Source organism: Dryobates pubescens, chromosome 7 (assembly GCF_014839835.1).
Source record: "Dryobates pubescens isolate bDryPub1 chromosome 7, bDryPub1.pri, whole genome shotgun sequence".
NCBI classification, from domain to species: domain Eukaryota; kingdom Metazoa; phylum Chordata; class Aves; order Piciformes; family Picidae; genus Dryobates; species Dryobates pubescens.
In genome coordinates, this window is record NC_071618.1 from 24,854,524 (window position 1) to 24,998,702 (window position 144,179).

General features: G+C 40.8%; 1 protein-coding gene across 3 annotated transcripts; it reads right to left on the minus strand.

The window, feature by feature from the left end:
* Nucleotides 1-52,674: 52,674 nt before the first annotated feature.
* On the minus strand, nucleotides 52,675-101,339 carry NDFIP2 (Nedd4 family interacting protein 2). 3 transcript variants are annotated; one of them, XM_054162989.1, is made up of 9 exons: nucleotides 101,192-101,339; nucleotides 80,243-80,399; nucleotides 78,642-78,769; nucleotides 74,735-74,794; nucleotides 71,415-71,502; nucleotides 63,211-63,335; nucleotides 60,128-60,194; nucleotides 56,378-56,483; nucleotides 52,675-54,548 (listed from the first exon to the last, which is right to left on the minus strand). In XM_054162989.1, the coding sequence occupies exons 1-8, from the start codon at nucleotides 101,225-101,227 to the stop codon at nucleotides 56,380-56,382; spliced, it is 765 nt and encodes a 254-aa protein (XP_054018964.1). In that variant the 5' UTR covers nucleotides 101,228-101,339; the 3' UTR covers nucleotides 52,675-54,548; nucleotides 56,378-56,379. The 3 variants fall into 3 exon arrangements, with proteins under 3 accessions (XP_054018964.1, XP_054018966.1, XP_054018965.1); XM_054162990.1 differs by lacking the exon at nucleotides 52,675-54,548 and adding an exon at nucleotides 55,489-56,149; XM_054162991.1 differs by lacking the exon at nucleotides 74,735-74,794 and having other exon boundaries at nucleotides 101,192-101,338.
* Between the last annotated feature and the right edge of the window lie 42,840 nt (nucleotides 101,340-144,179).

Here is a 144,179-nt window from a genome sequence, read left to right on the forward strand (position 1 = left end):
GCCCTGGAACAGCATGAAACCTTGTCCTGTTGCTTGCCACCAAGAAGAAGTGACTGTCTCCATCCTCACTCCAACCTCCCTTCAGGTAGTTGTAGAGAGTGATGAGGTGTCCTCTCATCCTCTTCTTCTCCAGACTGAAAAACCCCAGCTCCCACAGATACTCCTTGTAGGTCATGTGCTCCAGGCCCTTAACCAGCCTTGTTGCCCTTCTCTGGACATGTTCCAGTACCAAAATGTCCTTGTAATGAAGGGCCCAGAACTGAACATGGTATTCAAGATGTGGCCTCACCAGTGCTGAGCACAGGGGGATGATCACCTCCCTGTTCTTGCTGGCCACCATGTTTCTAATAGAATCCAGGATGCCCTTGGCTTTCTTGGCCACCTGACCATACTGCTGACTCATATTTAGTCAACTGTCAACCAATACCCCCACATCCCTCTATGAATCATGGCTTTCCAACCACACATCCCCAAGTCTGTAGCTTACCATGGGGCTATTGTGACCTGGGTGGAGAACCTGGCACTTGGCCTTGTTGAAATTCATAGTTAGCCTTGGCCAATTGGTCTAACTTGTCCAGATCCTGTTGTAAATCTTCCCTACCCTCAAGCAGATTGACACAGCCACCCAGCTTGGTGTCATCTGCAGACTTACTGAGGGTGCACTCAATCCCTTCATCCAGATCACTGATAAAGAGGACAGGCCCCACTACTGAATCCTGGGGGACACCACTAGTGACTGGGTGCCAGGCAGATTTAACTCCATTCACCACTACTCTTTGGGCCCAGGCAGATTTAACTCCATTCACCACTACTCTTTGGGCCCAGGCATCCAGCAATGCAATACAGAGTGCACTTTTCCAAGCCTAGTGCCATGAGTTTCTGAAGGAGAATGCTGTGGGAGGCAGCGTCAAAGGCTTTACTTAAGTCCAGGCAAAAAATGTCCATGGCACTTCCCTCATCCTCTAGGCAGGTCACCTTATTGTAGAAGGAGGTAAGATTAGTCAGGCAGGACCTGCCTTTCATAAACCCATGCTAACTGGCCCTGATCACCTGGTTGTCTTGTCAGATCTCTCTAAAGTATTATTTTGCTGTAATGCTAATAAAAAATAAAAGTAGGACAATATTTTCAGGCAAAAGCGATATCTGTTCTTTGATAACTGATGTTGGTGGAAGAATAGACAAGCATTTCAGTATAGAAATCTTTCTTCAGGCTGGAAAGAGAAGCAGCAAAAGCCTTGACACCTGGAATTGGAAATGTATAGTATATCCTTTGTTGACAATTTTGGTATTCAAAGGAGGGAGTTTTCCATACAAATAGCGCTGAAAACAAAGATATCCTTCAGAAAATCTAGTATCAAGTAAGAGAAGAAAGTGGTCACAATTGCTGGATTTTTTATTATTATTATTTTTGCCTCAATAGCTTTTGAATTTGCCTCAATGGTTTCATGTCATTACAAAACAACAGAGCTTCTTACTTTTTTTTTTCTGCTGTTTTAGTACTTTCCTGTATGGATATTCATATTTTTGTTCAGTAGGATAACAAAAAAGAACAAAGAATGGGAAAATGAGAACAATTCCAGTAGAACTATATAATGAAATTAAGGCACTTTTGAGAAATAACCAATTAAGCTTTTGAAAGAAGATTTTTGAATCAATATGCAATACACAAAGTTCATATGGTGCATGTTATTTAATTTGTATTTTAGATAACTTTCCATCCATTTTATATCTTTTTTTTAATCTTTTCCTTGGGTATATTTTTGGTTGGTTTGTTTGTTTTTAGTTTTGGTGACCTTTTGAAATGGAAATGTCACTTTAAAATAAAAAAAAATCAAAAGTTTAAATTCTGCATATGTCAAAATAGCCATAGGCAGCCCCTCCGTAAGCCAATAGGCTCATATTGTAGTTTAATGTGATCACAAATATTGTGTGGTTGTTTATCTTCGCTTCAGTGTGCAGACAGGAAGGGCCAGTTGGATGAGCCAGGGAATTGCAGACCTATCAGCCTCACCTCAGTGCCAGGCAAGATTATGGAACAGGTCATCTTGAGTGCAGTCACACAGCACTTAGAGGATGGCCAAGGGATCAGGCCCAGCCAGCATGGGTTTAGGAAGTGCAGGTCCTGCCTGACCAACCTGATCTCCTTCTATTATCAGGTGACCCACCTGGTGGATGTGGGGAAGACTATGGATGTAGTCTACCTGGACTTCAGCAAAGCCTTTGACACCGTCCCCCCACAGCAAACTCCTGGCCAAGCTGTCAGTTCATGGCTTGAACAGCAGCACTCTGCGCTGGGTCAGGAACTGGCTGGAGGGCTGAGCCCAGAGAGTGGTGGTGAGTGGTGCCACAGCCAGTTGGCAGCCAGTCACTAGTGGTGTCCCCCAGGGATCAGTGCTGGGCTACAACCTGTTTAATATCTTTATTGATGATCTGGATGAGGGGATTGAGTCCATTTGTAAATTTGAAGATGACACCAACTGGGGCCAGGTGTTGATCTGTTAGAGGGTAGGAGAGAGGCCAGGCAGAGAGGGACCTGGGGGTACTGGTTGATAGTAGGTTGAACATGAGCCTGCAGTGTGCCCAGGTGGCCAAGAAGGCCGTTGGCATCCTGGCCTGTATCAGGAACAGTGTGGCCAGCAGGAGCAGGGAGGTCATTCTGCCCCTGTACACAGCACTGGTTAGGCTATACCTTGAGTCCTGTGTCCAGTTCTGGGCCCCTCAGTTTAGGAAAGATTTTGACTTGCTGGAACATGTCCAGAGAAGGGCAACAAGGCAGGTGAGGGGTTTGGAGCACAAGCCCTATGAAGAGAGGCTGAGGGAGCTGGGGTTGCTTAGCCTGGAGAAGAGGAGGTTCATGGGAGACCTTATTGCCGTCTACAACTCCCTGAAGAGAGGTTGTAGCCAGGTGGGGGTTGGTCTCTTCTTCCAGGCAACCTGTGACAGGCGAGGTTTAGGCTGGATGTTAGGAAGAAATTCTTCACAGAAAGAGTGATTGCCCATTGGAATGGGCTGCCCAGGGACGTGGTGGAGTCACCATCACTGGAAGTGTTTAGGAGGAGACTGGAAGAGGCACTTGGTGCCATGGTTTAGTTGATAAGATGGTGTTGGATGATAGGGTGCACTCAACGATTTCAGAGGTCTTTTCCAACCTGGTTAATTCTAATAATTTCAGTTTGTCTGTTTTATTTTTTCATGTCCACAGTCTATGAGACAGAAATGAGTTTTCACATTATTTTTATAGAAATTCTTGACTTAAAAAATGTCTGTTGTATGTGTAGGCCTCTGTAATGTTACAGCCATGCATATGTCATGTTAGAAGTCTTTCAATGGAACTTTTTTGTACGGAGCCAGGTAATTAATCAATACTGAAATATTTCTCGGAAATCATCTGAGGCTGACAAAGTTGTGAAGAAGCACATGTGGGTTTCAGAATCTGCTAATTCTGAAAGTTTCCATCTAAAACCTCAGTGTTTCTTCCTGTTCTTTTGCTTGCCTTGATGATAGGCTACCAAGTGGATTGTTGAGGAGATGAACCTGAAGGCTGTCGGTCTTTCATCAGCTCATATTGCAGGCAGACAAACAAGGCTGTTAAATATATTATTCACAGAGAATGATGCCTCTGCTTAATGTTACGTGTTACAAATGCTGCAAGTAGTGTATATCCACACCATTATGCTTTAGCTTCTCTGGAGAAGGCCATGTCCTCTTGTCCTATACCAGTAAGTTACTTCAGAGCCCCATGAGTTTGGCTGTGTTCCCAAACCATAACATACTAAACACATGCTGACCAATCAGCACAGAAAAACCCTGTCCTTAAAACAAAAGCTAGGATTGGAATAGAGGGCATTATTTCATAAAACCATGTGTCCTGTCAGAGTGCAGCCACAGCTTTGATCTCTGCCCACACTGGTATTCTTCTAGCCTTAAGCCATGATGAGTATTTTGTGTAGGTTTTGCAGATTGAAAGTGTCTGAAGATAAGCACATTCTCACTATCATCAAAGTGACAGTAGAGAAGGCTCTGAGGAGACCTTATTGTGGCCTTCCAGTATCTTAAGGAGGGCCTACAAGAATGCTGGGGAGAGACTTTTTAGGGTGTCAGGCAATGATAGGACTAGGGGGAACGGAAAAAACTAGAAAAGGTTAGATTCAGATTGGATCTTAGGAAGAAGTTTTTCACCGTGAGTGTGGTGAGACACTGGAACAGGTTGCCCAGGGAGGTGGTAGAAGCCCCATCCCTAGAAGTTTTTAAGGCCAGGCTGGAGGTGGCTCTGAGTAATGTGATCTAGTGTGAGGTGTCCATGCCCATGGCAATGGGTTTGGAACTGGATGATCCTTGAGGCCTTTTCCAACCCTAATAATTCTATGATTCTATGTTTCTAAAGTGGGTTTTTTACTGGATTAATAAAAAAATTGTGTGGTGCAAGCCCTGGGATGTGGTAGGAGGACAAATGGCTGTTTCTTTGTGTACAAAACCAGATGGAATAATACAGAATGTCTGCAGAGAGCAGACATTGCACAATCTTCTCTGTAGCACCTCTCAGAAATAAACTCTGGATTGAACTCTTATGGATTGACTTTGATAGAGATAGCAGTGGAAGTTGTTTACTTGTCCACCTGTATCTCAGGAGGTTTAGCAGTGGAGCATATATTTACCTGCTGCTTGCTGGAGCAAGTTGATGCTTAAAAAGAAGGCTATGAGCCCATGGCAAATCCACACTGTGGCAGGATCCTTGCAGGACCTGTGGACTCACGGAGAGTGAACCCTATGCTGGAGCAGATTTGCTGGCAGGACTTGTCATCTCACAGGGGGCCCACACTGGAGTAATCTGTTCCTGAAGGACTGCACCCCATGGAAGGGACCCAGGCTGGAGCAGTTTGTGAAGAACTATAGCCCATGGAAAGGACTCATGTGGAAGAAGTTTGTGGAGAACTATCTTCCATGAAAAGGATCCCACATTGGAGTGGAGGAAGAATGTGAAGCGTCTTCCCCTCAAGTAAGAAGGAGCAGCAGAGACAAAGTGGGATGAACCAATTGCAACCACCATCCCCTATCCCCTGTGCCACTTTTCTTAGAAGAAACCCAGAAATATCTTCGTGAAAATACTAGATAATACCAGTTATTTTGCCAGCCAGGGACTCACACTGTGAGGCTATTACATTAAGCAAGCTGAAAACACTTTTAAGAGATGTGGGCTCTAACCGTATTTATCCATGCTGTTTGCAAGCAGAGAATGATTCTGATAGCTCAAAGAAGCTGGGGCAGGGGCAGGGAGTGGGAATCAAGAAAAGCTTTCACACCTATTTTTGTCTAAATTTTCTTTTCAAAATGGAATTACAGCAGTTACATCTCCTATAAATCTGAAGAAAGCTTTCTGGAAATAGTCATGCAATTACATTGGATGAAACAGACCATAGCAGCAAAGAAGAAAATGGATTTAAGCCTCCAAAATGTGGAGAATCATATTCACACAGAGTTCACTGAACTATGTGGCCAGCAGGAGCAGGGAGGTCATTCTGCCCCTGTACACTGCACTGGTTAGGCCACACCTCGAGTACTGTGTCCAGTTTTGGGGCCCTCAGTTTAGGAAGGAGGTTGACTTGCTGGAGTGTGTCCAGAGAAGGGCAACAAGGTTGGTGATGGGCTTGGAACACAAGCCCTATGAGGAGAGACTGAGGGAGCTGGGATTGCTTAGCCTGGAGAGAAGGAGACTCAGGGGTGACCTTATTGCTCTCTACAACTACCTGAAGGGGGGTTGTAGTGTGGGAGAGGTTGGTCTCTTCTCCTGGGTAACCAGTACCAGAACAAGAGGACACAGTCTCAGGCTGTGTCAGGGGAGGTTTAGGCTGGAGGTTAGGAGGAAGTTTTACACGGAGAGAGCGATTGCCCATTGGAATGGGCTGCCCGAGGAGGTGGTGGGGTTGCCGTCGTTGGGGGTGTTCAGGGCGAGGCTTGACAGGGTGCTTGGTTCCATGGTTTAGTTGATTAGGTGGTGGTGGATGATAGGTTGCACACGATGATCTTGAAGGTCTCTTCCAACCTGGTTTATTCTATTCTAGTCTATTCTAGTCTAGTCTAGTCTAGTCTATTCAGTCTAGCTCCATCACCATTACAACTAATAAGTGTTAGTCTTATTTATCTCTTTCAGTTATCACAGAACAGGACAGAAAATGCTCTATGTATTTTAGAGAGCAAGCACATCTAGGTGATTATTGACCAGTGTTATTTGGGCTAAATCTGAGACAAAGATAAATAAATGTTTTAGAAAATTCCATGATGGAGCTGCTGGTGTGCAGAGTTTATTATCAAGTACAATGACAAATCTGTAACAGGACAAACCATAAGTATGCATATTTTTTTTAAATCATAAGAATGTTTTGAATTAAACCTGACTGGACTATATATAAAAAAATACTCTCAGAAACCTATTCCACCTATTTATGAACTCATGGTGTATAGGATTTATTTTAGTCAAGCAGATGAGATGTTCTGTTTTGGGGTACAACAAATAAAATATTTATATATACAATGAAACATTTATGTATACAAGACAAATGATTCTTAGTTCAGGCAAATATCTCTGTTTCTTGTAGTGCACAGGGATGAGGGAAGCTGCCACTGTGTGCTTGGGGTGTAGCTGCAAAAGCACAGAATCATAGAATCAACAAGGTTGGAAAAGACTTCAAAGATCATCAAGTCCAACCTGTCACCCAGCACCTCATGACTACTAAACCATGTCAAGCGCCATGTCCAATCCCTTTTTGAACACCTCGAGGGATGGTGACTCCACCACCAAAGCACATTCCATTGGCTAACAACTCTCTCTGTGAAGAACTCTCTCCTCACCTCCACCCTAAACTTCCCCTGGTGCAGCTTGAGACTGTGTCCTCTTGTTCTGGTGCTGGTTGCCTGGGAGAAGAGACCAACCCCTTCCTGGCTACAACCACCCTTCAGGTAGTTGCAGACAGCAATATGGTCTCCCCTGAGCCCCCTCCTCTCCATGCTAAACAATCCCTGTTCCCTCAGCCTCTCCTCAGAGGGCTTGTGCTCAAGGCCTTTCACCATCCTCGTTGCCCTTCTCTGGACACATTCAAGAGTCTCAATGTCCTTCTTAAATTGCATGAACAGGTCAAACAAAATGTAAAACCTATTTGGAAAACCTTATGTAACTTGACCAAGAACCTTATAATTTCGTCCTGTAAGGTTTACAAGAGAAGGTGTATTTCCTGACTTGAGAGAGATGAAAGTTGTAGGGAACGTAACTTAATTTTTCTGCCAGCAAGCAGTCACTCAACTTTCTCTCAGAAGTCTCCATCAAGAAAATATTGATAACTCTCCAAGAAACATTTGCTGCACAGTTAATTTCTGAACAAAATGGTAGGGTAATGGGAAGCGGATGTACCATCATCTGTCAGATGACAAGGGCACAGCCACCCTCACTATAGCAGATAACAAGGTTTGACACAAACAGGGTTTGAGAAATAAATAGTGGGGAAATTAGTGGCAAGTAGCTGATTTATGCAACAACATTTCCTGGTAAGAGGGAAGCTGTAGCTTCACACAGCCTGCAAGGATGGGATGACATGTGCCAAGGAGGGGCAGAGGAGCAAATGGAGTCCTGAAGGACCTTAGCCTTCCTCCCTCTCACTTTTCTGGGGAGCCTCTCCTATTGCCTTACAACCTTACAACAGTGAAGAAATTTTTTCCTAATATCCCACCAAAACCTTTCCTGGAACAACTTAGGGCCATTTCCTCTTGTTCTATCACTTGTTACTTGTGAGAAGAGACCAACACCCACTTCACTACAACCTCCTTTTAGGTAGTTGTAGGGAGCAATATGGTCTCCCCTGTGCTTCCTTTCCTCCAGTTCCCTCAACCACTTTTCACATTATTTGTGTTCTAGACCTTTCACCAACTTTGCTGCTGTCCTTTCAACATGTTCCAGCACCTGAATGTCACTAAGTTGGTCACCTTTCATAGAAGATGCTATTTGTCTAGCAAGACCTGCTTTTCATGAAATCAGGCTGACCTGCCCCCACTCACCTGGTTGCCCTGTGTGGGCCACATGATGGCACTCAAGATGATCTGCTCCATGACCTTCCCTGGCACTCAGCTCAAACTGACAGGTCTATATTCTTCAGATCCTCCTTCAGTCCCTTCTTGTAGATGGACATGACATTTGTTAACTTTTCCTGGCACCTTCCTGGCTAGCCAGGACTGCTGATAAAGGTTTGAAGGTTGCTTGATGAGCACTTCTGCCACCTCCCTCATTATCCTTAAGTGGTTCCCACTGGCCCCATAGACTTGTGTGTGTGTGTGTAAACAGTGTAGGTGTAGGTTTGGTTTAGGATAAGAACAGATGCACAATGATTCTCTCAAGAACAGAATTGCCTACAGGAAATTCTGTGGAACCATGTTGTCCTTTATTAGTATTTAAAACTTGAATGGTATCTGCCTCTTTTTTTATTTTATTGTATTTATTCAGATTTCATGTGAATGAACCCTAGAATTTTTTTTTTCAAAATTTATATCCAGTTAATATTTTTCATACCTCCAAATAAAGCCAAACATTCTTATTCCATCAGGTAAGCTTTAGACAGTAGGAAATCATTGCAGTATTATCTCTGGCAAGTTTTCTCTACTCAAATACCTACTTCTGTAAAACTGCAGGAAAACAGAAATTTTCTATGAAAATGCAACAAAACTGTGAAATGGGGCTGTCTGTAATAAAATGTATATTTTAATACATTTTACTGTAGAATAGAATAGAATAGAATAGAATAGAATAGAATAGAATAGAATAGAATAGAATAGAATAGAATAGAATAGAATAGAATAGAATAGACCTGGTTGGAAGAGACCTTTGAGAGCATTGTGTCCAACCTATCATCCAACACCACCTAATCAACTAAACCATGCAACCAAGCACCCTATCAAGTCTCCTCCTGAACACCTCCAGTGATGATGACTCCACCACCTCCCCGGGCAGCCCATTCCCATGGGCAATCACTCTCTCTGTGTAGAGCTTCCTCCTAACCTCCAGCCTAAAGCTCCCCTGGTGCAGCTTGAGACTGGGTGTTGGTATCTTCAAACACCACTGTAACTTATTTACACAGTACATTTACAGATTCTGTAATTTGATTTTGAGTGATACACTTCACATATGAAGACAGTTAAATGATTTAAGCACAGATCTAAGGATTTCCAATTCAGCAATTCAATCTGGAAATGAAGGTGCTGTGATCTGCAGTTTCCAACAAGGGGGATTCTGTAACAGATTAGCCAGGGACTAACAGCTTGCTCCTCTGTCCGGTATCTTCCCAGATGCTGTGACTATAATTCAAGCAGCTCTTGGTTCAGAGAGGGCTAGGCATCTTTCTCTCCCTCTTGTGTGTTCCACCTTTCTGTGGCTCTTGTGAAATTCAGTTCTCTTGGAGCTTTTCCCCTCTCTGCCTTGATCCAGGTGCAAGGCCCAGGTGTAGTTGGTCTGCTAGGGCAAGCTCTTCGGCTGCTACTCTGGAAGCACTTGGCTCTTGTTGTTGTCTGGGTGAGAATAAGTTGCCTACTTTCTCAACTGGTTTAAATACTGGCCAAAGACAATTAATGCCCTTTGGTAACAGAGAAACCTGAAAACTGAGCCTGTGGGTTGAGGCTTATCCGAACATGGCCAGGAGCACACACAGATCACAGCTGTGTTACAAGATTAATTACATGTGCTATATATTTGCCTGGACCATCCGGACCCCAGGAAGCATCCAGGTTTGCACACTCACAGGTGCTTAACCCATTGTCTGGGCTAGGGCATGTTTTGAGGTTTGACCCTTCAGGACACTGTAGTAGATCATACCAAGGGTCTTTGAATTCCTGTTTTCTCTGCCACATTGAAATGGGAATAAAACACAATATTTCCATTAATACTTTAAAAGGCAAACATTTTTGTCAGTTACCTATGTGCCTCACTGCCTGCCAGTTTAGTACCTCTGATACTCTGCTGTGGCTTGATTTGTTCTGTCATGATCCATTCCATAAGAAGATGATGATGAACACTGATAACAAGTCAGCACGAAAGGTCTTTGCACTTATTTTGTCTAGGTATGTTGAAGAGCTTTACTTTTAAGAATATGCTTAAAGAGAGGTCTTTAATATGTATCATTGAATAATAACTGGAAAATAGTGTATTTAAAGATATATTTTTGTCAGTTGTCAAATTAATCACCAACAACCTTCCACAGTGTTTTTGCCACATTGCAGTAACTGAGTGGTTTTGAGCCAGAAAGTAATTCCAAAATCTTATTTTCTTTTTTATCTACATGCAGGGAACTGAATCAGGAATGGAGGAATGGATTTCCCCAGCCAGCCCAGACACAGCACTGAGCTGATCTCCTTCCTTCTGGGGCTCATTCTTGCAAAGCTGAGTTGGAGTGTAAGAGAGGCGAACAGATACAAATTGGGGTTTCTCCAGATCACATGCTATCACAGTACATTAGATGTTGGAAGAGACCTCAAAAGATCATCGAGTCCAACCTCCCTGCCAAAGCAGGATCACTTAGGGTAGTCCACACAGGAATGCATCCAGGTGGGTTTTGAAAGTCTCATCTCCAGAGAAGGAGACTCCACAACCTCTCTGGGCAGCCTGTTCCAGTGCTCTGTCATGCTCACTGTAAAGAAGTTTCTCCTCATGTTGAGCAGAAATCTATGTTCAAGCTTGAACTTGTTGTTTCTTGTCTTATTATTGCACAACACTGAAAAGAGCTTGGCCCCCTCCACTTGACACACACACCTCAGATACTTATATACATTGATGAGATCCTGTATCAGTCTTGTCTTCTGAAGACTAAACAGCCCAAAGGGATTTCAGTCTCTCTTCATAGGGGAGATGCTTGAGTACCTTAATCATCCTCATGGCTCTCCATTGGATTCTCTCCAGCAGGTCTCTGTCTCTCTTGAATTGGGGAGCCCAAAACTGGGTGAGTATTCCAGGTGTGGTCTCACCAGGGCAGAGTAGAGAGGTAGAAGAACCTCCCTAAACCTGCTGGATACACTTTTTCATTGGTTCTTTTTGCCACAAGGGCATGTTGCTGTATCATGGAGAACTTGCTGTCCACTAGGACTCCAAGGTCTTTCTCCATGGAGCTGCTTTCCAGCAAGGTAGCCCGTAACCTGTACTGGTTCCTGTCGTTATTCCTCCCCAGATCCACAGAGTCTTATTTAAATTCAGTGAAGTAAGGAGTAAGTCTCTCCATCCTACACCTAGTACAGATCTGCTGTGACAGATCAATGATGAAAATGGTGAGAAGGCAAATGGGTGTGGGAGTGTGTGTGTGGTTACTGCAGTACTTGCCATCTTGTGACAACTGACTGAAGGTGAGATAAGAAACAAGAGATATTATTGTGAACTTTCTTTATCCTGTAGAGTTGGGAGGCTGTTTACTTCCACTTACTTTGTGGCTATGTATCAGGTATTTCTCAATATCTGTATGGAAGCAAACACACCTTTTTATGTCATCTTTGTCACTTCACTTTGGATGCATATGCAGTATCCATGGAGCTTGAGAAGCAAACATATGTGAACAGTCTTGACCGACAGGTGAACTAAACAAAGATGCCAAAGCAGGAAGACAGCATTCCTCTCTGTAAAAATATACATGCACTGATCAGCATAGGAGACTGTAGGGCCATGAAATTTCTGATGGAGAGTAGCAACTAATAACAGATTAAACAAAGAGAACAAACAGGACTGAGAGGAGAGGGAAGGGAAGGGAAGGGAAGGGAAGGGAAGGGAAGGGAAGGGAAGGGAAGGGAAGGGAAGGGAAGGGAAGGGAAGGGAAGGGAAGGGAAGGGAAGGGAAGGGAAGGGAAGGGAAGGGAAGGGAAGGGAAGGGAAGGGAAGGGAAGGGAAGGGAAGGGAAGGGAAGGGAAGGGAAGGGAAGGGAAGGGAAGGGAAGGGAAGGGAAGGGAAGGGAAGGGAAGGGAAGGGAAGGGAAGGGAAGAGAAGGGAAGAGGGGAGAAGAGAAGAGGGGAGGGGAGGGGAGAGGAGAGGAGAGGAGAGGAGAGGAGAGGAGAGGAGAGGAGAGGAGAGGAGAGGAGAGGAGAGGAGAGGAGAGGAGAGGAGAGGAGAGGAGAGGAGAGGAGAGGAGAGGAGAGGAGAGGAGAGGAGAGGAGAGGAGAGGAGAGGAGAATGCAGAAGGGTATCAATTTTAATTTAGGAGCTTTCTTCAATATAATGTCTATGTAGCTTGATAAAAAATGGAAACAATTAAGGGAAAAGGATAGACACCTACTATTCTAATTGCTGCTCCCAATGTAGTTTTTCTTGTTTATCCACTGATAATCTAATATCAAGGAGGTGCAGTCTGCCATTATCTGGGTCCACCTAGGCCCCACTAAGAGCTTTAAGGGCTCCACATGCTCTTTGGATGAAAGAAACATGCTAAATAGAATTTCTGTTCTGTTGTCAGCTTTCTGTCAGTGTGCTAACCACCCAGCATCTCCCTTCTTCTGTCAACATCCTAGACACTCAGCTAATCAGCACACATGGGCAATGTCATTATGTCAAATGAAAGTAATCATTGGTTTGATGAAATCTCATTTTTCGTTTTCTTTTCCAAGGGGCTTGGGTAGCATTTGTGTGCCTGTCCTCCTCAGCTTGACTGCTTTAGATGACAGACAGACACCATTTCCTAGCAACAGCAATCTGAGCATTTGCAGGTGAATAAAACCAGGAACCAAAGCAGTTTTCAAGTTGGTAGTGAGGCTTAGCGACTTGCTGAATTTAGGTGCCTATAGGATTAAGAGAGACTGGGAATCGAGTGGCTTTTAGGATCCTAAATCCCAACATAAGCAGGATTTTTCAGACTGGATCCCATTCAGTATTTTTATCATCCAGTATCTTAAATGATACAATTCAAATACAGATTTAATTGTTCTTCCACTTTATGTATCTCCTTAACAGACAGTTTTCACTAGCTTCGAAGCTTAGAAATACCTGTGAAAATGCCTAAATAAATTTTCTGCTGCTGGGTTTAAAGATCAGATTTTGACAGTTAAGGCCCACAACGTTTGGTTAAAACGTTTCCAGCACAACTGTATTTCTTTTCAAACCAGTGATTATTTTGAAGTCACATTCTGAATAGAGTTGCTGTGACACATTAACTCAGAACTTTACAACAGTATTCACCTTATTTGACACATTCCAGTGCTGTTGCAACTGCCGATAACACACAAGAGAGGAAGGGAGGGGATGAGGGGGAGAAAGACATGCCAGGGAATGAGCAGCAAGTGCTTGCACAAACCTTTCTTTCAGTTCAAGTATGTAAAGTGAGATAAATGGTCAAACTGCAGACACACTGCATGCAGCAGGAGCCAAAGGCTGCTCCCCGGACTGGCAGCTCGAGAGGCCGTCACCACCAGATCGTCTCAGCAATTACCAGCTCGGAAATGTCCTTCCATTGATTGTGATGGACGTAAACCAGCTGCATCCCAATAGGAAGAGAAGAGAGGGAGGAAGAGCCAGACAGCAGGATGCAAACAGCACCAAACACTGGGACCAGCTGCAGTCTGCAGGTCACACTTCCATGTCAACAAAAAAAATGTTATTTAATATTTGCCAAACACTGAAGTAATTCATCACAAGGTATAAGTGGATCTATAACGTCTGAGATTGCCTGTTGAAGATTAGCTGGACATATCACATTTCCAGTGAAGCAACTTAAACGGGAAACAAAATAGCCTGAACCTCACAGGCAAGGCACTTATTCATTCTCTGCAGTAGGAAGGTTCCCATGCTGGTCAGCCTCAGCCATGTAGTTTAGGAAACCCTCATGCCAGAATATTTGTATGCATGGAGGATGGTGCTAAAACAAGACAGTGCCAGCCTGTCAGAATTCAGCTAATGTGAAGGTCTGATCAAATGTGCACAGCTGTCTTCATCTAATCTAGATCCTGTATAGAACAAAATTACAGTGAATCACCAACTGAGAGCGGAAGAACTTGATTATTGCTTAAACATGGAGATAAACTGGCAACAAACGGTTCGCTGCTGGAGAGCAACACTAAAAATATCTGCTTTCCCCTGCAGATGTTCTTCAAATGGACACCAGGCTTCTTGCCTGTCAGAAGGGCACTTCCAGAAAGGCAGAAATACAAGTTGTCTGCACAGACATTCTGTACTTGCTTTGCACCACTTCAAGATTTTACAAAAGAACAGAGAAAAGCCTTTAAAATACACACTACAGAGGGAGGTCCCACATGAATTTTGTGGAGAGAAGAAATTATGCCACATATTCCAAAGCAGAGATGAAAACAAGAGGCTGGAAATGGCTTGTAATTTTTGTTTTGCTACTTTTTAGCACATCTAACCCAATTTATAGCTGGTCCAATCGTATCTAAAAGGCCAATAAATATTAATTCAACCCAAAAGGTGACCCAGCAATGGTAACAACTGATATTTCTGTTCCATGACCTCTGACTGCCCACATCCCAGTTGGATTCCAGTACTGCTATACATTGACTCAGGGCAAGAGCGATGCTTAGGTAGTGACTGTGGAATAAAATAGTTCTAACAGGGGACTGCAATACTGTCCCTGGTATTGTCCCTTCAGAACTGCCATTTCCTGCTGCAAGTATGAAGAGGCAATAAGATAGCAAGTTAGGTACATTTCCATAGTTATTATGCTGTAACTAACCCATAGAGTGCTTCTACAACATACTATGTCACAGAATTTCCTCAGTAATTACCTCAGGATCTATCCATAACTATTATACAAAAGCCATAAATGTGCCTCTAGAGAACTGAGTAATTACAAGAGGTTTTAAATAACACAATTAAGTGTTTAAAATGATAAAATTCATCAAGGTCACAGAGTGATGAGAATGAACGTTATGCAGTGCTCTCCTTCTTGTCACAACACTCCTAGCACTGTGCAGGATTCATTACATGGCCTTTGCAGAAAAGCTTTCTGCATATCATAAAGGGCAGTATTCTATTTCCCAAAGGAAAACTTTTGCTTAGTGGGCACATTCCAGGCACAAGTTTGCTGCTGCAGCAAACACGAGACTCAGGTTTGTGTACAACTTCCTTTACCCATTGAGGGTGTAGGTGTTTTCTGCAAGCCCAATTCTTGTTCAAGGCTGGGTGCTATAGCGGTTTTGTACCCAGCAGCCTGTGCTCTAATTCCTCCCATTCCACTTTTCCATTCCTACTAGCCTTCTGCAAAATTTCCTCTCCACCTACTAATCCTTACCTCTTCTGCCCCAGCTCACTAGTTCCCCATTCTCTTTACCATTTCTGGAGCATATCATCTATTTTGGTTGTTGTTGTTTGGGGGTTTTGTCTTGTTGTTGGTTTTGTTGTTGTTTGGTTTTGGGCTTGGGATTTTTTTCTTTAAAGCTACAGTTTTGCTTGAACAGTTGTAATGAAAATGTAGCTTTAAAAGATTTTGAGGTTCTTCAAGACATTGAAACTTTGTGATTATAAGGCAAGTTTTTCATGGATTCATAAGTCACAAGGTAGCGAATTCCACAGGTCATCACTGGCAACTCTAATGCACAAAATTAAGGAATGGTGCTATTCAGTCTGTGTGGATTCCAAGACCTCAATTTATACATTCATAGAATCATAGAATCATAGAATCAGTCAGGGTTGGAAGGGACCAAAAGGATCATCTAGTTCCAACCCCCCTGCCATGGGCAGGGACACCCCACACTAGATCAGGCTGGCCAGAGCCTCATCCAGCCTGGCCTTAAACACCTCCAGGGATGGGGCCTCAACCACCTCCCTGGACAACCCATTCCAGGGCTTCACCACTCTCATGGTGAAGAACTTCTTCCTCATGTCCATTCCCCTCCTTTCATTCTGCTGGGACAGAATCCATAGTATTTTTTCTTGAAGTATTAAAGATGCATGACTCCATGATTCTTCATGGGAACAGTGGTAAAATGCAGCACTTTTATACTGCAGTCTCAGTTCTTCTGTCAGACTGCAAGGGTGGAGTTCATGCATCCTACTGCAGGCATCTAAACCTGCAGATGGACAAGTCTGAATACAGTAGACAGAAAGAAGCAACACAAAAGTCAGGAATTGAGCAAAACTTTTTTTAAACCTTTTTCTTTTCCCCACCACAACTGTCCTTCAATAAATTTGGAATGATCCATTTTTACTGAGAATAAAGATCAGTGCTGACAGTTCCAAAGTCTGGTACAGCTGTTTCCTCTGTACAGACCCAGTGACCGCTGCTGGGAAAACATAGCCAGAACCATTTGTTTGGCATGAAGAGGAAGAAGGACATGCCTGTTCTGTTAATTTTTATTTTATTCTTTTTTTTTTAGTTATTTTTATGAGCTCTCTCATTCTACCAAGAGCAGTAGCAAGGCTTGTCAATACACATCTATCTGAAACGGAAACTCTAACAAGCAACAACTGATGGATAGGCAGTCAGCAAAATTTCAAGTTCCCTTCTGATAAAATTCCATCTTTCAACATCTTTTTTGAGAGCTAGTTTTCCACTGGAGTAACAGAGAAGTGGTAAGGAACATGCCCTGTTCTACTGTCAAACATAAATGTTTAACTAACAGTGTGGCTAATTTTGGTTACATTTCATGTAAAACTAAACGAAGAATGAATTTTTACTTTTTACTTTTTTTTTTGGAAGCAGTATACTTATCAACAACCTCTTAAGGTAAATGTAGCTATCTAGTTATATTTAACAGAAGCCAGCTTAGACACAGCAGAGAAAAATCCTGCCTTAGAAGTCAGATATCTTACTTAATAAGCAAAGACATGAAGGAGCGAGCCTGACATGAAACTTCCAAGTGATATTGTCAGGACAAGGACTCATCTCAGCAGGATCCCAGCAAGAGAAACCACCAGTGAAAGTATAGCATGCAAGAGTTTGCCATCACCAAGCTCTCAGCATGACAGAAAGGAACAGAGCAGAGCAGGACTTTGCCCTGCCTGGAGGAGATGTGAACTTCTGATCATAAATAAAAGGAGGATGAGTGACAACTGTTTAAATCTATTTCCTTTATCACAGCTGGTGGTCTCACAATTAGCAAAGCTTAGGGCAATTACAGGACTTAAATCTCCTCCCTTCTACATTTTGTGGGTTATTTAGGTATTACTTTACATTAGTGCAATACTCCAGCACTTTTCAGGCTGAAATGACTTTTCAGGCTGTGTGCTGAAGTCTCTGTCCCGCAAGACTATCTGTGGAGTCAAACCAGAGAAGTTTGTGCACAGGTGAGGGGCTACACTGGGGATAGGGGTCCCCATGAGGAGGATGTTCAAAGACAGTAAAGAAAGCCAGCTGCTGCCCAGGAAAGTGAGTGTCAGCTGAAAGAAGGGATTAACCCCTAAATTCACAAAGGCAAGAGGAGCTTTTTTATTGACAAACAGAATGGAGAAGGGATTGATTTTAACACACCTGACATCTGTGAGTGCAGTGCAGCACCACAAAAACAATCAACATCAGCTCAGAAATAGGTAAACAAGTCTGCCCATGACAAGCCTGTTACAAAATTTGGGACCGCTATTTCTGCTGAAGGTTCCCCATGGGAAACAAAACCAACCAACCAACCAAAACAACAACCATCAAACTAAGAAACTGGTCTTGATTTTTGTTTTTTTAATTTATTTTTTTTTAAGAAGGACAGAAGGATAATCAGAAGATGTGTCATCCTGGGTTATTCACATCTTTCAACACTTTGAAAGAACATGTAACATTATTTGTACTGTTTGCATTGGTGGTATGTGCTTACAGCATCCAAATTCCCTCAGAGTCATGCTGTGTGATGCACATATGCCACAGAAGCCAGAGCCCCTCCCCACCATCCCATGAAGGAGTTTCTAGTCAAAATCAACAGGCAAAAGGTATGAAAAGAAGACATGAACACAGAGTTGAAATATCCTTGTTTGCAGCAAGGCAGCAGTTAGCAACATGGGACATGCTGAGATAAACTCCACCCAAACATATCCTTGCTCAGGTTTACCAGGATTTTTTTCCAGGTCTCAACCCACTGCTTTAGTTGGGAAGCCAGGTCTTCAAAACTGAACAGCCCCCTTTCCTTCCTTTCAACAGATGGACTGGAAGGACTGTCCATGTCTAACTAACAACACAATACTTAAGGTTCATCTATGGCTTGTGGTAAGTGGAAGAGAGCAAGAGGAATAGGAGAAAAAACTCTTGTCTTCCCTTCAACATATTCATTTCAAACCCTTGTCAAAAATCTGCTCAAATGGAGACGTGGGTGAGTTTAACTTACTAGGCAGGTAGCTTGGATGTGCCCACTTTAGGTGATGCAATCTTCAAATACCTGTGTTTTCTCATGAATTCATGTCATAGCCTCTCTGGTTTCTTGTCCTCACAAGCAAAAGCCAGGAATAAAAGATTTCCGTGTTCCACAGGGTGTTGTGAACACAGACATAAAAGGTACTTGAATTCCATATGAAGGGAATCATCCTTCTGTCCTGCAAGAAGTCTTTTTGCAAAAAGTGCCTGACTGCGACTAATTTTAAGCTGAGCTTTCTTTAAAGTGTCAAAATGAGTGTATAAATACATTTCAGCAGAACACTCAGCATACATTGTCCTTTATAAAGGACAGCTTCTTCCTGTGCTGGGTTTTTAAAACTTCCTCAAAAAACATAACCTGCCCTTCACCACCCCCACCCCCAGATTCTTACCCAGAGTCTCTGCCTCGTGCCTAACTAACCAGTGTTGTATTATGATTACCATAGCGACTGCAACCCAACAGCTGCCTTGACATTTTATCTTCTACCGCTTTTAGAATGCTTTCTTTTTGCCAAGGAAAACTTTTCTCAATTATTTAATTTTTTTTTTTAACTACACACTGTTCACGCCACTTGCAAAATAAACATTTAGAAAAGAATAAAATCATCAGAAGCTGCCTTAGTTTTTATTGCTTTTATTCCCCTTGCAAGTGATTTTAAAGGTTTCTGAGGCTGCACGCTTAAAAGCTTACACTTTGTTTCGCAGATAAACTGATGATTGTGCACTACTGTGTAGGGCCACTATGGTGAGCAGGAGCCATCTCCAGACCCCAGGAGCCTGGCCCCACCCAGCCTCCTTACAGGGAGAAATGAAGCCTGTCCTCATCCTCCTAGCTGCTCAAATCTAGCCATCCCACTTAGTCATCTCCCCATTTTGCTGTTCACTCTTCCACCAGTGCTTTCTTTCAGCTCTCAGCTTTATCAACCACATGCACTTCCCATGAAGCTTCAAGCCTATTGTCACTTCTTTCTTTTGAGGAGGTAAGAGCCTTTTAGCTCCTGCCCTAAAAGAGGGAAGCATGGTGAAGGACTTGGTTGATGAAGAAGCCACCATTAGGGTTTTGGGAATGCCAAAGCAGGTGCATCAGGGAAGGACCACAGTCCCCCACTGGTGACACAGCCACGAGTACTAGGACCTGAAGTTGTGACATTGCCCTGTATGACAGAGATAAGAAAATACCATACAGATTTTGAGTAGGTACAGATCTGCTCTGCTAACTGATAATTCATTTCAGTGCTACTCCAGCAGTTTTTAATTAGCTCACCCCCATTCTTTTCCAAAAGGAGAGGGGGGCATAGTTTTCCTTTGAGCAGCCTGGGAAGTGTGAGAAAGCACCTTCTCTTTCAAAGTGCTTGCCCCCGGGTTTGCATTTGAGCATGTATTAGGTGGTCTAGCGCCAGGAAAGTGTGGGCTGGAGACATACAGGGTCATGGAGGTGTGCACAGGACATATTGAAAAGAGATTGATTCAAAATCCTGCTAGGCTGGATTATCTGCAGCTTGGCCAAGGCAGGAGATGCAGGATGTTTGTGTGTGTGTGTGTGTGCCTGTGTTGAATGGATTTTAACAATGATAGGAATAAGGTTAACACTCACAGCTGTTTGGGCTGAGAAAGATTAGGATTTAAAATGAAAGCTTCAGATTATTTTTTAAACAATTTTTCTTTAATTATGAGATGTAATGACAAATTAGAATTAACAACCCTTATCTGAAAAGCATGTATGTTTAACATGAGGAAGAAGGAAAACACCCTCAGAAGCAGTCAGCTTCCCGTCTGAAATCTAGCTGACGGCTCACAGAACAGATCTCAAATATGTATATATATATAATCCCCACAGTTAAAAGTCATCTATTTTAAAAGACAAGTGTTTGTGCACATGAGGAACACGGTACTCAAGCATTCAGTCTTTGTGATCCATATGGATTTCATCAACTTGTTTGCCAGGAATTTAGGAAAAACAAACTTTATTCATGTTCCTTAGAGAAATGAATTCAGTTCGTGGTCTGTGCACAAAGAAATACAGCTTGGGAACAAAAAACCCCGGACATTCCTGGAACTGGAAGGTCAGCGAGCCAAAATAATTGATCCACTTAATATGTGAAACGAGTGAATTGCAACAGCATCTTCATCAGCATTAGAAGTACACAGTTTTCTGCTTAGAAAGTGGTTTCATGTCACATCCCATAAAGGGCCCCCAAACTTGAAATGCTTTCAGAAGCCCTACCAGGATCCAGGCACTCCCATTGCCCTGAGAATACCACTAACTTCAAATCCTGGGCTTACTTTTCTGTTCACAGGATCACAGGATGTCAGGGGTTGGAAGGGACCCAAAGAGATCATCGAGTTCAACCCCCCTGCCAGAGTAGGACCATACAATCTAGCTCAGGTCACGGAGGAACACATCCAGATGGGCCTTGAAAGTCTCCAGAGAAGCAGACTCCACAACCTCTCTAGGAAGCCTGCTCTGGTGGTCTGTGGAGTAAAGAAGTAGAGTAAAGAAGTTCCCCCCTTGTGTTGAGGTGGAGCCTCCTGTGCTGCAGCTTACATCCATTGTTCCTTGTTCTTCTTTTGGAACTTCCTGTTCTTCCTTTGGACTAAGAATCCCTGAAAACCCTCTTTTATGGATGGTCCCTCAGTTGTGACAGAGGTTGAGTTGGATATACTTTCTACATTAGGCAGGGGATGAAAAAGAGAAAGTCTCTGCAAACACAGACTCAAATCTTCATCTTCTCAACACCCTTCCCATTCTTCTGGTCACAGAATTACAGACTCATCAAGAATCCCAGAACCACAGAATGGTAGGGATTGGAAGGCACCTCTGAAGATGATCAAGTCCAAGCCCCCTGCCAGACTAGGCACCATGAGCCTTCATTTATGATCTCCCCTAGGTTTCAGAACTCCTGTCTTCATGTAGACAAGGACAAGCTTCAAGAGAAAACTGGAGGCTTTCCCACCTCCTCAGCTTTGTTCCAAAGCACTGCATGACAAAATTTTCTGAATACATGGTAGAAATAATTCAATTTTCCTGGTACCTGCATTCTCAAGGAAGGAAGGAAGGAATTCAGAAGGCATTCAGAAGGAAGGACTTAGGAAGGAAGGAAGGAAGGAAGGAAGGAAGGAAGGAAGGAAGGAAGGAAGGAAGGAAGGAAGGAAGGAAGGAAGGAAGGAAGGAAGGAAGGAAGGAAGGAAGGAAGGAAGGAAGGAAGGAAGGAAGGAAATGTCATTAGGTTCTTAAGCCTAAAGTCATCTCTTTTGGGAAATATTTCCATGAAACACTGCATCCTGACCAGAGCAGAGTAATTTAGCCTTTTCTTCACAAGATTTAACATTTTCTTCAGAAGCTGCTGTGAAAAATAATCCACGAAACCACAATTATTCTTCAGATGATGCTGATCTATTCTTAGAAAATGAACCTGATGTATTTAAGTGTGCACAGCCTGGTGCTGTCAGGGAGGTAGGGACTGTTCCCTTCTGTCTCTGCTGGAAAGGCCCCAGCAGTGTTTCCTCTGTCCCTTTCTCTGAGAAGTGCAAAGGGACCAAATCACATGAGCAAATCCATGGTTACCCCTGTTTAGCATTCAGATGATGACACTTGGCTTGCCTTTCTCATGGCAACAACCACCCTCAAATGCATTCAACTCCTTGGCTGCCCATCTCTCAACGAGTCTTCAGATGGCTCTTGGATACACACTCAGAAAATGAAAAATGCCATGCGTCATGGGTTAATTTTTATGTCAATGACAACTGTAGCTGTTTACTTTTTAAACAGATGCGTTATATACAGTGTAACTGGCTGAGTGCACAGCCAAAACCAGACCACAGGAAATCTCTTTGACAGTCAGGAAGGCAGAATTGTTACCATGGGTCTGCATTACAGTTTAAAAAAAAAAAAAAAAAAATTGTGAAATCTCAAGTAGAAAAGTTAATGCTACCAAAAAAACCCACAAAACCCCACAAATGGCTAGTTTCTAAGAAGAGACATCTATTAATAGCACAGGCACATAAATAACTCTTTCCATTTTATCTGAAGGACTGTTGTGGCTTTTCACCCCAGGTTTTTTTGTTGGCTTTTTCAAAGAAAGTAAAGAAGACTCTGTAATACCAAGTAAATAAACTAGCCTAATACAAAATTCTTGCTGGAGATAAGAAAGCACACTAGGCTATTTACTGCTCTATTTTTACGTTTTGCTTTGGTTCTCCTTTTGGTCTGTATTAACACTAGCATTAAGCGGACAGCTTGGGGTCAGACTACAATACTGAAAGCCAGTCACGTATAAGGGAGTATCAAACTGTTAATTAAGGATGAGCTATGAGTTTTGGTTAATGCAGTTGTGCAGAGAGTAGAGATCAATTCATAAACTTAATGTGTTTACTGACTCTTTAGAAACTGAATAGCTAGAGAAGCTGTTCGGACTCTTGTTTTTTAAGGTATAAGCATCTGCAGCAGACACCGGGGTTGATTCTCCTTCCAGTTATGGTGGTGTAACAAGAGTTGCTTCACAGACAGCAGTGGAATTTCAGCAGTAAATGAAAAAAGAATAAGGCTCATTGTGCTTTTAATTTTGTTTCATGTAGGCAAGAGGGGAGAAAATTGATTTTAGTCCCAGCCTTTTTTTTCTCATACATGTCACTGATGCATTTTCAACCCTTGGAGAATTGGTGAATGTGGGAATACAGGCTCTAATACAAAACACTTGGCCTGTTTTCAGATCCTAACACATACTCCAGAGTTCATGTTATGGTTATCAGAAAGAATCTATGAAAAATGAAGCTACACACAACTGCAGACCATCAGCGTGGCTTAACCCCATCAGGCAGGGATGAAGCAGGAAGTGCTTTGTGACACTGACTGGCAGAAATACAAACTGATGAAGAAAACACGCGGCAGGAAAGAGGGTCTTAGATGGTGAGTTAGAGCCGAGGACATTAACTACAACTATACTCTGCCAGGGCCAAGATCAGAGGAGCCTGACATACTTGTTAAAGGTTTCATCAAAAGGATTAGTTCCAGCAGCTTTTTTTAACTTTTCCTACAACACAATTTACCCAAAGGTGGCCAAGGGCAACAGGGGCTGCCCTGTGAGATAACATTTTTAATTGTACAAATGCCATTCTTGATGTCATAATCCTGAGGTTAATGCAGTTGTGGGTCCCAAACAGATGTGTAATAGGCTGCCTGTCGTATAGAGAAGTAGCCACACAGACAGTTAAAGTGGCCACAGTTCACTGATGAATTAAGCGACCACCCTCAGTGTTTTACTAAACTTCAACCACCTACTTTTGCACTCTATAAAATACTCTTAGGCCCTATGCAAAGCAAACACAACAAATAATTTGTACAATGCGTTACTAATGATCAACAGGCAAGTACAGACACTGCCTTCTGGGATAGCTCAGGTGGTCTGTGAATGAAAGAAAGAAAAAAAAGAGCCCAGAAAACATCTGGCTACCACCATGGTAAATCCTATCCTTGTCATACTTTGGAGTACTGATTAATATGTTTTTTAAAGAGAACCTTGACGTCTTTTGTTAAATTCAAATACACCTGCTGGAATTTAGCAGAGATCATATCTTCCACATGGGGAAAATCTGTCAGTAGGTTTGTATATGAAGCACTTTCTTCTTCTTCTTCAAGATAAAGCATTTCTTAGAAGAGTTATTCACAGCACACATTTCAAAGAGTAGAGTTTTCTTCACTTTTAAACAGAGCAAATGGTTTGCTCCATATGCTAAACTGTCACCTATGCCACCAGTTCCCAAGGAGGGAAGGATGGGTGCACAGATTGGTTGCAGTTCAGTTAAGCAAATTAACTGAATCTAAGCAGGTGTCATGTGAGGCCAGCTTGTATATTTCTACATCACACTTCCAAAACCCTCAGTATGGGACAGAGCAGTTTAGAGACATTCACACAGGGGTGGGCATGGGTAAAAAGCATCAGGCAGGGACACTGGGGAGGACAGTGATTCTACAAAAAGGTAATTCCATTTCTTAGGTCAGAATTTTGGTTGGGTGTCTCTTCTCTATGAGGGACATGAAGTTGAGTCACTCTCATACAGGCTTTAGAAAGGCTGGGGAAAATCAGCAGCTGGTTTTATTCCTGTTGTATATGTCATCTGCATTGCTTGCAAAATAGGAGTTGCTCCTCTCAGGTGCAGCATTTGTGATCCAACATCTTCTGTCTTCAGGCCTTGGTTATCAGAGGTAACTGCATGAATTATAAAACTGAAAGGTACCTCACCATGGATCCACATTTCTCTGCTAGTGGCCACAATCTTGTGTTGCACATCTTAGGAATGAGTTAAAATATCATGGAAGTGATGCTTTGATTATCAAGGACCTGGTTTAAATTTCATATTTCTAGGTTACTAAATCTTCTCCTGAGTCATTTCAGTTCTATACACCAGCTGAATCTTACAGTCTTAGGTTGTGCTCAACCATCAATAATACAGTACTAATGAAGCTTATCCCTGCAAGAAATGCACTGCATAGTACACATCTCCTTATAGAAGTATGACTAAACAATCATTAGGGTTGAAACTGCCACACAAATTCTATCCTGAACTGTTTATCATGTCTACACTTTGCAGCAGCTGGCAAGAAAAACTGTGTGTTTGCAGAAGATATGTAAAAGAAGGGTCCTAAATACTGAATAAGGAGGGAAAGGATCAAAAAAGGAAAAGAATATTTAGTGCAGTGGAGTAAAGTTACTCAACAAGAAAACTGATGGAATTGGGAGAGGAAGGGGTTATTTAAAATGGGAATTGGGGAAAACCAACAGGTGCTGGGTAGCACTCAGGTCACATAAAGACATCTGCTAGAGATGTCAAGAGCACAAAGGTAACTCTGTGTCTGGGAGTAGAGGGTAGGATAAAAATGACAACCGAACAGGAAATGTGAAAGGCTGGGGCTGTGGAGGTACATCCCAGCAAAGAAACTGGGTGTCAGATGGCAGAATAGAATACAAACAGAGGAACAAAAACTGTGAATACAGACACTTGTGAGTGGCCTGTAAAAGGATTAAAAAAAAAAAAAAAAAGTCAGTAAAACCAAAAAAATTAAACAGGTGCACTAGAATGGCTGGCACAGAACAACAATGATAACATAAAAGCATTTCTGAAAGGCAGCTGAGTTGTAAATGTTATGGCAGAAACACCCTACCATTAGGCTTTATAAGGGAGTGAGATGCCTTTTGAGAGACACCCTACCTCCTCTACACGCTGTAGACTTAACTCAAAACTGTTAGCTGACTTACAAAATGCATTATGTAGGAGAGCCGACAGGATGTTCATAATGATCCTCTGACTACAGCATAAAAATGAACCAGAATAAAATGTAAGAGATGGACAGATCAACTTGCACAGATGAAGCAATTTATAGCAGCAGTTCTGTGAGATTTTAAGTTATTGAAAGCTGATCTTTTTCCTTTAACAAATGCATGACTACATTCAGTCAGCTTACAGTAAAGCATATTGCAGTCATCTGTTTAAAGAAGTGAGTGAAAAAAGAGTTAAAAAAACCCAAAACCTGCCGGATCCTTTATGCAATATGCTTTTGTTTTATACAAAGAACACACAACCTCTTCAGTTAATTGCATGTTTGATCATCAGTACCTTGTCCTTTGCAAGTAAATACTCCCACACAAGAAATTCAAAAAAGGTACTGCAGTGTATAGAAGCCTTCAGCCACTTCCAGTTTATTTATCTAGGTTATTCCACATGTTAGTGTTCATCTTGCTCATAAAAGGACTTGAAAACAATATGCTTGATGAACTTCAGTAAGAGGCAAGAAACAGGGCTAACAATATGACTTGAAAGTAAACATACAGGACCAGTAGCACTGTATAACGTGACAGAATTTGTAAAACTCTCTCAGCAAACCCACTTGAATAGAGTTTTATTCCAACGACATCTATACCTAGGGCACGTGTGAATTCATGCTTCATCTCAAAATGAATTGCTTTTCCAAAAAGTGAGCACTGCCTTGCTCCTGGCTTCTCTACAAAGGAATGTTTGTAAGATAAAGATGATCCATCTCCACCAAATCCATGGCAAAAGTCCCATCTGTGGTAATGGTACCAGATAAGTTACCCACACAAATGCTACCTAGGTGTTCCAGACATGTCAGCCCAGAGGCAGGGCTACCTCCTTTCTGCAGGTGATTCTCTTTCTGTTACCCACACAGGCAAAGAAACTGCTCTCAAACTTAGATACTTCTTGTGATTTCAGGTGCACTTAGGGTTCAAGTTTTGAGGAATTCAGGTGTTGCATAGTGGAGGCTATATGCAAAGCCTATTTCCTGTAATGTTAGAACTGGCACTACAAGATATAACATAGAAATGTTCATAACTCATGTAGCAAAATACAATGAAGTGAGTCACTTCAAAACTGGCATAGTCTCACCTGGTGGGTCCTGTTATTTGGGAACTGTAAGTCTTCTAGCCCCTACAGCCTGGAACTCATGGCAGGTAGCGCAAGTGAACTCTGGAAAAGACCCAAAAGATGCCCCCAGGCTAAGGTCTGTATGGCCATACACAGCAGCTACCAGGACACAGTGCTTGCAGAAGTCTATCGGTGCTCTTCTATGTCTGTGCATTATCACAGTAAAAGTACCCAACTCATGATTTCCATAATAAACTTTCTTTGATACCTAAATATCTTTCTCCTCAGTATGCCCACAATCACCTAAGTTTTCTTGGTGTCCAGAAAGATGGCACCTAATTCACATATAAACACAAACAATTCACAGAGTACTTACTCTTCTGCTCGCAAAGACATCTAGGAGCTGCTTTTGTGTCAGATTTTTCTGCATCTGTATCAACAAAATAGGCAATGAAGTCTGCAAGGAACTGCAGCCTTCTGTGTGGAATTCATGGCCATGGACCCTGTCTTTTAAGTCAGGTATTAAACCAACCATTTCTCATGAATGGCAGCCAAAAGAGGAAAGAAGGGCTTTGTATTTCTGGCATTGCCAAAGAGTACTTTAACCCTGGGTCTCATATTGTGCTGGCCTTTTTGAGGACAGATGCACTAAAGTGACCAGCTTCAGGAGTTATTTCATAGCTGTGACCCCAGTTAGGAGAAGACATCTTTTGAAACCTCAAAGTAATTGTTTCACTTTCCGAAGCAGTGCCTAAACCACACTATCTCACAAGTATTTCCTAATACCCAACTAAGTTTTTCCACTCTGTACCAACTTCTGTGTGCTTTCTGGCAGTTTCCTTCTGGTTTGATTTCACTACTGGCAAAGACACAGATTCCTCTGTCAGCAGTTCTAATATCAGCAGTCTGAAAGATGAATGTGTAATCTAAGCTAGCCCTCTAGGCCCCCTCTATGGTAAGCAGAGAGGAATTGGTGTTTCCAGACAATGCTATGTCCCTTCTCTCAACATCCCCATCTAAAATGCTGGGTTGAATCCACTTTTAAAAGGAACTTCTAAGAGAAACAAGGTAAAATGAAATTGTGAAATGTGGTAGCAGTTAGAAAGATTTTCCCATTCTTCTCAACAACGCTCAGTGGTTTTAGAAGGCTTTACCTAAATCCTCAACACCAAGTGGTGTAAATCAGTCCATCAGTTCCTGTGACTGTAAAATTTGAATACATTATATTCCAACTCACAGCTATATAAGGGTTTTCATTCCCAAACAATGAATATAAGAAATGGCAAGTGCCTGTACGACTCAAAGCCAAGCACTGACAATGTTCGAAGTCAAACTAAAAATACAGATCCTGTCCAGATCCCAAAAAAGGCAGGCAACAACTTCAGATGGTTATAGGGGGTACAGTGGGAGGGATACACAAACACATGCACAGCAACACACATTATACCACTGCTGCATTCTCATGCTCCCTACTACATCCACTCAGTGCATTTCCTTGCATTTCTTACAAATATTTACTTATTTTGCATTCATTCTTAAAGGTGTTATACTAATTTGGTAAATTCACATCAGACTTAGCTGGTTGACTTCCATGTTTGTGTCAGGTAACTCATTAATGCAAATGGCTTTTCATCAGTTCTTGTTGAGTAATGCAGTGCCTGTCCAGACTTCTGTTATTGTCATGTACTCACACATTCTTAGCATGATGCAAAATCTTCCCCCAAATAAGTTCTGTCATTCACCAACATTGTGTAAGGCAGCCTCCTAGTTTGAATTCCTGACCACTGCAGGAGCAGTAGGAAGAAAACTTCAGTGCCTAGGGGTCAGTGTTGGGAAATTCCTTCTGTAGCTTTGGAGCACATCATCTTTCTTCAACTGATTCTCCCCATTCCCATTTCATCTTCTTATGTTATGTTTGGAATCAGCAAATATCTTAGGTAAGTACACTCATGCATTAAAGGCAGAGGCACTGTCCAGCTTTTAAAGAAATCCCATCTGTGGCTTTGTGCTGTGGGTTGTTCTAAGTTGTTGTTGCAAATGTCTCTGTATTAACCTGATCATTCTTTGAACACCTTGACTTTCAGATGGGAACTACCTTTGTTTGATTTTGGTAAGATTAAACTTGTCTAAATGTAGGTACTTAACACGCAGTTAGCTAGCCTAAGCATACTGCTTGTGTTACACATGAATGAAGGGAGAGAAGAATCCCTGTTTCAGACCATTCCTTTTGAGTGAGATGAATCCATGATCACAGGGGAACCTCAGAGGATTACTTTAACATGGAGCTAGAGAGACCCTAACCACAGCAACCAGTTCTGGGATCATAAACTGTATTTTTATGTATCTGCTTCACCAAAAAAATGAAAGTTGCAGTTTTCAAGTACAGGCTTCTCTGGAAACAGGATAGGAAGGGTTTTCTACTTTTCAATCAACATCCTGTGTGGTGCTGTAGAGCAGCATCAGTACAGCCTGATCCCCCCCAGTGCCCTTTGGGACCCTACACTGTTAAGGAAAGTTTTTTCCACAACTTTGCAAGCAGCACCTGGGTTCTGTAGCACTGGTGGGAATTTGCATGGCCTGCACAGAAAAAAGGGAATTTGCCACATGGAGTTACATGAAATGCTTAGACAAAAGCTCAGGCTTGAAAAGCCGGAAGACAAACCTGCTGACTGAGTGTGGTCTAGTGGAAGCTATCATGTTAGAAAATGTTTGCTTTTATATGTGTGTGTAGCTTGCTTTCATAATCTCAAAACCCCCAGAAGTAGCAAAGGTCCTTCAAAGCTCAGGAGGATGATGCTAAGTAGGATATTTTCCCCACTGATGTTTGGATCCACTTCCTGACACGGCACTCTGGAATTTAATTTACTGTGAACTATGCCTTAAAGCATCAGTCTATCCCTCAATAAAGATTAAGGAATAAGGTTCTGCAGAAGCACTAGGACTTTATTCCTCTTGTTTTGTGGGTGTTTTTTTTCCTTTCTCTTCTCTTTTTAGTAGAATGTAGAGAGGAAAAGGCAGGCAGATGCATGTCATAAATAAACTCAAAGTGAACAAAGAACAGATCTTGCAAGGAACTTGCTGTCTCAGTACTTGGAGCACAAAGAAATGAAGTAAGCAAGGCCCTTCATAGAGGAAGTCCTTCACTTCCTCAAGAAGTTCGAACATGCCGAGAAAGCAAAACAATTTCACAAGGCCAAAGTATATCAGCTTCTAATCCCATGAAAGTAGTACATGCTCTGCTGCAAATCCAGAGTCAACAGAGCTTTCCTTTAACACAGGCACAGCACAGTTAAACCATGGGGCTAATACTAATAGGGTTGCTATCACTTAGGAATTCTTTTAGAAAGTGTCAGGTTTTCCTTTGCAGGATTAAAGCAGAGATTAGAAAAAATTTATCTCGGTCTCTTCTTTTCCTTCCTTTAGCTAATTCAATGGATTATAACATAAATGGATCTTAACGTGCTTCAGACCTGGAGGGCAAAACAAGCATGAGAACAAGGAAAGCTGGTAAGCATTCTAAAGCACTATCTCCTTTAAAAACTCTTATCCATTCACATACTGGTGAGCAGACCCAACAACCTATAACAGCAGGAAAAAATTATGCCAAACTCACTACATGTTGCAAAGAAAGGTTGGTAGGATCTGTTCTAATTACTCTGCATTAAGCACAATTGTTTTATTTCCCTTTCAGCAAATCCCATACAAACAGAGCTGCAGGCGGGTGCAGCGTTAGGAACGTGGAGCAGAGCCAGACATCCCCCTGCTCTTTCGGCTGCTGCCATTCAGCACAGGGGCTGCAACAAGCAGCAGCAGTGTGGCAAGGAGATGACAGCTGGGGCAGGAAGGAGTTGGAGGAAGGAACCACTACACGCAGCACAGCTCTGGCCACAAATATTTACTGATAAGCATTGCTGGAGTGATGATGGCCTAGGGACAAAAGCAAGGAAGAATCTGGAAGGAAACATCATATCTTTTATTAGTCCCAACCAATATCACTGGGGAAGAAGAAAAAAATAAGATTTCATGACCTAAAGATGAGCCACTATATTTGGAAGTTTTCAATTTTTCAGCAGGATCATTATGCCTAATAAAAGATACTGCCTCTCCCAACAGCTCTTGGCTCATATAGGCTCCCAGATTAACTTCTTTTGCTATTACATTTCTAATCCTGTCCTTCAGAAAGCTGATAGGACAATAAAAATTAAGAAGCCACCAATCCCAAGCCACAGGGAGCTGTAAATAAATAAATAATACTCCTAAAAATCACATGGTCCTTGCCAGCTGCAAATTTTTGACTTGGACATATACCTATTTTGACAGCTCTCAGTACTGGCATGTGCTGAGGAAGAGGAAAGGGAAAGAGTAGCTGGCATTCCCAAGATTACCAGTGGCAGTCCCACAGCAATTGGAACTGTGGACAGAGAGCTGGGTCCCTCTTCCAATTAAGGTGGAAGATGGACAAGAAGGAAAGTAAGGATGTAGGATGCCTAGTCCACAACAGAGCCATGATTCCTTGAAATGTGAGGCTGACCCAAGGACTACAAGTAACATCTGTTCCTTGCACCACATATAGGTTCTCTTATTTTCACTAGAGCAATCACCACCTCTCACTTTTGGTCTTTTCATTCTCTCATCTTTCCTCTGCATCTGTTTCTCTTCTTCTTTGCACTTCCCTGCCCTGCTGTACTATCAATAGGCTCTGCCCAGCTCTGCTGTTATACCCCTGTCTCCTCCTGGGCTGGTCCTGCCTAGAACCTTTTTAGCTCCCCCTTCACATAGCTAAGACAAGAGCTTCTGGGCCCATCCAGAACTCCTTTCCTATCAGCATGTCAGCAAACTGTCTCTAAGGCACCACTGTTGTCATCAAGGGGCCAAGGAAGGATGGCTTCTCTTCTGCAGGGGGCAGCTCCTCTGAGCCCCAGACCCAGCTCCTGCTCACCCTAAGATCTCCTTGTGCCTAACCAGCAATGGTAGGCTGCAGCCAGCAAAGGCAGACTTGTTGGTTGAAAACATATAAAACCATAGACATCTACTTCCAATGGGATTTTTTTCCCCTACATAATCCAAATTTCCTCACAAACAAAGGATCTCTTGGATCACTCTGAGTGGGGAGGGGTGTGCTGCAGCAAGGAGTAAAAGTTTGGAGCCACAGAGAGCAATTAATCTTACCAATCACAGGAGCAACACGAGAGGCAGGAATATGCCATTTTGCAATGTGCCCAAGGAAAAGCTTTCTGAAAGAAAATCACATCTATAGCTATGTGACTCTTTTTCCCCCCTTATTCAAACTCCTTTATCTTCTTTTTCCCCATACACACATGTCTTCTTATATATCATCCCAGCTGAAATGACAGCATTTGCCCTACAAAAGCCACAAGGAAAAGCTGCAAATACTGTTTATTCTTAGAGCATTCTTTCATTTCTTCCAGCAGAATTTAAATATTTTTTCTGAAATTAGCATCCAAAGGGTTAATTTCAGATGACTTTTTAAAAAAATATAAAATAAAATAAATGCTCACAGCTCCTGAGATAGTATCAGCCCATTAAACATAGGTAAGAATATGAGAGGGAAAGAGAAGGGAACAGATATTATATATGTAAGGAAAATTAAAACTCAGGATGTTGGGCGTGGGGGGGAATGTGCTTTGAAGTACAAAAGATCCATTGTTAATGTGGGACAAAACCTCCCCAGTATGGGACAGAGATAAAAAGGAGGGAGTTTCTAACAGATCAAGGTCAACCAAGATATATGAATAACATAAATGCTATTAATCTCGTACAGCATGAATCAGAGAATTGCAGCAGGGTATAGCTGTGTGGCGGAGTTCATGGCATGAGTGTTTTATGCCACTTTGTATTAGATAATGAGCGTATTCATCACAGACTCCTACACATCATCCAAACTGGCAGAGAAGGAGCTTTAAGGAGCTTGAGAGAGCAAATCAAAGAGCTGGATCTAAAGCTTAGAAAGGTAATAGGGATGTTCAAATACTGCCCCAAGTTTAGATATTTGCAGGCACCCATACAATCTGACTCTGCAGGAAATAGCGTGAGAAAGAAGCTCTTAGTTGGACAGCTTGCTGCTTGTTATTTATGATGCTGCCTCTGTCATAACAGGCAATTTCACCAATTAGAAAAGGCATAGAGCAATGCAGGGAAAGACTACAGCAGAAAAAGTCTCTCTTGCCCTTTTTTTTTTTTTTAAATGTTTTTATTTAATTCTCATAACTGAAAACTCAAAGACACAAAGGGAGTCAATTTTCATCTTGAAGGTCTTAATCTAAACATTGTTGGGAAGGAAGAGACTGAGCCATAGTGGAGTCAAAAAAGTACATAACCAGATGTAATTCTGATTTCACATGTTGCATTTCCACACATTTTAGTCTCCTGAAATTCCAGAAACACGTGTTCCACAGGAGAAGCTTAAGGGATAATTTATCTTGAGGAGGAAGGAAATGAAAATGTATACATGTGTGTATATAATTTTGACAATAATCTGCAACCAGACTGTTTGCAGCGGTTTGCACTTCCATTTGTTTATTCCAAACAAACACTTTAACTCAATGACAGGGATCTGTGCAGCATGTTTTTCCTAATTGTTGTGCTTTTCAGATTTTTGAAAGAAAGCTGAAATACAGTTGGGACCAAATTAAAATTCCAAAACCAACTAATTCTTTCTCCCTGAGGTTAGCAGGGTTTTCTCAGCGTGAACCTAGACTTGCATTCAATTCCACATTTTGGTGCCGTGTAATCAACAGAAAAGGGCAAAGCCCATAATGGGGCCAGCTCTCCACAATGAGAATATCCAAACTTAAAAAAAAAAAAGAGAAAAAAAAAGAAAGAGGGATTTTGAAAGAGGGGCTGGCTGTTTGTAATGCAGGAGCATCTAGAGACTGTGCTGCATTTGCAGCTATTCCGCAGTACATAGTTGCTCGAACGTGTCCAGAGAAGGGCAACAAAGCTGGTGAGGGGTTTGGAGCACAAGCCCTATGAGGAGAGGCTGAGGGAGCTGGGGTTGCTTAGCCTGGAGAAGAGGAGGCTCAGGGCAGACCTTATTGCTGTCTACAACTACCTGAAGGGAGGTTGTAGCCAGGTGGGGTTGGTCTCTTCTCCCAGGCACCCAGCACCAGAACAAGAGGACACAGTCTCCAGCAGTACAGGGGGAAGATTAGGCTTGATCATAGAAAGAAATTCTTCACTGAGAAAGTGATTTGCCATTGGAATGGGCTGCCCAGGGAGGTGGTGGGGTCAACATCCCTGGAGGTGTTTATGAAGAGACTGGGTGAGACAGTGCCATGGTCTAGTTGATTAGACAGGGTTGGGTGATTGGTTGGACTTGATCTTGGAGGTCTCTTCCAACCTGGTTGATTCTGTGATCTTGTGTGTATATGGATACACTATGCATGCATGCATATGTACATTGTACATATACATACATGCATTACATAATTCTCTACCTGATCTTTAGGAGATATATTGTTTGAAGTTAGAATCATAGAATCAATAAGGTTGAAAAATACCTCAAAAATCATCAAGTCCAACCTGGAATGAAAAAAAAACAAACAACAACACAACAGAAGAGCTGGAATGTTTAAAGTTAAAGCATCCCTCAGCAAACATCTGAGGCAACAGCCATACTATGAGCATGACAAACACCACCACTCCTCCAGCTAACATACAGAATAGGCTTGAGTGGGACAGGAAAAGCAATAGGAGATCAAATGAAAAGCAGCAGGTTTGTTTGTTTGTTTAATTGTCAGCACACTTATCAAATTATGAGGGGGAAATCGTGCAGAAGAACAGAGCAAGATTCAGACCACCAAATTCTCATTGTGGTTACCTATATTCAAGTAGCCAACAGATACCAAAAGCCTATATTGGCCAGCAGCACCTAAGCCTGAGGATCCTACAGCCTCCCAGCACCAGTCCAGTGAGCCTGGGAATTTCCCTTGAGCACCTCTTCCCTGTTCCATGGGAAGAGGTGCCCATCTGCCACACAGGCTCTTCACGCTCCTGCTTCACATCCTGTGGACTTTATCTATGCTACCCAATAAGACAGGCTTCAGATGGTTAAACATTCTTCCTCTTAAAACAGAAACTTGCTGCATTCAAGATCACTTCTGGAAACTGCTCTGTTGCCTCACATGGACAATGCCTCTGGGTAAGGCATTTCAGCCTTCACCTACAAAGATCCCATGATGCAGAGAAGCACCTCACCACCCAACTGCCCTGCTCCCAGAGACTGCTAACTCACCTGATGGGGTCAAGTCATCAGTAGCGTGAGTCAGAGGAGAAGGAGGAGTTGGGGGCAGAGCAAGCCCAACCCTACAGGCATCATCCCATCAGGCCATAAGAAGGTATCTTCAAGCAGCTGTTCCTCATACAGAGGTGGACTGCCTCAGTGAGGGGAAACTGTGGCAGCCTCTATTTCTGTAGGAGGGGAGGAACCATTGTGAGAGGAGGCTCAAGAGTGGCCCTTCCCATGAAAAAATGAAGTACATCAGCACATTTTCTTTACATCTTCAGAGAATTCAAATATGAATGCTTCACTTGTAACAGCAGCCCCACAAAGCTGGGAAGGCAGTGGGAGCTGCTTCAACCTTCACTCCTGCCCTACCATACAGACAGAGCATACGAAGAAACAACCCCCCCCCCCGAAAAAGGTAATATTCATAGTGGCATAGCTGTAGAGTTGTGCATCTAGTGTTTGAGGGTTTTTTCAATGTAATTGCTATGTTCCATTTATTTGTATGTGTGAGACCAAACAGAAAACCCACCTCTCTCAGAGGCTTTCACTTCATAGTTAAATATAGTGGTGAAGCAGTTAACATAGTTATGTATCACCATGTTGGTATGGGGTTTTTATCTTTTATTGGCACTATTTTATCCCCGGAGACAATAGGAGATTGTTCTCACTGTGTGTAAGAAGATCTTGTTCTGGCAAGTAGGGTTTTCCCAGTCAACAATTTGAAAATCCTTGGTAAGGGAGATGTACACCGTGTTGGGACTGGCCTGCTGAGCATCTCCTTATGGCATCAATCACTTTGCCATTAAACTGCTCCCAGGGCTGCTGCAGCATGGAGCCCCTGCCTGCTGTCAAACCAAGCAGAGAAGAGAGCATCAAATCCACAGCTCTCTACTATACTGTTAGCACAAAGACAGCAGGGAGAAAAAGCTGATTGATCTTCTCTAGACATGACCTATATAGTAACTATCAGAAAGTGTGTGGTGGGAGGAAAATGCGTGTGCTTAGAAGCTATTTTGTTTGCTAAAACCCACAAAATCCATATGAAAACAATGTCTTTGATTCCCTGCATTGGGTGCTTTTGTTTGTTCCAATATAAAAGATGTACAGGATTTCCTTTTTAATTCATATCTTCCTGGTTGTATAAATAGGGTAATACATAGTTACAGCAGCCAGAGACATTAAGGATAAGAAGGTATTTACATCAGAGATGTACATACAAGATTACATGTGCATGGTAAATTTTTATCTCCATCTTTAAATAAATATTATGCTTCATCCACACCCAGAGTCTTGAAAGAAGGCTAGTTTAATGTAAACAGTTAACTTCCTGGCCAATTGTTGAATTATTTGATGACTTGTTTCGGAGATTTTCAGATTCTGTACTGTTAAATACACCTTACAAATCTTGATTAGAGAGATAATCCAGCCTATGTTCATCCAGACATTGTAGTTTATTTGCAGTCATACCATGATGTTTGGCTGGCCTAGTATCTCAATCGTTCTTATTTTCAGAGGCTACAAAGTGGTTGCTACCAGGTTTGTCAGCCATTAGAAATATAGCCATGAGCAATGGCAGCCTCTCCTGCAGATTTCGTGAGCAACAGTTCAACTTTTCTGCAAAACATGCTTTGAATCTCAGATTACACTGCAAAATAGTTTTTAGCAGTTGGAGCTGCAGTCAGCTTTCAAAATGTTTACTGAGTCTAAAGTAATGCAACAGTGATTACAAACCAAAGCAAAGCCCCAGCCTCCACACCAATATGAACCACATAGAAGTTCACAGCTGAACTGTGATCCCCTAGCCACGACTATTTTCCAGATGCAATGAAATTCATCATCTTGGAGCAGATGGAAAATGAAAAGCTATCTCCTTGCCCTGCAGGGATCAACCTGCAGCTGCATTTCCCTCTCTGTCTTTTCTCTGCAAGGCCCAGCTAACTACAGATGTGTCAATACATTCCTTGGTTGTTGCTTTTTTGTTTTATTTTACTTAAGCCTTGGGCGTAAACCAATGAAAAATTAAAAATGGGGCTTAAAGAAAGGTGTCTTCATTGACATTAAACCAAGTCAAATTAATCTATTTCAGGGTAAACAAAATGTTTCAACAACAGCCAGTGTGCAGGATTTGGGAGATACAGGTTCAGCCTCTCTCTTTCCCTATTGAGATGTGAAATCCTCTGCAGCCATCTCTCCAGAGTGGATTGTGCCTGCCCTGACAAAGCAGCCCTGCTCTGCCAAGCTCTCCTCCTGGAGCTGTTCCACTCCTTTGTATGAAGTAATTACTTAAATATACATTGAACAAAGAGAGAGGGAAATGACTTTAAGGCCTATCAGTTAGGACACTCTACTGGGAGGTAAAGCAAACCAGTGAATAATTCATCAATGATATTGCTATTTCAGTGATCCAGTAAGATTTTATTGGGGAAGAAAAAGTCATCATCAAGGATTGTGAGAATAGCCCCTCAACAACTTGTAACTTGGGGATGCTTTTTTTGCAGGCATAATTGTCATGGTTAAAATGAATGTGAATTAAAAAGGCCCCTGCCTTAAAACCAAAGCCTCCCCAGGCAGGTGCTCTACTTTCTGTGCAAAATGGCAAGTGGGGTTTGTTTCAAAGCCCTAAAAAGGCTCACATCTTAAAAGGCAGTAATTGCAAGTATGGCTTTTAAGGAACATAAGTTAATCCACATCTTTGATAAATTAAATAAACATAGTGCTGATCTGCAGAGTTCCTGAGCTAATTGTTTTAAAAGCATCCTCCCTGATTTATTTGGAGGCTCTAGATGCCAGGGACAGGGTGCATCCATGTCCTGCCGGCGTCTGGTACAGCTTCTTGGTTTGTTGGCACCACAGCACAGGAAGAGCTAGAGGTGCCGGCTGGGCAGAGACTGCCTGGGAACAACTTAGATACCACAAAAATCAATAATAGACTCCCACATTTCCTGATATATAAGGAAGGAAGAAGACTAAGATACTTGACAGTACGACATTATTGGCCCCAAGTCTTGCCAAAGAAGGAACTGAAAAATGAAGCTTAATGAACCAAGTGTCATCAGGAGTAATGGCTGTGTCTGTCAAGGACAGACATGCCTGTAGTATTTTCAGCTTCTAAACAATAAGGCAAAGGGAGGGTGGTTGGCTATGTAAGGTAAATTATTGCAACAAAAAAAACATGTTGTTGGAGGACTTAAACATTCCTGATGCAGAAAGAGGTGACATGGTGCCTTGAGGAGATCTCTCCATCCCACCTCCTCTTGGCCATGGAGAAGTCTGTCTTCCAGAGCTTGTAAACTTCACCATCTGTTCTCACTTGAGGAAAATGCTCATTTTATCTTTTCCATTTATTTTAAGTTGTTTTTAAACAAGAGAAGCTCAAAATACAGGCTGTGCAACAGCATATGACACAGTTAATTTCTCCCACCATCTAATGTTAACAACATATGGAGATTGGCCTGAGCTGCCAAGGACATAAATCTATCTTTGACTCCTGGTTTGTTCGCTGTATCTCCATTTTTTATTACTGCAAATTCCTCCACAGGACTTCACCAAAACACCTGGTGGGGACTTGCAGAGGAATGAATCTCACTCTGCAGAAGAGACTCCTCTGGCCCTCACCGCCCCAAAAAAACCAACACCTCATGTCCCATCAATCTTTTCCCCCCCAAATCTGGATTGCCATTTCCATTGAAAACACACATTCCTTTAATAAAACTGATTCATGTTTACAATGTCATACAATGTTTGCAGTGTCTACAATGCACCGGGTGTTTCTTTCACGTTGTTTGATTTGTGGGTTGCTTCAGAGCTCCTGGCGACAAGGGACATTAGCATCAGCTAGAGCCAAAGTGACGACAGGCAGGTATTGTGCAAGTTTCCTCACCATTTTGCCAGCTGACCTCGCTCCTGACCTGCCAGTTTGCTGCTATTCCCTTCCCATGCCAAACTATGCAGCGGTTTTGAGATGTACACAAAAACTGTGAGGCTCTTTCCAACACACAGAATTAACCAATGTTTGAATACAAGATTCAGGATGAAGGTATTTACTCAAACCTTGAACTTTGTTGTAACCAAAATTTGGCCGCCCGTTCAAATGGCTGTTACTCTTGCACCTTTTATTTGTTACTGTAGAGGAACAGCAGGTGTAATATGAGGAAGCAAATTGTAGTGACAGTGCTTTACAGGTTTGAAAATGGGCCTACAGGGCAGCTTCATAGAAAACAATTGGAACAGGGAGTAACTCTGCAGATTTCAAATGGGTATTTTTCTTTCACTTACAACTTCAAGACAAAAGTGAATGTTTTTGTCCTTCACCCTGCATATAGGGAAAAATTACACATTTTTAGGTACCAAAGCCATGAAAGGCGCTTTCAATCAGCACATGTAACTGGTCTCCAAGGTGCTTGTATGTGAATGTTTAAAGGGGATAAAGTCTGAGATGTGAAACCTACATCTGTCTTCAGTAAAACTGGGAGTTAATCGATGCTTGTTTATTCTCCTCTCTATGTATCCTGTCTTTTTACAACATAAGTAACATAGACATTTCATCTTTCAAGACTGTCAGGGATGGAGCATTAAGCTACCATCAGTACTGTTTTCTTTAAAAAGTAATCTGTCTGTGGGACATATTCTGACCAGAGTTGTCCATAGAAGATAACTCAACAATATTTTCATAAAAAACAACCTGACTGTGTAATCTTGAGTAATAATTCTGGGTTTTAGTATTTACTGGAATATTATATGCAGAACTGGATTATTAATTGCAAACCTCTTTTTCCCATAGAATCATGGAACTGTTAGGATCATCCAGTTCCAACCCCACTGCCATGGGCAGGGACACCTCACACTGGATGACATCCAGCCTGGCTTTAAAAACCTCCAGGGATGAGGCTTCCACCACCTCCCTGGGCAACCTATGCCAGTCTCTCACCACCATCATGGTGAAGAACTTCTTCCTAACATCCAATCTGAATCTAACCATTTCTAGTTTTTTTCCATTCCCCCTAGTCCTATCACTTCCTGACACCCTAAAAAGTCCCTCCCCAGCTTTCTTGGAGGCTCCCTTAAGATACTGGAAGGCCAGAATAAGGTCTCCTTAGAGCCTTCTCTTCTCCAAACTGAACAGCCCCAACTCTCTCAGTCTGTCCTTCTAGGATAGGTGCTCCAGCCCTCTGATCATCCTCGTGGCCCTTCTCTGGACATGTTGCAGCATGTCCAGATCCTTCCTGTAATAGGGACTCCAGAACTGGACACAGTACTCCAGGTGGGGTCTCACCAGAGTGGAGTAGAGGGGGAGAATCACCTCCCTTGACCTGCTGGCTATGGTTCTATTGATGCAGCCCAGGATGTGATTTGCTTTCTGGGCTGCAAGTGCACACTGCTGGCTCATGTTGGGCTATATTGTCCTGCATAGTAAAAAGGCATTTGGGTTTCAAATAATACTGTTAAATCTTTATCTTTTTCAATCACAGTTAATTTTTTTTTTTTAATCCAGGTTTGGGGCTTTCATCCCCAATTCTAGTTCTTATTGCCTTTTTTATGAATACATTACACCTAAAGAATATTAACATCCAATAAATATTATTTCAAGAAGGTGTCTTTTCCTTTTATAGTTTTTTATGTCTTTTTCTTCAATGATCTCGGAGGTCTTTTCCAACCTGGTTAATTCTATTCTTTGTATGGATAAATTAATTCAGAGATTCCTGTGTATTGAGAAAGGCCCCAAACCTCGGTGTGCCAGGTGGAGAAGGGAGAAAGCAGAAGTGAGTGCTGCTATGCACCATCCAGGCAGATACTGGCATCTCTTCTTTTACAGCACAGCATCCCAGATTTGAATCCATTGCTTTATGGGGCTCAGATACACTACACCTTTCAAAATCAGTGAAAGAATCACAGAATCACAGAATGTTAGAGGTTGAAAGGGACCTCAAGAGATCATTGGGTCTAACTCCCCTATTGAAGCAGGATCACTTAGGGTAGTCTGTGCAGGAGTGCATCCAGGTAGGTTTTGGAAGTCTCCAGAGAAGGAGACTCCACAACCTTCCTGGGCAACTTCTTCCAGTGCTCTATCACCCTCACTGTAAAGAAGTTTCTCTTCATGTTGAGATGAAATCTTCTATGGTCGTGTTTGCACCCATCGTTCCTTGTCTTATTACTGTGCACCACTGAAAAGAGTTTGGCCCCCTCCACTTGACACCCATGCCTCAGATATTTATACACATTGATGAGATCCATGCTCAGTCTTCTCAAGACTAAACAGCCCAAAGGGATCTCGGCCTTTCTTCACAGGGGGCACTCAAGTCCCTTAATCATCTTCATGGCTCTCCATTGAACTCTGGAGCAGATCCCTGTCTCTCTTGAATTGGGGAGCCTGGACATAATACTCCAAGTGTGGTCTCATCAGGGCAGAGTAGAGAGGGAGAAGAACTTCCCTAGACCTGCTGGACACACTTTGCTTGATGCACCCCAGGATACCATTGGTTCTCCTGGCCACAAGGGCACATTGCTGTCCCGTGGAGAACTTGCTGTCTACCAGCACTCCAAGGTCTTTCTTCGTGGAGCTGCTTTCCAGCAGGGCAGCCACTAACCCATATTGGTGCCTCTTGTTATTCCTCCCCAGATGCAGGACCCTGTACTTGTCCTTATTGAAATTCATTGGGTTTGCCTGCACTCAGCTCTCCAGCCTGTCCAGTTGGATGGCTGCACAGCCTGATGGGGTGGTCACACCTCTCCCTCCCCCCAGTTTTGTAACATCAGCGAACTTGCTGAGAGTACTCTCAATCCCCTCATCGAGGTTGCTAATATACTGAATAAAGCTGGACCAAATACTGATCCCTGGGGAACACCACTAGCCACAGGACTCCAAGTTGACTCTGTGCCACTGTTGACAACCCTCTGAACTCTGTTGTCAAAACAGTTTTCAATCCATCTCACTGATCAGCCACCTATGCCACATTTCCTGAGCTTTTCTACGAGGATATTATGGGAGACAGTATCAAAAGCCTTACTGAAGTCAAGATATATGACATCCACTGCTCTTCCCTCACCTACCCATTTGGTCCTAATTTCATAGAAGACTATCAAATTAGTCAGGTAGGATCTTCCCTTGGTAAATCCATGTTGGCTACTCTTGATGACCCTCTTTTCTTCCATGGGGTTAGAGATAACCTCAAGAATGATACAGAAAGGATGCTGTATACTGCAGACAGTATTTTATCACTGTGTAAACAATAGTGTGGGCCTCAGCATTTAGCAAGGGCTGTTTGCTTTAGGCTTGAGAAGTCTTTCACTGGTTTGGGTAGATGGTGCACACCACCAATTTCACCACAAAGTCCCTGTGTTTTTTGATGTTGACACAGCAAGGTGCAGAAAGGCTGTGTCCAGCCATGGTACTTCATGGGTGGTGAGTTCAGGTCAGGCTCTCTCTGCCTCATTTGGATTCCTTGAGAGGGAAAGGGGAGGAGAAGGTGGCCAGGGTGCAGAGAGCATGAGAAGATCTTTGTCACTTGTGCTATTTCACAATGCTGACAGGAGTCTTATAAGTAGGTTTATACAGCTGAATTCAGGAAGCCTCCTCTCAGAAGAACAATGGTAAAGGGGAAAAAATAATAATAAAGTTTTACTGAGACTTTTGGGTGGGCACAACACATAAGCCTGAAAGGGAATCCCAGGTGAAGCATTATCTTCCAGATACTCATCCAGCCCCTCACAAAGCAACCAGTTATCATTCATCCTTGCATCAACAGCTCTGTGACCCTTTCTGTACCTCTCCACAGAAATGCAAAGGAGGACATTTTGGCAACAATACTGTACAATTTACACATGCTGTCTTTTCTCTTTAAGCAAAATAATGAGGGTTTTTTTCAAAACCCAGACTATAAGCCAATCTTACAAAAAAAGAGGCCTCTCTTCTTAAGTCCCACTCTCTTTGAAAGCAAGAGGACCACTTAGAAATGCAAAGCGAAAATTATATTCTAGTTGGCAGGATTTAAGGCTCTAAGGCTTGTGAAACCATCCCAAAGATGGTCTCTCTGGCTGGGCAGGGTGAATGTATTCGGTAACACACCTTCCTTTCATAGTTGTTCTGACTTGGGGATATTTTCAGAGCTCGCTGCAACTCCCTTCCTTTGTACGGAAACCAGCCTGCCAGAAGATGGGATGTGGAGCAGAGTCAGGAGCAGAGAGCATTCCTACATCACGTGGGATGAAAATGAAATATTCATGTACACCTCCTACTACCTGCCTGGAAGTCACACAGACTTTTTAACTTTGCAGTGGTTTGAAGTTGCAAGTGGTGGTAGACCATCCAGCTCCCCAGAGGCCACAATTAAATGCTCCTTGAGCTCTTCATCTTATTGCACTATGTTTCGGATCACTTCACTTTTCATCTAACAGACTAAAATTTTCAGCCTTAATGTTTCAATTCACAGGAAAATCCTGATTAGTTTCAAGTAACTCAATCAGGTTCCTAAGAAACCTACAATTTCCTAGAGCTGAGAGGGCATTTTTACAGCTTCTTAACAGTATCACAGTACCACCAAGGTTGGAAGAGACCTCAAAGATCAAGTCCAACCCGTCACCACAGACCTCATGACTAGACCATGGCACCAAGTGCCACATCCAATCCCCTCTTGAACCCCTCCAGGGAGGGTGACTCCACCACCTCCCTGGGCAGCCCATTCCAATGGCAAACGACTCGCTCAGTGAAGAACTTTCTCCTCACCTCAAGCCTAAACTTCCCCTGGTGCAGCTTAAGGCTGTGTCCTCTTGTTCTGGTGCTGGTTGCTTGAGAGAAGAGACCAACTCCCTCCTGGCTACAACCTCCCTTCAGGTAGTTGTAGACAGCAATGAGGTCTCCTCTGAACCTCCTCTTCTCCAGGCTAAACAATCCCAGCTCCCTCAGCCTCTCCTCATAGGGCTTGTGCTCAAGGCCTCTCCCCAGCCTCCTTGCCCTTCTCTGGACACGTTCAAGTGTCTCAATGTCCTTCTTGAACTGAGGGGCCCAGAACTGGACACAGTACTCAAGGTGTGGCCTAACCAGTGCAGAGCACAGGGGTACAATGACTTCCCTTCTCCTGCTATAGAGGCTTCATCCAGGTTTTTATCTGATTGAGCTTGTATCTAAGCAAATTTGTGGCATCATGAAAAGAGGTTTTAAGGTTATGCCTCCATTGCTCAATGAAGGAGTCAGGGATTGAACACAATCACTGGAACCTTGATCTTCTGTACTGCTTAGCTGTTAGGACATCCTCTGTCAGTTTTGGACTGCTCTAGCTAAGCTCTCTCCACATGACTGAACTTGGATGTAGTTCTGGCAAATTATTTCAGAGGAGGCTCCCCAAAGGCATCATAACTAAAACTGCACCATGTCTGATTCTCTTTCTTCTGCTACTCAGTCTTCTAAATGCTGCCTCAGCAGCCCAGGAACCATTGAGCAGTCCAGAATACTGCAGACCATCTGCTTCATGAAGCCTGAAAAGCTGCAATGTAGGCTACATTTCAGGTACTTTGAACTAAACTGTAAAATAATACTCTATTTTAGGATTTAACAACAGCCAAGGCCACATATATGCATTGTGAATGCAGCCAGCCTGTTGCAGGTCTGCTGCATCAGAGTAGTAGAGGTGCAAGACACTCAGCATCACTGGCCAAGGATCCATTTCCGCTGCTATTTAGCAGTGTACTAGGAGTCCCAGGCTGTGTCTCAAAACTGGTTTAATTCACAACAGTGAGTCCTTAAGTGCTATCTAGAAAGCATTGTTCAGTTCCTGAGCAGCAGTCCTGCAGCAGGTTTGTTGTTCATCATACCAAGTTGCTAAGTAAGGCTCAGAATTAATAGAGTTCTTGCTTTTTGCAGGTGGGTGATTCAAGACTCAAATAGGGCTGTAGGTCTCAGAGCACATGGGTGACCTCTAGGAATCTCAAAATCTCAAAATCCTTGAAGCAGCAGTTGACCCCAAAATACACATACTACACATACTGCTCATAAACTAGGTAAACAAGCTGGGACTAGCAGGCCACTGCACAGCATTTTTAACACAGCTTACCAGCTTCATCATTAAAACATATGGCACATGCATGCCATATGAAAAAGGAGCCTGGCTGTGGAAGTTGCTTTCTGTGGTCTTCATGAAGAACTTAGCCACTTGATGACAAAAGATACAAAATACTTGAGAAAGGAGTCCCATAGCTCAAACAAACAGAAACCCACCCAAAAAAACCCAAACAAACCCCACAATAACCAAACCAAACCCCAACCACAAAACACACACACACCCCCCCAAAACAGACATATGCCACCTGCTTTAGCATGATGGTTGGACTAGATGATCTCCAAAGGTCACTTCCAGTCGCTTCCATTCTGTGATTCTTGCTCCAGATCTCAGATCAGAAGGGAGAGAACAGCTGATCCTTATTTGCTTGTGAAGCAAAGTCTGTAGGAAAATAGGATTTCACAAAGCCCAAACCATTCCATTTGAAACACCACAGACTGAAGTCTATTGCCAAATGTGAGGCAGGATCCTGAGGGAACCCAAGGCACTGGCAATTCTGGAAGTATTCTGGAAGTATGGTATCCTCAGTCACAGGACAGATGTCTCCGAAGGGCAGGCACACTGGAAGCTGAGGCAAATTGCTCAACTGAATTTCAAAGAAAGAAAAGCAATTTTCCTATAAACAAGGAACTCTTCAGCAAATTTCAATGTGACCAAAAGCTATTGTTTTCCTAAGAATCTGCAGGGCACATTCTAAAAGAGGTATTGAAAGGTACAGTTTGCAGTCCAGATACTTTTCAACGCTGATTCAGTTGATTCCATTTTGGACATACAGCTCTGGGTGGAAAAAGAAGCATCATTTGCATGTGCATTGCTTGACCTGACTACAGGGTAACCCTTGGTGAATAGCTTAGGCTAGATGACTAAACTTTCAGGCAAATGAAATTAGATGGCATGAGTCCTACTGCCATCGTGGATGCAGCCAGAATTCACAATTTAAGTATCTGGATCCAGATACTTACACCTACAATTAGCCCAAAATGGAAATCCCAGGAGAATACCCAGGTGCCACATACAGAGGAAAAGGCCTTGTGAAAGATACAATTTTAGGAAAGATTAAGAGACTTTACAGCATCCAATGCTCTAAGCATTGAGACAAATGCTTAAACAAGCTGGCAGGAGATAATGGAAGACCCATCATCACTTTTCAGTGTTGGAAATATAGAGAGTTCCTTGGAGATGGAACAGTCTTTCTCTCCAAATGCTTTCTTCCCCTTTGTCACATGACAGCTCAGCAATTTGTAGGGCTGCTCAGTAACCCAGAGCAGAGTTGCATCCTTCCTCATGCTGGAATTTGTCTGTCAAGACAGAGCCCAGAGCTCGAGGGGCCTGTGGAAGGAGCCATTGACCACATCCCGCATCAAAACTTGGTCAGTGAAATCAAACAAGGATAATGAAATACTGTGACAGGCAGCCCAGGAAGAGTGGGGAATAACTGTGCTCAGGTTTTCAAGACTCAGCTAACAAAGTCTGAAGCAATGTGGACCACATTCAGCACTGGCCCTGCTTTAAACAGGAATTTCAACTACATTACCTCCTGTGGTCCTCTCCAACCCAAATAACCCATTCTGCAGCGAGTGCAGAAACTATTGGTCCAAAGTAAAGCAGGCAAGAGGCTATTCAATTCTTTAACCTAGCTACAGCTTTGAGGTGGGGGATGGGACTCTCAGGGAGGGAATTTCATATTTATGGTAAACACAGACATAACACCAAGAGCAGGAACTCAGCTTCAAACTATTGTACATCCAAACAATACACCCAAAACTGGGTTTATAAAGGAACTTAAATGTTATGTACAAAAGCCTGATACTAATTTCTCACTGTCATGAAAAAAGATAGCTAAAATGGATGCACAAATTGTGCTGAAGAGAGTGATGGTGACAATCAGATTGGCCCAAAAGGCATATACTTCAATCTGACCAAATTTGCTTCCCCTGAGTTACAACCTGCCCTATCAAACCCAGGCTGTCTCCATATTAAAATTTCTGCATCCCAGTAGTCCAGATACTAGAGGCAGCCTCAGAAAGCAAAGACATGCAAGTATCTTGGTTGCAAAGGACTTACTAGCTCAGGATTTGGGATATCAGCTGGCTGTGCTAACTTTTCCAAACTCAAACCTAACTTGGGGCCCACAGCACTTACAGCTGCTATGACTAAACTGAAGAGTGAGAGCTGGAAGCCAAACAAGACCAGTGCAGGTGTCACCCCCTGGCATTCACTGATTCATCACACAGACAAGCTGTCTCTGGATAGTTGAGAGTTAACTGTATGGTATTTCTCATTTGAAAAGCAAAACAATTCTGTACTAATTAGGAGCACAAATACTACTGGATGGCATTTTTTTCACTTCACAAGCCCCAAATCTGGATTAAATCACATACACTAGCTGTTTAAACACTTTTGTAACACAGATGCTCTCTAATTAGAAGCTCTAAAGAGATGGGGAGAGGGACTGTGCTAAGCACTGCACAAGCATTAACACAGGCCTCCAAATCCAGAATCAAAAAATCCCAAGGAAATAAAGATGCAAAAATCACTTCAATTTACAGTTTAGGGTGGTGCAGAAGTAACAAATGGTCTGCTGAAGCTTTCAAAGCAAACTGAAAATAAACACCACTTGATTTATTTTTTCATTCTTTAAAACACATACCATCTCTTCTCTTGGCCTCATAAGAGAAATGTATACTTTATGCACATAAAATATAGCAGATCATTTTAAAGGCATGGACCACGGAGAGCACATTCTATGTGCAGTACTTATATAGCCCAAATATCATGAGAAAGGCTTTACAAAAGCCACAAGGAAATAAAAACAAAAAATGCTTTGTGATAACATATACTGGTAGCACACATAGGAATGACTAAATTCATAGACTCATAGAGTATCTTGGGTTGAAGGGACCTTTGCAGGTCATCAAGTCTGACCTCCCTGCAGTGAACTGAGCAGAGACACCTTCAACTACCTCAGGTTGCTCAGAGCCCTGCCCAACCTGACCTTGAATGTTTCTTCTACCACCTCTCCAGGCAACCTGTGCCAGTGTTTCATCACCTTAATCATAAAAAGTGTCTTTCCTACATCTAGTCTACACCTACACTTGTCCTGTATCAACAAGCCCTGCAAGAAATATTGTCGCAATCATTCCCATAGCCTCTCGTAAATATTAAAAGGCCACAGGAAGATCTTCCCAGAGTCTGCTCTTCTTCAGGCTGAACAAGCCCAAATCTTTCAGCCTTTCTGTATAGGAGAGGTGCTCCAGCCATCTGATCATTTAACACACACACACACACACACACACTTGCACACGCACAATCTTAAGAACTGCATTCTTGGTAACACTGATACTGGTGGATGAAAAGCTCAACATGAACCAGCAGTGTGCACTTGCAGCCCAGAAAGTCAATCACATCCTGGGCTGCATCAAGAGAAGCACAGCCAGCAGGTTAAGGGAGGTGATTCTCCCTCTCTACTCTGCTCTGGTGAGACCCCACCTGGAGTACTGTGTTCAGTTCTGGAGCCCGTATTACAGGAAAGATCTAGACATGCTGGAATGTGTCCAGAGAAGAACCACGAGGATGATCAGAGGGCTGGAGCACCTCTCCTATGAGGACAGACTGAGAGAGTTGGGGCTGTTCAGTCTGGAGAAGGCTCTAAGGAGACCTTATTGTGGCCTTCCAGTATCTTAAGGGAGCCTCCAAGAAAGCTGGGGAGGGACATTTTAGGGTGTCAGGTAATGATAAGACTAGGGGGAAGGGAGCAAAACTAGAAATGGGTAGATTCAGATTGGATGTTAGAAGTTCTTCACCATGAGGGTGGTGAGAGACTGGCATAGGTTGGCCAGGGAGGTGGTGGAAGCCTCATCCCTGGAGGTTTTTAAAGCCAGGCTGGATGTGGCTCTGAGCAATGTCATCCAGTGTGAGGTGTCCCTGCCCATGACAGGGGGGCTGGAACTGGATAATACTTGAGGTCCTTTCCAACCCTAACAATTCTATGATTCTATGATTCACTTCACAATGTTCCACTGAAAATTCTAACCACGGAGTTGAAAAGAAAACCCCAACACCTCACTGAGGACATTTCTCAGAAAACAGCAAGTGCACATTATAAGTGATTTAATATCAAGGGACATGTACCTTCCTTGATTTAACATCATGAATTTTCTTTGTAGTAAATTATTACATTAGGGATTCTATATATGCTAACTGTGGGATGGACTCTAAACACAAATCCCATTGTAAGGGCACAATTTGAGGGACGCTTTTGTCTGCTAAGATTTTATTAACACTGATTTGTTAATGCAAGGCTTAGAGAACTAAGTTTACTTTTGCACAATTCCTTTTTATCCTTTATATCTTGAGTATGCCTTCTTGGTCAGTTTGATTCTTAAATTCTTACTAAGTCATTGCTTTTGAAACATCCTGAAGCAATCTGCATGTTCACACAGTTCAATGAAGAACGACCCTCTAAGAGCAGCCAAATGAAATGATTCAGCCTAGGAGAACTGCAACATTCACCCTTCAGCAACCTGCATCCTCCAATGGAAGAAAACCACCATAGAAATGAAATTTTAAAATCAAAGTTAGCAGCAAACAAAAACCTCACTTCACTACAAAAAAAACTAACACAGCACTTCAAATATTTCCTTCATTTAAAGACATATTAGACACCAGTAGTAATGTCTGTGGCTATGCTTCTGCTACAGCTGTTGCTGTTACTGGAGAGAGAACATTTTAAGACACACTGCTGCTTACTAGAAAAGTGCAAATTTTATGGGTAAAATGCCAATAGCTAAATAATCAGTAACAAACCTTAGTGACCCCTTTCTACTAGATAGTCACAGACAGGTCCACACAAGACCAGGAACAACACTTCATGAATGCATCACATCCATCAAAAAGATTTAGAAAAGACATGCTGGGAAGGAACATACCTTGTTCTCCACCCTAGACTTAATCTTGTGTAGCTACCACATTAAGTGAAATGGTAAGATGTCCAGCAGTGTGAGATTTGTGACAAAATACAAAGCTGACAACACTGATTTCTTCATTAATGTAAACCTTGGTGTTGCAAGAGTTGAGGTGGTTGCATATGCCATGCAGATTGCATAATCGAAGACAGGGATGCAGATTGCATTCCTGCTGGCAAGGCAGGGAAACAGCCAGAGGCATTTCCCATGGGGCCAGCTAGGCTAACGACTGCTGGCCAAATGCCTCCAGCCAACTGGAACCTCCTTCTCCCTATCTGAATGGAGGAGAATTTACTGCTCCAGTTGTCTCCAGGAAGAAAAGAAAACATAAGGGCCCTTTCCAGAGATTGCATAGGTACACAAAGTGACTGGTCAGCTGGGAAGGACTGCAGTGAAGACTGCACTTAGATGTGCTCCCATCATCTTGACAAAAACACCTGCTACGTCGGCTGTTGTACACCCAGAGTCGAAGGTCCAAGCACCCTCCCTTCCCTTGTTTCTCTTTCTCCCTTCAGAGTGAATCTCTGCTTAATACTCAGCAATCTCAGCTTGAGCCTGTGCTGTATCAAGAGACTGTGCAGCAGCACTCATCATCCTTATGACGAGAAGGATCAGGAAGAGACCCAAGCCAAGCCATACGTAACCTGCCAAGTCCAACATATCGTATCAGCTTTCATAACTCAGGACACACGCAAGCAAAGTGTGCTTTATAGTTATTTTATTAACAATTTATAACAGCTGCAGTCTGTTTTGTCTGAAACTGGGTATTTGGAAGTCAGAGGAGCACACCAACTTGGAAAATGAAGAGGGGTGGGCACCTGTGCAGCCACATGTAATTAAGAAACAATGAACAACTACTTGTATTACACAGGGGATAAACCCAGAAACAAAGTGGAGACAACCTCTACTCTGTAAGAGGACTGGAAGCATGAGTGATGGATCATCTGGAGTGCCTGACACACCAGAGGGTTGTGCTGCCATTCAGTGGGACTTGGGAAGGCTGGAGACCTGGGCAGGGAGAAATTTAATGAAATTCAACAAGAGCAAGGGTAGAGTCTTGCACCTGGGAAAGAACAATCCCAGTTATCAGTACAGGTTGGGGACTGACCTGCTGGAGAGCAGTGAAAGGGAAAAGGACCTGGGGGTCCTAGTGGATGGAAGGTTGACCATGAGCCAGAAATGTGCTCTTGTGGCCAAGGCCACCAATGGTATGCTGGGTTGTATTAGAAGGGGTGTGGTCAGTAGGTGGAGGGAGGTTCTCCTCCCTCTCTACTCTGCCCTGGTGAGGCCACATTTGGAATATTGTGTCCAGTTCTGGGCCACTCACTTCAAGAAGGACAGGGAGCTGCTTGAAAGAGTCCAGCACAGAGCCACGAAAATGATTAAGGGAGTGAAACATCTTCCTTATGTGGATAGACTGAGGGAGCTGGGGCTCTTCAGCTTGGAGGAGTCTTAGAGGTGACCTCATTAATGTTTACAAATATCTGAAGGGTGAGTGCCTAGAGGATGGAGCCAGGCTCTTCTCAGCAGTGCCCAATGACAGGACAAGGGCCAATGGGTGGAAGCTAAGGCATAGGAAGTTCCATGGAAACAGAAGGAAGAATTATTTCACTGTGAGGGTGACATGACACTGGAACAGGCTGCCGAGGGCGGTTGTGGAGTCTTCCTCTCTGGAGATATTCAAGACCCAGCTGGATGAGTCCCTGTGTGGCCTGGTATAGGTGATCCTGCTCTGGCAGGGGGCTTGGACTAGATATCTCTTGAGGTCCCTTCCAGCCCCTAACATTTTGTGATTCTGAAATGCATTAATAGAGTCACAGGCTATATGAATCATATTCAACATGTCAATTTCCCTATGATTTCCACATCGATGAAAGTAGATGAACTAAAGAAATTACACTCATACCAGTTGTTGAATAAAATGGCAATTTTCTCTCCCCACCTAACCTCTCTCTGCTGTTTCTGCTCCAAATTTCAAAGCCTTATTTGCACTAATACAAAATCTGTTTACAGTCAACTTCACTGATACTGGAAGCTTCCCTTCCCCTTCCCCCTCCCATCCCCCCAAGACACAAAGCAAAGCTGGCCAGGTGTCTCTAAACCACAGAGCCAGCTGCTCCTAACCAAGCTCACAGGAAATAGCAAGGAAAATATGCAGCATTTGACACATCTGGAATAGATTGCAGAGTCTTTGAAAACAGTGTCCCAATTCCGTTCCTCCTGCTGAAGAGATTTCAGGCTAGCAAACTGCTGCATCAACTACACAGATTAGATAATGTGCACATTTTTAACCCCACATATTCTTTTTAGCCAAGTGAGATTATGCTTTTTTTCAAGCCAGTCCTAGGAAAAAAAAAAAGTAAAAGCCAACAATACAACAAAAAAAAGCCACCCAAGTATCTGTATGAAGCTTCCTGTAAAATGTAGTGGAGCAAACAAAATAATTCAGTCAGAAAGCTGTTACTTAATTTGGGAAAATTGATAGAGCTGGAAAAGTACTAGTTGATATTGGTCAACTTAGAAAAAGAGTAACTGTGACATGTTTGGCAGTTGTATTAACTCATTCACCGAAATGTCCTTACAGGGTTTCTATTTGCTACGAAACACAAGATGAAAAGATGAGTAGAGAGGATTGGTTAGTTCCCATTTTGCAAAGTGATTTGTCTATAATTCTAGTGTTCCAAACATTGCAGTTGGCATCATTTGGTGTGAAGTACAAAAAAAAAAAGGCCAAAAAGCCTCAAGTAGCAAAACAAAGCAATGTTTTATTATCTGCTTCTTTTTCATGTGGACAATAAATGCAAAAGAAAACACAGAAACAAACAGTTAAGTTTAGAAGGAAATCCCAGTCAGATATTGAACACAATACTTAATTTTCTTATTTCCATAAAAAACTGGGAAGTGGACGTGCCCCTAAAGTTTTAGTCACTTTCAGCATCTCTGAAAGATTAAGAAAATTCATAATGTGACCAGTTTATATATGCACATTTTAAACATTCATTATAGATACAAAACTGAATACGGCACTAGCTTAAAACAACATAAGCCTCACAGTTTTTAATGTTAGTAATAAAAAGGCAGCATTCTAATATAAAAAGAAAAACTGGAGGAAAGCATTTGTTGGTTTTTCTTCCTTTTTTTTCCTTAAAGGTGCAGCCACAACCACCGTATTTGTGCAACTGAGATTCCAGTTGTACAGAGGACCGAGAGATGTATTCTCCTGCTTAAGGAGAAGCATAACTTTCACGATTTTCAAAGGAAACTACACATGCATGAACAACAGACAGTACCCCTTAAAGAGATGATATTTATAAGAAAGCAATGGTGTACCTTAAGTGAAGGCTGGGAGAGGTGCAATGCGCTTTTTCTGCTTGAAGAGTTTTAAAAGTAAGGTTATTCTCGTGGATATTGCATGATCTTTTCTTAAAAACCAAATCATTTCACAGTTTTCACAGATGATTTCCAAAATTACATTTCAGTTAGTTTATTTGTAGGAAATGGCAAAGCCTTTACTCTAAACAGCTTTTTTAACATAGGTATATGAATTTATTTTTTTTTCTGAGACTCCCTCACAGTGGAAGTTGTATTTATATTGAACTCAAGACTTCTTAAACAGAACCAGTGCTATAGCCCAAGGATTACATATGCAATACTTTGTTTCAGAAACAAAGGTGCACCTATCATGATCCAAGGACTAAAGATGTAAGACTGTCCATCCCTGCTAACATGAACAAACCCTATCTTTTAATGGGATAATGCATATGAATAATGACTATCAGGCTCAAGGCCAAACCAGTTAATAATAATTCATATAAAGAAAGTTAGGATGAGACAAACAATTCAATGCCTTTACCTCCAAAATTACGTCTAATAGTAACAACTATACCCTTAATAGCCAATTAACAAAAAATATCTATATAGCTCTAAGATTAAACAAAATCTAGAGAATATGCTGTTACAAAATATATTTTGACATATTTCCTAAGAAGCAATTCCAACAGTCATGTATGCAGAGTTATTTACAAGGGACTCAAAGTGGAGTATCAGTTTTAAGCAAACCAGTACACTGGTTTGGATTTGACAGAATATTGGCAAATGTAAGTTTGTGACAACAAAGAACTCTGGGGTTTAGTAAACTTAAAGATGTTGTACACAGTTATTGGATGACTCTAAGTTGTATTTTAGAAAGTAAACCAAACCTGTCTGAACTGGTTCATCTGAATCATTTAATGCATTTTATTGCACTCAAAATTCAGATCGGCGCGCCAGCGGTACATACACACTGTGAAACAAATTACCACTTAAATCTTTCAGATATGACAAGCACAGATTAACTGAGTCTGACTGTACCTAATCTCTACTAATAGATGGTTTGTTCTTACTTCAATACTATCGTTCTAATAAGCACACATAGAAATGTGCTAAAACAAAAGGCAGCGATTATAATTATTTCCTAGAATGACCAGAACTGGTATTTGAGCATAAACTACCCTGTCATTAATTTTTGAAGCCGTTATCTCCACTAATTTGTCTTCTGGTTTAGTAGTCTTCTATCCTATTAACTCGTAGGGTTACAGATCATCTGAAGTTTCACACTGAGGAAAGGAATGTCTGGTCGATGCAGTCTAGAGATAAAGAAAGAGTTGTACTTCAGTTCACCACAGTGATTCACTGGAAGTAGCATTGCTAACTGACATTAATCCTAGCAGCAGCAAAGAAGCAGCCTTTTTCCTCTCCCCATGTCAGGATGGGAGGGAAAAAAAGCAGAAACATTACTGTTATTTTATTTTTGTTTCAAAAGAACACCTGCGAATATTTTGTAAACGTAGAGGTAACATTTGCTATTTATTAAAAGCAACAGATCCTGTAGAGGAAGTTATCTGTCCACGCAAGAATACAGGCGTTCAAGTGTAACAGCAACTAATCTGAACACTCAAAATGCTTGGGAAAAATTGGAATGTACTAACATGTTCAGGTCTCTAAACACTGCACAGACCTTACCAGCCCATACACCTCAGTGATGCTCACAGGTAAGGGAAAAATTCAAAGCACTGAATTCAGTTAATGCTGAATTAAGTGTTTGCTTCCAAAGCAGAATTTTAACTGCAGAAAAGCAAATACCAGATCACATTCTCCTACACTGTCATTATCCTTTTCAAGGTAAAATTTTCAAATACCCATCAGTCCTAATAATTCTTTTTAAAATAGTCTTTTTAGAAATTTATTGTATTAAAAGCAAACAGGTATTTTCAGTCTCATCTCTACAAATACTGGCATTCTCAATAGGTTACCACATCATTAAGAAAAGGAGCAATATGCAGCTATTGCAAAAATTAAACACTGCCATGTAGTTACCATTTCAGGTTGGTTACTAGAAGGCAATATACATCTTAGTTATTTAACCTAAGGCATCATTTTGACCAAAGGACATGTTAAAAACAAATATGTTACAGTTGTGTTAACAGATTTCCTCCATGATCAAACACTTTGTAGTATAGCATAGGTATTAATCATGAGGTGTTTTCAAATGTACACCTCTCTTGCATAAAAGTAACCATTATTTTTTTTCTAGGCAAGTACTGCATCTATTTTTTCAGGCATTAATAATGTGTTGCTAGTTACTTCATATTGATCTTGTGACCCATCTTGGAGAAAACCTGCTCACTATAGCAAACAGCTTCTCAGCGAAGTAAAATACAGTATTTAAGTATTTTAAGTAAAATGAGTAATGAAAATGCTACAGCAGTTATTTCTAGGCTTAAGTTCATCCCACCATGCAGTTTAAGTAAAAAAAGTTGAAGACAAATGAAGACCTCTGGGTTAAGTTACATAGTGAAGTCCAATAGATCCACCTAATGGACAAAAAAGCATTAAATAAGCAAACAAAAAAAGTGGATGCGTGCCAGACTGATTAGTCAGTTACCTGAAGGATATATAAAGCATGTTGTTGCACACACAGTAATCATACTTGTACATGAGTGTCTTAATCCAATCATTTGAAGAGAGACAATGCTCATCTATTGTTTGCATGTTCAAACCCATGTCAATCAGATTTAATATGCAGGCAGATTAGCACTTCCTAAGTTGCTGACAACAGGTTGACTGCTAATGCCAGTTTTCCAACACAAAGGATATTATCCTGACAGGCAGCAGATACTGTTTCTGGCTTAGGAAAAAGAACAGGTCCCTCTTAGTTTCTGTTACTGAACATTGGTTCCAGGGAGGGCTGGAGGCAACAAGGATGCATTATTTACTTTCAAAATTCATGCCTTCAAGAGACCTCATATATTTCCAAGTCCATCCAGAATAAGTACAACACTCATGACATATGTTCATTCATGACATATGTGATTTCTCTTTTCTGAGGGAAGTCTGATTATTTATTTTTAACATAAGTAATTTATTCTTCTCAGTTTTCCTGGGAGAGATAATCTTATTGCTATAAAAGGCTTACCTTCAGTACAAGAAAAAAAATCTTGTTCTGTGAGCAGCTGCCATGCTTTCAGACATATTTCTGACTTTAAGATAATTAACAAAGCCTCGAAAGAACAGGAGGAGTCCTGAAAGTGTAGAAAAATGTACAAATTGAAGTATATCATCCTAAGCACATGTTATCCCACAGTATTCTCATTAAAATAATTTTTTAAAAAGCCTAGATTATACTAATTCAAGGGAGGCTTTCATGCACCAGTCACAAATTCAACAAGAATGTCTCCTGCTTTTATCTTATGATACTTGAGTACGGTCTTAATGGAAGCTCTTTCAGAAACTTTACACTCCTCTTGGTTCAAGCACCATCCACTAAAGACTGCATGAAAATAAATTGAAGAAGAAAGAAATAAACAGAATACATGCTGCCCATACTGTTCAAGTAGAATTACTAAACTAAGTTACTAGTGTGGTAGAAGGCTACCCAAACCAAAAAGAAACCCCACACCTTTTATATAAATGTATTGCAAGTCAAAAGAGGGGGGAAGGAGGGGAGGGAAGAGGACAGTACAGACTGCTCTAGTTACAAAGTTACAACCCCATAATAAATTACAGTAGATTATGGCTTGAGACTTAACAGCCCACAGAAATGCACCTGCCCAAAAAGAGAAAGAACAGCAGTCAATTCGAGGACAATTACCCAACATGTGCTGGGATTATGCTAAAGTTTTTTTAGCAACTCCACATTTAGAATTATTTAAAATATTTATATTTAACTGCATTTGAAAGAATACTTCACCTCTCACAAGAGGAACAGGAGATACAGAACAGTCACACAGAAGTTACATTTGCAACAATGGAAATGGCTAACATGAGGTTGCCAAAATCATTTTATCAAGTTAGAGATTTACTGGACATCTGAATAAACAAGCCCACATTGTCACATAGTGGATACAGCTCCTTGGCTCATTTTCCTCCACTAAGTAAACCTCAGCAGATGAATCTATTCATCAGTTGAATGAAGGAGAATCTAACACACGTAAAACAATCTGCGCAAGAGTTTTGGAGGAGGGGATTGTCAAAACTTGAATTCTACATCCAGGGGAGAGAAACAGAAGCCTAGAGGGCATTTCTCCTCATTTGATAAACACACAGGTACCTTGAGGACAGATGCTTATGTGTATATACACCTAAACTGAAGATTAACAACTTTGGTACAGGATTTTATATTTTTCATCATCTTAGATCATTATAAGCAATCTCAATATTTACATGGATATTTCTCTATGTGATGCAGTTTTGCTTAATTTCTGCAAGTGGAGAGACTGATTTTTTTTTCCCTCCCTATGCTCATGTCTTCTTTAAATGCTTTTTCCTTGTAAACTTCTATTTTATTTACGTTCTTTTTGCCTTTTTAAAACCAGAGTTTCGTTACGACACACACAGAACAAAAACCAAACACTGAGAATGCTCTGCTAATGACTGGAACTCTGACCTAAGGCAGATGCATTCTGTGATTAAGGTGGATGCTGCACAGAGAGGAAAGCACTAAGTCTGGATGAAAAGTCTACTACAGAAGTGCTACCCAGACATTATTAGAGATAGTTCCATCCTCAGCTGAAAAGCAGCTGGAATAGAAAAAGGTGTGCAGGAAGCTCTTAAGGTGCCCAAAAGCATACTTTCTGCATTACATGTTGGAAAAGAGTCCATTCCAACTCATATATTTCTCTGTTTAGAGAAGAAAAAAAAAAAAAACAAACCCACTTTCCATTATGTTCCTCAAAAATAAACATTGGCTAACATTTGAATTTAAAAATTAGTATTATCTTTCTCTTCAATTTATTCACTGTACATGACAGCTTCTTGGAAGCAGAATGCTTCACTTTTCCATGAAGCATGAGCAAATTTTTCCAAAATTGGAAAGAAGGCAAGGGATCAGAAACAGACAGGTGAATGTCAAAAGAGAGAAGACGGCAAAAGGCAGGCTCAATTATGCCAAAGGCCTATGCAAAAGAATCCAACTCCATTCATTCACTTCTGAAGAGATGCAGGACATCAAAATGATGAAAGATAGATCTGGTTGGCAGAGCTCCCACCACTTGATAATACTCCTCCCTGTCCTGCCAAGTAGCTCTGCCGGATTAAATCCTTCTATGGTGTTACAGCAATCTCAGTATATCCACTTTATCAGTTTAAAAACACTGTTGGCATATTTCATGCTAAACATTCATAAGGCAAGGGAACATTTGTAACCCACAAACAATGACGGCTGGATGCATAGCGCATGCCTGTTGCTCCAAAGCATATGATAAACTTTGAGTTAGAGAAAAAAACAACCCAAACACAACACCACAAAAACACACACACAAGAAAAGAAAAGAGAAAAAAAGGGAAAAAAACTTGAAACAGCTCAGGCTGATGTTAAGGCTTTCCTAAATTTAACAGAGCTGACTTCTGAGCAAGTGCTGCAAAAGACTAAGAGGATCTTTTTCCACAGACATGGTGGGGGGAAATGTTGGGGGAAGAACATACTATTTTCATCCAAGTGAAGAGTGTCAAATTCCAATTTCAGGCACCTCAAGGGTTTATTTTAATTAAAGATTGACAAGAAGATGTTGGTACCTCTAAAAAGTCATTTCACTTCCTACTTAAATGCAATCACCTCAAACAGAATACAAAAGCATTCAAGGGACTGGTGCTGTGATGCACTAACACTTGTGGGTTTTACATATTTCAAACAACCAAGTGAACAGCAGAAAGCAAGCTGAGTACTAAGAATTCTGAAGAATGCCCCTGAACTTCACTAAAAGGCAGACTGGAAAAGTTTTAAGATTTCTGGCATTTCTTCTAAGATCAATAGCAGGTCACAAACAGTCAGGATCTCAGTGTTGGATTGTTTGGCCTTTTTTTCTACATTTACTCATCATTTCAATGTAACATTTGCTGTTAGGCATCTGAGTAATTGACTCAAAGGGAAGACTGCCACCTACTGAACTAGCAACAGTTTACTATGCTTCAAGAGCTAGGAAATAAAATGGATAGCAGCAATCACTTCTATGCAACACAACATTCTGTAAAAATCATTCCAGATTCCATATTCAAATTACAAAATCTACAGTAGGAAAAAAAATATACAGTGGTTGGCATTTGGTAAATCCTAATACAGACTAGAGAGAAAAGCATAATTTGATGCATATAAGACTTTGAACATGGGCAGACAGATCTCCTAAGAGAAAGCTGACATCATACGAGGGCTGTGATCAGAAAGCATGAAGCCATTCTCTCGTCTGACTGAGAAACTACTGATGCAGAATGCATTTCAAAGGACTAGGAAAGGACATTTTGTGATCCATGTCCAAAACAGCGGACCCTACTCTCCTAGGATCAGTCACATTTCTTAGAATTTAATTCTTAATATACAGGTTTATACATGTAAATACTACACATCACTCACTTTTTAATATGTTCTCTACATAAGCCAAAATTTCATTACACAGTATTGCACCCCTAGATCAGAAGCAGCAGCTTAAATACCACAAATTAGAAGTCTCAGGTATGTATATAATTACAGATGTAGAAACATTTTTAAGCTGAAAGGTTATTTGAGAATCTGATGTTCACACAGTAACACCACTGTTACAAACAATGGCATTGTGAATAGTATAGAAATAAAAAATACCAAGATAAGCATGCTACAGAAATCCCACTTACAATGACATGTTTCATCTTTAATGACTTCCACATCAAACCAGAAATGTTTTCAATTGCCACTCACCAAGCACAAGAAATATCCACCAAAGCCAGTACTGTCCATTGAAATATCCAGTAAAGTAATCTGAAAACTGAAATTCATAGACAAGGCTTAGTTGCAGTAAGACAGATGACTAAGACACGTTGAACGCACCATACAAACAGAGAAAGCGCAGTAAATTTAAACAAGAGTAATATACTCAACTAAAATGAAAAACAGGTGTTTGTGCAGCAGTTTAACATACAAATAACATTTCCAATGTCAGTTGGTCTGTGGCAAAGGTCTTTCAAAACCTCTAAAAAGTGTGTGTGTAAAAAAAGCCTCAAATTTGTATTACTTGCCAGAATCAACTGACATTTTCCATTGCAATGAATCACCACTTGCCGATTTTCCTTCACCCCACCCCCCAATGCCTGCCTTCCCAAACACATACAGCAGCCTGCTGCTTTAGATATTAACACCAAAAGCCACATTAGTTTAATCTTATCAGACAGGGATGTTCTGCTGACCCCTCAAAAGAAGAGCTTTTGACCTTCTGTATACCCCCTACTGTTAATCGCTGCCAAGAATACCAGCCCCATAAAGACCCCCAACTCATTAAAGTCTTTTCATTTTCAAACCAGCATTCAGTTCCCAGCAGTAAGCTGAACGTAACTAAATGAACCTTGAAGTGCCATTTCAACTGTTCCTGTTAGTGACCATGGTAGACAGTTTTGTCCTCCCTCTGATGTGGGAGGCAGCTGGAGGGCAGGGTGTGATGGTATTGGAGACAGGTATCTGTGCCTTTACCAGACTCCAGACTGCATGCTTCACTGATAAAAAGGCTAATCTAATGTCTCCAAAACTCACACAGAAAGTAGGAATAGGGAGATGTGTAAAAAGTTGCCAGACAAAATAAACCTGTGTAGTAGTTTCAGCACACTTTTCATACACTTCCCGTCCTATGATCATTCAGTATGTTTGTTGCATCCTGCCAAAGTATTTCCCGTTTGCCTTTTCTTTGATATTTCAGTAGCAACAATCACGAAATCACACCATTCAGCCATGTAATTCAGTTTACTCAACACATCCCTTGCCTCCCCACACAACCAAACAAATCCACACACACACACACCCTGCCCAAAAAAAACCCAAAACACCCAAAAAAAACGCCACCACCAGAAGGGGGGAAGATACTGGACTGCAGATCTGCAACCAGGCAAAAACCAAGACATTAAAGAAAACTCTAGATGTAGCTGTTGCAGGGTGGGTTTTTTCCAAGGAACTGTGTGCACTCAGATCCACATGTTTCCTCAAGAATAAAGCCAGATCGTGTGATTTTTATTTTTTCTTAAAGACTTAATACTGTACTATATTCATTCCTATGGGCAAAAAAAATCAAAACACAGAATCACTACATTGGTACTTCCATTATTCCTATACAGATACTAGCACTTCTATAATTTAGCAAACATTTACTATTGTGACACTTCATTAAAATATCAAATGAATACTCAGTTGTCAGGATGCTGACAACATTATTAATCCCACCTCACCTGATAGCCAGTATTTTCAGTTCTCTAAACATGCTAATACACTACTTTAAAGTTACAATTTATTTCAACTGGAGAGATTTCCTACACCAATCAATAAAACACTGGCATATTTTAACCCTTTCTTTTACTCTTACACTTTCTTTAAGCAGAAGCAGTCATAACTGCAGAAATTCCCCAACAACAAGAATATGGCTTGGTTCTTCCCCCCTCTTAGTCAAAACTGAGATAGAGTATATGCCTGTTTAGACACCACAAAGTTTTGTACAACTGACCCTGAGTGAGAAAGGGCAGCACAAGCTTGAAACAAAGCTGGAACAGAAGAGTTTTGTGCACACATGTGCACATGCTTATATGTCACCATAAAAATTGTTGACATACCCCTTTCTGAGCTTTCTGCTGTTGTCTCTAGTCTAGAAAGTGAGACAAGATGACAATGTTCACTATGAAAAAAATCCCACCCCTGAGGTCTTGGAACTGGTCAGCTCTACTATTTTAGAATTCACAACACCTTATAACAAGAATTTAAATATAGTCTAGAACACAGTTTTCTTCAAGAAAATTTAGCATACATTTGCTTTGTGTTTCTAAGGAGCACATCTTCAAGCAGACAGGAATAATAAAACCAACACAATGAGCAAGTTCTGCCTTCTGTTTAGTATGCTTCAAGGGATGCTAGAAACATCCCCAATGAATGCACAGTTGAAAAAATCATGTCCCTTAAGATAAATTCCATCCCAGACCCCCAGAGCAACATGTGGTCCAGTAGTATTCTATCAAATTACCCTTGTCTCTAAGAAAGATGCAGGACACATCCAGTAAGGACCATCCAATCTTTTCTCCCTACAATCCTTTTACTGTCATGCTAAAGATCAAATCAAGTGAAGTTACTAGCACACATACAGAAAATAAGTAATAATTCAGGGTCGGTATGGCAGAAAAGATGTGTAATTTATCTGTGATAAATTTATAATTTATAATTTATCTGTGACACTGTGATTACGTGTCTCACTGACACGTAGATTTCAGGTTGTGAAAGAATCATCTAGCATCCACTTAGTCAGCTAACTAACATTTGTCTAATATACTTTACTGAAAAGTATCTAATCTTGCAGTGAAAAATATCAAGAAGTTGAGCATCTAAGAAGATAAGAATGTGACTGACTTCATATTGAAGTTTGACTCAGATACAAGGAAGAAGTGTTGATGGGCTGAGCCATTTATAAATCTTTCATATATGACACCGTAATACCAGTGATATTTTAGGTATTTGCTCCACTTTTGTATGCTTTTAAATACATGTGCAAAGAATGAGTCATTCTGCATTTATTTCAGTGGAAAGATGAACATAAAATGCTGTCAGATGAAAACAGATTAAGAATCATTATTAATAAGCACATAAACATACATAAAGTAAATTCTCTACTAAAGTGGAAATCAAGAGAGAATTCTGGGCACTCTGGTAAGCACTGGAATTTAATATACTGGGTTTTCATTCCATTATTATATATCTCTGAATAAATTGTTAGCTTTGGGTATACAAACAGTCTGTACAGTGTGAATCAAGAAACATACCCGCACAATGAGAATCCATTTGATCAGGGACAGACCAAATCCACAGATTGCACCATACCTTCCAGCTATGGTATTTGTTATACAGAATGATAAGCAAAATCCAATCCAGTTGAAAATAAATGCCACTATAAAATAAAAGAAACAGTAGCTTCTGTTAATCTGTATAGCTAAGCAAACAGACTCAACATTAATTTCACTTTTAAACTAACAAGGACATGCTTACACAGTCAGTAATTCCCTTCCGGTAATTCAGGCTTTCAGAGATTGACTTTGAACCCAGACATTCCCCACGGTATAGTCACTTAATAACAAAGCAAATGGTAAACAAGCTGGAACCTACTACTTTAAACAAGAGAAAATTCCAACATAAAAGAAAGTATTACATTGCTACAGAAGTCTAACTAGATCACACTAGACATGAAGGGCAAATGCAAACAAAGGACTATAACATACAAGAGTTGCATTAAAACAACAGAAAAAAACCTTGCTAGACTTTTATAATCAGAAATATAGTTCCATGCACACATACATGCATGCATCAAGGCTGCATATACAGCTTTATCCAGTTTGCATCAAACAGAATAAAAGTATCTGCTCTTGCTCTGCAAACATACTATAGAAATGAAGGCAAGTTGAGAAGCTGATGTTTCATTAGTTATTGTCTTTTTTCTTCTAGATCTATATTCAAGTATAACATATAAAAAAGGCTTGGAAATTTTATGAAGAAGCTTAAGAAATCAAGACACAAAAAGGACATTGAGCGTAAGTACCACTGTGTTACTCCAACTCACAAGTGTACACAACTCCCAGTAGTAGTTTTACAATTTAAAGTTTCATGGCTGCGTATCTACTTGACAGTGAACAACGTCATCTGTATTGACTTCAGTTTGTGCATATTAGTAGGAATCACAGTGTAGGAGTTCCTGGTTAGGTGCTGTCTAATTCCTAGTTTTGAGGGTGAGGGTAACTAATGAGAAGTAACTGTAGAAGACAATTCAGGAACTCTGGAGAGAACCAGATGGTGAAAAATTGAAAACATTTGGGAAGATCACAATAAGCATGAGGGGAAAAAGAAAAATCCACTGAAGAAGCAAGCAGGAATGGAAGGAGGGAACAAAGGGTAACAAAACCCCTGCATACAAATCCTTAATGTTTTAAATCCTCAAACTCAGGGGGGAAAAAACCAAACTAAAAAAAAAAAAACAACAAAGAAAAAAAACCCTACCAAACAAAAAACCCCACCCACATAAAACTCAAACATTAAAACACCACAGGAAAAAAACTCTGTCTTTTTAGTAAAGGTGTGAATGCTAGCAAAACATGAGACACTGGAACAGGTTGCCCAGAAAAGCTGTGGAAGCCCCGTGTTCATGGTCAGGCTGATGGTACTGTGAGCAATCTGATCTAGTAGAAAGCATCCCTGCCTGCAGCAGGGATATTAGAGCCAGATCGTCTTTAAGGTCCCTTCCAACCCAACCCAAACCATACTAACTTGGAACAGAAATCTGGTCAAAAGTTTTCTTAGATATAAGACAACAGCAATTTAGAACTATATTACAACTGCTCCAACAATCTACCTGAAGATGCAATGATTTGCCCACAAATGCAAAATTAGTCTGTAAAACTGCAGTGGTATTCCATTAATTTTTGAGAAAATGAAGTTCCAGCATAAGTTTTGGAAGACTTTAAATCAATTGTCATTTTGTACATGTCAGAAAACACCTTACCTCATACAGAGACATGGCAATAAGAAAGCTTACTTTTATGCTAACTACTAATCTTTAAAAGACACCAACAAAACCTCCAAAAACACCAACCAGCACAACCCAAAGAAAAAAACCCAAATCAACAAAAACCACATAATGAACTGAATAAATGCTGATTCAAATGGCAATATGCAGAGAAGAAGGAAAAAAAAAAGTTTATTACATAAGAACAAAACCAGAAGAAAAAACCTCAGATCTGAGAAAGCTTGTATGCATTCTTCCAGAACAGATTTTCCCTATTTTAAGCAAGTTTGCCAAATCCACCTTACTTTTAAAAGTATAATTTCAGAAGCTAGTTCTTCAACGTGTCTCTGTTCCTGTCTCAGCAAAATAGCTTACTGCTTTCTCCCTTTCTCCCTACTACTGAAGCTACAAAGACTGACTTTGATTGTGATTCCAACAACAGGTATTCAAAAAAGTACAGAAGACAGATATGTTTCTAATGCACTACACAGATTAGAGGAATTCCAAGAATATCTACAGTTTTAATAGGTATATATTAAAAAATAAGGATGTTTGTAACACCTGATCTGTACACATATTGTAACTTAAAAAAACCCCTATTCTTAACTATTTACACATCCTCTCCATGCAGCCACATACTGCATTCATCTTCTAGATTCCCACTGTAAGACTAATCACTCGGCAGTAAGGGGTGTTTTCCCTATCCCAGAGATCGTTAGCATTCAGATTCATACTTGAGTCCAAATTTAGACTATTGTCCTCTTTCTTTTCATTTTTCTTATTCTTTTAATAAATTTCAGACATTCAGATGAAACTCACACTGACTTCACTGGCATCATCATTACAGTCCCACTCCGTTACTCTAACACCAGACAGAAGTGCGACTGATAAAAGCATGATTTTGGGGTTTTATATATTCCTGAAGGGTCAACAAGAGGAGAAGGCAAATCTATATTAATGTAATGCACACAAAAAGAATATAACAATTAGAGTTACTTCCTCATGACAACAAAAGTCATAATGAAAAACAAATAAGCTGCTTTTGGGAAGAGGAGGGATGGACTAAAGGTCTTTTTTTGATAAAAAGTCTTTTTGCTATCCAGTGTAATGTAATCCAATGCCTACAACAATTATGTTACAGTAGTATTTCTCTTGATGGTTTGCAGTAAGATATTCCCAGTAAACAAAGCAGAGAGTCCTCTAAAAGTCTTAGATTCTAACATGCAAACTAAGGCTATCCGTCAGTTATTTCCACACCTTAAGTCCTCTTCTTAGGGCTTTTCATTCTCCAGTAGCTACACAAGCAAGGCAAAGATAATGTGTAAAGCTATACTTCGTTATTAATAGCTTATTAATCCATGCTCAGTCAACTCATTTGATAGCAAAGCAACACTGACACATTCTTTCATTCCACTCCCACAATTTACAGTTTCAAGTTATTAAGCAGTCTTCTGAAAAGGTTTTGAATTGTACATATTGTGATACATCAGATTCTCTCCCTCTACTCAGCTCTGGTGAGACCCCACCTGGAGTACTGCATCCAGTTCTGGAGCCACTATTACAAGAGGGGTATGGACATGCTGGAACATGTCCAGAGAAGGGCCACAAGGATGATCAGAGGGCTGGAGCACCTCTCCTGTGAGGACAGACTGAAGGAGTTGGGGCTCTTCAGTGTGGAGAAGAGAAGGCTCCGAGGTGACCTAATTGTGGCCTTCCAGTATCTGAAGGGGGCCTAAAAGAAGGCTGGGGAGGGACATCTCAGGATCTCAGGTAGTGATAGGACTAGGGGGAATGGAATGAAGCTGGAGGTGGGGAGATTCAGGTTGGATGTGAGGAGGCAGTTCTTCACCATGAGAGTGGTGAGGCCCTGGAATGGGTTGTCCAGGGAGGTGGTTGAGGCCCCATCCCTGGAGGTGTTTAAGACCAGGCTGGATGAGGCTCTGGCCAGCCTGATCTAGTGTGGGGTGTCCCTGCCCATGGCAGGGGGATTGGAACTAGATGATCCTTGTGGTCCCTTCCAACCCTGACTGATACTATGATACTAAGATGCCAGAATAATGACATGTACAGTGGAATAAATTTGCTCTTCCCTCAACTGGTCTTGCACATCACTTGTTTATTTTTTTTAACTCATTTTCTTTAGTTAGCTTTCCACGACTACACATTAATCATTCATCTAACATTTATATTCAGTATCAGTAAAAGAAGTTAGAAAAAAATTGGTTTATTCCTAAATTTATTGGTGTGAAATGCACACAGTGTTTACACTGCTCAGCTGCTGTTCAAGGACAAATCAGGTCTCTATATGAGAACTTCAGCTTTGCTTGTATGGTTGAATGATGTTCTCCATTTTTAACTCTTTACTAACCCAACTGTGAAGCTGAAATTACCATTCAGTTTTCCTAGGCTGCAGGGACAACTCGAGACTCCCACGGTTTCAAAGAATACACGAGCTCCAGTTTCTTCTGGGGCTCACAGGTGAGAAGGTGAGAACTCACACAGGTGAGAGCTCTTTAAATATAGAACATTTTATTACTGCCCAAAACATCCTATTTCACACAATGAATCAAGATCAGTCAATCAGACAGGACTCAAAGGACTTCCACTAGAGATTATGCATGAAAAAAAACCAAATCCCTGAACATGAGCCTGCAGTGTGCCCAGGCAGCCAGGAGGGCTAATGGCATCCTGGCCTGCATCAGGAACAGTATGGCCAGCAGGAGCAGGGAGGTCATTCTACCCCTGTACACTGCACTGGTTAGGCCACACCTCGAGTACTGTGTCCAGTTCTGGGCTCCTCAGTTTAGGAAGGATGTTGACTTGCTGGAGCACGTCCAGAGAAGGGCAACAAAGCTGGTGAGGGGCTTGGAACACAAACCCTATGAGGAGAGGCTGAGGGAGCTGGGGTTGCTTAGCCTGGAGAAGAGGAGACTCAGGGGTGATCTTATTGCTGCCTACAACTACCTGAAGGGAGGTTGTAGACAGGCAGAGGTTGGTCTCTTCTCCCAGGCAACCAGTACCAGAACAAGAGGACACCGTCTCAGGCTGCACCAGGGGAGGTTTAGGCTGGAGGTTAGGAGGAAGTTTTACACAGAGAGAGTGATTGCCCATTGGAATGTGCTGCCCGAGGAGGTGGTGGAGTCACCATCACTGGAGGTGTTCAGAAGGAGACTTGATAGGGTGCTTGGTTGCATGGTTTAGTTGGTTGGGTGGTGTTGGATGATAGGTTGGACACAATGATCTTGAAGGTCTCTTCCAACCTGGTCTGGTCTATTCTATTCTATTCTATTCTATTCTATTCTATTCTATTCTATAAGAGTTCTATCACCATTACACCACTATGGTGTTCAAAATGAAATTCCTCTCTTCTGTTGTGCAAGCAAAAAATAAAAATAAAAATATTTTTAGATGATTCTGAGAAACTCACCTTTTAACAGCTTCCTCCTGAATTCTAAAAAGGTGCTACTGTGATGTACATGACACAGCTGACATGTTTTCTTTCAGATTATTTGCATGTATTTGTTTTCAGACTACATACATAAAAGAAAAAAAATGTAGTCTGAAAGCAAAATTTACTGCATTTTGCATTCATAGAAAAATTAATATTTTCACTAACATATCCATTTATGCATTAAAAAATGAATGTATCAGAAACCAACAATCAAGCATCAGTCCTGACTGATACAGAGCAGATAATCACGGATTTCAAGAGCAACAGCAATCTCTTAAAACACATGCCTCTACCATATTAGGAATAAAACATAGGGCTTTTTCCTCCCCAGTTTTTCCACTATTTTTCTGAATCAAGCACTAAAGCAAAAAAACCCACCTGTTCCCCCAGAGGACATTTACCCTTCAGAGTATATTGTCTCATTCTATTTAGCTGTGCCAAACAAACAAAACTTAGATGGTTAACAGGTAAATGGAAACAAAACAAAACAAAACAACCACCCCACCCTCCCCCCCCCAAAAACCCAAAACAAAACAGAGAAAAATACAAACAGATCTGGCCACTAGATGGCCTCTAAATAGTAATTTTATGCAACTTGGGCAGCTACCACTAGATGGTAGCTACGTATCACCAGTTGATGTGCAATATGTGGTTACGGACAGTAAAAAAAGTTTACTTTATTCGACTTCAGTTAAATAAAATTAAATTAGAAAAGTCTACTGTTTTATATTTAAAACAACAGCAGTCTGTCCCCACCTCCCTCCAAGACCTATCTACCAACACTGTAGAATCAGTCACAGGAGGAAGTGCGTGGGCATATCTGCAACAAGCTTCTTTACAAGCTCCTCTTGCTACAATACCTGACACTATTCACCTGCATTTTCCCTTATTCTAGGCTCTCTGTGATCTGCCATCTCTACTTGCAGCACTTAAAAATACCCCACTTTGAAAAAAACCCAAAAGATAGCCATACTGTAAATTTCATTTTAATTCCTGATCTCTGAAATCTACACATGTCAACTTAATGGAGACTGTTATCTCCCTATTAGAGGGACAGAAATACATCGCCTACTATGTACCCATCTGGACGCGTTCCTGTGCAGCCTGTGCTAGATTCCGTGGTCCTGCTCTGGACTCAATGATCTCTGGAGGTTACTTCCAACCCCCTAACATGCTGTGATGCTGTGATTTATAACCTAACCTTATTAACTTAAGCATGTTTTTTCATTTAGTTCTCCAATTTCCTTAAGAAAAAAATATTGATCATTATTACAGGTCTACAAATTATATGAGGGTTTGTGAACTCAAACAAGTAAACTATCAATTTCCACATGTAAATGGTATCCGTAACAGCCACACAGATCTCAGCTAAACATACACTTGCATAAATACCTTGCAATGTGTAAGGTCTCATTCTATGCACTGAATTAATGAGTGAAAAAAGTTGGCACTATAACAGAAGAATCAGGAACAATCATGAGCTATGGAGTATTTTTGTCAAATGTGAAAGAGCCATGCTCTGTACAGCTAGTCTCAGCTAAACAGCTATTTGAAGAGAAAGTTGCCAATTTTGCAAGTAAATGCCTGCATTCTTGAAGTCAGAAACAAGGTCGTGGGCAAGCAGTTTTGGAAAACTGCATGTGAGCTTCACTGGAACTCTGCATGGCTAGATTTTTATTACTGCTGTACTCCTAGCTGCAAGCTAACAAGTCCATTTTCACTGTGATTTTAAGGACTTAAACCATGTTAGAGTCAATCATCGACTTCATCTAACAAGTGCAGTGATAATGAAGGCCTGAACCAGAATTTAAAAGCAAGAACCACTTCACACAATACAGAACCTAAACAGGTTAAAGACAAAATGCTGTAGCACATAGGAAAGGAGGAGGGAAAGAAAAAAAAAGGAAAATTAAGTCATATGCCCCTTTGCCCTCAAGAATATACACCTTTTTTATGGTCCAACTACAAAAGAGGTTAGACTACAGAAGTCACTTTATTACCCTACATATGTATTTATGTATTTGGTATGCAAGGTGAACACATTTTTATCTCAACATGCAAACACCACATTGTCCTAGTACTTTGTGACCAATATGAAAAGAAAAAAAAAAAAGTGAAAGTTCTGTAACCTGCATCTGTAACAATTCTATAAAGAGACTATGAAAGACATTAAAGAACCAAGACACAATCTGTGCTGAAAGACAAAGGAAATTTCAGTGGCTAATCCATCAGCTTTCATAACAATAAATACTAAAAAGAACAGCTACATCCCCAACACCAAGATTCCATCCTGGCTGAAAAACACATTTACTCCAGAAAGGGAAAAATTATCCTCAGAAATTAGAAAGAAACACACAGTTGGTAAAACTACAGCAGCTTGTTTCTAGAAGTGATTTAGAGTGGCTAAATCTAACTTAAGTCGTTGCAGCACATAGGTTACCAGACATGCAGAGTGCGCACACGCACAGAACACCTGCAGAAGTGCTATACTACTGCTGGTTGCTATTAGGCATTACCTGAAGACAGTACACTTTTATATGCTAGTGGATAGTTCAACTGGAAAATAAGCATGGTTGGATTAGTTAAAAAAAACCAAAAACACCCACAACTAGTTAATTCACTAATTCACATCATCTTTCTCACACTTTTTTTTTTTACCTAAAAATGCACTGCCAGATTTTTGTAATCCAGCCTTTAATTCAAGTTGGTAGTCCAACTAGAAGATAACAGAATTTCCCAATTCACAGGTAGCAATGCAGCCTTGCTGTGCCTCAAATAATTTCTTCTGATTTTGCTTTGTCCCCTTATCTGTGACACATGACACAGAAAAATGTGTAGAAAAAAAAAATTGCTACAACTAGAACAGAAAGTGTTTAGATCCGTGCACAGGAAAAAAAGGCAATAAAAATGTAAAATTCATTACAGTACATTAATGCAGTTTATCACAGCTATCTTTTATATTCCACAGAGAAAAGGTACAGTTAAGATACACCTCAGTAGGTCTGTTATTCAAGATAACTTACTGAAAAATGCCAACATGAAGATGCCATCATTGCCCACTCTAAGCTGATCTGCATCACTGAAATCATCCCGTGGTGGATACTCTTCTTCCTGGATTTACAGGTTAGTGATAATTTAGTGAAAAGTTTATTTTAGAAAAACTATCTGTAGGATCAAAGTATTCATTATGTTTCTAAAGCTACAAGATAATTTACATTTCTGTAACACGTCCACACCAAGGAAAATCTAAGTGAAAAATAATTCTTATCTATAGAACAAGTCTCATTTGTTGCTTATATTGACATAGGCCAGATTTTCTGTGATTTTTTTCTGTATATGTATATAATGCCTATTCATCTTAAATGAAGCTAGAAATTATTTCAGATGGACAAATATAAGCAAACAGAAGTATTTTTTCTTTTTTTTTTTTGTAAACTGTAACTAATTTGATATACAGCCAACCTATTAAACATTTTTTGAAAAGTCATCACAGTATGTTCTGTTTGGGGTTGTTTCTTCGGGTTTTGTCGGGGTTTATTTTCTGCCAGAAAAGTCTTTTTTGTGCTTCCCATAATACAAAATTAAGATGCTGGCGTCTTCAAATAAATTGTTGATGCAGCATCACTGCGCTGACCGAGTTGACTGTCAATAACTCAGGGGGCGCTAAACAAAAAGAAATTGAAAAGCAAAGAAAACCTCTAAGGACACTAGAGGGCGCGAGCACGTTAAAAGTGTTTGAAAGTCTTCAACAAAGCACAACAGTCGTTCAAGTACCAAAAAAAAAAACCAAACCACCAAAAATCCCCACCAGAAAAAAAAAAAACAAAAACCAAAACAAAACACCACCACAAATGTTGGTCAAAACGATCCAAAGATTTTTCCCATCGTGTCAAAATTCTAGATCTTAAAATACTGATAGTATAAGAAGAGGTTTGGGTTTCTCAGCACTTTATTTTCTACAGAATTTAGCAGATCTCATGTATGCAAACCAGTAAAATTATATATATATATAAAAACCAAACAACAAAAAAAATTTTAAAAAGCCAGGCATTGCTGCAGTTGTTGACTGGGGAACATAAAAATTTTCATGATGACGTCACTTATTAAAGAGTCTGATGAAAACTGTAAAGCCAGCTAAACACCACTTTTATACTTAAATGAATAACATCAAGACACTGCAGGATGATACAAGTTAAATCATACTGTCAGTAGCAGCAGTAATATGGTCTAGACATATGTATGAGTTACATTCTTCCCCTATTTTTCTCCAATTAATTATAATATATTAGAATTGAGGTAAAAAATTACCTTAAAACAAAAAAAGAAACCAAATCAAGGAAAATCTGTTCAAGTGAGATTTACTTCACTGTTTTACCCACACCAAATGTTTACTATGGAAATAACGCAACTCTAATATTAAGACATTATTCAGTCACTGTACCATATCTCAGTTTTGTATAATAAGTTCATAACTAAATGAGCATTAATCAACTACAATGGCCTACCGCCCTGTCATATGACTGACATTTTCACCTTTGTCAACACAGCAAAATAATTTACTAGGGTATAGAGATTATAGTTAAAAGTGTGCTAGAACGAACTGTACCAACTGAAGGCAGCTGGCACGGTTGTGATTTTCCAGCTGTGTTCTTCATTTCTGACTAATTAACCAAGACTGTATCAGATAACTGAGTTCAAAAACACTGATATTCACCTAGACAGTTCTGAGGAAAGAACAAAAAGCTAGCTGAACAACAATCTTAAGGGGCTACAATGCAATTTCAGACATCTCTAAAACGGTCACCCTAAGTGACTATGAAAGCAATAGTTAATTTAGCTCAACTTTGCAGCAGCTACACGACTGAGGGGGGGAAGGGAGAAGAGCTGCATTTGAGTATTCTTATCTCTGAAATGTATACCACAAAAGTTCCTTTTGCAAGTCAGGACAACAAAAAATATTTCCAATTTTCATTTCAGAAGGTCTACAAAACCCTATATAAAAATTAATCGACTTTTTGTGTGTGTGTTGCTTATTTAAACTCTCAGCTAACTACTGTACTTCAGACTGGCACTTCCAAGCCAACTAGTGAATTACACTCAACCCAAAATGTTGCTTCAGAAAAAGAAAATTTCACTCAACTACCATAACAAGTTTAGCATGGTTCCCTATACTGCACAGGCTTCTCTAAGGCTTACAACCCAGTGAGATGAGGGCAGATGTGCAAACAGGCACTGTTGTAGTAAGTGCAAGCAAGCTGCAATTTATCACACTCCATGTTAAAAAGGAATTATATTAAACCCCATTCTATTTACTTTCTCCAAAACCTGACATATGACACTCCCAGAACATTTAAGAAATTAAATACATTTCCTGTGCTTAAATCCTGTTCAATCTATATCTACATAGTTATTATTACGTGGTTTTATGACCACCTGCACATGAAGGCACTGATTTGCCACTGCTCAAGACCCAGTAATATTGTCTGTCCTTCACAGTGCTCTCATTTGATCTAGATGGTGTGAACTGCTCCAGCCTTTCTTCAAAATGTAATTGCCACCATATATTGAGGAACAAAAAGGGACAATGAAAAATGACTGTCCTCTTCACTGATGCTTAGAACTAAATGTAATTTCACAGTAATGCTTCCATTAGATATTGACATTTCTATCAATATTTCTTTTTCTTTTTAATAAGAAGAATGTTACTCAACATACACAAATCCATGTAATATACACTCTCACAGTGACTTTTGATAAATTTAGCCAGGTTATGGATCATGGACAGTATTTCTTGCCTGCTACACATGCTGAGATTTGTATTAAAAAAGCTTATTGCTCCTATGACTAGAGAAACATCTGAAGAGCAAAATATTTTATCAGCATAAATGGCATGTCACAGAGTAATTTCACTAAGCAAAAGAATACCAAATGTTACAGAGCATCTGTTCGAGTTGAACCTATTAACTCCTTGGAAACAACAATGCTGTCTGCAGTATTCCGCAAAAAGAGGACTGTTTTCCTCCACAGTGCTTTTTAACTTCTTTCAGATTGAAAGCAAATATGGCACATAATAGTGAGATACAACCTGAGTTTTCAGGAACCCCTTGGATAACTGAACTGATACAACTCTCCACAATGCATTGGATTAACAGAGAGAAAAAAAAAACTTCTCAGGAAAGGGTTAAATAACTTCATAAACCCCATGAACGATACCATTAGCATATAAAACAATATGGAGAAATTAATGGTGGGGGTGGAAAAAGCACAATTAACCCCGGAAGCATTTGTTTGCCAGCAGGAAAATTCATAGTTAAAATCTAAACTAGAGAGAACTGTACCATACCTCTGGACGACTGAGGAATATTTCATCAAACAGACTCCTAGACTCCCTAAACTGGGCGTGCTAAGCATGTAAAAACAGAAAAACATAAGACAAATGCAACTGAAAAGCATTAAGTAAAAGCCATTCATTGCAACACACAAACAAGTCATTTAACTGTTAGCAATATTGTTGTCCATTTAAATTAACCTTTCAAAGCTGACATCGAGAATTTGAAAAGGAAAACATCAAAAGCCAGGGTAACTACTGCTACCACTACCGATGACATAGGGCTGCCACCATTTTTTTGTTACATTGAGCTATCTGAGAGCATTTGAAACTAATACATGTTTATACACAGTCTATTCTAAGACAAATTACACAAAGAACTACTGAAACTGTAAATTGTTCTGTTTATACAACCTGTGGATGCAGGGCCTATGATGACATCTTTAATATGATCACACTACTGGTTTTTGTATGTTCCCTACACGATTCAGGGAAAAAATATGAAAGCTGTTTATTGAATGCACTGCCTTTGTATATAACTTTCCTCTCTTTTGTTTGTAGCCTTCTTTACTGCATGCTTTGGATTATACCATGAAAAAATCACCAGCCTCGTGTATCACTCAAGGTAATATAAGGATATTTAACTTTTTCCAGCTATTGACATTATTGCAGTGAAGAGGCAATACACATCCTCATTTTACAAGGAAGAAAGCAGAGTCACAGATCACAGCAGAGTTTGCTTTTCTGAGATCACGAACTTCCTAATGCTGAAAACAAAAACTAGAAAAACCTGTGTTATATGGTTTCTGTATGCTTTGAAAAATGTTCAATATACAAGTCAGATGCTATCTGTAGCTGTCATTGCTTGTGATCTAACAGTGAAAGGGAAAAAACAATTAAATATATACAAAGTTTAAGTCACTTATCCCTTCTTCATTCAGAACTAAGGATCAAAATCCTTTGCCCTCAAGTTGGCAAACCACCACCCTAAGCATATGATGACCTTTTTTTTAATTATTCCAGTCATCTGCCAGATCAAGACACCTTTACTACAGAGTCTTAGTCCATCCCAGTGTAAGTCTACCTTAAATAAAGTAGGGATTTTGTGTCAGTATCACATGGTAAGGTAATTAAAATGACACTAATTAAAACTGCACTGTCACATAATTGTAGTATTATCTACAGAACTGGAACTTAACTTCAGTATTTCCTACTTTTCCCAGAAATCTCAACTTTGAAACTTTAATACTGTTTCTTTAATATAGCTTGTGTGTCTGCATGCATATGCTTTAAGAAACAAACAAAGGAAAAAAAAACACACAAAAGCAAACTGAGCAAAAATTCTGTCCAACTTCAGATCTTTGGGAATGAGTAAGATTTTGGCTTATAGGATCATTGAGCAGAATTCTCATACTAACTTAGCACTGTCCTAAGTCTATGATGGTATATTCCGACTGACTTTCCATAGCTGAAATCCTTGCAGTGTCAGCATTAAGGTTTGTGAATGCCAACTTCCACTGCATGTTTTGGAAAAGCAGACTATGTAAAAGTTTATTTCTCACTTTGTCACTGTATCCTGTTCTCCTACTTCTTCACTTTCTCCCTCCCTACTCTTTTCTCACACACCAGCTTCAGCTCCTTTCCCAGTGCCACACTCCCTTCTCCACCAACCTGTTCATCCTTTTCCCAGCTGTTTCTCATTTAAATCTCTGTGCTCTCTCCATACCACTACTCTCCATTCACTCCCGCCTTTTCTTATTTTGACTTAGACCCATCCTCTTTGATTTCCAACTCTGTTCACTTTGAATGAGTTACCTCCTCACCCAGTCGAAACCAGACTTCTCTACCCACAGCACATAAGCTTCAGAAGCTTGGAGTCACTGCCCTTCTCTCCACCTACTTTTACAGTTGTATCAAGTGGCTTTGCTCTTCCCTTCTAACTGAAGGCCAAGTACAATAAAACTATTTTGGGGTACAACAGAAATTCCTGTTTCTCAGTTCCAGTGTTTTCACCAAAAGCAGTCAATAGCTGTCCTAAGGTGTATCCTACTTTTAGTACTGTAATCCTACTCTGACACAGGACATTAGAGAATGTTCTCTGGGGACAGTACATACACAGACTCATTCCCTTCAGAGTTATGAGCAGTCTAAATTTGTCCATGCAAGACAATCTCCACAGATGTATTAAACCTGAAGCTCCATGTATCTACTGTAGAAGCTCACTTTTCAAAAACTTGTAATTTGGTCAAAACCAGGATGATATTCTAAGGAAGGGCAAAAGACCTTTCTGACATGGCAACCTGAACTTGTAAGAGTTCTCCCAAAGTAAAAACAAAACAAAACAAAAACCCCACAACCTTAAAATGACAAGCAAAAGCCACTAATTTTGTGTGATTTTTTGGGTTGGGTTTTTGGTGTTTTGGGGGGTGGTGGGTGGTTGTTTGCCTGTTGCTTGCTTGTTTTGAAATTGGCTGAACTCCAGCTGAGGTTTTCATTTTGAAATTCAGGGTTCTACACTCACATGAAGTTAAAAACAAAAAGAATCTTGCAAGAGAGTTGCACGTGTCCTGTCTGAAGTGTGTCAGGACTGGAAAGGTTAAGGTTTGGCTTGCTAGTGTTCCAAGTAAGCTTAAAGGTTTATAATTTCAGACTGAGGGTTTCACTCAGATACTCAGCAAAAGTTTTATTCATATGAGAAGCTGTAGGGACAGACTGCATAGAATCCATGCTCCTGTTAAAAGCAATTAAAAGGTAACAACTGGAGATCTTCACCTCATAGCAGATACTTGGCAGGTAACCATGCACATGTTCCTGGTTCCCTGATGCGCTTAGCAAAACAGATTTGTGTAACAGCTTCACTGGCAATGTTACACAAATCCACTTTAACCTTAGCTGTGCACATTTAAGAGTGTAGTACACTGTGATTACTGCACAGCAGTCAAGGAACAGACTCCCACTAGGTAAGCAGAATTTTTTTTCCCCATCACACACATATACAGCAGTCAGTAAAATACTGAATGCATCTCAAATGCAGTCACAATTGATCTCAAGAAGGAGATTTTTAGTGAAAACACTGAAAAGCCACTTTGAGTACAGTATCTTACTGCCAATACTACAAAATATCAGATATTCCACATTCCAAAACTTGGGACAAAAAAGGGAAGAACTCTCCTCACAAAAGTAACATTTAATGCTAATTACAGAAATCACTTTTCCATTTGGAATACTGTATTCTTCCTAGTATTTATTACAAAATTGTAACCACTGAATATCTACCTACTGCTTAATTTACTGTTCATCCTTAATTCATGGTATGGGTTTTTTTTAAGTATTTGGAACATTTCTTTTAACTTCAGTATTAAAGTTTTCATGGAGCAAACAATACATACTTTTAATTTGGGGGGAAAAAAACACGTCCAAAACAAAACACAAACCAAAACAACAACAACAAAAAAATCCAAAAACCCACAGCCCAAAACCAACCAAAAACACCCACTACAATATTTAAGGGGTTTTGCCCCTTCTGTTCAGTTAGAATTCTCCTTCCTCTCCAAAGGTTTACTTTGTTCATTTATTATTTCACCATCTGAAAGACTAAATAGCAGCAAAAACTCTACAAAGCAATATTAGAAGTGGATACCTAATTAAAGATGGCAAAGTACTGGATAAACTATAAAACCAAGGCAAAATTACACAGCTATGCCTCAAAAAAGTTTAATATGATACACCTCTTATAGTGTACTTTACAAATAACTTACACTATTTATACATTCAAAATATTGAACCTAAACATTCAAAATAATTAATCACCAGCCCACCATTATTTTAATAAATAGGCCATAATATGGGCCCAATTGTTATAAATAATTAGATTATCCTAATGCTCCACAAAACTGAGAAGAAGCAGAACTATATCACTTACTCGTTGGGCAGCTTCTGCTGCAGCAGCTGCCATTGCCGCAGCTTTGGCCTTCTCTGCTTCATCGTAAGTAGGAAGAGAGGTAGCTACACTGTATGGAGGTGGTACAGGATAAAATTCGTTGTGTGTTTCTGTTCAAAATAAAGAGGTTACAAATTTTTAAGCCAGAAAAATGTCAAGAATATTCAATTTTACATGCACATAGCTATTAAGCTGTACACTGTTTTCAACAGAGGTTGACACTGATATTTTATTTCACGCTCTTTCTAGTTTCAAAACAGCTTTATCAAATGACACAGTGAACAACTTAATGATGCTTTGAATTGTGACTTAGGGCAGAAACCTTAACCTAGATGCTGCAAGGAGCCAATAAATTTATAAACAACAGGAAAAAAAATCTTATTTGATGAGTTACGTCCCCACGCATTCTAGCCAAAGATGTTTTATCATACAGAAGGAATGCAAAGAAACATCCTACAAAAAGTGCTTTTAATTATCAACATCAATTAATTACTTAAGTCCAGTAATAATTATGCTGTATTTATTTTTATTGGCATGGCCTTGCTGCTAAGTCCAGCTGCTTGGTGAAGCTCAGTTTTTTCAAGACATCCATTAAATCACATTATCCTAAAAATTTTCCTTATATCAAAATGGACCACAGACTTTATTCTTATCTATTGGAACTGTAAAACATCATCATATAGAATTGTTAATTAAATGAACACACGCTATTTAAAATACATCTTGAACTTCCTCCTACAGCAGTAGTTTGTAACACAATCGCTTATGTCGTAAACAAAGATTTGTCAGTGCAGGTCACATGGCAGTAAGATGTGTCAGCACACCAACACAAAAGTGTAATATATAGGGATAATTCTATGTATTATTCTATGCAAAGATATGTTATTAGGCTTGTAAACATTGTCCCAAGGAGCACAGATGGGAAAATGTTCCTTTAATCAACATGAAAAAAAATCAGGTTGGTAGTTAATTCTAAAATATTTACTTGGCACAGGAGAAACACAGATTCAAGCAACTTTGCCTAAGCAAGGACTTTGATGTTGCCTGCTCTTAAGTCTCCCATACCCCAAAGAAAATTTACCACCTCATGAAAAAGGAAGTAGTGAATAAATGGAAAAAGAGACTTCTCTTACTCATTTTTCGTAAGTTATTTTGCAGGTACCCTCTAAAGTAAACCAAATCTTTTCAGTTTCACCACACAATAGTGAAGTTCTGACAAATCAGTGCTATTGTTGTTTGTTTGTTTATAAAGAGGCAACAAAAATTGCTAATGAGGTCTAATAGTGGAGCACTGCTCAGAGATGTAGATTAAATGTGGAACTGAACTCCATGTACACTTTATTTAAGTCTATTTCCCTAATCAATGAACATCTATTTAGTCTAGTAACTTGGAAGAATCAGTGTAATATAGAAGTGTGCTTTGTCTGAACAAACCAGATAAAGAACGGTGCATGAAAGCATGGCTTTGTACTGCAATTGTGTGCATGGAAAAAAATCGACCATACTGCAGCATCAAAACACTTTGAACCAAGCGCTGATTCATACACACTCATCCCTGACAAGCTGTTATGTAAGAAAAATACCTGAGGTTGCAGCTGCTTCTACAGCTATGCTACAGTAAGGTGGAGGGGAAGTATCTGCTTCAGATAAGGCTGCTGTCTGGGGAGTCTGCGTAGTCTCTGTAGACGTGGAAGGCTGCTCAGCTGCTGAAGACTCTGGGGGATCATCCTCATTGTGTAGCTTAGAAGAAAAAGACACAAAGTTCAGACACATTCAGGGAATATTTTCCATGACAGCCTAGTACTTGCAGAACCATCTTCAAGAAGAGAGAGGATTACTCCTCAACAAAACAAGAAATGCACAAAAAAGCGCATGACCACTTTAAGTAGCTGAAACCAGGACATCCATTGAAATCCTTTTAAGCAAACAGATACAGATAATCTTAACTACACAGTCTTTTTCTCCCAGAAACTGATTTCTCCTCATCATTCATGTCCACAGAGTCTTAAAAATATGAGTTCTTTTAATATTTTACTATATGGGAAAATGCTGACTACAAAATACATTCTATTGTATGAATATTTTAACACTATTACTTTTATTTTCTCTTAAATACATTCCTAAAATGTATTAATCCATTTTAAAAATAGAAAAAGTAAGCAAAGCTACCTTTTACTATATTAATCTAGAAATAAAAAATAAGGCACATTTCTACTTCTGTAACTCCTTTTTTTTATCTCTTGCATCTCATCGGAGATCTTCTCCACATAAATTCTAAGACTTTTGGAAACATTCTGCTTTTCTTTAGTCTGAAAATAATCCTTTCTCTACAACACCTCAAGTTGCTGCATTTTTCCAAATGCCGTTGGAAAAAGACACATCCAGTTAAGCACATACAGAAATAAGAATCTAGGTAAGTAAGAAATGTTGATTAAAAACATGCAATTTGGATTCAGCACTAATATCTTTTCTTACAGAAGGTTTTTTTCATTACTGTGACTTGATAGTGTTTAGAGTATAAACCAAACTTTAAGAGTACTAGCATTAAACAAATAATGCTAGTTCTCACAAAACTACAAGATAAGATGCCTAGAAGGCACCCACTGAAGCACCATATTTTAAACCCACAAAATAAGATTAGTAAATTGAGCATATCTGAAAAAAGGAATCCTGCAAGTTCAAATTGGTAGTTTATATGAACACCCTACAGGGGGAAAAAATTAGTATCAATAACAAAAATATCAAGAATACAACTATAATCACCTCATATTACACAAAGTATAATCAGAAAAAGCAGACACTGACAAAAAAGAAAGGTAAATTCCTTGTTAAGTAGTGTAACATAGATACCAAAATTGTTTTATACTGAGAGCATACCAAAGTTCATAGAATGGTTCAGGATTGAAGGGACCTCTGGAGGTCATCTGGTCCAACCCTCCTGCTCAAGCAGGGCCACCCACATCTGGTTGCCCAGGATCAGATAGCTTTTGAGTATCTCCCAAGGACAGAGTCCACAATCTCTTTGGGCAATCTGTTCCATTGCTAAATCACCCTCACACCATAAAAAAAAAAAGACCCTCAGTGTTTCCTGATATTCAGAGTGAAACTGGTAACCTCTCATGTTTAGGTGTGTGCCCACTGCCTCTGGTCCTGTCAATGGGCAATGCTGAAAAGCACCTGGTTTCACCATTGCACTGCTCCTTCAGGCATATATATACACTGGCAAGATCCCATCCCATCCCATCCTACTCCAGGCTGAACAGTCTGAGCTCTCTCAGTCTATCCTCATATGTGAGATGTTCCAGACCCTGCATCATCTTGGTGGCCAAGCTTTGGCCCAGCTGTATGTCCCACATACTGGGTGGCTCCTCTGATCTGAGCACAGTGCTGTGGCCTCACCAATGCTGAGCAGAGGTGAAGGGTCCTCTCCCTTCCCTGACTCAGTGGCAATGCTTTCCTTAGTGCAGCTCAAGGTACCATCAGTGCACCCTTTGTAGTGGTAAGGACACACCGTTGGATCATATTCAAGCTCTGCAGGTTATGAGTTCCATGTTTTTATTTCTAATGAAAAACTAAGGATAACAGCAGGAATTACAAGATTGGAAGACATTTCAACAGTAGGCAGGTAAACTGAAAAGATAGTTCAAGGGAAGCATAGAACTGTTCAGGTTGGAAAATACTTTTAAGATCACTAAGCCCAACCATTAACCAAGCCCACCACTAAAACGTGTCCCTAAGCACTATATCTACACACCTTTTAAATACCTCCAGAGACAGCAATTCCACCACCTTCTTGGGGAGCCTGTTCCAATAATCAATAATCCTTCCAGTGAACATTTTTTTCTCCTAATATCCAATTTAAGCCTCCTCTGGCATAATTTGAGATTATTTCCTTTTGTCCTATTGCTTATTACTTGGCAGAAGAGGCCAAATCCCATCTCACTACAACCCCCTTTCAAGTAGTTGGGAAAAGCAGTAAGGTCTCCCCTGAGCCTTCTTTTCTCCAGACTAAACAACCCCAGTTCCCTCAGTCACTCCTTGTGAGACTTATGTTTTAGACCCCTCACCAGCTTCACTGCCCCTTTTTGGATATGCTCCAGCACCTCAATGTCTTTCTCGTGGAGAAAGGCCAAAATCAGAAAATGCTTCAAAAGAAGTTAGTGCAATAGAACAATTTCATGCAACTTTCACATGGCTCCAACCATGTCTTCAAATGTATCAAATCAGTAAAAGTGTTAAACTTACTTGATAAAGCATTTTTCATCATTTCCTAAGTGTCCCTCTAAACACTGCATTCAAAGAGCTATAGCTTAAGGGTTTGTGTATACATAAACTAGATATATATGCACACACATACATAAGTATATATATATATATATATTTACAGGCACAGAATGCACATGAGCACAATCATGAAAGTACAAGTCATCTTCAATAGAACTGAGAGAGGCTGCTGAGAGGTTCTGGACACTGAGAAATCAGGGCATTTAATGGCTAACCAGTGAACCAGAAGAATTAGTAACCTGGGAGAAATGTATAGCCATTTAGAGTAGTTAAGGCCAAAGAAAACAAAGCCTCTTCAAAATAATCCAATATATTTAAGGAAACGGAAAGCAAGTGAGAAAACAACACATTTTATTCTAAAAAAGTCAAGTGGGTCACAAAAACAGCCTGAGAGTTATAAATGTTATGGTTCTAAATTAAGTACAATCCTTCACAAGGAAGAACTAGTATTGCCATGGATAGAGCTAAAATAACATGATTTTAAAATAAAACTGTCATTTGATCAGCAACAAGACAAATAAAACATTACTGGCATATCTTACCATTATGGCTGTTACACCCTTGCTCATTTGAAGAAGTGTGTGTAGTTCTGGTTATCTCACCACAACCACCTGGTTTACAAGCAGGTGAAGAAGTAAAGCCTAGTTGACGGGTTTCTGTCTGTTACCTCCATTCTTCCTCTCCTTTCACCTCTCACTTCAATCACTGCAACCTTTGTTCCCTACAGAGCCATAGCAGGTGCTGTCACTGTCCTGAAGACACATACACATCCACAGCAGCTCATTGGTCAAAATCATTTTCCTACTCAAAACCCACAGTGCCATTACTGTGGAAATTATTTTGTGTCTTCTACATGCTTTCTTGAAAGTTACCTTAAAGACTCCTTATCAGGCAACTCCACTGGGGTAAAAATCAAACCAATTCAATGAAAACCCACACATGCAGCTTGACTTGCCCCAGCAAGCTAGAAATGTCATCTGTGCCAGCAGGGTAGATAGTGGTAGTTATTTAATTTTGTTTTGTAGGGCCTCTGCCCTGTGTTCACACAGCACTGGTTTTTGCCTGTGAAGTCAACAGTTTGCTTGAAACCAGTAGGAATCTGACTATCTTTGAGTCTCCTCTTTCACATTTAATTTTGGCATATACTGGCTGGTAAATTTAGAATTTATTTTTGGAGACTAGGGAAGAAGAGGCCTGACACTCTGCATAGGTTTCATTGCCATAGAAACCAAGCAGAAAACACTCTGAGGGGAACAGGAAACATCTATATCAAGGCACCACTTATGGTATGTACTTAAATGTTACCTACAACAGCATTTAAAATTCAAAATATAGAAAACTTATATTTTTCTTTCCCAATAGTAAGATTACTTTGCTGACTTTTTTAATTAGAGGACTAGGGAGAACTCACAGTTCATCATTCCAGCCCCCTCCCAAACCCTATTATACAGCAGTAAGCGATACAGCTGCTTTTACCAAGATTATGGTCAGAACAATCACCAGGACCTATTAAACTACAGACAAATGTAAGCCAGTACCTTGCCCTGCCCCCTATCCTCTCATTTTAAGAGCAGGACACATAACCATTTTTTAATTCACATCTTGGTCTGTGAGCAGGGCATCTAGATCACAGAGCTTTACAATTAAAAAAAAAACACTAGTATTTTATTATTAGACATATTACTCAAACTCTTCACAGAAGTATTTCAATCCCTTGAACTACAGTACATTAGAGGCTCAAAAGTCATGTTGCTCACATACTCAAGATATATCTATGTCAGGACACTTCAAAGTTTAATCAAGAAACAATGGCTCTTCCACCACCAATGACTCAATCTCATGGCCAAGTACTAGGAAGTATTGTGGAAAACACAGCTACCTTTAGATTTTTTAATGGATGCACTGAATCTCCTCCTACAATTTATTTCCTTAAGTCTGTTATTTTGTTCAATTATTTCCAAAGTAATCAGCTGACACCCTACAAAGAACATGACTCACAAGCAGAAGGCTCTGCTGAGGGGCCGGATGCATATGCTTTTACTCTTTAGGGTTTTTTTTTAATTAAAAAAAAATAAACTGGAAGGAAAATCTTATTCTCTACTTAATTCATTTACCTTCAGATAGTAAATCTGTCTGACCTACAAAACTTTGCTTGCCTGGATAAAGAGTTTGCTTTATTTTGCAGAATCACAGAATCACTAAGGTTGGAAGAGACCTCAAAGATCATCAAATCCAACCTGTCACCACAGACCTCATGACTAAACCATGGCACCAAGTGCCACGTCCAATCCCCTCTTGAACACCTCCAGGGATGGTGATTCCACCACCTCCCTGGGCAGCCCATTCCAATGGCTAATGAATCTCTCAGTGAGGAACTTTCTCCTCACCTCGAGCCTAAACTTCCCCTGGCACAGCCTGAGACTGTGTCCTCTTGTTCTGGTGCTGGTTGCTTGAGAGAAGAGACCAACTCCCTCCTGGCTACAACCACCCTTCAGGTAGTTGTAGAGAGCAGTAAGGTCTCCCCTGAGCCTCCTCTTCTCCAGGCTAAACAATCCCAGCTCCTTCAGCCTCTCCTCGTAGGGCTTGTGCTCAAGGCCTCTTACCAGCCTCCTTGCCCTTCTCTGGACACGTTCAAGTGTCTCAATGTCCCTCTTAAACTGAGGGGCCCAGAACTGGAGATGATGTTCATTTGAGATGAACTGACTGTACAAGAGAGGTAATACAGAAGAGTTATAAATACATGGCATTTTTTTTAAAATAAGGAGGAAAGTTATAAGATGTGTGTCACTTGTACCATATACGTACAAGATGAGAACAATGTTTTCTGGTAAGGTGCACTGAAGTAGTATATGCTAGCTTTAGTCATACTCATACTGTAACACACAAACAGCATTTTCTGTTACATGCACATTTCAAAAGCTGCTGTTTTCCCATTCCATAAAGTAAGATTTACAGAAATCACCACATCATAAGATTATTGCAACATAAATAGCTTGAACAGCACATTGCAAACATTTTAAAAGATATTCTTTATAAACATGCACCATTTTCAAGCTACTTCTATTTCTTTAGGGTAGGACAAAGAAGATACTGCCATATAGAGAAAACAAACAAACTATCCAGTGTTGTTTTCCCTTTACTTATATACTTTTATTACCAGCTCATGTTGACAAAGCCTGAACTTTTGTGCAAGTTTTAGTAGTGATACTTCAGTCTGAAGCACCACAGAGCTTCACTGCATTCTCACTAGCAATCATAAATTACAAGCACTTTTAACATGCCCTCCTTTGCAGCCTTTCAAATGATCTTACATCTTGGAAGAAGTTCAGTTCCTCGAGTTTTGACCTCATGCTGATCTATTTGCAAGTTAAACAAATACAACAGAGAGAAGCTCCGTAACACTGGACCTAATATTCTGCTGTAAGCAAAAGCATGGAGACAACTTAGCAGATCACCCAGATTCAACCTTTCTATGCAAAGCAGTAAATTATATAATTCCTCCACAGAAAACACCACTCAGCAATAGAGGTTCATTATCTTCATTCAGCAGAAGTTAGTGTCTTCTATAGTCAGTTTTTCTGAACATACCAAAAGGTCAACCAAAAATATCCACCTACTGCAGCTTCTAGTGCTGGAAGGAAGGGCATGAAATACTCATCCCAAGACTGCCTGTGCAACGCACAGAAAGTACTCCAATATTTCTGCGTTAGATTTATGACATCTTTCATATTGCTACAAAGGTATTTAAATATCCCATGGAAGTTCTAATGTAGCAAATATGAGTGGTAGAAGCAACAGCAAGTTAAAAAGAAAGATACCACTACCTTCATTAAGCTTTCAGGAAGCTTCTTACTAGGTATACTAATCCATGGGACCAGATGGGATTCACCCAAGGGTACTTAAGGAGCCAGCAGATGTGCTCACCAAGCAGCTCACCATTATTTGTCAATAGTCCTGGCTAACCAGGGAGTTCCCAGTTGACTGGAGGTTAGCAAATGTGACACCCATCTACAAGAAAGGCCAGGATGATGATCCGGGAAACTACAGGCCTGTCAGTTTGACCTTGGTACCAGGAAAGGTTATGGAACAGGTCGTCCTGAGTTCCATCACACAGCACTTACAAGACAAGGTGATCAAGCCCAGTCAGCATGGGTTTCTGAAAGGCAGGTCCTGCCTGATTAATCTGATCTCTTTCTAGAACAAGGTGACCCGCCTAGTGGGTGAGGGAAGGGCCAGGGACATTGTCTGCCTGGACTTCAGTAAAGCCTTTGACACCGCCTCCCACAGCATTCTTCTTCAGAAACTCATGGCACAAGGGACAGATAAGTGCACTCTACATTGGATTAAAAACTAGCTGAATTGCTGGGCCCAAAGACTGGTGATGAATGGCGTTACATCTGGCTGGCACCCAATCACTAGTGGTGTTCCCCAGGATTCAGTAGTGAGGCCTGTCCTCTTTAATGTCTTTTGCAAACGATCTGGATGAGGGAATTCAGTGCATCCTCAGTAAATTTGCAGATGACACCAAGATGAGTGGCTGTGTCAATCTGCTGGAGGGTAGGGAAGACTTAAAACAGGATCTGGAAAGATTAGACCTAGGGGTGAAGGCTAATTGAATGAAGTTCAGCAAGGCCAAGTGCCAGGTCCTGCACTTGGGTCGAAACAGCCCCAGGGTAAGCTGCAAACTTGGGGATGTGTAGTTGGAAAGCTGCAACTTAGAGAGTGACATGGGGGTATCGGTTGATGGTCAACTACATATGAGTCAGCAGTGTGGTCAGGTGGCCAAGAAAGCCAAGGGCATCCTGGCTTCTATTAGAACCATTGTGGCCAGCAGGAACAGGGAGGTGATCATCTCCCTGTTCTCAGAACTGGTGAGGCCATACATCAGTTACTGTGTACAGTTCTGTGTCCCCCACTACAAGAGTGACATTGAGGTGCTGGAGCACACAACCGTGAGGAGCATCTGAGGGAACTGGCATTGTTCAGTCTGGAGAAGAGGAGGCTGAGAGGAGACCTCATTGCTCTCTACAACTACCTGAAGGGAGGCTGGAGTGAAGAAGGGACCAGCTTCTTCTGCTTGATGACAAGCGACATGACTAGAGGAAATGGTTTCTACCAGCACCAGGAAATGTTTATGCTGGATGCTAAGAAATACTTCCTCACAGGGTTATCACACATTAGAATGGTCTGCCCAGGGCAGTGGTGGAGTCACCGTCTCTGGAAGTGTTTAAACAGTGTGTGGACCTGGCGCTTAGGGACACAGTTTAGTGTTGACCCTTCAGTGCTGTGTCAAGGGTTGGACTGGAGGATCTTTGAGGTCTTTTGCAACCAGATGTATTCTGTGATTCTATGACCAGTGGTAGTGATTTGTAAATCTGATTTAAACTGTTTCATACAAATGAGATTGAGGCTTGAAAGCAGAACTTTCCACTTCCATAAAAAAAACCTGTCACCTGAACAAATACCAGCTGTATTTTAAATGCTTGTTTTGTAATCACATTTTGTCTTTTTATCTTTTTTTAAAAAAACTTTTAGTAGTCTAAAAATAGGTTTATTCATGTGTAAATAGCAAAATATTAATCTTAGGATTTTGAAGAGGAAAAAAGAAAGAAGAAATCTTGAAATAAAATTCAATTCTAAATCTTAAAATATACTTCATGTTGGAGACAGCTTTGAATGATTTACTGGTTTCTATTGGCTCTGAATAATATCTAATAGTCTACACATCTCATTCTGTTAACTTACTTTTTAATGTTTTATAAATATCATTGAAGTGCTAAGATCAATCAACCTTGCTAGTTAACTGAACAATCAAAACTAAAACCATTAAGCTGGAATTACACTTAGATAAGATTTAGAAAAACGTGAGAAATAAAAAATGAGAAAGTTGCAACATTCATTGTGTAGAAGGATTTATTTAGGGGGAACAAAAAAAAACCCCAAACATCTCCATAATGGCCTTTGAAAGAAATATTTCATCATTTTAGAAAATACAAGAATTCTTGGGAGAGGGGGGAACAACAAAAAACAGCCAACCAAACAAAAAATACCAACACAACAAAACCACCACCACCAAAACACACTGTATTTTAACTTACCACGTTTCTCCTCAGTATCACTTCTTATTGTTTGTCAGTAAGGTAGCTTATAAAAATAACATTACTTTTTCTTCAAATCCATCCTTCCATGAACCCATGCATATCAGCCTGGAAGGCAGCTATCTGCAGCTCTGCACTAAACACACTCCTGAAACAATTCTGACCACAGCCACTATACCCCACAGAGGCATCATCCTGTAGTGACTGGAAAGCCTTACCCTACCAAAGAACCAAGCAACTGAGCTTTTAAAGCATTTCAGTACAAAACTTGTAACTATTTGTAACTAAAACACAAAACAGCAACTTGTAACTACTTCTTGCTTTCATGTATTTAAAACTAAGCCACCCAATTTGTTCAAAATACCCAACTGCACAGAACAGATTCATGTATCTTTTTTTAACCACCATTCCATTGCTTAGCAAGCATCAACTATAATATACCTAGATCTAATATATATAACAGTATACCTAAGACTAATATACCTAATATAATAATATACCTAGGGCTAAGTAATAGCCTTTCATGACAGGTGAGTGTTGTGGGTGGGTTTTTTTCCCCTTTTGGTGCATCCCTACAGAAAGTTTTCAGCAGCAGTCGATAAGTTACAAGGTCAAAGGTGTAAAATCTGCACTGCAAGGAGGAAAGCAGAACAGAAGTCCTTTGCTGCCACTCCACAGCTGTGTAGAAATGCCAAGTGTGTCTGCTAAATAAGGATTAGGTACCATGGAAACCCACAACCTCTGGAGGCAAACTCTTCTGAAAGGATTCCAAGAGAATTATACTGGATGTTGTTGAAAAATATGCTGCAACAGAATGCCTTTTCTGCCAAAGTGAGACTCCTCATGAAAAAAATTGAGTGATCCATATCAAGTGAAGTGTTTTCCACACACTTCAGCTCAGTGATATTTAAATCATTTTAGTTCTCTTCAACTAGGGATCTGTAACCTAATCAACTTCTCAAGTTTGGATGGGGTTTTCTAAAGAACTTTAGAAGCATGTTAGGGAAAAAAATAAGAAACAACAGAAAAAAACACAACCCACCCCAGCAATGGTGATCAAGACTTTGTGTAGGAAAATAATACATAAAATACACATGCGCATGTAAATAGACATAAGGATCTCTCTCTCCTGATTGAGTCAGTCATCAGCAAATTTGCAGATGACACCAAGTTGGGAGCAGATGTTGATCTATTAGAGGGCAGAAGGGCTCTGTAGAGGGACCTCGATCGACTGGACAGACGGGCAAAGTCCAACAGGATGGCATGCAACAAATCCAAGTGCCGGGTGCTGCACTTTGGCCACAGCAACCCCATGCAGAGCTACAGGCTGCGGTCAGAGTGGCTGGAGAGCTGCCAAACAGAAAGGGACCTGGGGGTGCTGATTGACAGCCACCTAAACATGAGCCAGCAGTGTGCCCAGGTGGCCAAGAAGGCAAATGGCATCCAGGCCTGCATCAAGAATAGTGTGGCCAGCAGGAGCAGGGAAGTCATTGTGCCCCTGTACTCTGCATTGGTTAGGCTATACCTTGAGTCCTGTGTCCAGTTCTGGGCCCATCAGTTTAAGAAGGACATTGAGACACTTGAATGTGTCCAGAGAAGGGCAACAAGGCTGGGGAGAGGCCTTGAGCACAAGCCCTATGAGGAGAGGCTGAGGGAGCTGGGATTGTTTAGCCTGGAGAAGAGGAGGCTCAGGGGAGACCTTATTGCTCTCTACAACTATCTGAAGGGTGGCTGCAGTCAGAAAGGAGTTGGTCTCTTCTCTCAAGCAACCAGCACCAGAACAAGAGGACACAGTCTCAAGCTGTTCCAGGTGAAGTTTAGGCTTGAGGTGAGGAGAAAGTTCTTCACAGAGAGTCATTCGTCATTGGAATGTGCTGCCCAGGGAGGTGGTGGAGTAACCAACCCTGGAGGTGTTCAAGAGGGGACTGGACGTGGCACTTGGTGCCATGGTTTAGTCATGGGGTCTGCGGTGACAGGTTGGACTTGAGGATCTTTGAGGTCTCTTCCAACCTTGGTGATTCTGTGATTCCATCCCAGTGGCTACTTTACATCTGTCACAGATTTGATGGGTGTGAATTTGTGCTCCTGAATCTGCTAGTACAGGGATCTTGCCTACCATCAGGCTGCATGTTCGCATCTCATTCTGTAGTTTCTTCTCCACAATTTAAAACAAACTTCAGTGTGGTCTATCCATTTTTAATATTGCACAATTTGCTGAATAACAGCATCCCAATTGTTTTAGCCTCTGCCTTGCTGACTTTGATCACTTCCAACTCCACCACTCATTTCAGACACCACTTCAAGAAGTCTGCTTCCCTTTATCTTCTGTAGCTCCTATAGCCACCTCTTGCAAGAAACCAAAACTGGTTACAGTACCCAACATACAGACAGGTCCCAGCTTCCACACAATGTTGCTTCCTGCTCATTCTCACTGTCTTCTCTTATGATGGGCAATGTTTCATCCAGATTTCTTGGCAGCTGCGACTAACCAACAGTATCGGCAAACCATCAGTGGCAGATCCAAGAACTGTGAGTCAAAAGGTCACATTTTCACTTGCCAGCTGCTTTACAGAATCAGCACAGAAAGCAGATCTTGCTCACTCTAAAATTACACAGAATATACAAAACATTTACAAGTGAGTGGAATAGGAAAGCCTGTAAAATCAGGAAACAGGGCTGTCACAAAGAGCAAAGTCAATATTCAACAGTTAGTTCCAGCTCCAGCTTCCATTTTAGCCCACATTCATCTACACTGAAAAATTCAACCTTGATTGAAAAAGCTTAGTATTTCTCTAAACATATTATGTATGTTTCACTACCATGAGTGAAAAGGCCCAAGTATGGTAGAACACTTATGCACAAAGCTTCATAATGAAGACAACGAGCGAGTACACTAAAACCGGCAAATTCAGTTGTATAAAGGGAAGGATAAAGAAAAAGAAGCCTTTCTTTCTGGAGAAGTATCATGGAAACTGTACTGCACAAAAAGCATTTAGTTTCACCTTAAGTCCCTCATTTAAGAGAAGCAGGGAAATGATGCACATTTGCATCTCTATATCGTGCTTAAAAGTCCTTGAAAATTCTGAAGGAAATCTCCAAGAAAAGCTTCAAGTGTTTCAGTTTGATTGACAACACAGACATTTTATGGCTTGTGTACTCAAATAAAGATAGGCAAGCACAACAGTTGTTCACTGAACCACACAGAGTAGTCCAAAATGAAAATTTTAATTAAAATATAAATCAGAGGATAATTATAATCAGTAAGAGCAACACTTCCTATTCTTATTAGCAGGTCAATCATTCTTGACTTCTTCAGCACAATTCATTTTCTCAGTAACTGGAAATGGAGTACTTAAGCTCCTCAATTTACAGAGATTATACAGACAGAAATTCCAACATCTTAAAAAAATCCCACACCTACACAACACCAACTGAACACATATACTGTGCATAATGTGCAGAAGAACAGGCTCTACTGAAAAGATTCTCATTTTGTTTTGTGGTCCTTCTCTTCCATCCACTATGGGACTCAAAGCTTTAATAAAGTTTAGTAGCAAAGACAAACATCTCGCACAACAGCAAAGAACACAAAAGGCCCTGTCTTTAGAGAATGCATATTTGCCTCAACAGGGAGCATCAAGTTTTTTCAACCGCACTGTTATGAGTTAAAGAGTGCTAGATAAGCATTTCAAAGCTAACCTACAAACTATGTGGTCCAAAGAACAATTCTCTGGACATCTCAGCTGCTAGAAAGATGATGCATACATGTGGGAGCAGGCACTTTTCACGGGTTAATTATAGCAGAACAACAAAAAAAGTCAGCAGTCTAGCAATTCCATCTCTTCAGAAGACCACAGAAGATAACCGCACTAGTGCTACCTCTAAATCCCAGGGAGTTGTTTCAGGTTTTTCTTGGTTGGTTGGTTTGGAGAGGGTGGAAAAAAAAGTATCAGACATTGTGATAAGCAAAAAAGGAACACAGGTCACACAGCTCATCAGCAGGTGTGGTCCAGCATTGCAGGGCTGTAGAGGCCTGATCACATCCACTTTCTAGAATTTTGAACAAGTTTTTAAGGATAAACAGCTTGTCCAAGTCTTACTCCTAATAATTTATTCACACAGAATCACAGAATGTTAGGGGCTGGAAGTGACCTTGAGAGATCATCCAGTCCAATCCCCCTGCCAAAGTAGGATCATCTATACCAGACCACACAGGGACTCATCCAGGCGGGTCTTGAATGCCTCCAGAGAGGGAGACTCCACAACCCCCTTGGGCAGCCTGTTCCAGTGTGGGGCAGCCTGTTCCAGTGTGTGTCACCCTCACAGTGAAGTAATTTTCTCCTGTTTCTATGGAACTTCCTATGCCTCAACTTCCACCCATTGCCCCTTGTCCTGTCATTGGGCACCGCCGAGAGGAGCCTGGCTCCATCCTCTTGGCACCCACCCTTTACATATTTATAAATATTAACGAGGTCACCCCTTAGTCTTCTCCAAGCTGGAGAGCCCCAGCTCCTTCACATACATTCCACACATTTGAACCAGTCAATTTTGTGACTTTGGAGTTTCAATTAAAGAGTCTTAATGCTTCACTGCTTTCCCTAAAAATACCTTAAATACTCTTTCCCTTAAATTCCAAAACATGGCAACTGATTCAAAGTATCATGATCAAACTGGACAACTGACCTCAGTAACACCCACACCTCTCATCCCAATTGTTTTACACTTTACTGAAGGCATCACTCATCAGAGATAACAAGTATTTACACTAACCATTACCAAAGCAATGCTTTAATGTGAGCTTGTGCTACTTGCCAAAGAAAAAACAACAAACAAAGGAAAAACCCCAACACCTTATTTTCTGCAATAAGAAGATAACTCAGCAATTGATATCGTGAGCATCCTCTCATCAATAACCTTTCCTCAAGGCTGCTCTAAGTAATCTTTTCAGATTAATCACAGAAAAGCAAAAAAACATTCAATAACTCAAGCTACACATATATTTTTACTAAGGACACGATTCTGACCTCCCCTACAACAGTAATTAGCCAACAGTAACAGGATTACTGTTAAAAGGTAAAATGTCGTTCACAGCTAGAATGGACAAACTATGTTGGTGAATGCACAAAGTGACCACACAACAGTTTGGAGAGCAGTAAAAAAAAAAAAAAAAAGAAGAAAAATTTTGGAAAGACATGCCTTCCAAGAAGCATGTCAAGAAGTGTCAAATAATTGCCAAGCACCATGAACAACTATTCAATAAAAAGAAAAATGGAATTCAGAATAAAGTAACCTACAGGTTATTAACTAGATTTCATTCTGTCTACACCAGTTGGGAGGCTTGTTTTCTAAACTGTTCTGTCCTTTTCACACAGTTTTGGAGGGCTAGAGTTGAGGGGTGATTCAGCATCTAATGTTTTGGCTACAGAATGACTAAGAAGTAAGTTGGACTGTATTGGTTTTAGGCTAGTCTTAGTCTATGACAATGGAAACTATGTTCAAGTGGAATAAACAGTGAAATGTTAAAATGGAAATGGATTTTCCACTTCCACTGTAAATCTCAAAGCTGTAAAGCATTTGCATCCTGACATGCTGTGAGCCCTGGCTGTGCAAATCTGAAATTACCTCAGCAAAGAACAGAAAAAGTTACTTGTTTTCATCAAAGACACAGCTGGTAAGGGGGGTACCCACTTTACTAAAAACAGCTAGTTGTGACAGTATTTATCCAGGAATTAGGAGACCAAAGACTGAGGCAGCTCAAAGCCACAGCCTTGATTGTGCAATAGCTCAGTTTCAGTAGGAGATGGCAGTGCCTCTCCAAGCTAACAAAGTTGCAAAATTTTTTGGTTCCTTTTTTATTCATAATCTCTTAGGATTACTTTTCTTCTCCATTTGAAAATGGCTTGTCTAATGTGGATGTATGGGTACATATCCATTTGTTTGCTCCCCCTTCCAAAGTAGTTGACACACCTGAAGTCCATATGGAAGTTTGAGGCTATGAAACTTAAGACAACTGAAACCTAAGATAGTGTACTGAGGTCACAGTTAGGTGTGATAACATTACCCATTGCCACATCTTCCTTGTTTTGTCAGCACCTTGTCACTGGGAAGAAAGCTTCAAAATAATCCTAGAATTAGCCATTTGTTCAAAGTTCATTTTTTCCCCCTCATCTAAAAGACTACTAGTAACATCATCTATTAATGTAACACCTATCACACTTTTCTCTCAAACAAGCTGAGAGAGCTCTTACAGTTTCTCTTTTTAAAAGGACCACAAAATGAACATCTAGCTTAGCCACATTACAGACAATTTCTGCTAAGAACATTGAAATCTGAAGGCATTTTATTCCTGTTACAGAACTTCTGCCGTTCTTAGTAGGATTAGAAGACTTATTAGATGTGGCATGTATGCATGCCCCAGCCTGAAGCTGTCCTTTTACACTACATGACTCAAGTGTCACTGCATAGATCAGGTACTTCTTTTTTGGCTTTGTGCATCTTTCAAGAACCTAAAAATACTGCAGTTTCACAAGACAGGCTCAACCATGCCAACAGAAAGAACAGACAGACTCTCCCCTCCTGCACTATTCTTGTGCAGAGTCAGCCTTAATTTTGGCCTACGATGACCTCCAAAGAAAAACCCAAGTCAAGCAACTCAGGTACATTTTGCTGTTTGGTTTTTTTTTTTTCCAGTACAGTACAACTGGTGCTCTACAGAAGTAAATTAGTGTGCCCACACCAAAAAGAAACTACATGGCGGGGGGGGAATAGACAGCTATTGCAACTGCTGTTAATTCTACTGTACCAGTGAGTCAGCGTTTATTCCTGTGAATCAGTTGCAAAGCTGGATGGTTCATCTGCGGCCCTCCAAAAGATCCAAAACCAGAGATGGCAATACAGAAAGTTATATTAACGCACTTTATATTTTGAAAGGGTGATAGTAACCTACTACTGTCCAGTACTACTTCACCTTGACTTAGACAAACACATGAAGAGATCTGAGGTTTATTTCCTTAATCATATAAATTTGCAAAATGTATTGCTATTTAAGCATTAACTGCACCACCACTGTATCCACAAACATATCTCAACATTCACAATTTTTTTTATTCATTTGTGGCTGAATTCTTCATAAAAAAATAAGGAAAGGTGTTTGCAAAAATGCTAAAACTATTATTTCCCTGTCCCTGCCCATGGCAGGGGGGTTGGAACTAGATGATCCTTGTGGTCCCTTCCAACCCCGACTGATACTGTGATTTCAAGAAAAAAAACCCACTATGTTCAAGAGATGAATTTGTCATGGGCAAAAATGCTACATTCTAAAAACTAATGCTAAATTCTAAAAACTCATTAAGATGCTAGGACACCCGGTTGTTTGAAAGTGTCACTTACCATGTTTGCCCTTCTGAACTATTAAAAATCCTTGCTAGGTGTTTCACATGCAAAAAGCCAGTGTACTGAAAACTTTTATCTTTGATCATTAACATGTTTGTATCACCAAAAACATCAGTGCAACTGTCATAACCAACACTAATGCTTATCACTTAATGCATGTTTACTCAATATTTCTTAGTATTAGAAATAGAACTTACTAGATGCAGTTACATCACAACCACTGGATCTGCGGAAAGCAACAGAATTTCCCTAACGTAAATTAGCTCAATCTGTTCAATGACACCAATTACATAGGAGTTCTCCAAAACCAGTAAATACTACAGTAAACATGCTAGATATAAGCTAGGGGTATTATATCAAAGGTAGAATAAACAATATTTAGGGTTTTATTTTCAAGTCACTACTATGCTTGGTACCAGAAGAAAGGAAGCCAGAAAAGATTTTTCTTTGTGCACATTTCCTGTGTAGGTTGACTTTTACATGTTTCAGAGACACATAAACAACTTGACTTTGATTAAGGTTTTCAACCAGATAACACTTTGAGTCGATGACAATGAAGTTAGGATACAGAAAATTACACGCTACCTGATATAATTGTAAAACTATTCACAACACATTCCATTATGCAGCCAAATGGATTGAAATAAAGTGTTTACAGTAGCAATAAAGTGTTTACGGTAGCAATTTTCATCTCTTAACCCTGTTTCTAAAATGCACACATAACTTACATTCACGTAAGACTCTCACACCTTTTAAAAACTACAATTCTTTATTCCCTGTGTAGTGTTGTACCATAGCACATCTACAAGTCCTGCATCACACATCACTTGGAAAGCCCACCAAATCCAGGCGCTACAGTGGCATGGCAAGTTCAGTGACGCCCACTGGTAACTCTTGCTTTTGGCTCCATCTGTCCTGGTTTGCTACCTATCTCTGACTATCCCAGCCAAAGACTGATGACAACCTGACCCCAGATTGATAACCCAAAGCTTTAATCAAGAAAGGCTGAGGGGAGTGACAAGTTGATTTTAATTCTTAAGCAATTCAGCATGTAAGTCCTGCATGCTTTGATAGAATTACTGTGCCTAAATCACTCATATGCACATGAAGTCTTCCTTCATGACTCAGTTATCTGGAAAATTACATTTCAGAGGGAAAAAAGAAAAAAGTGTAATCCCAAGCATTACTGCTTAGCCACTCAGCCAGTTTTATGCACCACAGAAAACAGCTGCATTTCTTTTTCACTGTTTCAGTATAGATTCACAAAACAAGCTTGACTAAGCGCAGACATTTCAGACAAGATGATAATGCACAAATTAAGGTCAGATAATAAAGGGCTAAAAGGTAAAAAGAATCAGAATAACACTGACTGAAGAATTTTTAATATAATTTTCCTGAAGTTGATGCCTCAATAACAATAACAAGCTGAACAGGGGAAGGAAAAAATACAACTGGACTGACTATACCTCTAATAAATGCAAAATTTAAGACACATTTACCAACAGGACTGCAGCATGCAAAATGACTAAGGAAGAAAAAAGGAAGTAAAGCAATAAAACAAAGGTTGGGTAATTTATTTCTGATGTCACATTCCTGCAGGGAAGCATGACAAATTCTTACCCATCAATTAGTCGTCTTTTTGCCCTATAAAGAGAGGACAAAAAAGGAGGAGCAGAAAGCAATACGAATCACACATGCCCATGGCAGACAATTACATAATGCTGATGTACTGCCCGCTCTGCTCAGAACACTTATTTTGCTGCAGTTCCAAGTACTGGCTTTTTTATAGTTGCCTGGTTTAAACATTTTTAATGGCTTTATAATTAAACACAGATGCACAAGGAAGAATAAGATGCAGCTTTAGTGCTATTTCAGAGAGAGATTTGAAAAGAAAGAGGAGCTGAAAGTTAGCTCTATGATTACACATTTTCTGTTTCATCAGAAGTCATACAACTGGCTTGTTGGGCCAAAGCTCAAAACAAAATTGCCTCCTATTCTTAAAGTCTTTAACTCACTCAAAGAAACCACAAATAGTAAGAGCAGTGAGATAGCTCCTTCAGCTTCACAAGTGCTACTGTTACTGCCAGCCACAGAAATGCAAGTCAGTAATTCTTTTGATAATATTGTATGCCTTTAACTCTTAATATTTAGAAAAGAATTTGCCTTGAGTAGAGAAAAACAGATCAGTTAGAAGTAAAGGCAGAATGGGAACAATTGGGGGGGGAAGACAGTGAGCACAGCAGAACTGATCAGATTTCATAAGCTTAGCACTACAGAGAGAGTCATTCACAGAACTAATGCAGTATTAGCCAGGTTAAGTCATATTTTCCTTCTTTATTTTGTCCTTAAAACAGGACACAACTATAAAATAATCTATTGCTTACTACTTCTTACAGCCATTATGCAAGCAAATACCTCACAACACTTAAGATCACATGCTTGAATAACCAGGTGCTAATTAAGTATACGTGCAATTGCCTTGTTCCTTCAATTTTCCAACCCAACACAGTAAGAAAATAACAGTACAAAAACTTCAATGTCTAGCAGGCAAATATAACAGTGAGAAAATAAAACAACATACGCTTTCCCACAGGACAGTAATCAGTAAGGTTGTATTCTAATCTCTGGAGTACATTAAGATGTACTTTCACTGTGATTTACCACAAATTCAATGGAACTTAATGTGCTGTAACAGCTGAGGCTTCAGAGAACGCTTCTGTAACAAAATTCAGTTATATGAACTGACCACAAAGTTTTATGTACACAGAGAATTGAATAGGTCAACTCCTACTGTCAAATATTAAGACTAGCCCTTTTGGAAGGTTGCATTTAGCCAAAACTGGGCACCAGCACCATTACTGGAAGTTCCTAATCAAACATAACATAAAAATATTACAGATGTAATTTATTTCATTGTTCCATCTTACCATTTTTTTTCTAGTCCTTTTAATAACAGAATTAAAATTTCCCTTACATTTGCCTGAAGTTTAATAGCATATACCTTCATGCCTTTTAAAACATACCCAGGTTACTTCAGGCCTCAAGGAAGACAGTGTTTGCAGGCTCTTAAGAAAATGTTCTGCCAGCATTTTTGTTCTCCGTTGCAAAGAAGGAATTACTTCAGAACTTCTGCTGATTCCAAGTTATGGTAGCATGGTGCAAGAAAAGGAGTGTGCTGGAAAGCACTGACCCATAAAGCACTGGGCAACTGACTAGCATCCTAAAGGCATACGTCACTCCTGAGAAGTTGCAGGGCGCTAAGTGCATTCAACAGCTGTATGACAATCTCAGTATACAATTGTCCAAGAACATGCAGAAATTTCCCATGCTGGAAGACTTCCAAACCAAATAGTTCAAATCTATTACTTTCAGGCCATAACCTAAGAACAATCTGAATATCAGTATTTAGTCCTACATACATGCAGAAGTAAATGTGATGACTTCTGTGGACATTGTTCTCACTGCTAAAGCTATAACACACAAACACTAAGATAAGTAATTTCAGATTTAGCTAGAAGATCGCAGGAGAAATTTAAATTACAGACAGCAGCAAAAGTTTCAGACCTCTTTACTTACCTATTACCTCCTTACCTACCTAGCAAAGCCATTAAGTACAAAGAACCGATGGATAAAATAGAAACTTCTAAGGAGGCTGACTGCACCAAAGTAATGATTTTTTGCAAGCAATAATCAGAAAAAGCTATAAAATATTTTTATTATGACTGACATTAAGCAAATGATTGCAAGCTTAGTATAACTGAAATTAAACCAGTAACTGCCAAGATATAAATTGTACTACCGACTTGGGCAGAAAGAAAGATCATTGCATCCCTAAAAGACTGTTTCTGTTGTGATGTTCAGGAAAGAAAGAATGAATATTTAAACTGGACTCAGTAAACTGCAAAGCACTGAAGACTGTTCTTTAGCAAGACAGTGTGCTTGTATGCATCTGTGCCTGTGCATATGCACACATGTAAACAGAGACTTGCTGAAGGTCAGTCTTCTGCATTTTACAGATCCCTGCATCTAATCTTCAGTAAGCCAGGGTACACGTGTGTGCGCGCACACACATTGGCTTAAAAATGACAACACACACACAACCATTGCACGCCATCCCTGTGCCAGATTGCTACAAGCTATTAAACACAAAAAGGGTTGGGAGGAGATGCGCCGCTTCACCCTCAGGCTCGCGTTAACCAGATAACTAATCCTAGCCCGTCTCTTAACTCCACAGCGAGGCTGGCGTGAACCTCTGTCCTGCTTCATCTGTGCTCTCCGGAGGGGCCCGCCGCCTCCTCACCGGCGGGGGCCGAACTCGGGAAAATCCGCCGCCCCCAGACCGGGTCCAACTGCTGAAGGGAAGCCTGGAGGAGGAGAAGGGGGCCGGGCAAAGACGGTTTGTCGAGCAGGCCAGCATCGCGGCTGAGGTCGGCCAGCTGCCCCCTCAGAGGCCGAGTGCCAGGGCTGCAGTAGAGGCGAGGTGAGAGGAAGCAACTCCCCCCGGGGCCGCGTAGCCAGGGCAAGGCCCGGCTGTCAGAGCCCCACCGCCTTCAGAGAAAAGGATGGCACAGAGCCGCGCTCGGGCCCGTACCGGCGGTGGAGGAACGCCAGGACGTCCCTGCCAGGCCCCCGCGCGTCGGAGCCCAGAACCAAGGGGTGAAGGGGAAGGGCGCCCTGGGCGCCCCCTCCCCCGCCGCGCCTCCCCACCCGAGGAGGCGGGGAAAGGCGAGTGAGCCTCGCCGAGGACACCACACTCACCACTCGATAGCGGCTGGCGGGCTGGTAGTGATCCATCCTGGCCGCCCGCGGACACACACAGCCGCGGACGCAGCTCCTCGACCAACCCCGCGTCCCTCGGCCCAGCCGCCGCCGCCCTGGCACGGCCCTCCCCCGCTACGGCCGCCCCCAGCCCAGCCCGGCGGCTGAGCCGGCCCCGCCCACCCCGTGCAGCGCCCCCGTCAGGGGCGGTGCCGGCAGAGGCGCCCCGCACGCACCACCTCCTGCCTGTGACGCGTCGTCTCCTCCCTGTGACGCACCGTCATGCCCGCGCCTGCAGCTCGGGACCTGGCGGCCGCCTGGGGTGGGAGCGGCTGCGGGAATGAAGGTTGTCCTGAGCCTGCGGCGACGGTGGTGGCTGCGCGGGGGCAGGGTTGGCCGCGCCTCCTTCCTCTTCTGCCTCTCTTCTCCACTGTCTTCCGCCCTAGTGTCGCTTCTCTCCCCTTTTTTCCTTTTGGGCTGCTGAGTCTGCGGTTTCCCGCCTGTGGTCATCGCCAACTCTTTGCTCTACTGCCGAAGGCACTGAGGGTTGCTGCTGAGGACTGTTAGAAGTCTTGCTGCAGGCCCGCGCCTTGTGCCGTGCCGGCAGCTGACCTCGGCCGCTTCCCGGGTGTCTGCACCTCAGCCGTTTTCCCACTCCGTTTTTTGCAGTGCTGTTCTATGAGGCTCTTCTGTCCCAAACCCATGCCTTGTTTAGATACTGGTCTGGGGGCAAGAAGAAGCTGGATGTGGCACAAGACATCTTACGTACCTGGAGAGTGATTTTGAATAAACATTTGCTTAACTATGAGTCATAAGTCCATTTGCCCTCTGTTCCTCTGAAGGCAATGCACCTTTCTATAACAAAACTGTGACTTCCTTCTCTCTTAACTCCCCAAAATGTAAATGCTTGTGTCTTTCTATGTTTTCGTCCTCCTGGGCTAAAATGGGTGAAAAACAACTTCATGCATAGGTTGACTCATTCCTGACTTCTCAAGCTGTCAGAGATGTAGCTGTGGTATGAAATAATTCTGAAATAACTGTACATACAGCTCACAGCAGCAGTGGAGAGGAATGTCTGTACGGGTAGCAGATATGTAAGGTATATACTGTCAGGAAAGCAGCTTCTTGCCATCATAAATGGTTTGCACACAGAACTTTATCCTGTATTCACACACACAATCACAGAATGTTAGCCCAGAGCCTTGCCTTTATCCGGGCCTCTTGCTGATGTGGAGGCTGACCTGCAAGGCAGGGTAAGCGTTTTTGTGCAGGCAGTCATTACTGATAAGCTGGGTGATGACTGAGGGAGTGAAGTCCCAATATGTGTGTGTAGGAGGACAGAGAAGTGGAGAGTGAGCTCAGAGTTTTGTTTCTAGATGGGAGTGGGAGTGAAGACATACAAGATTATGAGGGAGGAGGAGGTGGAAGCTTGAGGCTTTCTGCATGCACCCAGGACCTAACTTGCAGCCTGTATCTGTCTAATGCAGAAGTTTCTAAAGCTACCCAAACAAAACAAGTTTGGGAATTGTAGGCCTACTCCATTATTTGTTACATTTGTTACATTGCTAAGAACTCTGTTGTACATCAAAAGCCCAAACAGTTAGGAAACAAAGTTGGCAGAGAAATATAGCTTAGAAATGGATTAATATTATTTTCTTAACAGGATGTCCTCCTTTTCCCTCTTTACCTCTACACATAATGGAAGTTTCTATGTTTAATTGTTCAGTCTTAAAAGGAACAGTTGTTGGTAAAGGTCACATCAAGTTTAAGAATAGTACTGCACTGTGCTTCTGTTACCAAATAGAAGAAAAGTCTCTTAATTATAAAACTAGATTTCATGAGAAATAGAATTTGGACCATTCACATAATATGTTTAACCTACAGCTAGAAACAAATTTCCCCAAAGTAAACTGTTTCTGAAGTGTTGCATCGAGGCCAGGCTGGATGAGGCTTAGAGCAATCTGATCCATTGGAAGGTTGTCATTGTACTGGTAGAAGGCTGAAAAAGGAAGGTCATGCATTTCTGTCAGATCATTGTCTTTTCAAAATAGTGCTATCTGAATATTTTAACTGTCTCGTTCCAGAGGGTTTGGATATGGCATAATACTAATCCATAATGCAAAGTAATCATGAAGCACTAAGGAACCTTTAATCACAGAATGACTGAGATTGGAAATGACCTCTGGAAGTCATCTCTTCCAGCCACCTCTGCTGAAGCAGGGGCACATAGAGCTGATTGCCCAGAACCATGTAAGGATAGCTTCTGAATATCTCTGAGGATGAAGACTCTACAAGCCATCTGGGCAATCTGTGCCACTGCTCACTCATTCTCACAGTATTTCCTGATGTTCAGAGGGAAAATCCTGTGTTTCAGTTTGTATTGTCACTTCTGGTTCTGTCAGTGGTCACCACCAAAAGGGAGCTTGGCCTTGTCCTCTTTGCCACACCCCTCAGGTATTTATACATGAGAAATGTGTATTTCAGAATTCTTAGAACTTAGAGGAGCAAGTTATGTGGACTAAACTACTTTAATACTAGTTTTAAAAATTACTTTTTCAGTTTGACATTCTTAAACCTTAAGGGCTTATAGTGACAATAACAACCTTGTTATCTACATACTACCATAAACTGTTTATCATAAAAGATCTGTATTTAGAATAGAATAGAATAAACCAGGTTGGAAGAGACCTTCATCCAACCCATCATGCAACACTATCTAATCAAACAAACCACGGCACCAAGCACCCCATCAAGTCTCCTCCTAAACACATCCAGTGATGGCAACTCCACCACCTCCCAGGGCAGGCCATTCCAATGGCCAATCACTCTTTCTATGAAGAATTTCTTCCTAACCTCCAGCTTAAACCTCCCCTGGTGCAGCTTGAGACTGTGTCCTCTTGTTCTGGTGCTGGTTACCTGGGAGAAGAGACCAGCCCCCCTGCCTGTCTGCAACCTCCCTTCAGGTAGTTGTAGAGAGCCTCCTCTTCTCCAGGCTAAGCAACCCCAGCTCCCTCAGCCTCTCCTCATAGGGCTTCTGCTCCAAATCCCTTACGAGCTTTGTTGCCCTTCTCTGGACACGTTCCAGCAACTCAACATCTTTCCTAAACCAAGGGACCCAGAACTGGAACAGGACTCAAGGTGTGGCCTAACCAGTGCTGAGTACAGGGGCAGAATGACTTCCCTGCTCCTGCTGGCCACACTCTTCCTGATACAGGCCAGGATGCCATTGGCCTTCTTGGCCACCTGGGCACACTGCTGGCTCATGTTCAGCCTGCTATCAAACAGTACCCCCAGGTCCCTTTCTGCCTGGCTGCTTTCCAGCCACTCTGACCGCAGCCTGTAGCACTGCATGGGGTTGTTGTGGCCAATGTGTAGTAGCACATGAACAAAATAGTGTCAAAATGACATTTAAAATAAAGTAGTGCTTAAGACTTGTTTTAGAAAAGAAGAAACATAATTACTGTTACTCAGCAAGTTTACAACAATTTAAACTTTGCTCCACCATGGAAACAAGCCAAGAAAAGAATCTTTTCATGATCGTAATAGCTGTTGCAAGCTCGGGTCTGTAAGAAGTTGACTTGAAGGAAGTGATCTGAATTCAAACAAGCATGAATGTCATTGCACAAATTAAAGGAGCACAAGACTGTTAGCGATTTTAAACTTGTTTTTCATTCATTATTCAATCAATAGGCAGCAAATAAGAGAGCCTTTTATTTTTCACTACTCAATTTGTTTTCTGATTGAAGTTACATACTAGGTTGAGTTCAGTACTAGGCTAATTTCATCTTACGAAACATACATAAACTCAACTTGTGTTAGTCTACAATTTTGTACTGTTTTAAGTAAATATTGTGCTATCTGTCCTACTTTGCTGTACCATATAAAGAATTTAGAATAAAAGTGGTATATTTCTGTCTGAAAACTGAACAACAAAAAAATTTCAGGTTTTGTAGCATCATTTTGCATTATAGATCATAGCATTGTTTTGTTCAACCTCTAACACAAATAATGTCAGTGGGGAATAAATAGATTTTTTTTTTCCCAAATGTAAATCTAATCAAATTAATGTACCTAATTTGCTGACAAACTGACCTGAAACCACACTCTGAATTTACAGACTGTTTTCCTCACAGTTTTCAAATTCCATCTATAAACTATTCCATTTAAATTCCCTGCTTTTAATTATGTAAACTGAATAAAACTTGAAATCTCTATATGGATTTAGATAGCTTCTTTAAGCAAGAAGTTGGCTAAAAGGAACCACTGGGGCTGAATTTCCTAGAAAGAAACAGGAGGGGGTTGGCTTGCTTTTCTTCATCTTTTCATCTCTTTTAGGCAACGTTGGCAATGCCATAGCCACCATTAACAGGAACACTGGACTACATTTGAGATTTCATAGCTGAATACAGGTTTCCAATTATATTGTCATCATCTTCATTCAGTGTGTATACATCTGTATAGTTTTGAATGTCCAGATACTATCTGTGGATACAGCTTTAAAGGTCATTACCCTAACACAGGGGTCAGAATGGGAAACATCTCAAATATTTGCCTTGGTCTAGGATGGATTTTGCAGTCTACATGGATCTCAGTGCTGCCACAGCTATTTCCTGTTGATCATAGAGACAGTTTTAAACTAGTTCAAGTATATTCTGACAAGCCCTTCATAGCTGTGCATAGCTGTATTTTCTCTAAATTGGTGGTTTGGTCAGATCCCCATGTCTTTGTTTTCTCCCTTTAAACTTACATTAATTACCTTTGCTGGCCACAAGTACTGTTAAAGCAGGAGACCATAGAAGGGAAGAAATATTATCTGCCAAAGAGACATAGCTACACTTCAGACAAATTCAGGGAGCCAATGCCCACGGCAATGGCAGTACAGCTTCTTCAGTATACCTTGGTCCTTTTGCAGGGAGAATAAAAAAGGTGTAGTGAGCTGCCACTCTGAGATCATCACTTTGATCACTTAGCTGGTTTTGTGGAGTAAGCTATAAATCTAGAGGAAGTGAAAGGTACAGAGTCTGCAAATAATGGCTGAGGTAATGTGTGCTTGTCTCTCAGACTGGATTCTACTTTAAAAGTTGTATTTACTCATAACGTGACACAAACTGAGATGTTGCTGTGAAGAGAGAGCACAAAGGCTGACATTTCACACAGGTGACAGAGGATGGTCTAAAAGTGAGTAAGAAGGATCTAAATCTCACATCTTTAGAGAGCTGTCAGTAGCAGAACAATCTTAGCAATACACTTGTGAGAGTGTGCCAGTTTGAAGTTATTCTCTTCTTTATTCTATTTCTTTAAAATCTAGGAGTTTATAACTTTTTTTTCAACATGCCTTGTAATAAAATCTAATCATTTCAATATTTGTGGGTAACACACCCCAATGGTCATCAGTGCCTAAAAAAAACCAAACAAACAACACAACTGAGAAACTGTATCAAAAGTGGTATCATTTTTCAGTGTTTTTTCAAATACAGATCTGGTGTTAATAACCTAGTCTTGACAGTAGCCAGCATGTTCTGTTATGGAAATAAACAATGTTTAACAAACAAAACAATCCCCATATGGTTTTGAAGTTTCCATTTAACAGATGGGGTTAGATGGGTCATGCAGAAGACAGAGAGAGTCAGTAAAACTGATGACAGTATGGTAGAAATACAGAGTAAAGAATGTAAACATATGCCAAACTGTGAAGGACTCTGAGAAATATGTGAGAAAATACCTCCAGCTAGAAAATAAAGAACAAAACCAAAAGCTCCAAACCCTTGAGATCTGTTGGGGAAAAAAACAGATAAAATGGTAGAAAATAGAGATGGCAATATAATTTGTTCATTGACTGTCAATGCAGATGGATGCTGCAAGAAGAAATCCATTGCTGCTGTGAAAGTCCTAGTGGTGTAAGACATTTCACAGTATCACAGTATCACAGTATAACTAAGGTTGGAAGAGACCCCTAGGATCATTAAGTCCAACCTGTCTCGACAGACCTCACGACTAGACCATGGCACCAAGTGCCAAGTCCAATCTCCTCTTGAACACCTCCAGGCATGGTGACTCCACCACCTCCCTGGGCAGCCCATTCCAATGATGAACAACTCGCTCAATGAAGAACTTTGTCCTCACCTCGAGTCTAAACCTCCCCTGGTGCAGCTTGAGACTGTGTCCCCTTGTTCTGGTGCTGGTTGCCTGGGAGAAGAGACCAACCCCTTCCTGTCTACAATCACCTTTCAGGTAGTTGTAGAGGGCTATGAGGTCACCCCTGATCCTTCTCTTCTCCAGGCTAAACAATCCCAGCTCCCTCAGCCTCTCCTCATAGGGCTTATGCTCAAGGCCTCTCCCCAGCCTTGTTGCCCTTCTCTGGACACGTTCAAGTGTCTCAATGTCCTTCTTAAACTGAGGTACCCAGAACTGGACACTGTACTCAAGGTGTGGCCTAAGCAATGCAGAGTACAGGGGCACAATGACCTCCCTGCTCCTGCTGGCCACACTATTCCTAATACAGGCCAGGATGCCATTGGCCCTCTTGGCCACCTGGGCACACTGCTGGCTCATGTTTAGGCGGGTGTCAATCAGCAAGGCGGGTGTCAATCAGCCACTCTGATCTTCACAATACTTATCTTTTTTTTGTACTAGCAATAAGGGACAATAAATTAGAAAACAGTTTTTGTGTGTATTCCTTAGGGAAAGGATTATCTAAACATTTACTCATCAATCTGTAAGCTGTTTTAAAATTAGTTGTACACTAAAAATCTAAACTGTTAAGGTCTGGATATTATCTGGAAATAATTTTGTTATGCAACCATAAAATGAAAGACCAATGAATAGATGCATAAAGAACTCCATGCTCTTGTAGTGCCAATATTGCTTTGAAAGATTAACAGTAGTATTTGGTCTCTGTGCTGCAGGAACATGAGGAAACTGAATTTATATTCACTGTAAGTTACTGCTAGATCAGTAAGTCTAATGTACTGGCATTTCTCCTAACAATTATACCATAATATAAAAATCTATTTTAAAAGGCTATAAAATGAAAATTATCCATTTAGGATCAAAGTTATGCTGATCGTTCAAATTAGATGTCCTGTGGCACACTGTCCTGCACAGTACAGATAATGGTTTTGTTCTAAATGGTTTTGCTCTAAATAACTTTCAGTCTGTGCTTTATTATATGTGTTTCCTGTATATACAGCTCTTGAGCAGGCTTTATGCCTAAATTGATTTTCTTCTATATAAAAGAAAACTACATAAATTATAAACCTCTTGGATTAGCAACCACCATCTTTTTATTCTGTGTTGGTAATGCAACTGCATTAAAAACCACACAGTGCTGCATGGTTACAGTGTCTCAATGCTGGCTTACTCTCCTTTGATCTTAACTAAGAAAATCAACAAAAATAGAGCATTACATTTCCATTAGCCACCACATCATCAACCCAACCTAGCCAGATGCACTGCTAACTCACCCTAAATTCTATGTAAGGCCCCATGCCTTGAGCTTCCTGTTGAGTAAGCATTTTGTATCTCGCAAGCCCTCCAAAAGCCTTGTAGAGGATTTCTGACATATGTTGTTTTTACCTATTGAGCTTCAGTGACAGTTAAAACTGTCTGAATATAACTGCTTACCTCAATAGGTCACTTGTGGAGAAAAATGTTCTTTTTCATTGACTTAGCATGCTAACGGTCAAACAACATGTGCCCCACTGTCAAAATACAGAGTACAGAGGAATTGTCCAGTTTTGGGCTCCCCAGTTCAAAAGAGACAAGGATTTGATGGAGATAGTCCAATGGAGAGCTACAAGGATGATTGCAGGACTTGAACATCTCTCCTGTGAAGAAAGACTGAAAGACCTGGGGTTGTTTAGGTTTGATAAGAGAAAGCTGAGAGGGGATCTTATCAACATCTATAAATATTTGAAGGGTGGGTGTCAAGATGAAGGTGCCCAGTGACAGGAGAAGGAAAAATGGGTACAGGAGGTTCCACCTCAACACCAGGAGACACTTCTTTACAGCGAGGGTGACAGAGCACTGGAACGGGCTGCCCAGAGTGGTTGTGGAGACTCCTTTTCTGGAGACTTTCAAAAACCTGGATACATTCCTCTGTGACCTGCCCTAGGTGATCCTCCTTTGGTAAAGGGTTGGACTTGATGATCTCTGGGAGGTCCCTTCCAACCCCTAACATTCTGTAATTGCCTAGATTTTGTCCAGACACACCTCAGGCACTAGTAATATGCAAACATATATTCACAAATGTTATTAAAATTGCTCAAATCTTCTCCATACTCTTGACTTTAAAATGTCACTTTGTGTCTAGTTCACTGAATCTGAGTGGAAGTGTCCATCAACATCTGAACTGACCTAGGACTGCAGCAGCAGCAGGAAGTGAAAATAAATTTTGAGAAATAAACTTCAATGGCAGATTTCACTGCAGCTAGCTTTTGTTCAGTTGCGTGAGGCCTGTATGTATCTTCAGGCATGATATTTCACTGTTCTTGTCAGTTTTAAGGCAAAAAAAGACAGTGCACTGCTGGAGTATCTTAAATGCTGCCAGGAATGTACAGACAGCAGTGCTCTAAACTATGCAGTTCAGTAAGAGTTTGATCCTGGAGATGGTCATGTGAGTTCAGCTGAACAAAAGGAGGGACATATCTTGAAATACTTGTCAGCTGTTGCCCATATTTATTCTACTACAGAGCAGTTAGCTCATCTAATTTTAGATGCTGCTATTACTGACATCTAGCTCAGATCTAGATATCTGGATGTTTTTTATAGTGAGTGATGAAAAATAGTCACTTTCATGATGCAGTTTGTCTCATTCTAACATGAGTTAGAATGTCACTGGGCACAGCTGAGAAGCATCTGGCCATGTTTTCTTCCCTCCTTTCGGGTATTTATACACATAGATGGAACCCTCCTGAGCCTTCTTTCTCCATGATGAACAATCCCAAGTCTCTCAGTCTCAAGGAGCCAACAAGCAAATGTGCTCTCATGGACTTGGCATATACAACAAGCAAGAATTGGTCAGGAATATGAAAGTTGGAGACAGTCACAGCTGCAGCAGCCATGTAATCTAGAGACACAGGATCCAGGGAGATCCAGGAGGAGGGTCCTAAGAAGAGGAAGTAGGAGGGGTGGAAAAAAACCAAAACCAAACCAACAAACCAAACCAGGAACACAAACCTGCATTTCAGGAGATTAGGCTCCAACCTTGTCAGAGATCCTCTTGGAAGAATTGCATGGTATATGACCCTGGAAAGATGGGTCCAGGGGAGCTGGTTGATATTGAGAGATCAACTCCACCAAGCTGAAGAAAGATCCAGTCCAACAAGTAAGAGATCAAACAAAGGAACAAAGGCAGCAAGAGTAATGTGTGGATGAGTAGGGAGTACCTAAATTAAGTGATACATGGATACAAGATGAGGAAGCTGGCAGGTGACCCTTAAGGTGTGCAGAATGTATCTGTAATAAGGGTTTCTCAGGAAAATAGCAAAAGGAACTTAGTGTTCAACCTCTTTCCTTCTTTTTTTTTTTCTTTTTTATTTTTTCAGGATGTCTCATTTGATTGGCCTTTTCTGTCTGGGAAGTTGAGAAAAAGGCCAATTTTAGAGAAAAGGGGCTAATTTTACTCATTACATAATAAGGAAAAGATGAAAGAGGGAAAGGATATTCAAGAGTTTAATTCTAGGCATAGGAGACCAACTTCCAGTACTTCTGGAACTATACTCAAATGCCACCCATATTCATATGGAAGTGAAAACCTTGTGGAAATCAACCACCATGCTAGTCGTGCAGTGTGCCCATCTCAGGGAGCAAAATGAGTGACTGAGGATTAGAACCACAGTATGCTCCAGCCATAACATTGAGTGAGACTTAAATGGGGTTATTTCCATGTCATTTGGAATGCTCTGCAGTGAGAGCTTCCAGAAGTGCTGAATCATGTGTTGACAATACTGCTATTAAGCTCTTTGCACTAATATAATAAGAAGCAAGATGATGGGAATTGACAATGAGAGCCTCTCTAAAATCTGCAGGCAATGTTAAGTCACAGAAAGAAGAGAAGGCACCAGACAAGAAGCAGCAGATGAAAAATCCTTTGGAAACTACACACTGGCCACAACAACCCCATGCAGTGCTACAGGCTGCGGTCAGAGTGGCTGGAGGGTGGACAGGCAGAAAGGGATCTGGGGATACTGGTCGATAGTAGGCTGAACATGAGCCTGCAGTGTGCCCAGGTGGCCAAGAAGGCCAATGGCATCCTGGCCTGTATCAGGAAGAGTGTGGCCAGCAGGAGCAGGAAAGTCATTCTGCCCCTGTACTCAGCACTGGTTAGGCCACACCTTGAGTCCTGTGTCCAGTTCTGGGCCCCTCAGTTTAGGAAAGATGTTGAGTTGCTGGAACGTGTCCAGAGAAGGGCAACAAAGCTTGTGAGGGGTTTGGAGCAGAAGCCCTATGAGGAGAGGCTGAGGGAGCTGGGGTTGCTTAGCCTAGTGTGACCGTTTGAGGCTGTGCCTTTGAGAAAGGGACAGTGTTGGAACACTCTGGCTGAATGTTTTGGTGAAGACAATGAAAACATTCAGATATTCTAAACTAATTTAATTGGTAGATTGGTAGAATGCAGCTTTAAGTTTTAGTTCAGTGGGAATTTTTCTCAGTTCCAGCCTGTTCTGCTTTTCCAGCCTGTCTGCTTCTGAGCAAAATTAGCCAGAATGATCTTGAGATAAGCAAAACTAATTCCTGCATGTGCTTTGAAGCCTAATAAGAACTCTCTTCCTTAATAACTGCCTTTCTCTCTCTCTAACCCCTTTTTGGGAAAAAAGGGAGGTAGGGGGAGGGAGAGGGTACGGGGGGGGGAACCCTCCTCTCTGTCCGGAGGAGAGAATTTTGTTGTGTTATTTTCCTTTGCTGTATATTTCTATATATATTGTAAATACTGCATATACTGTGTTGTATATAACCTGCATTCCATATATGCTTGTAAATATAGCTTTGCTTCTCTGACTGAGTTTAGCTGTGGTTTCTTTCTCTGTGGGGGAGGGAGAGCTAGGCCCTCTCTCAATCATTCATCACACCTGGAGAAGAGGAGGCTCAGAGGATACCTTATTGCTGTCTACAACTACCTGAAGGGAGGTTGTAGACAAGTGAGGGCTGGTCTCTTCTCCCAGGCAACCTGTGACAGAACAAGAGGACACAGTCTCAAGCTGTGCCAGGGGTGGTTTAGGTTGGATGTTAGGAAGAAGTTCTTCACAGAGAGAGTGATTGCCCATTGGAATGGGCTGCCTGGGGAGGTGGCGGAGTCACCATCACTGGAGGTGTTTAGGAAGAGACTGGATGGGGTGCTTGGTGCCATGGTTTAGTTGATAAGATGGTGTTGGGTGACAGGTTGGACTTGATGATCTCAAAGGTCTTTTCTATTCTAAGCCAATGGATATGTGAGAAACCATATTGCCTGAGGTGCTGGCTGATACTTTGAGAGAATTTGACTGAAACTAAGAAATAGGCTTTTTCTGCTTGTATTTGCAGATATGTGATTACTCTCCTAGGTCATGTTTCTACCTCATCCCAACTTCACTTGAAGGACTGACTCAGGCATGCATTATACCAAATTGCCTAGCCTTTAATGCATGCCATGCTAAGTTTCAACAGAAACAAAACCCAGAATTGCAAGTTGAATGGGATGCATAGTGTTTTCCAGCATATTTTTTTCTCTTACTAGAGATAAAGATTTGGGCTTTGTACAAGAATCCCAGCAAAAGTGAATCTACATGTAGCAGGTATAGTAAGAAGTCAGCAAATGCTACAGGAATATGACTGCAACTCAGTCAACAAGCAACACAGAGTGTTGTTCAACTCAGCACACAAATGCCCACTTGGAAGGATTTGCTGCTCTCAGCTATTTCTACTGTGAGGCAAATGACCCAGTCATGAAGGAAGTATGTTTGTTGAGCTCGTTTGGACAACAGAGTTATGAGTGATAGAAAAACTAATTCCAAATGTGTAATGTACCCATTGTTCTGATCTCTGAGCTGCCACAGAGGTGAAGCATATGTAGATAAGACCATGGTATTTGCGTTTCAAAACAGTTTTGCCAAGCATGTGCTCTTCAGGATGACTTTGAGAAACGTTATTTGATCTTAGTACTATCAGAACTAGGTAAAGAGAATGTTAATAATTCACTCCCCTTGAAGAGGAAGAAATAGATTGTCATGATTCAAAACACATTCCAGATACTATATAGGTAGGACTGGACTCTTCAAATAGAGGCATCTGTTGCAGGGTGATCTGAACAGCTCTCCAGACACTTCAGCCTTACAGCCAAGCAAATCCAGTGTTACCAACATGAGAAGCAGGCTGTAGGCTCTGTGTTAAGCTGAACACATGGGAATCAGGATGTTAGGGTTCATCTGGACTTGTCTTGACTTGCCTGGAGGTTGGATTTAGTTTGTTTAGCTGCAATAGCAGTTGTCTCATAACCAGGTTTCAGTCTTTGTACAGTTGAATGATATAATACTGTAACACAAATTTTTGTAATATACTTTTTTTTTTAAGTAGTAGATACAACACATAGTTTTCCTTTCTGTAACAATCTATCTATGATGCTAGACTAAAAATGCAGTGTAGAGGACAGGCATAAGATGATAACTGGAGCTTTGGAAGTGCAGACATGGGATGAAAACAGAAGCCCCTGAGCTGTAAACAGCTCAGCAGTAGGAATGCAACCTGGGGATCTGGGTAAAACAATTTAGGGGTAAGAGAGCAAAGAATGGGTATCTGATATATGTAAAACATACCAAACATTGTAGATCTGGATATAATATGGAATTGTGAACTAATGAATAAGGAGCAAGTGAATTGCATTTGCAAGTACTTAACAGTGACACTAAGCAGACCCAAGCATAAAGAGGAAGAAACCATCAACACCAACACCTTATTTCCAGAAAAGAAAAGGAAGAACTTCTTCCCCCCTCAATATTATACTTTTATTATACTATTATGACTCACCATGACATCCTCCCTCTTAGACAGAAGCCATCAACCCTAGGACATGATCAGAGTGACAGTGGAAGGGTGAGCATAATACCAGAGAAAGAGAGAATTACAGTGAAGTTTTGATATTACAGTTTTCACTGTATCATTATTGGCATAAGCTGTAATGTTTGCATAATTGGAATGATAATTTAAATTTTCATTGTGCCCAGACTAATAATAATTCTTCAATTAGACTCTCAAGACTTTAATTAGACTAACAGTAAATTCCCAGTTCTGCTTAAAATGTTTGACCCATATAAACTGCAAAAATTGCAGCACACCATATTGGCAGGGGTGATCTAACCCATAATTTAAATGCAACAAATTAGTAACAAGGTTGTTGAGAATGTGGACAACTTAGATTCCTAAAGTTTTGTGCAAATATCAAGTCTACTGATTTGATTTCAACTGACTGTAATGGGACCTTGGGCATCTAGCTCATATGTGGGCATCTAGCTGTATCCTGTGTGCTTTCCAAAAGCTAATGAATGTGTGTTTTGACATTCTCATTGCATAACTGAAAAGATCCCACATAAGCATGAGAAGGATTTGGTTTTCTTAGCAGTGGATGCATGGATGCTATATAAAATAGCGTCATCAAACCATGTAGGTTGGAAGGGAAATGCAGGGGTCAGCCAGTCCGACTCTCTGCTTAGCCCAGGCCCCATTAGATCAGTTTCCTCAAGCCATGCCCAGTAAAATTTTTAATGTGTCCAAGGATGGAGAATGCATTTCTACTGGAGTCAACATTTACTCCATTCCTTCTGTTGTCTGTAAGAAGGGCATCTCTGCTAACTTCAGAAAAGGCTTACTGAAGGGTTGAGGAACTGAGCATACAATCATGCTAGTGCTGTTGAATATGTTGTGTGGGTTGTCAGTATCAAAGAGAGGATGCTGGTCTAAATGTTTGTGAGTTTTTTTGTCTGACTCAGTATAGCTATAGTGCTTTTATACAACATTGGTTTTCTTCCTCCTTCAGCAGTTTTTGGAGATACAGTCATAACTCTGAGCAAGCATTCAGATGGAGGAAATCTCCCCTCATACAAACTCCTCACATATTTTTTATGAAAAGAAGCCAATGAGCAAAAAAAAATTTGAAAACCTACCAGGGCATGAACATTTATAGCTCCAGATGTTTGAAAGAACTAGAAGAGCCTTAACTCCATCTGAACCAGATACCTATAAGAATAGACGGAATAGAGCTAAAAGGGGGAAAAGGCAGCTTCTCAGGCATTTTTCTCAGAGAAACAAAGGTACTACTAACAGAGGAGAGAAATATTTTTGTAGTGGGAGTTGCAGAACTAGCCTCAACTAATTCTGAAAAGGCTACTTAAAATCAGAGTAGAGATAACTGATGCAAAGTTCAGATTTAACAAAGGAAAAAGCAGTATGGATCTTTGCTGTAACTTGTTACTTGGCTGTTTCTAAATGTTATACCTGACATTTATTACTGAAAAATGTAGCAATTCATATGTCAGAGAGAATAATAACCATAGAATCAACAAGGTTGGAAAAGACCTCAAAGATCATCAAGTCCAACCTATTACCCAAGACCTCATGACTGCTAGGCCATGCCTCCAAGTGCCACATCCAATCCCCTCTTGAACACCTCCAGGGACAGTGACTCCACCATCTCCCTGGGCAGCCCATTCCAATGGCTAACGACTCTCTCTGTGAAGAACTTTCTCCTCACCTCCAGCCTAAACTTCCACTGGTGCAGCTTGAGACTGTGTCCTCTTGTTCTGGTGCTGGTTGCCTGGGAGAAGAGACCAACCCCCACCTGGCTACAACCACCCTTCAGGTAGTTGTAGACAGCAATAAGGTCTCCCTCGAGCCTCCTTTTCTCCAGGCTAAACAATCCCAGCTCCTTCAGCCTCTCCTCGTAGGGAGGCCTCTCACCAGCCTGGTTGCCCTTCTCTGGACACGTTCAAGAGTCTCAATGTCCTTCTTAAATTGAGGGACCCAGGACTGGACACAGTACTCAAGGTGTAGCCTAACCAGTGCTGAGTCCAGGGGCACAATGACTTCCCTGCTCCTGCTGGCCACACTATTTCTGATGCAGGCCAGGATGCCATTGGCCTTCTTGGCCAATCAGTTGGTGTTCAGGAAATCACTGCTGATAGCCCCTCTCTTTACAGATGAGACCATGCACTCTTATACTACATTTGTCCAAAAGTTGATGATTAATATATCCAGTATAGTAAGTTGCTAATTCTTTTCACCATTAGTACTGTTGCCACTAAAGGTGACTATTATATTTAGTGCCTATATTTGTAAATCCTGTTATAATTTGTTTACGTGATCATCTTCCAGCCATGCTATAAGAGCTCTTAAATCTGACGGACTTACATTAAGTACCTGTACCAGAAAACCAAAACAAAAGCCTTGCATGCAAAAACAGCTAGGGCAAAACCATCAATTAGTCAGAGTCCATGTATGGCCCTAATACTAAGCAACTGGCTTACTTCCTTACAACATGAATAGGAAAAAATCCCACTAACTAGTGATTAGGATTCCTTTGATCTTCACGTCCTCTAGTACAGAAGGTGATACTCAGAATACATGCAAAATCCCAACAGACATTGCTAACTAGAATGTGTCCTAAACATTTCCACTAAGTACACCACAGTTGGAATATTCGTAGGCAAGTGCTGAGCCTTGGTTCTTCAGAAAAATAAACCACTATATGTTGACTTTGTATTGAATTTCATGCAGAGCTCAAGATCTAAAATATTTGCCTCCAAATCTGAGATAGGATAGGATAGGATAGGATAGGATAGGATAGGATAGGATAGGATAGGATAGACCAGGTTGGAAGAGACCTTGGAAATCATCATGTCCAACCTGTTATTCGACCCACCTAATCAACTAAACCATGCAACCAAGCAATTGATTGGTCTGTGTCCACAATAATCAAAACAAGTTGCAGAAGAACCGCAGCTGCTCTCTGCTGTGTCCACAAAATGAAGCAAGTGAAATTGAGTATAATAGTTGCTTGTGATTTTTGAATAATCCCTTCATAACTCAGTATCTCTTGTAGACTGTAAAATCTGCAATTCCATTCTTCTTTTAGCTTCAGAATGCAAGGTGTAATATGATTTTCTCTTAGAGTAACAGACAAGGACACAAACTGCAGTTTTCCTTTGAGAGCAAAACAGAAGAGGCCTCAGCACCAGGTATCTCACCAAGAGGGTGACAATGGACACAAAAAGGCATAAATATAAGGGGGGTTTATGCTTTATGAAAGTACATAAAGTTGCTTTTCTACACCCATAGGAGGATCTTAAATGTCTGTCTTGATTTTAAGACAGCTAAACACACACGTAGTTGAGACTTTAAGGTTATTTCTGAATTGCAGGTCAATATAGTGGAATTGCTGCTGCTGTGAACCTTGCTATAGAAAATTTACAAAGGCACAGGAATGAACTTGTCCCAAAGCACTATTTCTTTCCCTTAAATTTCTGTGAAACCAAAGCAAATTTCCTGCAAAAGGTCTCATGAGCCTTGATTAGAGCAGGACTGGATACTTAAAAAGGAAAGAGGATAAAGACAAGATTACTTAGCTGCTAACTGTGTGTTTTCCTGGATACTACAGAAGAGCTGCTACATTATCTGGTGTTTCTCCGAAGCAGTGTCCTTGTCTGCACCAAGACTGGATGAAAGTTCTTGCATCACCTTTTATCAGGTAGAGGCATAAATGCTAAAGACATTGTGCCAAGTTACACATCAGTATTTGATTTCTTTTTTTAAATACCTTTGTGCCCAAAGCTAAAGAACAAATGCAATTTTATATTTTCCTGTATCTCGGTACAATAGCGTGTTGTCACTTCAGCCAAGTATGAATAATTCACTCAGTGAATCACTACCATTTCTTATTTTAAATGAGCCTAGAATAAGACAACAGTGCCTTTTGCAGCAATGGTTAGTATCACAATAGTAGAACTTCCTAAAGTTAAAATAAGCAAAGCTAAAATAAACATCTTTGAACTGTAAGTGCCAGATGCTTTGCATATCCCTAACTATTTTGATCTGCACAAAGACATGAAGCAGCTATAAAAACAGGATTTGTAAATCCCTCTGAAATAAATTCTCAGGTGTCATCAAGCTGCTGTATTGTTCCTTCTTTTTTGTTTTTTTTTTTAAGAATTCATTTCTGGAACAGATTAGATATTTCATGAATCAGAACACAGACCACTGGATTTGAAAAAAATAAAACAAAACCAAAAACATAACCATAAGATGGTATTAACTTATGGCAGTTACTAGACTTGCCCCAGATCCTGGGAACACAAAACTAGATTACTGCAATCATTTCATTTCAGTGTCTTCCTTCACATCATGGTTGTACTACACAACTTACCAAATCAACTAGAAAGGCTTGATTAAAACCAAACCAACAAATAAAAAAACCCTCACACGTCCATCATTCAAGGCTCTAGGTGAGGGCCATCTGAAATGCCCTAAAACACTCAAGACATATCTATAGGGCTGGCCAAACCTTGGTTATACCTCAGCTTTTGAGGTGGCAGATGGCATCCATAGAGAAACCTAAGAGCTCTGAAGTGGCAACTGAAAGTTGACACAGCTGAACCTGCCTTTTGTATCTTTTCCTGTTTAATGCTCTTCCTTCTCCCCATCCAGCTCAGGAAGCCCCCACAGAAGCCTCTGAATAAATGAAGAAGGAGCACACAGTACCAATTAATTTTTTTTTCAATAATAAAAACATCTTTCTGAGGAAAGTTTGTTGTTTTTCTTTCATTCTCAAAGATTAAAAATGGACAGACTGGCTTAAATTGTCACAGAAACAAATTATTAATCAATGAAAGTGTAACAGGTTAACAGATTAATAACAAAAGTCCAGCGGGTTAGTAAAATAATCCATCATTATTTCTGTTAAAAATCTGCTATTACAAAAAATGCCCAGACAAATAACAGGTTAGATTAAATTATGCAATTGTTACATAAAGGAGGAAAGGTGGGTAGGCTGAGGTAATATCCTGAACAAATACTTTTATGCTTGTGTTTTTCCCAGCTCCAGCAGTTATTTGTTAAATTAAAATATCTCTTTCACAGGGTTTGCCTCATTTTTATTCTTGGGCTGTTATGAAAATCACAACACTAAACCCACACATACTTTAAAAAATAAACAAATGCTAAATTTTAGGGAAAGTAGAGCAAGAGATCAAGAATACTCAGAATGGCCAGAACTGGAGCTGTCAGATTCTCTTTCCTAGCCATTAGCTGGATCTGTTACAAAATACCATGTTTTCCTGGGATTTGTTAGACAATATAATTAGGTGTTGTAGCATTCATTTCTGGAGTCTGGATGAATTCCAATCAAGTATTAATTAAAAATAAAAACATAGGGGCAGTAATTACACTAGTATAATAGCCTCTACTTCTCGATCACTTTGTATTTAGAATAGAATAGAATAGAATAGAATAGAATAGAATAGAATAGAATAGAATAGAATAGAATAGAATAGACCAGGTTGGAAGAGACCTTCAAGATCATCGCGTCCAACCCATCATCCAACACCACCTAATCAACTAAACCATGCGACCAAGCACCCTATCAAGTCTCCTCCTAAACACCTTCAATGATGGAGAAAATGATCTGATGGAGAGTGAGAATTAGCATCTTTTCACTTCAGAGAATACAAGTGAGGGAAAATCTGAGTCCACATCTTAATTATTTTATAAGCAAACAAATTCTTCTGGATGCAAGCATGGGAGCAACAATTTTTTAAAACAAACTGTAGAGAAAATCAGATTTTTTGGGAACAGCAAGATAACACATACTGGTAAATCTCTTGAGTAATTATTAAACACAAAAGATAGCAAAAAGACTTTACAAGCTAGGTTTAGGTTGTCTGAAGATATCTTACACAAACCAGTTTATGAGAAATCATTATGAGATTGAGTTCAAAGATTGTCATGGCATCTCTACCATTAATGCCATCTTCATTATATTATCCTAAAATCAAAGGAAATGAGAAGATTACACCAATATGAGATTTAGAATAAAGCTCCTTGGGGGATGAAATATTTCACATTTGTCAGCTCCTCAAGAAAAACATGGAAAATACTATTAAATATACTGATTCTACTAAATCTGAAAAACACCCAAGCAACAAACAAAACCCACAAAAAACCCCCAAACAACCCAAAGAAAAAAATGCCCAAACAACAAAACAAAAAATCACCAAAAAAACCCAACCAAACAAAAAAAAAAACCCAAACACCACACATCATGACATTCTATAAAATAGCCTTTGATTTTGAGAAAATATCAGGAATCTAAAAACATTTTACTGATAAAATTAGACATTTGGAGCTGAAAAAAAAAATCTATATAGCTAGAGAGGGAAATCTGTCTTTAATATAATATCATCTTATGAATAATCTGGGATATATTCTATCCTCTTTTAAGTGACTGCTAAAAAAAAATAGTTTAATAGAAGGTAACATCAGAACTGCAGAAGATTTCTGCTGTCTTTTACAAAATGCTAATAATTTGGTTCTGATAGAAGATATGTAAGATGTAGAAAAAAATAATGAGGAAAAAGTAATTAAAGATCAACAGTAAGATGACAAAGTGTATCAGCCAACAGCCCGTAAACATAAATAACAGCAAGTTAAATTGGTTTAAATTCCTACAAGCATTAATGGATGATCATTTGGGGACAGAGTAAATTAAGGTCTGGGTGCACAAACAGAATGCTCAGATTGTTCTTCAGATAAGTTCAGCTTCAAAAATGCATTGTGAAAGACTATGTCTTCTATAAATGATTCTGAAATGTTTTGTTTTCTAAGGATGGATTACTTAAGTAAATGAAAATGATTAAGGGAATGGAACATCATCCTTATGATGACAGGCTGAGGGAGCTGGGGCTCTTCAGTGTGGAGAAGAGACTGAGGAGTTAACTCATTCACGTTTATAAATACATAAAGGGTGAGTGCCAAGAGGATGGAGCCAGGCTTTTCTTGGCAATGCCCAATGACAGGACAAGGGGCAATAGGTGGAAGTTGAGGCATAGGAAGTTCCATGGAAACAGGAGGAAGAATTATTTCACTGTGAGGGTGTCAGAACACTGGAACAGGCTGCGCAGGGGGGTTGTGGAGTCTCCCTCTCTGGAGTTATTCAAGTCCTGCCTGGATGTGTTCCTGTGTGGTCTGGCATAGGTGATCCTGCTCTGGCAGGGGGGTTGAGCTAGATGATCTCTCTAGGTCCCTAACATTCTGTGATTCTATGAAGAAAGACAATTCAATATATTGTAAAATAAAGTACCAATTCATGTGTGCATTAGTGAATTTTTTTTTCACTGAATTTATAGGAACATAATTGTGCTTTGCATTTTCCATCCCTTCTTTCAAGGCTCATTACCCCCTAATGAGTGATAAAGAATCTGTGTTCTTTAACAGAACTAAAAATTTGAGAGAGTCACATCAGCTGAAAACCAGAAGTATGTGATGCAATGCTGCACAATGCAACAGTATTTCTTTCTAAAGCAATCTGAGGATTGATGAACATCAGAATATTTAGGTGCAAGTTATCCTGTTGATGTTTTCACATTTCTTTAAAGCCAAAAGAAGCTGTGCACTTCAAGGAGTGAAACCTGAGCATTGGGTTTTCTTCTTCCTCTTTGAGCATCTAGTGTGAGGATTTATTTTACATATTCACAGCCTGAAAGTTGTTAGCTCATCAACTCATTTTTAGACATAACCCTCTTGAAAATGCAGTGCTGTAATACAGGAAGTGGAGGAGTGTAAGCAAACCAAATCAAGTCATTTGTGTTGCTATTTTTGTCACAACTGTTTGCTAATGATAACCTAAGTCACTCTGTGTGCATGAATTATATACAAATGGGCAATGGATGGAAAATTTCTCGGCATTAACTGGGCAGCCAGAGGAGAAGAAAGCCAATACAGTGCTTGGAGAGAGTAAGCCAGCTGTCAGAAGGCATGTCTCCTATCCATCAAGTTTCCTACTGCATTAAGGAAGAATTCTTTGCCCTGCACCTACTCTGTTATTCAGGCCAACATTTTTTAAAAATAGGTCTATAATTAGGCCCTAAATCCATACATTCAACTTAAGCAATCAGGCTTTCTGAATTGTCAGGCATCTGGCAATTTCCATATCAGCTGATCTATATTAAGAAATCAAATGTACCAAGGACTGTTCTTTGGCACTAAAGGCATTTGGCATGGAGCAGCCCCTATCCCCTATGACTAGACTCTCCAAAACAAGGTGGTCTAGCCTCAACTGCCTGTTGGGAACAATTTCTTACCTATGATATTACCCAAATCATTCTGGGAACTGTTAGAAAGCTGGGCAAAGCCCAGGCTTTTTCAAGGGATTGTACTTGCAGTTTAATTATATACACCATTAAATTACAGTGCTTGAGGATACTCCCCAGTCTTTTCAAACTACTAGCACAGGCATGGCTAGTAAGCACTTCTAGGTGCTCAGGTTTTCTAAAAACTAGGCCTCTTGGGGTTTTTTTCTTACTCTTTTACTATTTCTGTTTGGAAAACATTAGCCTAAACCACTCTGGTTCTTTACTAAAAGCAATGAGAAAAGACCTTCCATTATATCTTACCAACTAGACAAGTACATTCCTTCCAGCTTTTCACCACCTCAGTTTCTTAGATACAGGGTTACACATTAACCTGTGAAAGCTAGATGTAGACTGGTGCCAGACTTTGGACATTCAGTTCTGTTACTTGTGCTGTACTTTTCTATGCAGCCAGACTGTGATCCTCTTTCTTGTATTAAATATTATTTTACTCCGAGTAGTCCTCTTATGTCAGTGGGATTGTTTTTGGTGGAAATAAATAACAGTGGTGAAAATAAAACTGGTATATGTACTTCCTGGGAGTCACTCCCCACCACCTTTTGCATGGTTAGTTTGGGTTTCTGTCACACAGCAGCTGAAACTTGAAGCTTTTCACAATGTAGTAAATCAATAAAGAAAAGGAACAATAGATCACAGTCCATGGTAAGGCTGAAGCTATATAAAAAGGGAGAAGGATCAGTCATACAAGTATTTGCATCTCTTCATATCCATTTAAGATTTCTAGCAAAAAAAAACAAACCACAAAACACAAACAACCAAACACAGAGTTATTTGTCTTGACGGACAAAATATTGTGAACTTTCCAAAGGCAGCTCTTACAAAGTTACCTTTGTGAATTTCTTGGTTTCACTTGTAAGAAGAAATGTACTCTTAGTTATTCTGTTACCTGCAGGCAGTGGCACAAATGGGTGATATGAGATGTATAGATGGGAACTGTGTCATCTGAGGACAGCAAGGCTAGTCAAAAGAGCAGTGCCATCAGTTTTATATATATGGAAACTAGGAAAATTCCTAGATTTAATTGGCGTTAAAAAGTTGGGTTGGAGCCTAATTACATGTTTTAAGAACACAGTACTCTTTCAGACCTCAGATTGTTTTGAGATTGCTTCTTTTTGATGTTTAGAAAGTCTAAGAAAGAGAACAGCTGTCTACCTTTATTTAAGCTACGATGGTACAGCATGCCATAGAAAGTGTCAATGAAGTCCCTTCCAGTTCTCCTGTAAGTGATTATTACAATCTGAAAGTTGACTCAAACTGAGTTCATTAATTTTAATTTTAAACTTAATTTTAAAAATTTTCTTGTCTTCTGTTTGGATTAAGACCACAAAAATTGGTAAACGGAACTCCTATTCCTCCTGATTTGCTATTAAGAAACCCCCAAAACATCTTTACATCTTCTGGTACCAATTTAAAGAGAGAAATATCTGCACACAAGATCTCAAAACTCTGTTTTTCACCTCTAAAATAATGTAAAAGAGCAGCCAAATGGCAACAAAAGCTAAGGTAAAGACATAAGTTTCCTCTCTAAGTAAGTAAAAAGATACCTGTGGTGGGTTGAAGTTTCCAATCACATTAACTTAGCATGACTAACCCAGTTGGAAGCAAATGAAAGCTGAACTTACAAGCAAAAACTACACTCTACAATGGAATGCAATGAATGTATACAAAATATACAATATTTACAATATATTACAGATATTTACAATTAGCAAACAACATGGAAACACCCCTGGTCTCCTTCTGGTTCTCCCAGAGAGCAGGAAAGTTGCACCTCTGCCCTCCCCGCCCCCACCTCCTACCCCCCTGTACCAGAAGAAAAGAGGAGTTAAGAGGAAGGAATGTTAGTTCTTATCTTCAAGGCCAGCCAGAAGCATTATTATTTCCCCAGCAGAACAGCCAAGCCAGAGAAAAGAAAAGGAATGGGAATGGAAGTGAAATGCGAAAGACTGTTACAGTACAGCTGTGTCTATCCCAGACATTCTGTCCAATGAATTTGTTTAGAATAGTCTTTTGTTTTCTTTTTTTACACCCAGTAGTGAATTCTTTATATTTTTCTACTTTTCTGCTCAAAATCTGCAGCTAAATTTTAAAGGCATAGTCTAAAAGTGCCACAAGGGCCATCCCTATTGAGAGGTCCTTATGATCCTTCAGACAAAGGAAAAATATTTTAAGAGAACTTCAAGGAAAAGCTTTTAAGCACCTGTTACTGTTACTAGAGTGGCTGCCTCTCATACTTGCATCTCTAGCTGAATTGCCTCAATGTATCAGCTGTGCAAACATAGATAGAAAAAGGGTCTGAAAAATATTTAGTATGGTTTTTTTCAGTTCTTCAGAGAGGCTTTTGGTCTTTTTGTGTATTTTATTTCCCTTAAATGACATGTAGGGTAAAATCCATCTTTTTATTATGCTAGTGAAGTAAGGAGAAGTGAACCCAAAGCATATAAATGTTTAATGTTTATGCTGAAAACTTCTTTATAGATTGTGCCATGATAAATCAGACTAATGATATTTCATGCATATAAGAACTATTGAAGTCTTTAATTCTCATTTTTTTTTTAATCTACAAATCTTCATGTTCAGTCTGTGCAAAGGGCTGCTCATTTATTTTTAGCTCTAAACTCCATTTGAAACTGTGATGTTCAAAAACTTTGTGTGTCATCAGTAACATAATTTAAAAGGAAGTAACACCTGGCAAAGTAGAGAGGCTTTACAAATAGGTGCAGAGAGTAGTTGCACATTCTCATATTCCCACAATACTAATTTATTGTGGGGGAGGGGCAGCATCTCAAAACCCAATTTGAATATGCTATTAGAACATAATAGAAATTATATGTATTAGCCACAGTCATTATCAAAATACTGTTTTTTTCCTAAAAGAAAAGGAAACAAGCAAGGATCTAGTTTCTGGACAGATTGGAGATCTGGGCAAAGGGGAACTGAATGAGGTTCAACAAGAGTAAGTGTGGAGTAGGAATAATGGGATTAAGTGGGAAGGAATAACATCATGTACCAGTACAGATTAAGGGTTGACCTGCTGGAAATCAGGTCTGAGGAGAAGTACCTTGGAGGCCTGGTGGACAATAAGCTATCCATATAACAGCAATGTGCCCTTGTGGCCAAGAAAGCCAATGGTATCCTGGGGTGCATTAAGAAGAGTGTGGCCAGCACACTACAGGAGGTTCTGTTCTGCCTCTACTTTACACTAATGAGACAACATCTGGAGTTACTGTGTCCGGTTCTGGGCTCCACAGCTCAAGAAGAACAGCAATTTACTAGAGAGTGCCCAATGGAGGGCCACAAGGATGTTTAAGGGACAAGAACCTCTGTCTCATGAGGAAAGGCTGAGAGACCTGGAGGTGTTTAGTCTGGAAAAGAGAAGACTGAGAGGGAATCTTATTAATGTTTGTAAATATCTGGAGGGGCAATGGATACAAACTGGAACACAGGAAGTTCCACCTCAACAGAGAAAAAAACTTCTTTACTGTAAGGGTGACAGAGCACTGGGACAGATTGCACAGAGGGATTGTGGAGTCTTCTCTGGAGACTTTCAAGATCTGTCTGGATGCATTCCTGTGTGTCCTGCCCTAGGAGATCCTTCTTTGACAGAGGGATTGGACTCGATGATCTCTGAACATCCCTTCCAGCTCCTACCATTCTATGATTATAAGGGTTTATAAAATTATTATTCATAGGTGTGGTGGTTTTAGGCTGTGCCTTTAAAATTTAGTTACAGATTTTGAGCAGAAAAGTAAAAAAATATAAATAAGTCACTATTGGGTATAAAGAGGAAAACAAAAGATTATTCTAAAATTCATTGGGTAAACCATAACAATTCTTCCCTTTTCTCTCCTCTGATCTCTGGCTGTTTTGCTTCTCTTGGGAAAGATAACATGCTTTTGGCTGGCCTTGGCTAGGTCTAACTTCTCTGCTCCTTTCTCTTGTCCCTTTTGTACAGGGGGTTGAGGGGGAGGCAGGGAGGGAGAAACCAGTAGTTTCCCCTGGTCCTTGGCCAGGGAGATCCTTGTGCTGTTTATTAATTGTAAATATCTGTAAATATTGTAAATACTGTATATTTGTACATATTCATTGCATTCCATTGTGGAGTATAGATTTTGCTTGTAAATTCAGCTTCATTTGCTTCTAACTGAGCTGGTCTGGCAAAGTTAATGTTGGGAAGGAAACTTCAACCCATCACAATAGGCATTAAAAAATGTCTCAGGCTAGGTGCTTCAACTTACTGTCTTGTCAACTTTTTAATGTAAATCAGGAATGAAATCTATGTTTCTAAACACCCCTTATCTCTCAAATAATCATAGACCTTCAAATGAGAGTGTCCTGATCAAAAGTCGCTTTCTGTTTCATCATAGCATATATTTTGCAACTAATGTGCAACTGAGATAACTAACTGAATGGAAGTAATTGCTTCCATATTTGAGCAATGTCTGCTTAATAATTAATTACATGAATATCACTGTTAGCAATCAGGTGACATTTTAAAATGAAAAATGCAGAAGACTTATGTAAGAGCACATTTCAATACTACATATTTTCATTTTTGTCATTCAAGTAAGTCATACCCACATATACCCACAATAATATTGACTGGTTCAGGAGCTGCACAGTTCCACATCTAGAGACAACTCAGATTAATCATTGGACTGAGTTCAGTACAAACATGAATGAAGAAAACAGAAGACTGAGCATATGGTATTTGCTGTAAATCCTGACAGTTTTTTGTGTAAATGTCTACTGGAAATACGTTCAGTTATTTAGCCTACTGCAGTTGCATGAAAAATGTAGAGGAGGAAAAAAGTCTTTGAATATTAAATGGGCAATTGTAACAATACCAGCATGGAGAAAACAAACAAACAAACCAAAACAAAACAAAAACACATACACAAAAAATACCAACTCTAACAAGGTATGTCCTAGGTCACTCATGGTCAAGAGTCAATACTTGAAAGGAAAATGCTGGAGACATACCAGTAATTAATTGTGCTTAGTGATAAATACAGTTCCTACAAAGAATCTGTGACTCTTCTGTTGTATTCTTCAGGCAAATAACTAAAGCACTTTAATACAGGACTCCAGTGTATGGCAGATGTTCCTATGAAGACTGCAGAAGCAAAAGCATTTATATTGCCAAATAGCAGTAATAAAATAAAAAATTGTGAATGGTGTTTGCATTTATAGCAGACCTGTGATATAACACAGAAAATGACATATTAAGCTTGGGTATTGACCAAAGTAGGTAGGAGGAAGATTTCTAAAATATAGCTCAAATATTCATTCAGGTAGGAGTGCTCATATTCTTGAAGTATGCAGCCATTTAATTCCATAGAATAGAATAGAATAGAATAGAATAGAATAGAATAGAATAGAATAGAATAGAATAGAATAGAATAGAATAGAATAGACCAGGTTGGAAAAGACCTTCAAGATCATCAAGTCCAACCCAGCACCCAACACCTTCTAATCAACTAAACCATGGCAACAAGCGCCCTGTCCAGTCTCTTCCTAAACACCTCCAGTGATGGTGACTCCACCACCTCCCTGGGCAGCCCATTCCAATGGCCAATCACTCTTTCTGTGAAGAACTTCTTCCTAACATCCAGCCTAAATCTCCCCTGGTGCAGCTTGAGACTGTGTCCTCTTGTTCTGGTGCTGATTGCCTGGGAGAAGAGACCAACCCCTGCCTGTCTACAACCTCCCTTCAGGTAGTTGTAGAGAGCAATAAAGTCTCCCCTGAGCCTCCTCTTCTCCAGGCTAAGCAACCCCAGCTCCCTCAACCTCTCCTCATAGGGCTTGTGCTCCAAACCCTTCAGCAGCTTTGTCGCCCTTCTCTGGACACGTTCTGGCAACTCAACATCTTTCCTAAACTGAGGGGCCCAGAACTGGACACAGGACTCAAGGTGTGGCCTAACCAGTGCTGAGTCCAGGGGCAGAATGACCTCCCTGCTCCTGCTGGCCACACTCTTCCTGATACAGGCCAGGATGCCATTGGTCTCATATTTTTATCCAGTATTTTTCATTTAATCTATATTGTACATACCAATAAACACTATTTCAGTGAATATGGTTTTTTAAATGAATTTTGGTAGTTAGAAATTATTTTCCTCATACCAGGTTAGCCAATAGATGCAAATGAGTCTCTAAGTAAGAGTCTAGTACAAAACTAATCTGTCAATATGTACAAAGTCTGCAGTCTACGACAATTATGGAAACAAAATGCATGTCTCTGAATGAGATGCTGAAAAGAATGGTAATCAGCCCTTATTTCTGTGCTCAGAAATCTTAATTTTGCACCCTGTTGTGAATTAGAAATGCAAACAAACTTCAGAAGAAAATACACACTCCCAAGGCTCAGGCATACATGTTCCTTGGGGTGCTTATAGTTGAAGACAAAATACACCACATAGAAGCAATAGTTATGTCAGCAACACCTATGCTGTCAAATAGTTATTACATTCTTGCTTTGAATTAGTATAAGCAAAGATGTTGCTTGAATCACAAAGGGGGAAAAAAGGCACTAATATTCCAAGTTACAGAAGAAAAGCAACATGAAGAGTCTTGGTATAATGAATATACATGAACAACAAGCCAAACATCATGATGCACTAATGAGACATAAAAACCCAGCTATAATTAAGCTAAAGTCACAGTTTTGAAATGTCTAGCAACCAGCGTGGTATTGACACACCATTTCACTCTTGTACTATTTTAAATTGAAATTGCCAAGAACAGCAACAGTGCTTCTAGCAAGCTTTACTTTAGGATATTTTTCTCCTGTATAGGAGATCTGCACATTGAAATGGATTGAAAAGTACCAAACATTTTCATACATCTGACCTGAATATAGTATTCAAGGGGAAAATAAACATTGATAATTTATTGGCGCACTTAATTTCATTGTTTGTTGCCAACACATTTTTAGTAATAAAGAAAGAAATACTAAACTAAATTAACTAAATAAATAAACTAAATGAAAATAAATAATGAACATGGGTATTTTTATATGTATATACAGCTACAAATTGTAGGTATAAACAGATTATGTCAGAGTCCTGAGAAGGGCAACAAAGCTGGTGAGGGGTTTGGAGCACAAGCCCTATGAGGAGAGGCTGAGGGAGCTGGGGTTGCTTAGCCTGGAGAAGAGGAGGGTCAGGGGAGACTTCATTGCTCTCTACAACTACCTGAAGGGAGGTTGTAGACAGGCAGGGGTTGGTCTCTTCTCCCAGGCAACCAGCACCAGAACAAGAGGACACAGTCTCAAGCAGTGCCAGGGGAGGTTTAGGCTGGATGTCAGGAAGAAATTCTTCAGAGTGATTGCCCATTGGAATGGGCTGCCCGGGGTGGTGGTGGAGTTGCCATGACTGGAATTGTTTAGGAGGAGACTGGATGAGGTGCTTGGTTGCATGGTTTAGTTGATTAGATGGAGTTGGATGATGGGTTGGACACGATGATCTCAAAGGTCTCTTCCTACCTGGTCTAGTCTTGTCTAGTCTAGTCTATTCTCTCTTACAATGGAGAAAGGGGCAAGATCCCATGGCAGCATGAATCTTCTTTTTGTAGTCTTTTTTTTTTCTAATTACATTAAGAAAGGTATTTTTAAACAATTCAATTTTAAAATCAGAAAGTTTCCCTTTGCCACACATCAAAGCCTGAGCAGAAGCACCTAAGTGAACTATTTATAATTTTGTCAAGCTAGTAATGGTCTTAGTAACATCTGGGTCATTTCCTGAGGAACAGGGAGAGCTGGCCCTGTGGTTTATCCAGAAGGAAGTCACAGGCCCATGGAAGAAAACACACAGGGCAGAGGGCACAGCCTCATGCAAGACATAAAGTGGCCAAACAATGAACTGGGCAAGAAAGTAGACACAATCAATGAAAAATCCCATGCTCTACACATTTATCAGTTGGTATCAATGAAGTTTTGGATAAAAAAAGTAAGAATTGGGGCAATATGGTCCAGACTTCAGACTTGGGGGGGTGGACAAGTGTTGTAACTGTTATGATGCTGTACAGAAATAACTTCTTCCTTTCCATCCTTGGTATAGAACTCTGCCCTTCAGTGAGAACAAACCTCAAGGATGGGATCCATCTGTCCTACTTTTGAATACATAAGATGAAAATTATTAGATATGAGTTTACTGTCTGGACTATTTGCATAGTGATGAAACAGCTAGTTGTATAGCACCATTCCTCTCAGTTAAAATAAATGCTCATAATAAATAGGTCACATTAATTACTTGCTAGAAATGTCAGTCATAAAGGGAGCCTAGGGTGACTAACAAAGACATATAGATCATAACTGCATGGGATAATTGAGGCTGGAAGGGACTTCAGTAAGTCCCCAGTCTAACTCCCTGCTCACTGAGGTCAGACCATGTTGCTAAGTATTGTATCCAGTCAAATCTTGACTACCTCCAAGGATGGAGATGGCACAACATGCCTGGGTAGCCTATTTTCCTGCCTGACTGTCCTCATGAGGAAAAAAAATCTTTCTTCTATCTAGTAATTTTCAGTTCATGGCTGTTGACTCTTCTTATCTCACCATGAGGAATGAGTCTCCATCTCCTTTTTTGACTTCCCAAGAGGCACTCACTGGAGGCTGAACAAGCTCTACAACATCTTCCGCACAGGCCAAGTTCTTCAGCTCCAGACTCTCTGGTAGCCATCCACTGCACTCACCTCAGTTTCCTCTACTGGATTGCCCCAAAGTGGATGCAGTATTTCTAAAATCACAGAACAGTTCGGGTCGAAAGGGACCTTTAAAGACTGTCTGGACCAATCTCCCAGCTGTGGGCAGGGACATCTTTCACTAGACTGGGTTGCTCAAAGCCCCATCCAACCTGATTCTAAATGCTTCCAATGATGGGACATTAATAACCTGTCTGGGCAGTGTGTTCAAGAGCCTCATCACCTTCATCATAAAAAATTTCTTCCTTATGTCCCATCTAAAGCTACACTTTTTCAATTTAAAACCATTGCCCATTGTTCTGTTGCTGCAGGTCCTGGTAAAATATCTCTCTTCATCTTTATTGTAGGTACCCTTTCAGTATTGAAAGGCCTCAGTAAGGTCTCCCCTGAATCTTCTCTTCTCCAGGCTGAACAACCCCAACTCCATCAGCCTTTCCTCATAGGAGAGATGCTTCAGCCCTCTGATCATTTTCATGGCCCTCCTGCATCTATTCCAATGGGTCCATGTCCTTCTTGTGCTGAGAGCCGTAGAACTGGGCACACTACTCCAGGGGGGGTTTTAGGAGAGCAGAATAAAGGAGAAGGATCACCTCCCTTGACTTGATGGCCATGCTTCTTTTGGTACAGCCTGGGATATGATTGACCTTCTGGGCTGTAAGTGAACATTGCTGGTTCATGTCAAGGTTTTTATCTAGTGATGTCCCCAAATCCTTCTCCACAATGTTACTCTCAATCCAGTCACCACCCAGTCAGTATTGGTACTGGTGATTGCACCAGTCGAGGTGCAGGACCTTGCATCTGGCACTGCTGAACTTCATAAAGTTCACATTGGCCCACTTTTCTAGCCTCTCAAGGTCTCCCTGGATGGCATTGCGTCCCTCTGGAGAATTAATCACATCACTCAGATTGGTGTCATCTGCTGAGTATGCACTCAAACCCACTGACTATGTCATTAATAAAGATACTGAATGGTACCTTTCTTAAGTGGTGTCCTTCAGGGGTCTGTAGCTGTACCAATATAGGGCCCTGTGGGCCACCACTCTTTACTGGTCTCTACTTGGACGTGAGGCACTTACTGCAACTCTTTGGACATGGTCATTCATCTAATTCTTATCCATCAAAGAGTCCATACAGCAAACCCATATCTCTACAATTTAGTGACAAGGGTGGCATTTAGGATTGTATGAAAGGCCTTACCAAACTCCAGGTAGATGACACCAGTTACTCTTCCCTTATCCACCAATGCAGTTACTTCATTGTAGAAGATCATCATATCTTCTGCAGAGCACTATTTGCTCTTTGTGAAGTCACACTGGCTGCTCTAATTACCTCCCTGTCATCCTCTTACTTAGATGTGGTCTAGCAACTTCCAGCTTTCTGGGAGTGCACTAAATCACCTCCTCCAGGTCACTGATAAACACATTAAGCATGATAGGTCACAGCACAGATCTTTATTGTTACCCTCTGACCCCATATCATCCACCCAATTCTTTATTCACGTCTGTTCACCCATTTCGATCATAGTCCTGAAATGGATGCAAGAAGAGAGAGAGCTTCAAAGCCTTTCTAAAGTTGTGTCATTCTCTGTTCTTCCCTTATTCTTTCCAGATAATTTATCACAGAATGCAATCACATGGGTCAGTCATAACCTGCCAATGGTTAATCCATGATGACTGTTCCCAACACCTTTTCCACCTCTGTATGCCACAAGTTTATTACCAGAGGACTCATTCCCTAATGTTCCCTGGGAACTGAAGTGAGGATGTCTGGCCTATATTTTCCCAGATCACCCTTTCAGACTTTTTTGAAGCTATATGCAACATATAACTTCCTCCAGTTATCAGACATCTTCACTGATCTCCACAACTTCTAAAATATGATAATAAGCAGCCTTGCAAGGACACTGACCAGCTCTTTCTGGTTCAACAATGCAGCCCTGCAGGTTGCTTGGACTTGTTTAGCATGATCACTCTGAAGTAATCCCATACTTCGTCTTCAGCCACAGCTGACTGCTCCTCCTCTCCTTGAACCCTGTCTCTAAGCATAGGGCCTAGAAGACCTTGTTGGTGAAGGCTGAGAGAGAGAAGTTATCAAGCCTCTCACACTTATCTGTATCTGCTGCCACCCAAATAATCTACTGCCCTCAGCAAGATGCCCCTATTGGCAGAGTCACAGAGTTTCCTTGTTAACCTTACAGATATAAAACTGGGCATAGTGAATCATAATTCTTGTCAATGTTACTGCCTTTAGGTCAAAGGCAAGTTACAAGTTAATCACAGTACAAAACCCAGGATTGTGGACGCCTACATCTTTAGTTAACTAAGTATCTCATTATGAAGAGATGTGTCTTTGATTACTGAAGAACTGAAGATTACTTTTTTAAGGTTTATTTAGGTGCCTAAAGTCTGTCTGAAGTGGGCAAGATAGGTAGGTCTTATGATGTGATGTACCAAGTACTATGCACCCAGGGCCTGATGTCCTTTGGGTCTGATATCCTGTAAAATACACGGTGCCACTGCCAGCTCTGATGTTTTTGTATCTTCAGAGTAAATATACTTGTACTTTCTTTGCCTAAACCAAAATGGTTATTCTATTCATTGAACCCTGTCAATACTTAATGAGGAGAAGCAGTAGTTGATCCTTTCCTTAACTTGCAAGGAGCATAAACTGACAGTTACTGAGGTAAGACACAAAAAAGAATAGAGCATTTTTGCTTAATCCCATGAAACATAAATATGCCATGAGAGTGCCACAGGTGTACAAGGCTATGCAGAACACTGGTCAGTTGCTTTTCTTGGAGGGGATCCAGAGTCTGTTTACTTTCAGGACATGAGGAGCTTAAATTTACTGACTTCAGTTAGACTTAAAACATGTCTGAACAGAGTATGTGGTGGAGAGGCTAGCTAAATCCTGGTTGAAAGACACATTTTAAATGTGTGGCTGGTTCATTGGTCAGAAATTTGAGGAAAAAGACGGGGTGGAAACAAAAATGTAGTTGCCCTGCATTGCCCAGTGGTCAGTGTGTGCAGCAGGAAGGAGCTAAATGGTAGTGGGGAAAACAAGGCACTTGAGGGTTAAGTGATGACAGGAAATGCTTCAATTGAAAAAGCATTTCTGTTTAAGGATAAGGCTTAAGCAGTCATGTAAGTTTCTGTGTCCATGTCCAGTCTGACCCACTGGGGGCCATGCTGTAAAGCCCAGAATCCCTGATTAACAAACATGGAGGAAGCTGTGGCTTTCTAGTTTCAGTCTAGCTTCAATACCTCTTTCTTTCCCTCAGAAATGAGGCCTAGAAGTAGACATGTATTTCAGCACATGCTAATGTCCCATAGCATACATGGGCCTGATAACACAAACATTACCGTCATGGTCACACACTGCTCAAGCAGTGAAAATCCTTCACCCAGTCTAGTTAGAGCACAGAAACCATCCAGTACTGCTGCTGGTTCTCTGTCACAGGCAATTCCAGCAGGGAATACACACCTGCTAGTTGCTACAGGGAAACCTGGACCACTTGTCAGACAAGTGAGGGACAGAAGGTTGATCCTGCAGAGAAACTCTGAAACTCAGTTTAGGTCTTCTTGTATAAATCTGATCAAGTGGTGTTCCTCATTTGAAAAATGAGGCTAATCATATTTGTGTATTTTGTATAGCTTGTAAACTTTTCCAGTACAGTCTTTCAGCATGCATTTTGATTCTGACATAGTTCTCAGGGTCAGTTAGAATTTATAGGTATTAAAAAAAGAAATAGAAACAGTCAAGAAGAAAAAGAGCAGCGTAGCATTTAGCCATGTTGCTGGCAACAGCACTGTTCCAATAATTGAGATGAAACATTGACTAATAACAAAACCCCTGCAGTATATCATAATTTTGAATGGCTGCAAGAACCCTTTCCTAATCCATTTGTCTGTTGTGCCAGGACCCTGACCTTGGACTTGCCTCATTACTATAGATATTCCTGGAGATTGCTGGAAGATGACTGAGCTTGGCTGCTGCCACAGCATGATCCCCACCCACTGATCTGACTTCCTTCGACCTCAGCCCTTCCATATCCTCATGCACATGTCTAGCAGCCCAGATTGATGGCTGGCCTGGTCATGATCACCATCTCTTCTCTTTTCTCTTTGTTTGGATGCTGTGTCTCACCATGGACTCGCTGCGCTGCCAGCACCAACATTACTCCTAGCTGCCATTCCCTCTGGACCCTGTGGACCAGTTGCTGCTTCCTGACAGAGCCTAGCTGTAAAGCAGTCAGAAAGCACAGCTGTATATTGAGCACCAGAAGATGTATATGGGTATTTTTACTACAGGTGGTGCTACAGATTTACAGATTTAGACACAGTTGTCCCCACCAATATGGCCTTGTAGCTTCATGTACACCTCAGAGAGTTATAAGTAACTAATGTTTTGGATAATATTTGAGCAGGAACATTGCTACTTTTTGTGTATTCATACAAAACCAAACATGCATTGAAGATTAATAAATTACAGAAGTATGACCTCTACCAACTAGAAAATGCCAAAATTATAGTGTGAAAAGGCCAAGTGCTGGCAGTGTCGCTGACCAACAACTTTTGCATTTCAATATCCCTTAAAAGAATATCTGTATTATTTTGGACTATTTTGAATACATCTATATTGGGCTATATATCTCTCAATATAATCTTTGGATATACCCCTGAGAAAATCAATAGAAAAATGTCTGCCTGGTTTTGGTACATGTTAAGATGCCACTACTTTTAATTTCACTTATTTAAATGGTTGGGGGGGTGTGTGTGGAGATTAAGTGTACTCTACTCAAGTTACAGTTTAGTTAGCTTTATAACTTTTGCCAAAGAAAAACTTTGTTTTGTGCCCTTAGGTAAGACTGCCCACTGACTCCAAATACAACCTGCTTTTAATGGGGCCATACCTGAACTAATTTAACCCAGTTAAATTTGGCTGGGCTTTAAAGCCAGATGGTGTTTTGCTTGCGTGGCTTAGCTGAGAACTCCCCAGTCAGCAAAGCTGTGTCTTCCTCTTGCTCCCTCAAAATGTGACATGGCATTTATCTGTGGGCTTTCTATACCTCACACCTGCTTTGAGGTGTAGTGAGGAGAACTGATTTTAAACAAATAAGATGATAATAATTGTTGATGGAACGCAGATTCTGGGACTGAAAAAGCTCCCTTTCTTTGTCTTGCTTTCATGGCAAATAAATATAAAGGAATTATTTTTATAGAAGTTCTGCTGTAACCTGTGACTGTAAATTGGATTATTTATCAGTGTTTTTATCCACACTATTATTATCATCAATACTTTTACAACTCTGGTACTATATTTGTGTGAGTTTTGACCAAATTCTCTGAATATCAAATTAATTTCTAGCCATAATTTTCTGATTACAGGTAAATATGGAAACATAAAAAGAGCTATAACAAGGAAAAAAATAAATCTTTATTAAACGTATTGTAACTTGATGGCCTACATTTTAAAATATCACCAGTTATTCTGAATGAGTTTCTGGGAGCCTTGCACGAGTTATGAATGTGCTTGGAGAAAACACTGCAATCAGAAAATACTAAGCAATTACCCTTTAAAAATCTGCCCCTTTTCAGGTATCTCAGACAGAAAATGTAAATTTAAATACTGAAAATCACAGGTTGATATTTTAAAATGTAATATAGGTATAGAAGAAATCCTGTTCCTGATGAAATTCTTCCTAGAATTGGTTGACTTCTTTAGGGATAGTACTGTAAAAGTGCTTTATGTAATAGTAGCTAAACAAACAACAAATATATTAATGGCAAAAGGAGGGGCAAGGACAACCTCCACTCCTTGGTGGACATGGAGGGCAATATTGTAACTAAAGATGAGGAAAAGGCAGAGGTACTTAACACCTTCTTTGCCTCAATTTTTAATAGCAAGATAGGTTGTCTTCCAGACAACTGGTCTCCTGAGCTGGCAGATGGAGGCAGGGAGCAGTATAGTTCCCCTGTAATCCAGGAGGAAGTAGTTAGAGACATGCTTAACCACTTGGATCCCCACAAGTTCATGGGACCGGATGGGATCTATTCTAGGGTGCTGAGAGAGCTGGCAGATGAGCTGGCCAAGCCACTCTCCATCATTTTTCAACAGTCCTGGATCACTGGATCACTGGAGAGGTCCCAGATGACTGGAACCTGGCCAACATGACCTTATTGCTGTCTACAACTCCCTGAAGGGAGGTTGTAGCCAGGTGGGTGTTGGTCTCTTCTCCCAGACAACCAGCACCAAAACAAGAGGACACAGTCTCAAGCTGTGCCAGAGGAGATTTAGGCTGGATGTTAGGAAGAAGTTCATCACAGAAAGCCTGATTAGCCATTGGAATGGGCTGCCCAGGAAGGTGGTGGAGTCACCATCACTGGAGGTGTTTAAGAAGAGACTGGATGAGGCACTTGGTGCCATGGTTTAGTTGGGTGATGGGTTGGAAGAAGGTGTTGGGTGATGGGTTGGACTTGATGATCTTGAAGGGCTTTTCCAACCTGGTCTATTCTATTCTATTCTATTCTATTCTATTCTATTCTATTCTATTCTATTCTATTCTAAACTGTTTTTTAAAAATTTATTATTTTTTTTAAAGGCATAATATTCAGGATTTTAATTAGCAGGGAAGTTTCCCTTGAACATTTTCTTAGCATCCTACTTCCTCTTTTCAAAGCTCTGTCCTTTAGTTTGTTTACATCTGCATTAGATTAAATTAATCTACATGTCTTAGTGTATTTATAGGAAGTATTCTCTCATGGATACTCTTTGCTGGTGACAGTAATTTCTATTTTTAGTTGAACAACATATTTACTGAGTGCCGGTGCAAGTGTTCAGTTTCAGATTTGTAACAGTCAGGGTTTCTTGAGCCAACAGCTTTATGGGCATATTATTAAGAGTGATAATGAAGATTTCAAATACTTATGTATATGTTCTGTTTATTCATACTTTCCCAAGATTTATGTACCTCCAATTTTGCCTACTTCTGTCTTCAGAATGTGCACAGGTTTTCTTTTTTTATGTGTTTTTTTTTTAGTTAACCCCTCAACAAATACATGCCTATATTAAAAACAAAACAAAGTAAACAGCCAAACCAAACAAACTAATCACCAAAACCCCCCAAACAAACAAGAAACCAAATGACCAACTAACCAAAAGGAAAAAAAAACCCAACCAATATTTTTGCAAAAGCTGACAGGGATTTCATTTAATTTCAGTTCAGTTCACTTCCTTGTAGCCTAGCCATTACCGTGCCCAAAACATTACTATAAAAGCCCATCTAGAGGAGAAGCATTTCTGTTAGTGTAACCGTTTGCAATAATTATTTGGGGAGAGCCCTCTAGTGGGAAAACGAGAGAGGTTTTATTAGAGCTTTTTTCCTGTTACACCACATGACTGAAACAGACGGTGGCCCTACAGTGCAACATAGGGAGAGGAAAGAAGAAAAAGGGGGGGAATCATTGTAGATCAGGCCAGGTTAGAGTGGAATTGTATAAAATGTGATTGCCATCTTCTGTGTGTCTTAATTCCTCTTTTCCCAGAGAAAAAAAGGAAACAGGTTTCTTATATTAGATGTGCTGTGTCTTTTTTTTTTTTTTTTTAATAGCAAAATCCTTCACAACTTTGCATAACCAGAGGGTAGGAAGGGCTCTGCAGAGGGACCTCGACCGACTGGACAGATGGGCAGAGTCCAAAAAGATGACATTTAACAAATCCAAGTGCTGGGTGCTGCACTTTGGCCACAACAACCCCATGCAGAGCTACAGGCTGGGGTCAGAGTGGCTGGAGAGCTGCCAAACAGAAAGGGACCTGGGGGTGCTGATTGACAGCCAGCTGAACATGAGCCTGCAGTGTGCCCAGGTGGCCAAGAAGGCCAATGGCATCCTGGCTTGCATCAAGAATAGTGTGGCCAGCAGAAGCAGGGAAGTCATTGTACCCCTGGACTCTGCACTGATTAGGCCCCATCTTGAGTCCTGTGTCTAGTTCTGGGCCCCTCAGTTTACGAAGGACATTGAGACACTTGAATGTGTCCAGAGAAGGGCAACGAGGCTGGGGAGAGGCCTCGAGCACAGGCTTTACGAGGAGAGGGTGAGGGAGCTGGGATTGTTTAGCCTGGAGAAGAAGAGGCTCAGGGGAGACCTTATTGCTGTCTGCAACTACCTGAAGGGTGGTTGTGGCCAGGAGGGGGTTGGTCTCTTCTCCCAGGCAGCCAGCACCAGAACAAGAGGACACAGTCTCAAGCTGTGCCAGGGGAAGTTTAGGCTTGAGGTGAGAAGAAAGCTCTTCACAGAGAGTCGTTCGCCATTGGAATGGGCTGCCCAGGGAGGTGGTGGAATCACCATCCCTGGAGGTGTTCAAGAGGGGATTGGATGTGGCACTTGGTGCCATGGTGTAGTCATGAGGTCTGTGGTGATGGGTTGGGCTTGATGATCCTTGAGGTCTCTTCCAAGCTTGGTGATTCTGTGATTCTGTTACTGGATCTTCTAGGAAGGAATACACTTTTAGATTAGCTTCTGAGAAAGTTTTGTGTTCTTGTGGTAGCAGCATTTAACGTGAGCCTTACTAAAATCTAAAAAAGCTATATCCATTATGACTCATCCATTCTGATAAAGTTCACCTTCTTCAGTTGTTGTAGAAGAAAATGTTAGTAGGCTCTGTAAAGGGTGTGAATGTGAAACATTTATTTTACTTAATACAACTGTAGTAGCCATTCACTACAATCCTTTGGGCCCTGCCATTTGGCCAGTTTTTCACCCAGCCCACCATGTATGTACCTGCTCATCTCACAGTTAGACAACTTATTCAGAAGGATGCTGTGAGGGACAGTGTCAAATGCCTTTACTAAAATCCAAAACAGCTACATGGACCACCTTCCCCTCATTCACTGGCAGGCTACCTTATCATAGAAGAATTTAAAATGAGTTGAACTGGCTTTGTCCTTTGTAAACCTGCCTTGACGATGGTATTGTTCTTTAAATGCTGTCATCGGGTTACGTTGACTATTTGCTGCTGTCACTCGAAACCATCCTGTGTCATGTGACCTTCAAGATGAAAGTGCTGGCTGGAGCAAGGTATTATGGGGCTTGAAATTCAGATTGTAATATGGGAGGCTTCCTGTTACTGCTGCTTTTGGGTTCCAGGGGTTTTTGGGTCTTGTCTCTCTTCTGCTGAGATGACAGTGGGACAAAGAGAGACGAAGGAGCAGCTTGGGGTTTTAGCTTCCTTGCTTCTGCTTGGTGCTGCTTTCTGCTGTGCTTTTTCTGCAAATAGGCTAAGATAATTGTGCTTCTTTATTATTATTATCATTATTATCACCATCATTATCTCATTTATTCAGTAAACTCTAATCTCACTCTCTTTGTCTCAATCCAGAGTTTTTGGTTTGGCCTTGTTTTTTGTTTGGTTTTGTGTGTATGTTTCTTTCCCCTCACTTCTGTATTGGGGAAAGAGACAGGTTAACTTGTTCACAGGGATTAACCTGTTACAAATGCATATCAAGAGGCCCCAGTATGGTCTTCTCTATGACTTTCCTAGGAACTGAGGTTGGACTAATAGGTCTGTAGTTCCCTGGGTCTTCCCTCACATCTTTCTTGTAGATTGCAATAACACTGGCCAAATTCCAGTCAGCAGAGACTTCCCCAGACTGCCAGAAATTTTGGTAGATGATGGAGGGGCATCCTGCTGTAGCATCCACTAGCTTCTTCAGTAGTCAGGAATGAATCCGATCAGACCACATGGACTATGAACATTCAGCTGGTACCCCTGGTCCCTTAAAATTTCAGTGTCACAAATGGAAAGCCATTCTTTCTGGACTCATGGTCCTCTGCCTATGAGCACTGGGCACCCCAAGGATTACCACTGATACTAAAAATGGAGTGAAAAGAACCACAAACCCCCCAAACATTAAATGTACCTGTTTTTTTCTTTATCACTGCTTGCCAGGTGTCCATCTTCAAGTATTGGACCAGTATTTTCCTTAGACCTCTTACTATGAACATACTTTGAAAAGAGCTTTTCACTGTCTGACACACTGACCAGTTTCATCTCAGGTTTAGCTTTGGTCTTTTGTGATTTCTTCTTCCATGTGTGAACCACAGTTCTGTGATCTTTCTGCAAAGCCTGACCTAGTTTCCAGAGATCATGCAATTTCTTTTTCCACCCGAGTTCCAAGATGATTCCCTGTTCAGCCAAGCTGATCTTCTGCCCCACTTGCTTGACTTGGACTTAAAATAAAAGGAGATTGCTTGCTTCTGTCCTTGTAGAAGGTGTTTCTTAGAAATTGGCCTGCTTTAATGAACAGTCAACCTCTCAAAAGCAGATTACCAGCAGACACTGCAGACTAGCTCCCTGAGCAGCATAAATTTTGCCCTCCTGTAATCCGGGGTAGCAACTCTGCTGACCTTAAACTTGTTACATCAAAAATTTTATACTTAGCTGTTCTGTGATCACTGTGGCCTACTGTAGCATTTCCTCAGACTCCTTCTCTATAGACACACACACCAAAAAAAGGAAAGAAAGGCAGCCATGGAGAGACACAGTGAGTTACAAAGTGACCTAAGACGTTGGCTATGTGCAGTCAGAGTGAAAAGCCAGGCTTCTGCACTGCCTGGGAAAGGAAGTCTGCGGTTGTGGCAAGGAATGAGAGAGACAGGTATCAGGACAGCTAGCAGCTTTCTCTATAGGCACTGGAGTAGGCTCTCTGAACAAAGGCCTGATGTGTTTCATTGTATTGCAGACAAGGTTCCAAAAGTGCACTCAGCCTTTCTATTGAAATTCAAGTGAAGTTTTACTCAAGCACAGCAGGAAGGCTTTGGGAAGCCTCACCATGGGGTGCTTTTAACTTTGCCAACAAAGAACAAGTTTATATCCTTTGGTTCTCACTAGGAAACCTATTTATGAACAAGTACTATGTAATGGAGTGGTGTCTAAAACAACATTGTCTTGGTAGAAAGCCTTCCGAAGAAGTCTAGCGTCCTGAGGCCATCACAGCATAGCAGAGATGAACTCTGGAAGATAGGATTTAACGGGCAGGATAACATCCACAAACAAATGGAGCAGCCAAGCTCCATCACCACAGGCTACCCCTGTCCAGGCCTCTCTCAACCTCCAGCCAAGGGTGGAGTCATCTACCTGAAAACTAGAAAACAGCCATTCCATGAGTGCCGGGCTCACAACCAGCTTGCTGCCCGCTGTGACAGGGCATATCACCTGGGTTACAAATGAGTGTTTGTGTCAGTTCAGATCCTGTAACTTGATGTCAGTATTCTGAAACAAGGTAGCACAGCAGTAGCTGCGGCTGAGAAGAGTGTGCCTGATCCTCTGATCCTCTCCTTCTTCGGGCCTGAGGCTTGAAAAGGCAGGCTAACACCAACAAAGGGGTCATCCATTGCCCATCACCTTGGGCAACTCCTTCCAAGGGCTCTACAAGATTCATGAATTTTGTGTCAGGATTGGACCCACCTCTGAGTCTATGGCTGAAAGGATAACAGGCTCAGGCACATTCCATCTCCGTGCAAAGGTCTGCCCAGTTCTCTCCCAGAATCATGAGTCCGTAACTTTTTTCAGTGTCCTTGCAGAACATATCAGATCTGTAGAACATATACAATCTCCACCTATGTGGCTCAGTACAGCAGCACATCATGGTCCGGGTCTCTGGCCTGTTTTGGCCTCCAGCACTAAAAGGCAGGACAACAAAGAATGGGGCTCCTTCACCTCAGAATTGCCCTGCTCCAGCTTTAGCCAGGCCCTTCAACACTGCTAATAGCTTCTCCCTCCCTACCCTCTCACCCCCTTACTCCCTCGTACATAAAAGGGACAAGCCTCCCAGCCTCTGGGACAAGCCTCCCAGCCTCTTCTCTTTGATGACAAGCAACACAGCTAGAGGAAATAGTTTCAAGCTGTGCCAGGGGAGGTTCAGGCTGGATATTAGGAAATACTTCTTCACAGAGAGGGTTATCACACATTGGAATGGTCTGCCCAGGGCAGTGGTGGAGTCACTGTCCCTGGAGGTGTTTAAGCAGTATGTGAGCCCGGTGCTTAGGGACATGGTTTAGTGTTGACCCTTCAATGCTGGGTCAAGGGTTGGACTGGAGGATCTTTGAGGTCTCTTTCAAATGGATGTTTTCTGTGATTCTGTGTGGCTTTAACATGACTATGCTAAGATACACACTTTTGAGTTTGTGAACGTGACCATCTTGAGGTGTCAGCACAGGAATATGTACTTAAAATATAACACATTCAGAGTATTATGAGGAATTGAGTATAAGTAATATTCCCCTTATTTTGTTTTGATGCCAACCAAAATAATTCTATTTGTGGAGTTCTCCTGTGTTAATGTCTTTATGATCTATAAGATGAATTTCAAATATACATAAGAATAAGTAATAATCTGAGCATCCACAAGTAGTTTTGCAAAGAACATTGACTTTAGGAAGAGACAGCAACCCCATGCAGAGCTACAGGCTGGGGTCAGAGTGGCTGGAGAGCAGTCAGGCTGAGAGGGACCTGGGGGTGCTGGTCGATGGTAGACTGAACATGAGCCTGCAGTGTGCCCAGGCAGCTAAGAGGGCCAATGCCATCCTGGCCTGCATCAGGAACAGTGTGGCCAGCAGGAGCAGGGAGGTCATTCTGCCCCTGTACACTGCACTGGTTAGGCCGCACCTCGAGTACTGTGTCCAGTTCTGGGCCCCTCAGTTTAGGAAGGATGTTGACTTGCTGGAACGAGTCCAGAGAAGAGCAACAAAGTTGGTGAGGGGTTTGGAACATAAGCCCTACGAGGAGAGGCTGAGGGAGCTGGGGTTGCTTAGCCTGGAGAAGAGGAGACTCAGGGGTGACCTTATTACTCTCTACAACTACCTGAAGGGAGGTTGTAGACAGACGGATGTTGGTCTCTTCTCCCAGGC

Bases quoted from the DNA above. Each gene is read 5' to 3' on its own strand.
- NDFIP2 (XM_054162989.1), bottom strand. From the start codon at position 101,227: ATGGATCACTACCAGCCCGCCAGCCGCTATCGAGTG. The intron at 78,770-80,242 runs GTATTTTTCTTA...TATTTTGAACAG, and splicing joins AGAAGCAGCTGCAACCTCAG to AAACACACAACGAATTTTAT. The intron at 56,484-60,127 runs GTGAGTGGCAAT...CTACACTTTCAG, and splicing joins GTGGATATTTCTTGTGCTTG to GACTCCTCCTGTTCTTTCGA.